Source organism: Nicotiana tabacum, chromosome 3 (genome assembly GCF_000715075.1).
Source record: "Nicotiana tabacum cultivar K326 chromosome 3, ASM71507v2, whole genome shotgun sequence".
NCBI lineage: Eukaryota > Viridiplantae > Streptophyta > Magnoliopsida > Solanales > Solanaceae > Nicotiana > Nicotiana tabacum.
The window spans coordinates 195,323,706-195,467,884 of NC_134082.1; the positions used below are offsets into that span (position 1 = coordinate 195,323,706).

Below are 144,179 nucleotides of genomic sequence, written 5' to 3' on the forward strand. Positions count from 1 at the left end.
ATGTCTTTCCAAATCTTTTTTCAAGTCTGGTACCAGAAGTCGCCCAGTAACAACAATTCCTAATTCTATGATTTATCCTGACAAGGAGTTAATTAAAAAATTTGAAAAGTTGTTTGACGGTGTGAACATGGTGGTAAATGGTGAAGGTCCTAGCAACGCAGAAATTCAATTCGTTGGTCCAGAAACAAAGCTTAATAATTGGAAAGTCGCTCCTCTCCCCATTCGAAAGGAGTCTTGGTAGTTTATTTTGATTTTCCTTCAGTTTGTTTGGGTTATTCCAGGGTTGTAATCCAGATTTTTATCTTTCAGTTTGTTTGAAGTGTGCAAACCTTGTTATCTTTCATCATTCAATGAAATGCAGTTTTCCTTTCTTTATCATTCCTGATAGTTTTTCTTTTGTTTTTCTTTTCTTTTCTATACAGCTCTTTTTACGCTGGCTCTAGTGATATGACATGCATAAGGAATCCTCAGCCCAGTCTTAAAAATCAATCTAATTTCGAAATAATAGTTCAAGAAGTAGATTGTGATTACGAATAAGAATACGATGAGGATGAGGCATTCGAAGAGATTAGTAAGAAGTTAATTCACTTTGAAGAAAAACCCAAACCCAACCTGAATGATACAGAAGCCGTCAATTTAGGAGACACAGATAATATCCGAGAGACTAAAATAAGGGTCCACCTCGAGCCAAAGATCCAGGAAGAGTTGATCAAAGCACTCATCGAATTCAAAAATGTTTTTGCATGGTCATATAACGACATGCCGGGCTTGAGCACTGATTTAGTGGTTCACAAATTGCCCACTAATCCAATGGTTCCTCCCATCAAGCAAAAGTTGAGGAAGTTCAAAACTGATATGAGTGTGAAAATTAAAGAAGAAATCACCAAACAGTTGGATGCAAAGGTCATTCGGGTCACTCGATATCCTGTTTGGTTGGCTAATGTCGTTCCTGTGCCAAAGAAAGACGGCAAGATCAGAGTATGCGTTGATTACCGCAATCTCAACAAAGCAAGTCCGAAGGATAACTTCCCATTATCCAATATCCATATTTTGTTCGATAATTATGCCAATCATGAGATAGGATCTTTTGTGGATTGCTATGCCGGGTATCATCAGATTCTAATGGATGAAGAAGATGCAGAAAAGACGAAATTCGTCACGCCGTGGGGAACTTATTGCTACCGGGTAATGCCATTTGGTTTGAAGAACGCCAGGGCAACTTACATGAGAGCAATGACTACGGTGTTTCATGATATGATACATAAGGAGATTGAGGTATACGTGAATGATGTGATCATAAAATTAAAGCATCAGGCCGACCACGTTGGGGATTTGAGGAAATTCTTCCTAAGACTTCGCAGGTACAACTTCAAGCTTAACCCTGCCAAGTGCGTATTTGATGTTCCATCTGGAAAGCTGTTGGGATTCATAGTCAGCCGGCGAGGCATCGAGTTGGACCCATCAAAGATCAAAGCCATCCAATAATTGCCACCTCCGAGGAATAAGACTGAAGTAATGAGTCTGTTAGGGAGGTTGAACTACATCAGCAGGTTTATTGCTCAGCTCACGACAACTTGTGAGCCTATTTTCAAATTGCTGAAGAAGGATGTTGCGGTCAAGTGGACTGATGAGTGTCAAGAAGCGTTTGATAATATAAAATGATACTTGTCATACCCACCCGTGCTGGTTCCGCCAGAACCAGGAAGACCTTTGATTCTTTACTTGTCAGTCTTGGAAAATTCATTTGGTTGTGTACTGGGGCAACATGACATCACCGGCAGAAAGGAACATGCCATCTATTATATTAGCAAGAAGTTCACAGCTTATGAGGTTAAGTACACTCATCTGGAAAGGACATATTGCGCCCTTACTTGGGTAGCTCAGAAATTGAAACATTATTTGTCATCCTACACTACTTACCTCATTTCGCGTTTGGATCCGTTGAAGTATATTTTTCAAAAGCCTATGCCGACAGGGAGACTTGCAAAGTGGAAGATATCGCTCACAGAATTTGACATCATCTATGTGACTCCGACTGCGATAAAAGCCCAAGCATTGGCCGATCATTTAGCCGAAAACCCGATCAACGAAGATTACGAGCCATTGAGAACTTATTTTCCCGATGAAGAAGTGATGCATATCAGTGAACTAGAGCAAATTGAAAAACCAGGCTGGAAACTTTTCTTTGATGGGGCTGCCAACATGAAAGGAGTCGGGATAGGAGCTGTGATTATTTCTGAAACCGGGCATCACTATCCTGTTATGGCTCAGCTTCGGTTTTATTGCACCAACAATATGGCTGAGTATGAAGCTTGTATTTTGGGTCTAAGGCTAGCTGCAAACATGGATATCCAGGAAATCTTGGTCTTGGGAGACTCGGATCTTCTGGTACATCAAATTCAAGGAGAATGGGAAACGCGAGACTTGAAGCTCATACCGTACCGACAATGTTTACATGATCTTTGTCAACGGTTTCGATCAGTGGAGTTCAGGCATATTCCAAGGGTCCATAATGAGGTCGTCGATGCATTGGCTACCCTGGCATCAATGTTGTACTATCCGGGCAAAGCTTATGTGGATCTACTATATATTCAAGTCCGAGATCAGCACGCTTACTGCAACATGATTGAAGAAGAACTTGATGGTGAACCATGGTTCCATGACATTAAGGAATACATCAGAATGGGGATATATCCAGTACAAGCCACAGGGGATTAAAAGAGAACCATTAGACGATTGCCAAATAGATTCTTCTTAAGTGGAGGAGTTTTGTATAAGATAACACCAGACCTTGGATTATTAAGATGCATAGATGCTAGACAAGCTACGGTTGTCATGTACGAAGTACATTCAGGAGTCTGCGGACCACATATGAACGAATATGTGTTGGCAAAGAAAATTCTCCAAGCAGGCTATTATTGGCTTACCATGGAGCGAGATTGTATCAATTTTGTGCGCAAATGTCATCAATGCCAGATACACAGAGATTTGATTCATTCTCCACTATCGGAATTGCACACAATGTTGGCACCATGGCCCTTCGTCGCTTGGGGCATGGATGTCATTGGACCAATTGAGCCAGCAGCATCCAACATGCACAGGTTCATTCTAGTTGCCATTGATTATTTCACCAAGTGGGTTGAGGCCAAAACATTCAAATCGGTGACCAAGAAAGCAGTGGTCGATTTTGTTCACTCAAATATCATATGTCGATTCGAAATCCCAAAGGTGATCATCACAGATAACGGTGCTAATCTTAACAGTAACTTAATGGAAGAGGTATGTCAACAGTTTAAGATTACACATCGCAATTCTACCCCATATCGGCCCAAGGCGAATGGAGCAGTCGAGGCAGCCAACAAAAACATAAAGAAGATACTTCGGAAAATGGTAGAAGGTTCAAGACAATGGCACGAAATATTACCATTTGTGTTGTTGGGATATCGCACTACTGTTCACACTTCGGTAGGTACAACTCCTTATTTGTTGGTATATAGCACTGAAGCGGTAATACCTGCAGAAGTTGAAATCTCTTCCCTTCGGATTGTCGCTAAGGCTAAAATTGATGATGATGAGTGGGTCAAAACCCTTTTGGAGCAGTTAAACTTGATTGATGAAAAACGATTAGCAGCAGTATGTCATGGCCAGTTATATCAAAGAAGAATAGCAAGAGCTTACAACAAAAAGGTGCGTCCCCGAAAGTTTGAAGTGGATCAACAGGTGCTGAAATGTATTCTTCCACATCAGGTTGAAGCAAAAGGCAAGTTCTTCCCGAATTGGCAAGGGCCGTTCATTGTGACCAGAGTATTGTCCAATGGTGCTTTATGTTTAACAGATATTGAAGGAAAATGCATAGACATGGCTATCAATTCTGATGCAGTAAAGAGATATTATGCATGATTTTCTTTGGTATAATTATTGATTGTTTGTATTTGGCATTGTTTCGAAGATTGGAATGACGAAGACAATTTATTCTGCTATCTAAACATTGTACCCTTTGTTCCCCATTTTGAGCCACATTTGTTTCTTTCATACCCCTCTTTTGGAATCAATAACAAAAAGAAAAGGAAAAGAAAGAAAAAGAGAAAAGAAAAAAAAAAGAAAAAAGTATAACAACAAGGAAATTCAGGCGTGAACTACGTTTGACCTGATTCCTGTTAAGGATACATAGGCAGCCTCACGGCTCGGTCATAGTAAAATAAAATATCAAAAGATCCCCAAGCAAGAAACTGGGGCAGAAGTTGTACTTGTAATAAGAAATATGATTCCAAAAGTTGTAAACCATGACAAATTGTTTTGAGTCTGTGATACCTTTTCTTTCTAACCCATCCAAAAACCCACATTACGGTCCAAAGAAAGACCTTCCGATCTCTTCGAAAGATGCCAAATCAAGCAATGTAAAGAGAATTCATATCAGGGGCAACACTCCTATTTAAGCAAGAAAAATCAAGAAATGAGAGAGTCTTATTGGTGAAAACCCTCATGGGCACCATGAGACGACGAAAGCTGAGAAAATAAATGAGAGAGGTTTGTCGGTGAAAACCCGTAAGGGCACTGCAAATCGAACAAGGTCCGTAAATTGGCAGAGAGTAAATTTGGGTTGTGGGAATCTTGGAGAACAAAGTAAAACAATTGGAAAGGAGATTGGTTAAATAGACTGGGCTGATCACTCCAAAATGCATACCATGATCATTGGTGCCAGTGACTCCGCTCAGATAAGTTCCTTTTTCCTATCTCCAACAGTCATCCAAATTTGGATTTTCTTCTTTGTTCCTAATTCTCAAAATCATCGCATTTCATTGCTGTTAATTTTTACTCCCCTAAAGCTCTTCTGAGGTTAGCCTTATTCCAACAAATAAGAAGGAATGTCAAGGTATACTATCAAGATTCAAAATTGCACAAAGCAAAATGCGGCTAGGATATGCTGGAGGTAATATGATGAAAATGAGACATAGGGTATAAGCAAAAGTTAAATCGGTAAGATGAGAGATGTATGGTTACGAATAGAAGGGTCAGAAGTGAAAACAACAGTTGGGGATCCTACAGTTAAGGATCAATCATGAGGTCAAAACAATCCTTTCAACCGGTTCAAGGCAGTCTGATGAAGCAAAGCAGGGCAAAGAGAAAACCCTCCCCAGCAAGAATGCCACAACTAACTACCACGTTTTAAACTGACAAGATTTTCTTTGATTTGAAAACAAGGGCAAAGACTGCATTTGTTTTAGGAAGCATCTTGTGAGGAAAGCAAGCACCATGCAGGTTTGATCGTATAAGTTATCAGGACCCTCCTGGAAAATGGGACTTAGCTTTAATTCAAAACATTAATGAATACAAGATCTGGCATAAGCTCTACTTCGTGAAAATATAAATTGGTTTGAATTTTTTTTATTTTTCTTAAAAGATAAGACTCAATTAGAAACATCAGGACCCTCCTGGAAAATGGGACCTATGTTAAACCTTAAAACATTCATAAGCAATAAATGTAGGACAAATGTGCACCAAAGGGAATGTAAGTTGGCGTCAAAGTTCGCGTAAAAGTTATCAGGACCCTCCTGGATAATGGGACATAGTTTAAAATTAGTTTAGATAACAAGATTTAGTAGAAATCATGCCTTTAAAAGATATAGCTTAGATTTAAAATTGTCGTTTAGTTAAGAGTTGGCAGGACCCCCTGGATAATGGGACATAACTTTCAAATTTTAATAATATTTGGTAATATGATTTAGTTTTGCAATCACAGCTGTCCCCAACTACCAAACTGGGGCAGAAATTTTTCTTTGCTTTTGTCTATTTTGTTGAAATCAGGCGTCCACCTGGAAAATAAGGAACAACAGTTGAAGTATCAACAATCAGGCGTCCACCTGGAGAACAAGGAACAACAGTTGAAGTATCAGCAATCAGGCGTCCGCCTGGAGAACAAGGAACAACAGTTGAAGTATCAGCAATCAGGCGTCCACCTGGAGAACAAGGAAGAACAGTTGAAGTATCAGTAATCAGGCGTCCACCTGGAGAACAAGGAAGAATAGTCGAAGTATCAGCAATCAGGCGTCCACCTGGAGAACAAGGAAGAATAGTCGAAGTATCAACAGTCAGGAGCCCGCCTGGAGAATGGAGGTGTTAAAATTTAAGAAAGTTGTTGAAATCTCGCCCCCCTGAAGAACAGAATGGCGATTTATTTTTCGAAGTTGTTGAAATCTCGCCCGCCTGAAGAAAGGAATGACGATTTATTTTTGAAGTTGTTGTTGAGGTCAGGAGCCCCCATGAAGAACAGAATGACTATTTATTTTTCGAAGTTGTTATTGAGGTCAGGAGCCCCCCCTGAAGAACAGAATGACAATTTGTTTTCGAAGTTTGTTGTTGAGGTCAGGAGACCCCCTGAAGAACGGATTGACACTTTATTTTCAAAGTTGTTGGTTGAAGTTGGGAGCCCTCCCATATAACAGAGGAATACATTTCAGTCTTTAAATTTCAAGTCCGGAAGTTGGGAGCCTGCCCATATAATAGAGGAATACATTTCAGTCTTTAAATTTCAAGTCCGGAAGTTGGGAGCCCGCCCATATAACAGAGGAATACATTTCAGTCTTTACATTTCAAGTTTTGAAGTTGGGAGCCCGCCCATATAACAGAGGAATACATTTCAAGTCAGTAAAGCAGAGGAATACAACCGAAATCCCCAGCAGGAAACAACAAGAATCCCCAGCAGAGGAAGGAAGTCCAAGACTCGATGGAAAAATAATGCGAAGTTCCCGAGAAGGAAATAAGCAGTTCGAGATCGACAGTCAAGGGAGAATACAAGACAAATCAGAAGTAAAGAAATACCCGAGGAGTCACCGAGACATCAAAGCAACAAGAGACACAAGAGCATGACTGAAGATCTAGATAAGATTTTGTAATTCATAGACTATAGTTTAGTCTAGCTTTCTTGTTTTCTTTCAGCATGGTGTAATAAGGAGGTCGGAAAGCAGTAATAACAGCATGCAACAGCAGTAACATTGCAGTCCCATGGTAGGCCCAGCTACCAAAACTTCTCGAACTACATTAACCTGATTCCCTTTTAGCCAGGGATATGTAGGAAACCTTTGAAGCAAAGGTTCGGTTAAATCTTTTTTAAAAAATGCTTCACACGGAGTACTCGGATGGGCAAAAATCGCTCACTTTATCTTTGCACGAAAACTCTTCGTGTTTTCGGACAAAGAGGGGCAGCTGTAAGCACGTGATTTTTGCCCTATGTGAGAAATATTCCCAAAAATTCAAAATATAAAACAATTTTCCTTTGTGTGCAATTTTGAGAATTTTCGTGGCATTTTTGATAAATTATTTGTATTTGTCCATGCATGTTTATTTGTTAAATTAATAAAAAATAGTAAAATATGTCGCATTTGCATTTAGAATTTAATTCTACAATTAGGAGCAATTAAGTTTGTTCTTACAAGAACAAAAAATCATAAAAATAATGTACGTTGCATTTTTAGCATTTAATGTCCAAATTGTGTGATTTTATCGTAATTGCTATTTAATTGTGTGTTAATTGTTATTGAGAGTTAATTTGCACTTTTATAAATTAATTTAGTTCTATAGGATAATTTAGGATTTTTAGAATTTAGTTTTAGTTTAAGAAAAAATAAAAGAAAAAAAAAACCAATGGAAATAAAGAAAATTGGAATTGGGCCTCTTCTTTAATTTTAAACCTAGGCCGAAACACCTCTACCCAACCCAAAACCCCTTGACCCAAGCCCAACCGCCCCCCATCTGACCACACGACCCCCCCTCACTCTTTCTCTCATTTTTGTTTCATTTGTTACTCAAAAAACCCTAAAGCCCCCTTCTCTTTCTCCTAGCCGCCGGACCCATGCACCCCCCTCTCTTCATCTTCTCCGTTCACCCCCCACGAAACCCCATAGCCCCCCCTCCGTTCACCACTGTCCATGCACCCCCTCTCGTCGCCATTGACGCAGTAGCTCTGTTCATCTTCTTCCTCGTTCCACCTGAAACAGCCCGCCATGGCTGCTGCTGCTCAATACACACACACACAGCCTCCTCCTCACGATCAGCTGCTCCACCAAGCAACCAAATAGTTCGTCGCCTCCATCATCGTCCACCAGTAGCTGCCTCGTTGACCAACCACGAACAACCATCGACGACCAACTCCCCATGGCTGCTGCTCCTTCTTCTTCTTCGTCCCCAGATCAACCATGAACGACCACCATCAGCTCCATGTCCAGCAGCCACTGTTGTTGCTTCACCTCAACACACACACACACACACAGCCTCACATCCAAACAACCATAACACCAAACGCTGCTACTCCTTCTTCGTCTTTGTCATCCAACTTCATCGCCTGAAATCAACCGGAAAACATACAAAAAATTCCCGGGCAGATTCGAGTTATTTTGGTTTCAAAGTTTCCGGGCAGATTTGTTTCCGTTTGAGTTCGTCGTTGTTCATTTCCGGTTAGTTGGTTTAAGTTTCATTTCTGTCCGTATTTTGTTTGATATTCTCGGATTTGAAATCAGTATATGTTTGATTCTTTTCTTGTTCGTTGTTTATCATTTCTTGATTATTTCTTCAGTTTGTTTTTATTCATTTGTTCTTGTTTAGTTTAATATAGAAGTGTGTTGGTTGTAATGTTGTTAGATTTAATTTGAAGTTCAATTGATTTTTGAGTTTAGTGATTTGAATCTACTTGTTTGTTATGTTCAATTTGTTAATGTTATTGAATCTGAAAGTATGTTTGTTGTTAAAAAATCTTGTTCAGTCAAAATGATTTCAGTTGTTTCTTTATTGTTCATCATATGGTTTGGTTCCCTGAATCCTTAGTATTTGTTTTGATGATATTTGACATAATCTGAGTTTCTAGCTTAAATTTGTTGATGAAATTTGATTAGGAATTGGTTATATCTGCTATAGTTTGGTTAATTGATTTAGGAGGATTGGATATAGCTGATGGGGTAGAATGGTAATTTCAGTAGTTTTAGGGGCATTTTCGGGATTTTAAGTTTTAGCAATTGATTAATTTGAGTGTTCTATCCACTAAGCGCTAAATTATTAAAATAATACATAAAATAATACGTAGTAGGGGACAAGACATAATGGTGGGAATTAATACATTTTTTAATATAGTGGGGGACAAAACATGCGGTAGTGGGGCAATAAGGGAATTAAATAAGGAAAAGATATGTGTTAGTGAGAACTAATATATTTGTTTAATATAGTGGAGGACAAAACATTAAGTAGTGAGATTCAAAAGGGGATGGGTAGAAGATGGTGGGATTGAATTTAAATGCTTCAAGTTTGGCTATAAATGAGAGGGGGCTGAACACAAGTAAAAGGAGGGTTTTCTGAATATTAGGAGAGAATTTTCTGAATATTAAGAGGTTAAAAGATGGATTTTGAGAGAGAGAGGAGAGGACTGAAAATTAAAAGAGAAAAGCTGAGAAATTGAAAAATAACTACTGTTTTCATTGCCTGGTTTAGGATCTGAAATATCTAGAATTTTCTTCCTTTTACTTCTGCTATATACTTGGAGAAGTATAAAACTGCTGGTTATTTTTTGCTGCACTGTTGTTGTAACTTCTGAATGCTACTGCTGCTGTTGGTTACTGCTGATACCTCATTTTTCTGCTTCCTTCTTTTATTTCCAAGTACATTTTTATTCCACCCACTGTAAAACCTTCTGTGATATGGGAATCTGAAGCATGTTGACCATTTAATCTCATTAGAAGAGTTTAATTCTGTCTTTATTTCAAGTTTTAGTTTGAACAGTTTGTGTTTGAATGTTGGTCAGTGATAATGCTTCTAGAGGCTGAGTTTGGTTTCAAATAGATATGGGATTCGATTTTGGTCGAATATTCTATAATCTAAAACCAGCATCGTGTGAATGGACATGGTCATAATGTTAAAATCTGTTTAAAAAGTTAGGACACCATGTTTGCTTAGTTAGGTCAGTAATGGAGTTCTGTATATAATTTTGGGTAGTCATTTGCTCAATTAGATATTGAATGATCAAATATCACTAGATATGGTAGTTTCTGCGTAGGAGCAGCGTGATTAGTTGCGTTGTTGCGAAATTGAAATTGCTAAATTCCATTCCCTTTTCTTAATCATTGAAATTGGAGTATAATCCTTCTTTCATAATCAAACCATTATTAGGTTTGATTCGTTTGGCTTTTAAGTTTGAATGGAAATCTGAAGTATGTTGAATTACGATCCTTCGGTTCTACTGCAATGGGTTTGTCGTAATTTCGAAATTTGGTTGATATATGTTTGTTTAAGTTATTTTGATGGCTATTCTCTTTTAAGGGTTTTAGATATAAACTAGTAATCATTTTAAGCCAGCAATAATCGACGGATTTGGATTGTTCTCTTGGTACGTAAGAATTGAATAAATACAATTTGCCTCCTCTGTATTTATTTAATCATGTGCTAATATTCATAATTTTGCTACAATATCATGTAGCATCTATCTTTAGTTGGAAAATAAGCTGTTTGAAAAAATGTGAATTTCGCTCAATTGAATTCCCTTTGCTTTACTAATCGATAGGCTGCTTGGTTAGCATTTACTTTGGTTAGGATATTTGTTAATCTTAGGAAGATACAAAATTGGATTGAGATTAAAACAACTAAGATCTATTGGTTCGAGCCATTTCATATAGGCATTAGTAAGGCAATTAAGTCATAAAGCTAGGATATTTTCCCCATTTAGCAAAAATAGTCACTCATACGCATCCTTAGTTCGTTTTGGTTGAGTAAAACAACTCGAGGTGTGTCATGTTGAATAATATCCCAAAACTCATGGCCCCCCATTTAATTAGTTTTAACTCTTTAGAAATTGAGATTCACCATTTTATTGAATAATCTATGGCCCTCAGATAATTAATACTAACTCTTTTATAATCGTGATGCGCCGCGCCAAATAAAAATGACAAATGCGTGGCCCTCATATAATTATTTCTTTCAAAAATACTTAAAATTTGAAGCGTGCCATTTAGCTAATTTTCAGGGCCCTCGCAAAGTTAATAATGTGTTAGTTGCTTTAGGCACGTTTAATATACTGTCATGGTTGTGGATACGTTCGCGTGACATGATTACAATTCTAAAGACAATTCAGAGTATACGTTCGCGCAACTTCGGGCAAATCTTCTCAATAAAAATGGGTTTTCGGAGGTTGTTAAATTAATTTAGCCCATATAGTCCGAGGCATGCCACCTACCATTTAATCATACAAAAAATGACAAATGTTCGTAGTTTTTTTAAGCACGCACAACTTCGGCCAAATTCATTTTTATAATAAAAATATTATTATGTACACGTACACGTGGCATGATTCCTTACAGAAAAAAAGTAAAAATAAAACGAATATACGTACGCGTAATTCGTTTCAAGACAATTCTATAATTACAAATAATCAAGTTAAAGTGGGTGATAAAAGTTAAAAATACGCAATAAGTTTAAAATGTATTAAAAGTCAGATTAATAAGCCGAATATGACAGTTGAGCGACCGTGCTAGAACCACGGAACTCGGGAATGCCTAACACCTTCTCCCAGGTTAATAGAATTCCTTATTCGGATTTCTGGTGCGCAGATTGTTAAACAGAGTCATTCTTTTCCTCGATTCGGGATTCAACCGGTGACTTGGGACACCACAAATCTCCAAAGTGGCGACTCTGAACCTTCAAATAAAATCCCGTTTCGATTGTCCTTTAATTGGAAAAACTCCTTTTACGTCCCTTAGCGGGGGTGCAGCGGAAAAAGGAGGTGTGACACCAGGTACATGTCCTGAAACTCGATGTATGTAAATATCCAGTTGAAAATGAATGAAGTGGAGGCCTATTGTTGTTGAAGTGAAGGCCTATTGTTGATTTACTGCTTTCATTATACTGTAATAACCATACTAATGGACTGTTAATTATAAGTTTGTGCATTTGAACAGTTAAGTGTGTGTTAGATATTTCAAAATGCATATGAGTTTAGTTGAGTATTCGTTGTAATAATTCCATGCTGGACTAACAGAATAGTTTCTATTAGTTTAGTTAATTTCCAGTTTTCCTAGATCTGTATAAATGGTATTTTCAAGCTGTGATTAATTAGGTTGTAGACTGTTAAAGTAGTGTGATACTTCTTATAATTATGGGAGCTTTATATTTAGTAGTGATGATGTGAGTTAATCTATAATTCTGAGTTTGAGTGGTTATGTGTGGGATCGAAATCAGAAAGTTAAAAGTAGATATGAGATATGTAATTCGTAAGGTTAATTTAGGCAATCCATTTTCGTCCAACATCCTTAATTCTCGAGTTTCAATTCTCATACGTGGTCACGTTAGTGTTTAATCAAAGTTCATGAGTTAATATTTTAATAAAAATGAGTCATAGTAGGGAATTTGAAATTTAAACTAGTATGCACCATGTTTGAAATTGTGATCATAGGCAGTTTACGTGGCTCATGAAATCTGAAATCAGTTGCTTTCCAACTCATGTTTAATGTTGCATTGAATTTATTTTACTGGCTAGTTAATTTTAGTAGTAGATTCATCAGATTTGTGTTCTTAATTAAATTGAGATTCCATTTAGTGTAAAAGACATGGCTTAACAGGCTAGTCCCTAAACGTTTGGGCCTCAGGATAATTGATGCACGGCCCAGGCCAGTTTTGGCCCCTTTCTCATTTAGGCCTGGGCCAAGGTCTGTTTTGGCCGATTTTATGGTGTATATCTGGTTTTAAATTGCCTCTGTTGGGCTCACATTGGAGCCCAATAGTCGGATGTTGGTGCAAAAATATTACTCAGTTTGCATCAGTCCAATAACAAATTAATTAGGGCCTTTCTTTTATTTTAGAGACAAATTAAGTAGAAAACTATAGATTGCTCTAGGCTTGAACTTTAAAATAATAAAACGGGATGCGCCTCGCTAAACAAAACACATAAATTGCAGGGTCCTCGATAATTGTATATATTAAAATACTTAGATTTCGGGACAGGCCGTTTAGCGAATTTCACGGCTTTCCCCAAAATAATAACGCGTTAGTCTCTTTAGGCGCGTAATTTAATAACATTACCTCCCTAAACTCGGGTGCGCATTTATGTGACCCAAATCCAAATCCCAACGACGTTAAAGTATGTCGAAAAACCACGAGTGCATTTATGTGACGTGGTTCAAGACTTGTTTTAATGACGTTGCAGTTTTCTTTAAAAATGAATAAAAGCGGTTAAGGTTAAAATTTGCACATAGGTTCATAATTATTAAAATCAGATAAGTTAAGCCAAATATAACAGTTGAGCGACCGTGCTAGAACCACGGAACTCGGGAATGCCTAACACCTTCTCCCGGGTTAACAGAATTCCTTACTCAGATTTCTGATTCGCGGACTGTAATACAGAGTCAATCTTTTTCTCGATTCGGGATTCAACCGGTGACTTGGGGCACCATAAAATCTCCCAAGTGGCGACTCTAAATCTTTAATAATAAATCCTGTTTTCGATTGTCCTTTAATTGGAAAAACTCCCTTATACCCTTATGGGTGTAGTTAAAAAGGAGGTGTGACATCCGCTTACTAAACGGTGCTCCAACCAACTAAGCTATGAGATCATATTGCTCTCTTATTTCAGTTCAAAACAATTAATCATTTATTTCATGGATTTATTACAAATTTCAAATATAGCTATGGATGATAAATTTGCTGAAAGTATAGCTACAAATAATAAATACAGCGTATATATATTTGTTGTGTAGTGTAATTTTTCTAATTTTTATTTTTATTTTTTTATCCCAAATATTATCTGAGAAATAAATTTTAAAAGACAACTTATATGTTCTGACAATATAAGTTTTAATAATATATCAAACATCAGTTTTTATATATTATTTCACAAAATATGACAATTCAAAAAAAAAATAGATTGTGTGCTACAACCCAAGAATTATTATGAAATTGTCCCCTTTATTTACCACTTTATTTTGCGTTCTTTATAAATTGGTTGAGAATTCTTCTTTTCAAACGTTTGATCATCAAAATCTTTTAGTTATCTTTTACTTTTGTGACTACTTGTTGGAAGTTAATTTTTAAAGTATAAACTTTATGTTGATCTTCAAAGAATCGGTTGGAAAAGTAATATTTTTATTGGTAGAGAAATTCAGTATCATCAATTGGCCTTTGTTACCACTTTTCTTCATATTTCTGGAAATATATTTACATTAGATTACTATTTGCAAAGTATATTTTTCCTTTATACCTATATATGTGCATCCAGATGTTCAACCAAAGACAATTTAAAAGATTCCAAACTACCTAACAATGGAAACAGGATTAACAAATTAAAATCAAGAACCTTAATGTTTAAATCTCTTCATAAGTCATGGTAAGCAAAATTAACATGCTATACACCTTTCTATTTGTCATTATCAAAAACTTTTTGAAAATATTTGGAATATATTTGCATACATGGTTGATTTGAAAATTGTTTAATTTTTGAGCTGTTTGTTAGGGATATACTAGATATGCCCTAGATCCAATCTCATATTTGATGATTTGAACATATTTTTGTGAACGTTATTTGATATAAAAATATATGGCATTCTTTTATCATAGTTATTATTAATTGTTTGATTAATTTGATAAGGTCCTTGATTAAATTTTGAGATTTGTCATCGTGATAGAGATCATGATAATGAGAGCAAAGTCTCTTACAATTTAATCTAAATTTGTTCTTGATCGTAGGATTATTAATTTGGACATTAGTAATCCGGTTAGATCAATATTTATGTGATCGTCTTTATGGGATAAAGATTAGTTGATCTCATTAACTAAATTACATAGATAGATGATGCATATAGAGATATGATCATTGAACCGACTCATTGGATAATTCATAATGGTTAGAATTACCATAAACTGTCAATAGGATATTCTCTTGAAGAATGTGATGTAAAAGTTTCCTTTGACCTGAGATCGTCATAGTAATTAACAAGTTATTTATTGTGCTTTGATACCAGACACCTATGGCCCTAGGGCGATAGTTGAAAGGATATTGGGTATGATTAAATGCTTGTAGAATTAGTGATTGATCAAGATGAAATTTGTCAACTCTTGGTAATGAGTTTAAGCTCTATGTTGTCATGAATTATAAACGACCAAATTAAGACCTTGGTCAGGGCAATTGAATGAAAGAAGAAAAGAGTTTATTAGGTCACTCAATGGTCGATTATGTTTGACATGAACACATAGTTGGTTGCCTATTAGGATTTGACAGTTGAACCATATCATAGGGTGATCCAGAGCTATAAGGACAGAAGGAATTACTACATTATTCTTCTACTGGTTCTTGAGAGTAAATTGTATACTTTATTCTATCCGGTCGTTAAGGAGTGTTGCTAGACGCCACCCTTGATTAGTATATTGATGTGATCAATTTACTACCGGCTTAGTATTGAACCTATGGGGTCGCACACTAACGAGTGTTCTGATCTTTGTTAAAGGATTAATTATTTTATTATTTGATAATTAAATTAAAGAATTTAATTAGTCAAATATATTAAATTATTAGTCCAAATGAAATATTATTATATTCTTTGCTAGCACAGAGGATATAATTAATATTGTGAACAAATTCAAGTTTGCTATTTGGAATAGAAAAATTAAATTATTTCTCTTAGTTGAAATATATATGAAATATATATGTAATATATATAATATAAGTTATTATTGATTTATATAAAGGTTATATATAATATTAATTTATTCTCCAATTTGGAATTGGAATTGTAAAGACGTGAAAGTCCAATTGGACTAAGTAGCGTTCGGCACTTCAATCCCTTTGAGAATGGGATTCGAATTTTTATAGAAAATTCCATCAAGTTTATTTTTGGAATAAATTTTTACCCTAAGTAAATCATTACCTCAACCAAATAGGAAAAAGAGTTTGTAGGTGACCCTATATAAAGGGTGATGAAGAAAAACTGCCGCATAATTTTAATTCTTGAGAAGAAAAACACTTTGTGAAAGTGAGAGTACAATACAAAGCCAAGAGAGAAAATACAATTACAAGAAAAGTGTTTCTTGTTCTTCTAATTTGAGTTGAGATTTTTGAGAAAAATTTCAGCACAAGTTTTTCGTTCAATTTGTTCGCGGGTTTCGTTGATCAAAGAGTTGATTGCAAGGATCAGTTTCGGTGTGGATACGCATAGAGTCTTCGCACTATCGAAGAATTTGAAACGAGACTTTCTTCACCAGGTACGTCTTAGATCCGATCTATTGACATGTAAATAAATTTTTAAACACGAAAAGATCTGCCTGGGATTGTTATTGTCTTCCACTGCGTGTTACGAACACCAATACACAATCCTACACTGTTATATTTGTATATAAAGTGATCATCTCTTTAAAACTATTCTCTTAGATTACAATCGTTAAAATATCACAGTTCAAATTGAACAAAAATGATTATCACAGTTAGAGCAAAATAAATGCCACTATGCATGATAATTTTTTCTCATTGAAGATGGATTCTTCTTTGAATTATATGCTCCGTCATTGATTTTTCAGACTAAATTTCAAGCAAATTTGGATATTACAGAAGAATGACATTTTCTACAAATAACCTTTTTTTTTCTGTTTAAACTTTTGGTCCTCCTAAATCTCAATTAACTATATCATAGACCTTTAAACAAAATGAGGTATTAGAGAATAAATATAATTTCTAAAAAGAGACTTTTGTTTTACCCTTAAATATAATTTCTAAAAAGAGCCTTTTGTTTTACCCTTCTTTTTTAAAGTTTTGATTATCTTAAATTTCAATTAACCCTAAATTCTAAACGTTAAAAGAGGAGATATTAGGGGGGGGGGATCTAATTTATATGTTACTTTGTAGTTTCTCTAATTTTCCTTAAAATCTTTAGATTAATGGAGTCGACAGATTTACTCTAACATCAAATAGAATAATTCTTACATTTTCTATGTGAAGTTAGTTGATTAAGTTTTTGCTTATTTAAGCCTTACTATTTTCTGGTCCCGATTCTAGTTTTGTATTTTTACGATTAAACTAACTCTTCCTAGTTATATGTATCAAGAGGACAATAAGTTGTGTGTAAAATAGAGAATTCAAATGGGGGCCAGTGTTGTAGTGTCTTGAGAGTTATTACGTGTGACCAAATGGATGTTCCGGGGCCTACGTTTAAGAGAAGATGTACTTCACTTTATCTCTCCAGCCCATGTTTATCTGGTTTTTTCTGTCCAAGCAAGGGAATGTACATATACAACGCAATAATGTACAACAGTACTAAATCAGAAAAATTATGAAATACCAAGAATGCCTCATGACAGGCAGGCATGTTGACGGGGTCCTGCCTGCTATTCCCTCATCTAAGAAGTAGGAATTTAATAGGATAAATTAAATTAAATGAAAAAAAACAAATGGTGCTTAAGCATATACTGTATAGATCTTCCTTTTGGGTGTTACTTTAGTACTAAAATTATTACATTACGCCCAAAAAGAGTATAATATTCTTCTTTTGTATTGGAAGATATAATTCTTCAAATTTTAATTTATTGTATGGTAGATATTTGTATTATTTCATCTTATAACAATTTAAACTTTGACAATTATTCTGTTAATTTAAATACTACTCCTCTTAGCTAACAAATTATTTGTGGTTTTACCTTTCTTCTCCCATAGCATTTTCAGAGGTCTTGTAAAAATGAAAGAACAAAAAAAAAAGAATGAAAAAATTATACTTTATAGCCGCTGTAAAAATAATAGCCAAAAAAAATATAAAAAATTTGTATATATACATATTCTGTATGATATATACAAAAACTATATAAATTTTATACATTTTTTTGGCTAACAAATATAAATAGTTTTTGGCGCGGGCTAAAAGTTATAATTTTCCAAATGAATCTTGTGATTTAATGGGCCTTACGTGGCTCGAAGCCGAACGAGCAAATTTCATTTGTAGCCATCTGGGAAAAACTAATGACAATAGCTAGTCACAAAATAAATCATACAATTAACAGCCCAAAACTAATTAAAAGGCTAGCTCAAGACCAATGCCACTCAAAACCCTAACTTCCTTCTTCCTCAGAGATCATACGCATTTTCCTTAGTCGAAGAAGTCGTTGTCAATTGCGGTCCTCTTGACTCCAACAGCGAACTAAATTGCCCATTAGTCATACCAATCGCTCTACAACAGTTCTGATCAAAAGCTGGAATTGCAGGTATACCAAATGGCTCTGGCTTTGGATTTATTATCTGATCAGGTTTAGAAGATGAAACTGAAGACAACGTCGTTGAGGAGGGAAATTTTCTTATTAGATGAAGTTGTGTTCTTACGAGAACCACCACCAACTGAAATATTCCTAAGAGTACCACCTTTGGTCCAATACCTACGACAACTTTTACAAAAGTGAAGTGGTTGTGAAAGATTATAATTGTTGTAATAACATAATTTTGTGGTTGGTGAATCACATCTTTGTAACACCCCCGACTTTAGACAGAGTCCCACATCGGCAAAACACAAGAGGAATGCTGGGTATATAAGTTAACAAGCCTTAGACCCTAATGACGCATTTTAAACCCGGGAAGGCCTCGGCCCAAAAAGGACAATATCACTAGGGGACTGGGCTATTAAAGATGGTATCAGAGCCACTCTTGTGTCAGCCTTGCCGATTGTGGGTTAGAGTTCAACTGAGTTTTGGCAAATCCCGGTTAGGCGGGGCAAACCTCAGTGCTGAGTCTGGGCGAAGCCCATGCAGTGGGGCAAACCTCAGCGAAGAAGCTGAGTCCATAAGAAGGGGTGTATGTAACACCCCAGATTTTAGACGGAGTCCCACATCGACAAAACACAAGAGAGATGTTGGGTATATAAGTTAACAAGCGTTAGACCTCTAGTGACGTATTTTTAACCCGTAAAGGCCTACGCCCGAAGCGGACAATACCACTAGCGGGCTGGGTTGTTAAAATCTTGGACATTTCAAGTGTTCTTGCTCTGGAAATTGTGGTTTTATTTGTGTATAAATTGATGAATCTTGCACATTTAATTTTCTCTTTAGCCTATAAAAATTCAGTCTTTTTGAAATAAACCAAGTGAATTAGTAGCATTAAAACCAAAAAATTTGGTTCTTAGTAGTATTGAAACAAAAATTTGTATAGTGAATATATACAAAAATAGACTGTTATTATACAAAAAATATACTAAATAGACCGTCACTATTTAAGCTTAGTTTAGTAGTGAATTAGTAGTATTAAAATAAAAATTATACAAAAATAGACTGTCACTATATAATTTATATACAATCGACTGTCACTATACAAAATATATACTAAATAGACTGTCACTATACAAAAACTATACAAAATATACTATCACTATACAAAATATATATAAAATAGACTGTCACTACACAAAATATATATAAAATAGACTGTCACTATACAAAAATATACTAAATAGACTGTCACAATACAATTAATATACAAAATAGACGGTCATCATAGAAAATATATACTAAATAGACTATCATTATACAAAAAAATATACAAAATATACTATCACTATACAAAATAGACTATCACTGTACAACAAATATACAAAATAGACTGTCACTGTACAACAAATATACAAAATAGACCGTCAATATATAAAATAGCCATTTCGGACGAGGGTAGTTTTCTCAAACCGAACAATCGTGACTCTAATGTGATCTGTTTTAATGCGATTATTGAATATGAGAAACAAAAAAAGAATCACATACGAATGTAAAAATTGCACGGGGCGCCCTATTTGGTCGCCCCCACTTAATCTATACTCATTTTTAATTTTTTTTTTAACTTGTACCCACTTTTTAAATAATTTTATCCCCCTTTCTCCTCCTCCTTCTCCTGCTCAAAGTTTTATCTTTTCTTTTTCCAGAAGTAAGGTTCATGCAAATGCCTACTCTTAGGCATTTACATTTCCATTACACCACGATCTTTATTTATAGATACTATTTAGATCTGCATCAGCTTAACCACCTCATTTCTAAGTGGAGATACCTTTTAAGTCCGCTATGATCTTATGCTTATTTTCTATTAATATTATCTGCTGTGATAGCTGACTGTTTCTTTGTTTTGAGATACTGAATCTTTACATATTAAGTCTTGCAACATCCGAGTTTATTTTTAAAAAAAAAATATTCTTATTGTTGTGGAAGTGATATTGCTTTACATTTTAAAAATCTAACTCTTTCTCTGTTTGTTTTATTTAAAGGCCGAAGTTTATCAATTACAAACAAAAACTTTATCTCTAGAGCTAAAGTTCGACAGTTACAAAACAAAAATTTCAGCTCTGAAGTTCGCTAGTTACAAAAAAAACTTCAGCAAATAAAGAACAAAATTTCAGCTACTATGCTTAAGTTCAACAATTATAAATAAAAACTTCGGCACACTTGGTTCAGCACACTTACTATCTACTAGAATGCTGAAGTTTTGCGTAATTGTTTTTGCTACTTCAACCCCGTATGCTGAAGTTACGCGAAAAAATAGGTACGTTTGCAATTTTTTTTGCAAAGCGGGCACAAGTTAAAACGTGACCCAAAAAACAGGTATAGATGCAAATGCCCCATAAGATTGGAGCTTAGAAAAATTTCGGCTTGTAATTGTTTGGCCCAACTTGGAACCGTTATGCTTCGCTAAACTCGCAACAATGTAATAGTTTGATCTAGTATTAATGAATATAAGGAAGAATTACATTCTTTGTCACTTGCCCAACAGTTTAACCGGAAATGACTCAGGTTTGAAGCTCTTACCTTTTTTGTATAAGGTTGTACATGACCTCAAAGAATCTTTTCGTCATTTAGCCCAATATTAAAGACTCAGTTCCTCCACAATCCATAGCCCACCTAAGCTTCTTGATAGAGATTTTTTTCCTTCCTATACAATATTTGAAACTTATTTACCAAAATTGTTCAAGTTTTATATATTATCCGCGCTAAATAAGTTTTTCTTATAATTTATATACAGTCAATTATCAATGTCTTAACTTGAGGGATCCAGTTACACGTACTTTTTTCTTTTTCTCCTATTTCCTATCCTCCAGCCAACCAGTGATGTTGTAACTTTGGTACTAATTTCCATACCAAAATTCAACCAAATTGCTCTAATCAAACCCCACATTCTGATACCTAAACAACAATTAATCTAAATACCCAATAAAAAAAATATATTCCCAGCTACGTGATGCACATATTTCTAAATTTTTGAACAAGAAAGTGTTGACCCTCAACATAGTAGAAAACCAAGAAGTTGCCCAGATTCAGACCATGTTCACATGAAAATTTAGGCCATCTCAGGTGTGAAACAATCGACCAAACATTTGGGGGGGGGGGGGTACCGAAAAGAATTTGCAAAAGCTAAAACTAAGAAATAACACAAAATCGACACATAACTCAAATGCTAGGATAAAGAAAAAGGTTAAGGACCATATCCTTAGAAGTCTTTTGAGTACTGTATGGTACATTTGCTTATTGTAATCAGAGAAAATAACTTGTTATATTTCTATTCATGAATACAAGAGATTTATACACTTACGCTAGACTCTATCAAAGAAACTAAATCAAACAAAATGAAGGCAAATATTCCAAGGATCAGCTCCTATAATTGAGTCATCTCTTTATGGAAAGTAATTTATTTACGTCTCATTAATTATTTTGTAACACTTATAAAACAAATGCCAAGGCGTCTTTATGATACATGTACAACAAATACTACTAAAAACAAAGTATATACATGTAATTATACAATATACAATTTATTTATAAATTATCTACCACTTTCATACATCATTCTTACCCAAGTAAATACAACTACAACCTCATACAACTTAAAATAATCTTGATACATATCAACAACTTTATGTAAAAATATAGTATTTATAACTTAAATACAAATTACAACGATTCATAAATTATACAACTATTTTTCAACTTTCATATAACATTCAAATAAAAATATATATAACTACAACAGAATACAACTTAAATACAATTTACATACAACTTTAATACAATTTCGTAAGTATAATGTATGTCATGTGTTCTTCTTCCTCCTCCTCCTCCTCCTACTCCTTCTTCTTCTTCTTCTTCTTCTTCTTCTTCTTCTTCTTCTTCTTCTTCTTCTTCTTTTTGTTCTTCTTCTTCGAGTTTCAATCCGAAACTCAGCCAAAATCAAGTGTAATATTTACCAAACACCTTCAAAATTGAGATATAAACTCCAAAGAATTTTCAATTATTTGCAACAATACCCAAACCAAACAAACAACAGCTTTTGAAAACTCAAGTTTTCTCAAAGCTTTAAAGCTTTTTAATGGTTGTCAATGGTGGAGAATCAAACACCTTTAAATTTTATTGATTGACAATTTTAATTCGAACAACAATTGTACAATGTGAAGGAAATTGCTAAAAAAGAGAGGAAAAAAAGCAGAGAAAAAACGAATAAAGAAAATTGGGAAAAGAACAAAGAAAGAGAGATAGAGAGAGACGAAGACGAGGAGAGAGAAAGAGAGAGAGAAGGGGAGAGAGAAAGAGAGATGGAGAGATAGAGAGCAGAGATGAGAAATAATAAATCTCTATTGAATTCTTAATATAAAGGGATACTCACTAATACTAATTGTATATAACTGGTAAATTATATATGCCCATGTAATTAAGTTAAAATTGATTGAGGGGAGGGGGAGGAGGGTAATAAAGTTTTATATGTAGTATGGGAAGGTAAAAATCCCTTCTTGATATCACTCTTTTATGCGTATTCTGCCTTATCATATAAGTGCACTTCAACTCCAAGTGCGAAGCTGAATCTTTGAACAAGATTTGAAGTTGTTCAGTTACGAATTTGCCTCATCCTTGCTACTAGGTTTAGTATTCTCTTCCTTCTACTGTATATAATCATAAAGCATCCATTATTGGAGCTCAAGTTTTCAAATCTAAAACTTGATTAATTAAAAGAAAAAATTCCAGTAAAGGCTGAAGCTTTAAGTTTGAACCACATCTGATCTAAGATTTGAGATTAATTTTAAAATGAGTATTATTGGGATAAGATTTGAGATTAATTTTAAAATGAGTATTATTGGGTTTACTTGAAAATGTCATTGGGTATTGTTCAAATCAATTGAAAATATCAAGAGGATTTCAAAACTTAAATTTGAAGTGACTTGGAGCATATTTGAGCTAGATTTAAGTCAAATTTCAGAAGAGGCTAAAAAAGAAGAAGAAAAGAAGTACCCGTGAAGATCCATTGATAAGATTCATTTGTATAACAATGTATAAAGTTGTATAATAGTATATGTTCTCTTACACAGTATTATACCAAGTTGATACATTATTTACAGGTATTTGGTAGATTACTAACTTTCTTCTTCTTCTTTGATGATTTTAGCGTTAAAATTGAAGTGTAAAAGTGGTTAAAAGGTGTTTTCTCTGTAAACGTATGTAATTGTTGTTTATACACAATTATAAAACATAAATATATTATTTAAACATTATAAATACAAGTGTCTATATATTGTATAAATATATATAAGTGTGTATAATTTTGTATAATTTTATATATACAAGTGTATAAGAATGTACAAAGGCGAAATTAAATTTTTTTGTGTTTTCTTACCTTTTCTCAAGCTGGACAACCTCCTTTACTTGTTTATAAAGTTATTCTCCATTTTGGGTTAAACTCTATTAATGGCACCATTGAAGAAAAAAATGAATAAGTAATATCTAGAAATGATGTGTGTATCAGAAGGAATTATGATATGTTCTATCACTAACAAAGCAATAAAGCTGCCAAATTTATTTTTATTTGTTTGTTTATATTTGAATGTATATTTTACTAATTGTTTAATCGAGTTCTTCTATATTTATATTCATATACTAGATGTTTAGTAATTATTTAATTGAAACCCAACAAATTCTCTGCCACTAGCAAAGGAAAAATGCTACCAGTTTTTTTTTCTTTCATTATCTTTTTATATTTAAATATATTTTTATTAATTGTCTCATAAAGTTCATATAGTAAAATACGGATTTTGGTAGGAGATAAGTACATAAGCTCTCCTCAATAATAGGAATGTTGAATAGCATTGACCACAAGAAATGCTGATTGTATGAAAAATGCTGGGTTTTTTGGATTTGGGCCTATTGTTTTTGGGCTATATATTTACAAAGTTATAACTGAAATACTCAGTTGCAATGTGGGGGAAGTGCACGGTTAGCCACTAATAATACATGTATTTACTTATAAGCCACTGTTTAAAATATTTTAGTCTTTAGCTACTGCTTTAATAAACTTTACCTGTCCGGACGAAAACACCCTTCTCCTCATAAAGTTCAGGACCAAGTATCCTTAACTTTTGAACTTGCAACTCTAAGTTCAATACTGCATGTCCTTAACTTTTGAACTTGCAACTTTAAGTTTAGGACTTCAGAACTACATGTCCTTAACTTTTGAACTTGAAACTCGAAGTTCGTGACCACCTGTCCTTAATTTCTGTGCTTGTAACTCTAAGTTAATGACTACTTGTCCTTAACTTTTGAACTTGTAAGTCTAAGTTCAGGACCTATTGTCCTTAACTTTTGAGCTTGTTAGTCTAAGTTCAAGACCAAGTGTCCTTAACTTTTGAACTTGTAACTGTAAGTTCAGGACCAAGTGTCCTTAACTTTTGAGCTTGTTAGTCTAAGTTCAGGACCTATTGTCCTTAACTTTTAAGCTTGTTAGTCTAGGTTCAGGAACTATTGTCCTTAACTTTTGGGCTTTTTAGCCTATGTTCAGTACCCATTGTCCTTAACTTTTGAGTTTGTTAGTCTAAGTTCAAGACTTCAGGCCTTATTGTCCTTAACTTTTGAACTTGTAACTGTAAGTTTAGGACCTATTGTCCTTAATTTTCATTTTGAAATTTAGGAAACTTCTGGTTCTTAATTAAGATCTCTTGTTTACCTTATTTCTTTTTTTAATTGCTACTAATTAAGACTCTATTTTAGAGTACGTTCTAGACCAAAGAAAGCATAAACTACAAACCAAGTAGCAAACCAGATAGAAAAGCTTGAGATTTCTTAAGAGTGCAGTATCTCTCATTTGGTCGATGTTGAGTTGTATAGTTTGTCACCAAATTCCCAAGAAAGAAAGAGAGAGAGAGATGGAACTAGGTTGGCTAGTGAGATGAGCTCATCTGGTCGATCTCGAGGAGGAGAAAAGGAATAAAGAGCAAGGACTTTTGACACTGAAGCAAAGAAGATGTGCTGGGCCAATGCGGGGTCAAAAGAAAGGGTAATATTGTCTTTTCATATTAATTTTAATAGACCAGTGGCTAATTTTGCTCAACATTAAAAATGCTAGATAAAAAGTAAATACCACTTTAAAAAGTGGCTACACCACGCAATTTTTACTTGCAATGTATGTGTATAGGTTGTACTAAATAGCACGGTATAGCAGTTTTCGGACTGGTTATTCAAAAATAGCCAGCGTTTACCAAATCAATGAAAAATAGCCATTATTTTGTTGCAACAGAGACCGGTCCAACATAATATACTGGAGTTCGGTACACCTGTGTATCAACTCCAACATATTATGCTGGACCGGTATACTTTGCTGGCTCTAGTGCTCCAAACTCCAGTATATTATGCTGGACCGGTATACTTGCTGGAACTCCAGTATATTATGCTGGAGTTCTAGTGTACTTATGCTGGAACTCCATCATATTATGCTGGAGTTCCAGCATACTTATCCTGGAACTCCAGTATAATATGCTGGAGTTCAAGCATACTTATGCTGGAACTCCAGTATAATATACTAGAGTTCAAGTATACTTATGCTGGAACTCCAGTATAATATACTGACGTATTTTCCGGGTTTTGAACAGTGTTTTTTCTCAGATTTATCTTTAAATAAAAAAGTGGTTAAATTTCGATTACTTTTGAAATTGAGCTATTTTAGAACGATCAGTTGTAAATTTGACTATTTTTGAATTTTTGTAACTATCCTTTAATATAAGTATTCCCGTTTAGCCCAAAAAAAGAAGAGGTCTTGATATGTTATTTTGCTTTCTTTTTCTCCTCTTAGTAAGTAATGCACTTAGCTTCCTGAATTCATCTTCTGCATCGGCACCAATGAAATCGAAACCTAGATAAATTTCTCCTTTAATATTTGACTAATTATGTGGTTAAATTTGGCAATTCTCTTCCATAGCAGCATCCAGAAATTTCATGCTTCTAGGGCCTAGCCCCTAGCTATGAAGTTAACACAAATACATTCCTTTTCTCTCTTTTTTCCTAAATCTTTGTGATAATGAAGTCGGTCTCAAGAGAGGCACGTGGCCAGCATACGACATCTCTAATATCAGACACCACAGAAAAAAAGAAAAATAAAATAAAAACACTAATCTGCTTTTATAAGCAAATCGTATGTACGTATATTTCCAAAAGAAAAGGAGAGTAAAAAACCCAAACTTTTATATTTGCCTTCTCATCCTTGTTCTCTCTATCTTCCAACAACTCCTAAGCATCAGCTATGGCTTCTCTTCTCACGAACGGGATCTCAAGCTTCTGTCCTCAACACATCACTGAACAACCTAAACTCTCAAAAGGGTCTAACTTTCTGCTAAAATCACCTGCCCCCAGATGTCCAAATTCAGCTAATTTCAAGATTAGAGCTGCTGATGTAAGCTATGATGTCATGGCCCCAGGTAAAGAATCATCTTTTTCAACCTCAAATGAAGACGACCCACTTCAGAAATTCTTGAAAAGAGACTATAAGTGGGGTTTCAATGAAAAAATTGAATCTTTTTCACTGCCTAAAGGTCTTTCTGAGGAAACTATAAGGTTAATTTCTTCAAGAAAGAATGAGCCTGATTGGATGCTTGAGTACAGGTTGAAATCTTATGAGAAATTTGTTAAGATGAAAGAGCCTAAATGGTCTGATAATAAGTACCCTGAAATTAATTTTCAAGATATTGTTTATTATTCAGAACCTAAAAAGAAACCAACTTTGAATAGTCTTGATGAGGCTGACCCTGAGCTTGTTAGGTATTTTGATAAATTGGGTGTGCCTTTGAATGAAAGGAATCGTTTAGCAAATGTTGCTGTTGATGCTGTTCTTGATAGTGTTTCTATTGCCACTACTCATAGGAAGACTTTAGAGAAATCTGGTGTTATTTTTTGTTCTATTTCTGAGGCTATTAGGGAGCATCCAGATTTAGTCAGGAAGTATTTGTTTAGAGTTGTGCCCCCTGAAGATAATTTTTACGCGGCTCTTAATTCAGCTGTGTTTAGTGATGGGTCATTTGTGTATATACCCAAGAACACCAAGTGTCCTATGCAAATATCTACTTATTTTAGAATAAATGCAATGGAGACTGGGCAATTCGAGAGGACTTTGATTGTTGCGGATGAAGGGAGTTTTGTGGAGTATTTAGAAGGGTGTACAGCACCTTCATATGATACGAATCAGTTACATGCTGCTGTTGTGGAATTGTATTGCCATGAAGGTGCAGAGATTAAGTACTCCACCGTGCAGAATTGGTATGCGGGGGATGAGGAAGGTAGAGGAGGGATTTATAATTTTGTTACAAAGAGGGGACTTTGTGCTGGGGCTCGATCGAAGATATCATGGACACAAGTGGAGACGGGCTCAGCTATTACTTGGAAGTATCCAAGTGTTGTGTTAGAGGGTGATGAATCGGTTGGTGAATTCTATTCTGTGGCATTGACCAACAATTATCAGCAGGCAGATACAGGAACGAAGATGATACACAAAGGGAAGAATACTAGGAGTAGGATTATTTCAAAGGGTATTTCAGCAGGACATTCTAGAAATTGTTACAGAGGACTAGTTCAGGTCTTATCAAATGCAGAGAATGCTCGGAATTCCTCCCAGTGTGATTCAATGCTCATCGGTGATAATGCTGCAGCCAACACTTATCCATACATTCAGGTAAATTGCTCTCTGTGATTCTGTGACAACTATGTACTTTTCAAGGTAGAGAGCTACTTCTCATAGTGCAGGAGCAATGTATTTAAGCTACTACCCCTAGCCAAGATCTCTCCAATTCCAGTTATAGAAAAGGAAAAAAAAAAGGGGGGGTGGGGTGGGGTGGGGTTGTCCACCTTGAAATTAGTATCATTCCACAGGAGCAGAGAAGGATAGGCTCTATAAATGTACAGCACTGTAGTTAGTTTCTTTTCTAGAATAGCTGTTAAAACAAGTTAATAAGGTCTATGCTGGGAAGTCGGCTTGGAAATCTTTGAGCTGTCCGGCAGGTCACAGTCTCTCTTTCCTTGTTGAGTCGTACGCTACTTGTCGAGGTCAAAATGAAAAGAGGGATGGTTTTATGTGTGTGTGTGTGGGGGGGGGGGGGGGTTCCTGCTTGCATTCATTTGACGTTGATTGCCATGAGAAGATGTGTTGTTTTAACTTTTAATATGTCCATAAAATCTGTGTTGGATGAAAAGCAGCTACCATGGTATCCCTGTGCATGATTACTGTGGGTGTGTTCTGATTTTTCTGGAACTGAATTAAGCGTTGGCTGGAATTGTATTAAGCCTCAGTTGCCGAAGATTAATGTTTACTTCTGCACAGAGACGATACTAATAGAAATTGTAATGGATGTGATGTATGTTTTAACAAGCGTCAAACTGCATGCTCATCTGTTTGAATCACTAATCTTTGTATTTCGTCCATATGAAGTACATTAGTAATGAATGTAGTCTAACTCGGTGGCCTTCGATAACCATCTTAAATTTTGTTAACTCTAAGAATCTTCACCTGCATTAAATTCTGAATGTGATAGTTTTCTAGTAAAATGCCACAGGAAACGCGCTCCCATCCCCTGCGATTTGTTGGGGAAACTAATACAAACTAATATTCCAAAGCAGTCTATATGCTCTTATATTCTTGATTGGATTACCCTATCCGTCTTTCTACTCTTTTAGGATCTCTCAGAAAGCTTCTGTGGTTTCTATGTAGAAATAGATTAGTACATAGGGATCAAAAGAAACGAACATTTTGTTTCTGTTTGGTGTGGCTTTTAAGCTCCAAGTGTGATGCTACATGAATTTGATAGTAATCGCTGGTAACTGGAATTGGTAAGATTAAATTAAACACATTGTTATGAATTGTCATTTTGATCATGCCTTGTCGTGGATGCTCTTGCTACATGTCTATATGATACTCCGGCACTAGTTGGAACACAGATCAGTTTGATTGAGAACTCGGATCATTTTGGTCAATATCCCTGTTGTATTTTGAATTTTCCATCTCTGTATTTACATATGTCATTACTTTGACAGGCCAAAAACCCCTCTGCTCGGATAGAACATGAAGCTACCACTTCAAAGATTGGTGAAGATCAGTTGTTTTACTTCCAGCAGAGAGGAATCGACTATGAGAAAGCAATGGCTGCAATGATTTCTGGATTTTGCCGAGATGTTTTCAATGAACTTCCTGATGAATTTGGTGCTGAGGTGAACCAACTAATGAGCTTGAAGCTTGAAGGATCTGTAGGTTAAGCACACTTTTTATTTGGTCAATAAAGTTGATTGCTGGTGTGAAAATTTTGCACTTTGTAGCCAATTAATTTGTCATCTGTAAAAGTTGTAACAGTATCATACAAACTTATTGTTATATACGCTTATGTAAATAGTGTATTGGCTTCTCATCCCATTTTTATCCATCTTAAGAGTTCCATGGCTTCAAATTTATGGTGCTCGAGAAAGTTCCTTAATTCAATTAAAAATAGATAGAAGGGAGAATATGCTTTAGAATATTTATTCTTGACTATTGTTTTCGTAATTATATCAAGCAAGGGATAATGTCCTAGAAAGTGGAGCCTTGGTATAACTGGTAAAGTTACTGTCATGTGATCAAGAAATCATGGGTACAAGCCGTGACGGCCTCTTGCAGAAATGCAGGGTAAGATTGCATGTAGTGTTTAAAAAGGCGTTTTCGGGGCAAGCCCTGGGGCGAGGTGCACCAAAATTTCTTCGAGGCCATGATGTGGGGCGAAAGTTTCAAGAGGCGTACGCCTGACAATTTGGGGCGTACACCCGGGCGTTTGAGGCGCGTTTTTGTAGTGCGGCATAAGCCCAAGACACTTCTTCAAATTAAAACAAAATTTGTTGAACAAGTCCTTCATATAATACCCAAATTCTCAAAAGTCAGTTTGTAATTACTCAAAAGTTTTAAAAAGCAACTAAAATGTATTAAATTAAAAAGTCAAGACCTTTTTTATTGATTGAAGCCCTAATTTATGGTCTTTTTCAATTCTTTATCTTGTCTGGTAGTCTGCTAATATCTCCCAAAAGCAACAAATAATCAAAAAAAAAATTACAAATACAAAGAGAACTTCATTCTCCTTCGTAGTAGCAAGTTCAAAGTTTAAATTGCAGGTTAGTCATCCTTTTTGTTCCTCCATGTATAAAACTTTATTCTTTTCGACTCAAGTTATTTGTACTTGTAAGTAACGTATAATAGACTGATTTGACTAGTTTTTTGTGGGGATGGAGCACATCACGTATTTATAATTTTCTTCAATGTATTTTTACCTGTTTATAAATATTTACTGTAATTATATTATTTTATAAAATATTAAAAATTAAATGCCCATAGGGCTTACGCCCCGTGCCTCGGGGCTTACGCCTCGCTGAGGCATATGTAAAATGCCTCGCTTTACGCTCACGTTTTTTAAAATACTGGCTGCGTGCAATAGACCCTTGTGGTTTGATCCTTCCTCGAATCCGGCGCATAGCGAAAGCTTAGTGTACCGGATTGCCCTCGATGAAAAAATGTTCTAGACGTTGCTTGTTTCAGTGTTCCTATGAAATTTTGCAAGAATCTTCACAAGCCATTAGTCCTCTTATTCTAATTAGTTTGTGTAGTAATCAATTCTCTTGCTCTAAATTTAAAAAAGGTCAAATAGAATATTATTCTTTTATTTTATCTGCCCCATTCCTCTACAGTCTACTCAGTGCCTTCACCAGTGCTTGCCTAATGGAGAATAGTACTTTTATAAGTAATTATTTGCTTTAGTTTTTCCAATTTTAAACTATGATATCTTATCTGAAAATTATTGTACATAATGCAATACTAATGTGGTGAAATACTTTTATATGTAATTATTGCCATGTCACTTGATCACCAACTCTCAATCATTCTATTTTAAAATTATACTGTATAATATATCATTTGACCGACAAATTAGACAGTTATGCATTGCTAATGTTATCAAACTAGAAAACTTACCCGCGTCGCGCCGTCGATTAGTAAAACTATTAAACTACGACTTTATTACAAACAAATTTTCTTACATCAACAACAACGACCCAGTATAATCCCACAAGTGGGGTCTGGGGAGAATAATATGTACGCAGACCTTACCCCTACCCCAAAGGGTAGAGAGGCTGTTTCCAGGAGACCCTCGGTTCAAAAAAGCAACAGGAGCCGATATATTAGTACCATAAAAGTGCATAATAAAATAACAGCAATATAAGAGATATGAATATAGAATACGAAATACGACATAGATGGCTGATATAGTAAAACTAGCAAGTAAAGTCCTGAATCAATAGACGACCAATAACATTCTTAGTCTAACTCTTAACTGGCTAGTCTCACTCTATTGTGCTGTAGAAATATTCACAACTTTCCACTAACCTACAACCTTAATGCTCGACCTCCATAATTCCCTGTCAAGGGCCATGTCCTCAGTAATCCTAAGTCGCGTCATGTCCTGTCTGATCACCTCTCCCCAATACTTCTTAGGTCGCCCTCTACCTCTCCACTTGCCCACTACAGTCAGTCGCTCACACCTCCTCACCGGTGCATCCGTGCTCCTCCTCTAAATGTGCCCGAACCATCTGAGTCTTACTTCTCGCATCTTGTCCTCCATGGGGGCCACGCTTACCTTCTCTCGAATATCTTCATTCCTAATCTTATCCATCCTTGTATGCCCGCACATCCACCTCAACATCCTCATCTCTGCTACTTTCATCTTCTGGATGTGTGAGTTCTTTACCGGCCAACATTCAGTTCCATATAACATTGCAGGCCTAACCACTGCTCTATAAAACTTATCTTTTAGTAACGGTGACACTTTCTTGTCACACAAGACTCCCGACGCTAACCTCCACTTCATCCACCCCACCCCTATATGGTGTGTGACATCCTCGTCAATCTCCCCGATCCCCTGAATAACCGATCCAAGGTACTTGAAACTACCCCTCTTGGGAATGACTTGAGAGTCAAGCCTCACTTCAACTCCCGCTTCCGTCGGCTCAACTCCAAATTTGCACTCGAGGTATTCCGTCTTCGTCCTGCTCAACTTGAAACCTTTAGACTCAAGAGCATGTCTCCAAATCTCTAGCCTCTCGTTGACGCCGCCTCGTGTCTCGTCAATTAGAATAATGTCATCAGCGAATAACATGCACCATGACACCTCCCCTTGAATATGATAAGTCAGTGCATCCATCACCAGGACAAATAGGAATGGGCTGAGCGCAGACCCTTGGTGCAACCTCCCAATAAATGTAGACATATATTATATTTTTCTGGAAATATTTAAGCAAATTGTTTATTGAAGTATTTATTTTCGATACATAGCAAGTACAATGCCTTCAGAATCATAAAATACACATGTAAGTAGCATGTCTTTGTATCAACAAATGTTATTTCAAGTTAACAAAAATATAATATTATAACTTCTTTTGCAACAATTTATATTAGTACACCTTATCGATGAGTTTGAAGGCTTGAATTGCAGAATGAAGCCTTTTTTGATCTATCTAATGAAAATTGGGTGATTATGTAAGAAAATATGATGGTGTTTCAGTTATGAAAATATAAAGCCTAAAATTGATGATGGTACTGTTTTCCAATACATAAAGTTGAATGATATACTTGATGATGGCACTGTTTGCCATTTATCTAAAATTGAATGATATGCTAATGTTGCTCGTTCAGAAATTAAAACTTTTTAGTACACACACGCGACAGAGCATCAGATTGTTGAACTTCTTTTCTTTCACTATTTTATCTTTTTACCGTATCATTAATGTTAGAGATTCAAAAGCATCTTCATCCTAAGGAATTTTAAGATTCATACCAATTGGGTTGTTGCAATAAAAGAGAAGAGGAAATGCCTATGAAAGGGAAACAGCAACTGATTTGCATTTTAAGCTAGAATTGGAAGGAAAAGGGCCATGCATTAATAGTCATAACTATTGTATATTTAATTCATTCCAAAAAGAAAAAACGGATACAAGAAAAATAGAGAGATTCCAGGGAAGTAATAACAAATAGTATTAATAAGGAAAGAGATAATCGGGTAGCTTTAAATTTTCACTGTTTTTAAAGGTGAAAAATGAGGATAAAAAGTAAAAAATTAAGAAAAAAGATAAATAGGTTTCCTTGCATATAAAAGTTGTCACATCACTTTTATTCCCTCCTTTATATATATATATATATATATATATATATATATAGCTGACTGACATATTCAAACATGTTCTCATTAAACTGAAAATGAAAATAATTAACTTGATAAAATAAGAATAATAGTTTAGTCACTTTGTGTCACTTACCAGGGGTAGTAACCACAATATAACTATACAAGTCAAAACAATTTTGAGTTCGTTCATTTTGAATTGCCTTTTTCTTTAAATGCCTTTTTGACTTAACAGTATGTCAGGGGCGATATCATAGTAAGAAAACCGTTCACTTACTCATTTTAAATAAGATTTGTAAAACCTTTAATTAATTATCATTGGAAGTATACATGGTTCATCATAAAGAAAGAGTATAACTAAAATACACGGATAGTATAAGAGAATATTTAATTATCATATCAGATAAAGATAACTAGTCCATATGTTTGATAACGAGACATAAAGAGAAGTTTATATTTCTGACTTTATGTACATTTTCCTAATCTCATAAGTTACAGCATTCTCCCTTATCGGGACTTCATATTCAGTTTAGTTCTGTCTTCTGTCAGCCATGAGAGTAGAGAGTCTATATATATACAGTATTACAGTATTTTCACCACCATCGAGCTATAATCGATGGGTAGGCCCCTATTGGGCAACCTCTGATCAGATGGTGAGTTATATATACCGAGCCTACTATAGCCGAGCGCCTATGAGCGAGCCCAGAATGGAACATACAATCAATTTGTTACAACAATTAATGAGATTACATTAATTAATAATATTAATACAAATTCTAAACTATTAATATATAAATATTAAATCCATAAAAAAACGAGACACCATTGTGATAATACCTCTACAAAATTAACAATTTGGAATAATAAATATTTTTACCATACCATAAAGCTCTCGGACACAATTGGTTGACTTGCCTTTTTAAAAAAATGAAAGGGGCTAACTCTTGAATAACTTCAAGAAACACAGACATTGGAGAAAATTGGAAGAAAAAGCCAGCAGACATAGTTGTTGACTCGTGGGAAAATTTAAAAGTTGGCCTTGGACTTGCCCCCTCTACATTTGCTGATGCTAACTGTATAGTATATACTTTTCTGATCCAATTATTGAACCTCGCCGGTGGAATATTATTTCCTGTGACACTTTCCCACTACTCTATAGTTCATAAGCAGACATCTATGTTTTTTTTTTTTTTTTTAAATCACAGAAAGACGAGTGTTCCATGTTTCACCCTTTGACGTCGAGCTCATTGACAAGCCCTGATTTACAATGTTCAGGATATTATATATCTAGACTGAAGGTGTTGATTTTATGTACCAAAAATTGAAGGGGATTCAAAATTTTAATTTATTTATGGTTTATATCAAAACAATAGATGCATGAGATGTGTTTGCACATAAATTTCTTTTATTTAATTATAATTTTATATATATATATATATATATATATATATATATATATATATATATATTCACCTCAATTTTATTACTTAATTAATCATGATAAATTTATTATAAACACTTACTGTTATGAGTTACTATTATGACTTACTATTTAATACCTTTCCCGACACACACTCACCATGCATATATACATTCTTTCTGTCTCATTTTATATGATACATTTTTTTAGTCTATGCCAAATAAAATTATAAAATTTTTATATTTAGAAATAATTGGCATGTCTTAGACCACAAATTTTCATAAATCTTTTTTTCTTTCCTAAATTCGACTTCTAAGTTAAACACGTCACATAAATTAGATGACCCAAAGCATATCGTATAAGTAAAAAATGTGTCTGTTTCAGCTGAACCCGTTTTAAAATTATATATGTAGGTCTGCCCCTTGCAAGCATTAGTGGCATTTCTCAGTTTGGTTTAAAAGAATTATTGAAAAAAACAATTACTATATATTTTCTTATTTAATTAACTAGGTAAACAATGGGACTTATATATATATAATGAATTCTTTATTTTCCTAAATAAGTCTATCAGACTACCACTATAATTATAAGTAATGACTTCTTTCTACCACTTTAATTTTCTAAACCATGCTGCACTTTTTGTAATTTACAATTATTTTTGTTAACCATTTAATTAACTTATTGTGTTTCTCGTGGTTCATGGTGTCCTAAAAACAATATTCATGCTCAAGAACCCAATTCTTAAAGGGTGCTAGGTAGCTAGGTGTTGCTTTCAGATAATAACCTTAAACTTAAATAGTACTAAGTTATATATTAGTACTATTTCATTTGAGCAAAATGGAAACTTTTTGTGTTTATTCTACTATATATATGTTGCCCTTCCGTAGAAGCGTTTATGCAGGAATCATGATTATCATGAATTTCCTATAATCGGAGGGTAATATTCTGGAACAAGAAATAGTGTTATAGAGAAGTATATGCTTTGGCATAATCTAAAAAAGCGACAAAACTTTGGAACAAAAAAATAATACAGCCAAGTTTATATTTCTATAAACTTTGATTTCGTTTAGAATATGATTTTGCCATTAGACAGCAAATACCACAAAAGCATGGAACACTACTTATGTCAAGGAACTTTTATTTTTGAACCATTTTCCAAGTGCAGAAATTTCATGCCAGAAGAGGAAGGTAATGGAAAGAAGCCAAATACTCCTAGTAAATAGAGTATAACTTAACTGCTAATTTTCGCAAAATTAGTATCTTGTTGAGAAACAATTTTTACTACTTGTATGCTAAATTTTTACAAAATTACACACGCAACTTTGTAAAAATAATCTTTAAAAATTACAGTTTCTAATATACCAAATCAGTACTTTAAAAAAACTTCACAATTCTTGAACGTTTCTGACAAAAAAAAAACGTCTAATTCAACCACGTTCCAGAAAGCATTGTAACACAAGCTTTCATCCAAGGCCAGTAGTATACATCTCCATCATCTATTAAGTAATTTATTTTCATTTGTTTAATTTTTGATGGACAATTTTACCTGATGAATATATTGACGGGAGGTAATAAAAATAAAGATAATGGGGGTATTACCACCCTTTTCATAGTTCCGGACCTTATTTACTAGTTATTGTTATTGTTTTTATCTATTTTCCAGTCCTTATGATGTTGTTATAATTTTTATGGTTTCTGTTGCGGGTACTGATATGTTGTCTTTTTTTTGAGCCGATGGTCTATCAAAAACAACATTTCTACTCCCTCGGGAAGTGACGGATCTAGAATTTTCATCAAGGGGTGTCAAAATATAAATTATAATTAGATACATCGAAAAATCAAGGGAAGTCAACGTAAGTAAATATACATAAAAATAAAAAAAATTATCTAGCAAAATAGCATAATTTACCGCGAAGGGGTGTCGCTTGACACCCATGCTTCAATAGTTCAATGTGGCTCCGCCACTGCCCTCCGATAGGGGTAAAGTCTACGTACATATTATCCTCTTCAAATCTCACTCGTGGGATTTTACCGGGTTATTGTTGTTGTTTCGAGGGTATTACTGTTGAAGTTTGGCAAAATGCCAAAGTCCCACATTGGTTGGGAGTTAAGTTTGGGGGGGATTTTTCCCCTATAAAAGAAGGCCTAATGTTTAGGATTGAAACACATCTCTCATTTGCCTTCTCATCTGTTTAAGGCATTTGTATCTTCTCTCTTTAGTATTATTTCACTTGTATTTTTGGAGTGAAATAAAATATTGGTCGTGTCCGAGGAGTAGGCAAAATTAGCCGAACCTTGTAAATTGTGGTGTTCCCTTTATTGTTGCTTTATTGTCTTATTTATTATTTGGTGGCTGTCATAATTTTGGTATAGTAGTTGTGACTTATTCACACTATATACATTTGGCTTCCGCAACAATTGGTATCAGAGCCAAGGTACTGTCTAAGTATGCTCTGTGGTTGCAGCATAGTCTGATCTTCCACATCAGAAAAGATTTATCTTGGTAACTGAGTCAAGGTTCTGTCTGAGTATGCTCTGTAGTTGCAGCTTAGTCTGATCTTCTACATCAGAAAGGAAATAATCTTGATTTGTGTCGTCAGCTATTAAATAATATTTGTGCCAAATATGGGGGACAATAAACAAAAAGAATCTACATCAAGTGTCAACAATACGCCATCATTGGCATCTTCGCTTATGACAAGAATTGTGTCAAATGCGAAATTTGCGGTAGAAATTTTTGACGGGTCCGGACATTTTGGGATGTGGCAAGGCGAGGTTCTAGATGTCCTTTTTCAACAAGGGCTAGATCTGGCCATTGAAGAAAAGAAACCAGATGTTATTGGAGAAGAAGATTGGAGAATTATCAACCGTGTTGCTTGCGGTACCATTCGATCCTAGCTTGCTAGAGAGCAGAAATATCCATACACAAAGGAAACTTCTGCAAGTAAATTATGGAAAGCACTGGAGGATAAATTTTTGAAGAAAAACAGTCAAAATAAATTGTACATGAAGAAGAGACTGTTTCACTTCACCTATGTTCCTGGTACCACGATGAATGAACATATCACCAGTTTCAATAAGTTGGTCACAGATTTGCAAAATATGGATACAACTTATGATGATGGTGACTTGGCCTTAATGTTGTTGGCGTCACTTCCTGATGAGTACGAGCACCTTGAAACTACTCTACTCCATGGAAATGACGAAATTTCTCTCAGAGAAGTTTGTTCAGCTTTGTACAACTATGAACAAAGAAAGCGAGAAAAACAGAAGGGCGGAGAAGGAGAAGCACTGTTTGTGAGGGGTCGTCCTCAAAATCAAACGAGGACAAAGAAGGGAAGATCCAAGTCAAGATCCAGACCCAGCAAAGATGAATGTGCCTTTTGTCGAGAAAAAGGGCACTGGAAGAAAGACTGTCCGAAGTTGAAGAATAAGGCCAAACATAACAATGGAAAGGCTATTATAGATTCAAATGTAGCTGATTGTGATGATTCAGACTTCTCATTAGTTACAACAGAGTCATCAACATCATCAGACATATGGTTGATGGACTCGGCTTGTAGCTATCATATGTGTCCCAACAGGGACTGGTTCGTGGAATTTCAAGAAGGAGAATATGGAGTCATCCACACAGCGGATAACAGCCCTCTTACCTCATATGGCATTGGTTCAATACGATTAAGGAACCATGATGGAATGATCAGAACATTGATAGATGTTCGATATGTACCGGATTTGAAGAAGAATCTCATCTCTGTGGGAGCCCTAGAATCAAAAGGGTTCAAAATCATTGCAGAAAATGGAGTGATGAGAGTATGCTCCGGTGCACTAGTGGTAATGAAGGCTAATCGGAAGAATAATAATATGTACCGCTATCGTGGCAGTACAGTTATTGGGACAGCGACAGTAACATCCAGTGACGACAAAAAGGCAGAAGCAACCAAGCTATGGCACATGCGCTTGGGACATGCTGGAGGAAAATCCTTGAAAACTCTATCAGATCAAGGATTGTTAAAAGGAGTAAAGGCTTGCAACTTGGAGTTTTGTGAGCATTGTGTTAAAGGGAAACAGACAAGGGTTAAATTTGGTACATCGATCCATAATACTAAAGGCATTTTGGATTATGTACACTCTGATGTTTGGGGTCCTTCCAAAACACCTTCATTGGGTGGGAAGCACTATTTTGTAACCTTTGTTGATGATTTTTCCCGAAGAGTATGGGTGTATACAATGAAGAGCAAAGATGAAGTGTTGAGAATTTTTCTCAAATGGAAGACGATGGTGGAGAATCAGACAGGCAGGAGAATCAAGTGTATTCGCACAGACAATGGAGGTGAATACAAAAATGATCATTTCAATAAGGTCTGTGAAAATGATGGCATCGTCCGACACTTCACTGTTAGACATACACCACAACAGAATGGAGTGGCAGAACGTATGAACCGGACCTTGCTGGAGAAGGTACGGTGTATGTTGTCCAATGCTGGCTTGGGCAAAGAATTTTGGGCTGAGGCAATTACATATGCATGCCACCTCATTAATCGTCTACCATCTGCTGCTATTGATGGCAAAACACCATTTGAAAAATGGTACGGAAAACCTGCTGTAGATTATAACTCTTTACACGTGTTTGGCTCAACTGCATATTATCATGTGACGGAGTCAAAATTGAATCCAAGGGCAAAGAAGGCTATTTTTATGGGAATTACTTCTGGAGTCAAAGGATATCGCTTATGGTGTCCTATGACAAAGAAAGTAATATTCAGCAAAGATGTTACCTTTGATGAATTTGCTATGGTAAATAAGGTAACAGAAGATACCAAACAAAATGAAGGTGCTTCTAAGCAGGTGGAGTTTGAGGGAAAATTTATTTTTCCTACACAAGAAGCAGAGGAGGAAACAAATGAAGATTACCCTCTGGAAGGAGAGCCAGTAGAGGAGATTCCAACTCAGGAATCTCAACAACAACTTGAATCAATAGCAACCAGCAGACCAAAAAGAACAATAACGAAACCTGTTCGTCTCATAGAGACGGTTGCTTGTGCAACCTCAATTGTAGCTGATGATGTTCCTACTACTTATAAAGACGTTGTCCAAAGTTCAGAAGAAGATAAGTGGAGGATTGCCATGAATGATGAAATACATTCCCTTCATCAGAATCATACATGGAGATTGACCAATCTCCCGAAGGGAAAGAAAGCAATTGGGTGCAAATGGGTATTTGCAAAGAAAGAAGGATTTCCTAACCAATTAGATGTTCGCTACAAAGCAAGATTGGTGGCCAAAGGATATGCTCAAAAGGAGGGAATTGATTACAATGAAGTGTTTTCTCCAGTTGTAAAACATTCCTCCATTAGAATTATGTTGGCTTTGGTAGCACAATTGGATTTGGAACTAGTTCAGATGGATGTAAAAACTGCGTTTTTACATGGAAACTTGGAGGAGGAAATCTACATGACTCAGCCAGAAGGATTCAAAGTTGCTGGAAAAGAAAATATGGTGTGCAAACTTGAAAAATCGTTGTACGGATTGAAACAATCTTCTAGACAATGGTACAAGCGATTTGACGAGTTTATGTTGCAGCAAGGGTACAAGAGAAGCAAATACGATCATTGTGTGTATTTGCACAAGCTTAAAGATGGTTCCTTTGTATATCTTCTCCTATATGTTGATGATATGTTGATAGCTTCCAAGAATTTGGAAGAAATTGATAAGTTGAAGATTCAACTGAAGAAGGAGTTCGAGATGAAGGATTTGGGTGAGGCAAAGAAAATTCTTGGCATGGAGATAATTAGAGATAGACGTTCAAAGAAACTCTGTTTATCTCAAAAGGAATATTTGAAGAGAGTACTTCAACGTTTTGGCATAGATGACAAGACTAAGCCAGTTAGTACTCCACTTGCTTCCCATTTTAAGCTAAGTACTACTATGTCGCCAATGGATGAAGCTGAACGAGAGTATATGTCAAAGGTACCATACGCAAATGTTGTTAGTAGCTTGATGTATGCAATGGTTTGCACAAGGCCTGACATTTCACAAGCTGTTGGAGTTATTAGCAGATATATGCACAATCCAGGGAAGGAGCATTGGCAAGCTGTGAAGTGGATTCTACGGTATATTCATAATACTGTAGATGTCGGGTTAGTTTTTGAGCAGGAAGACAATCAGTCTGTAGTTGGATATTGTGACTCAGATTTTGCGGGTGATATGGACAAACGAAGATCTACTACTGGTTATGTGTTTACTTTTGCAAAGGCACCAGTTAGTTGGAAGTCTACTTTGCAGTCAACAGTTGCTTTGTCTACAACAGAGGCAGAGTACATGGCTATTACAGATGCTGTGAAAGAGGCAATTTGGCTTCAAGGATTGCTAAAGGAGCTTGGTGTTGAACAAAAAGGTATCACAATTTTTTGTGATAGTCAAAGTGCTATTCAATTAGCGAAGAACCAAGTTTATCATGCAAGGACGAAGCACATTGATGTTCGGTATCATTTCGTACGAGAAGTCATAGAAAAAGGTGGAGTCACGGTGAAGAAAATTCATACTACAGAGAATCCTGCTGATATGCTGACAAAGGTGGTGACTGCGGTCAAGTTTCAACATTGTTTGGATTTGATCAACATTGTTGAATACTGAAGATTGAAGATGAAGACACAACCAAAATTTGTTATTGAGAGAGAATTGAAAATGTGGAATTTTGCCAAGGTGGAGATTTGTTGAAGTTTGGCAAAATGCCAAAGTCCCACATTGGTTGGGAGTTAAGTTTGGGGGGATTTTTCCCCTATAAAAGAAGGCCTAATGTTTAGGATTGAAACACACCTCTCATTTGCCTTCTCATCTGTTTAAGGCATTTGTATCTTCTCTCTTTAGTATTATTTCACTTGTATTTTTGGAGTGAAATAAAATATTGGTTGTGTCCGAGGAGTAGGCAAAATTAGCCGAACCTCGTAAATTGTGGTGTTCCCTTTATTGTTGCTTTATTGTCTTATTTATTATTTGGTGGCTGTCATAATTTTGGTATAGTAGTTGTGACTTATTCACACTATATACATTTGGCTTCCGCAACAATTGGTATCAGAGCCAAGGTACTGTCTAATTTATTTTTACTGAGTCTTATTGGGTTGACAAAAGGGGCAAATACTAATTTCCTGCACCTCCACGATGCTATTCCTAGGCCAGCTCAGTCCATGTTTTCTAAATCCTCATTAGTTAAATTTCAAAGAAACCTTCCATGGCACATGCAACTGTTTCATCACCTCACATTATTTCTTTCTTGACCCTACCAGAAAAACCAATATTTCCACTATATAAATATTTCCTCATTTCAGTTTCACTTCACCTCTCCAATAATTTCTCATTTTCTTCCCACCTTTTCCCCACATCCTTATAGATAAACCATGAACAGTCTTTTGAGTAAACAACATGCTTACTCAAAGATGGAAATGGAGGACCCTGAGGAGATTCAACATAGAAGAGCACAGTTCTTGATTTACAAGGCATTACAGAAAGCAGATTCTGCTGTGTCACAGAGAAAGCAGCAGCCATGGCTAAAAGTGAAAGTGTGTAAGTTGAAGATCAAGATTGGACGGAGATTAAAGAGGTTTAGGAAGAGCATATTGTTGACATTCTCTGTTGCTAGAGGTGGTGTTTACAAGCAATTTATGTCCCAATTGAAATCTTGGAAACGTTTGCTTAAGGGTAGAGATGCTATGGTTAGTACTCTTCCACCAATATTCAGTACTTGAAGTTCCATTCTGATTTCACGAGGACAACAACAAATACAACTCAATCTGAAACAAATTGAGGTCGGCTATATGAATTCAAATGTCGACGTTATTACAAAAAAAGAAAAAAGAAAAAAGAAACGGAAAAAGAGTTTTTTTTCTTTCATTTTTTTATTTATTTTTTATTTCTTAGCTATATAATTTTGGTTTATGTTTGTTCACTAGTGAATGGTGAGACATGATTATACATATATACAAATACAGGTTTTCACCCTTTCTGAAGCTATAGATTTTCAATATAATCAATTTCCTGATGTTCTTTAATTTCGGAAATCTAATTCCATTAATCTGTTCTATTGATTGAAGTTCAAATTGAAGTTTAATATGTCAAACTTGTTCTTTCTTCTCGCCCCCACCCTCCTCTTTTTGATGGGGAAAACAGATGAATGGCCATAATTCAGAGTATTTCATAGTTTTTCATACCAAGAAAAGAAACAGCAGCAAATGAAACAGCAGTGGTCTATTTCTTTTTTTTACCCCAAAAATGAGTTGCCGAGTCAATTTTTGGTGCTTTCGAATTTGATATCTTTAATTAGATAAATAAATTCTGGGCAAGTTGAGTTTCTGACTATGTTGGTAAGAAAAAGAATATATGTTAGTGGGAATATATTACTTCTTGTTGGTGCTTTTTGTTTATTAAATTGTACCATAAGCTTTTGCCTCGGTTTTTCTTTTCCTGTTTGTTGTACATGGTAGGAAAATGGACCATTGGTTTGTTCCTTTTTCTTTTATTTATTTCAGGTTGGAGACTCTGTTACTTCGGTGCAGGTGAAGGAGAAGGTAAAGAACAACAAGGGTTGCGGTGGATTGTTAAGTATTCCTTCATCATTAATCAGAGGTCTCGGGTTTCGGTCTCTGGGTATGAAGTTGCCTTAGTTAGGGAACCATTTACCCCTAATATGAGACTTCCCAATGCGATTCGGATTTAGTCGGCCCTAATATCAATATCGGATACCGGTGGGAAACAAGAAAAAAAAAAAAAAAAAAAAGAAGAAGGAGGAGAAGGTAAAGAAAAGAGTGTGGTGAGAATCAGATTTTATATCTGTAAGATATAAGTGTACCAGTGAACTACCACTCAATTTTTAGTTGTTTAGCTCTTGCTTTTTAGCTAGACTAGTATGGAATTTTTTGGTTTAATTAATTTTTGTTTAGTATCGTTGGATTTTCCATCTATTGATCATAAACCCTCAAGTTAATCTGCACCCGGTATATTATCAGCTTATGAAAAGAATATGGTGAAAATTTCCAGCTATTTCGTGCCGTGACAGTATAACTAAAAGAAAAACAAGAACATGGCTTGCATGATTAATTCCAACTTGTGAATACACATGTACCTAAAATGTACATTATTTTCCTCATTATTTTGTTTTCTCAAAACAAAAATTTGGACCTAAAATGCAAGAAAAGAAAAGGAAAAAGCTTTCCCAAATTAGCGCGGTCAACTAATTAACTATTTCTGTTAAATATGTTCATTTTCCCTAGTTTTGAGAGTGTACGAGTATTTGAGTTCTCATAAGATCTTGTTAAAGACGATGTAAGAAAAATTAGAGCGAAATTGCTTGACAATCGTTAACATAATCCTAGTGTCATCTAATTATGACGTAACACGTTTGTACCCAAAAAAAAAAGGAAAAAGAAAATGCAACATGCTAAACATGTATAGCAAGACTTTATTGCAAGAGAAACAGAAGCAAAAGCATTAGCAAATGCTTAGCATGTTTGTCCACAAAACGTACATATGTCTGGAGTTGGTGAAGACGTGTAGCAACCTATTCTGCTCATATTTCCAAAATACTACTATTGTTTACCCTTAAAATGAGTAACAATTAAATTTATACGCGATTGATTGAATATAACACGAATGAACCATGAATAATAAATAATTGGATAAAAAGAAATTAGAGCGATCGATCAAATGTAACAGATGAACAAGTTTAGCTTTGCAATGGACGTTTGGAAATTGATTCCGATTTAACCCTCAAAACGAGCTCGGTTACAACTCAATGAGTAGGCAACTGAAAAACACTTTGAACAGTAGCTAAAAAATAAAAATAAAAACTTTATTGCTTTGATATGCGTGCCAACAATGACTTTTAAAGGAAAAGGTTCCCCTTTATATAATAGGGTAATTTCAATCCTAGTACAAGTCTAAATAAGGTAAAAAATCTTCTCATTCCAGTAACATTGTTATGCAGTTGATGTATGGCGAGATTTACGTCATAACATCCGGCTGAGAGCGGATATTACGGCGTGCCTAATCGTCTTTTCTCCTAGTCTCGAACTTTCGCTCTGCTCGGACCCGATGTTCGGCCATGTTCGGTCCCGGGTGCACCCTTTGTCCTTCTCGGCTTCTGAGACATGGAACCCCTCGGCTTTACTCGAGGTCATGTCATATTGGGCTTCCCTCTCGTTTCTTTACCGGGAAATCGAGGGTAATTTTATCACCGATTTTGTCTGTACACAATTATAATCCTCATCTTTTTGTCAGTATGAGTATTAAACAATGTATGCAACTATTTTACCGAATGCTTAAACTTTTCCATCCACACAAGTATCGAGTAATTTTACGTATCAAGCGTTAAATTATGAAATAAAATCACTTAATATGTTTTTATCGTGAGGCACTTATAGTTCAAGTGATCATGGCGTCAGAAATCATCCATTGGGTGAACACCTTAATTAGCTTAACAATGACGGTGGGGGTGCCCTGTCGGAGGTGGCTTTCAAGACCTCTTTCCTTTGCATAATTAGATCAACAACGTGGCCTTGCAAGAAGAGTTGATGGATCAAGTTCACACAACCAGTAGCAGCAAAAGCTGCAACTTCAACAATTCCAGCTAGGTTTTGGCCATTCATATCAGTCTTCCTCTTCCAACACAATTGGGGCTGGGGCTGTCCCCTTACATTAATTTTGCCCTACTGGGTACAGATTTATAACATCACCTACCCTTACCCATTTATTATCCAACCTATTAATACTTTCTTTTCTTTTTAATAGAAAAAGTTCTTTAGACCCTTTGCCAATACTATCCATAATCCATGTTCTAAAATCCTCACTCATGTGCAATAAATACAACTTGTTTTCTTCTTAATTAAAATCATGTGCCACATGGGTTCGGTGTGGTTTCAATGTGAACGTTAAAACTGACACTAAACCGGGATTCTCCCAACCATCTATGATTAATATCCTTAATTTTCATTGTCTAATAAATTCTGTATTTTTTCTTTAATATGTTGAATTATTGCAGTCTTACTCGGAGAAAATCTATCTTTAAATTATTTACTCGTTTCTCTCTTTTTGAACAGAAACAGCTTCCCAGGGGTACGTGCTTGTAGGATTTTTTCAATTGAATTGGGCAGCCTTGTTTGTGAGTTGTGACCGTGTAAAGCTACTTCATCAATTTACTCATTTAGTTCAATTATTGATGAAATGCAAACGTGGGCACGGCAATTAGCTTTATATGTAATTTTCTGAAGATTACCAAGATCATGTGTTGCGTTAAACCAAATTTTTATGGTAAAAGATAACAAGTGAAAGTATGTGGAGAAATTTTGGTGAGGTTAATAAGAAGTGAGAAGACGATGAGGATTTTTTTTTTTTTGTTGGTAAATAAACACTTTTATTACCAAAATTGAGTAAATACAGCTCCAGAAAACAGAAAAAAGAGGCACTTCACACTAACAATATTTTTTAAAATAAAAAATTCTAATGACTAGGAGTATTAAATGGACTTCTTGGCCAAGTTTGAGACTAGTGCTGAGTTAATATATTGGTCATGACCAACTTCCCAAAATTTACCAGGATCAAAACAGATTGAGTTATAAGTAGCGGTCATAACCCAATTAATTAAACTTGAAACGACCTTTTCAATGTTTTCTTTTTCATTGATTTGTGGCTACACAATGTAGCTGCTAAAAATACGATTACAATAAATTATATTTTACAAATTCGTTTGAAGTCTCATGTAATAACAAACTGGATATTCTTGCTCGTGATTTAAAAAATTGGCTATACTTTAAATAACAAGGTTACAGAAGTGGCCAGCCCATGCCATTTCTACTCGGAAAACTACCAGTTATGTCCATTTATAAGTAGTTTATTATAAAATTGACCAATTCATAAATACTACTAATATTATCCAATTAACTATCCGAAACAACAACAAAAAAATCATTTTTTTTTATTAAATTGAATGAGTATTATTAAAATACATTAGGTACCTCCAAGGGTGGATTTATGCTTACCGAAGTGGTATCACGCGACACCGCTTCGTCGGAAATTTTTACTAAATATATGTATTAATACTGTACGAAAACAGATAAGTAGAAAAAAATGATATCACTTGACATAAATTGTATCTTGGTGTGTTGGTAATGTGCTTGATTTTTCTCTAAGAGGTCAAAGATTCAAACCCCAATTAGCAAATTTTTCTTTTGCAAATACTCAGGACCTTTTATAACTTAAGACTCAACAAAATGAATAAACTAAGATTATTTCTTGTCTAAAGGTATGATAATCAAAGTTATATTTTATTTTTTTTATAAATTTCGACACCTTTTTCAAAAATTTCTGCATACGCCCCTGGGTACATCATGTAGCTGGCTGCTTTCAGCCCAGACAACTTTCATTGGGCCTCAAGGATTCGTAATACAATCTACAAATGGGCTTTAGTTTAGAAATAGAAATTTTACCTCCAACAAAGGTTGATACCTTATTTATTATAAATAAATATTTTTAAAAAAAATTATCTCTTATAGCTACCTTTTAATTTTTATAGCAAAATATCTATTTATGATCACTTCCTACCTTTAAGCCATTAAATACGCTGTGTATTATTATTATTATTATTCTCTCTCCCTTTCTCTTTCCTTTTCTTCTCTTTTTCTCACGTTTTTTCCCTTCCCTACTTTTAGAAACCCTAGCAGGGGTAATGTCCGCCAACGACAGATTCGGTCGGCGATCACTTCCCCCCTTCCTTATTGTGTCACCCCTAACCCCCTCCTTCGGCCAGCGATTTTTTTCACATAGTTGTGTTATACATTTTAATTTTTTCTTAGATTTTACATTGATATTTCATGTTTGCCTTGTGAGACGTGAAGAAGTTTTGTCTCTAGTTTCTGTTTGATCCTCTAAATTGGTGCTTCTTCAACAACTGTATTCATTTAACTGGCGACGACGCCCCACATGGTGGTGGCCTGGATATCGGTGGATTGGGGACGGAGTTTGGGGCCGAGGAACTTGAAGAGTTTTTTACCTTTTTTTTCATTGTATTTCAATATGTCTCGTTGCATTTCATGTATTTCATTGTATTCCTTGTATTTTTTCATTGTATTCACTGTCTCGCTATATTCCATGAATGTATTCATATAATTTTTTTAATTAATATAATTTATGTATTCAGATGTATATGTGTATTCAAATGTATCTGTAGTATGTATTCATAGGCTTTTGCACTATAGATGACCTTCTATACTTCATGTATTCAATGTATTTTTATGTATTTAACTATATTCAATGTAATTATATAAATCTATTTGTAAAGATACCACTAAAAAATATTTTAGTAAAGATACCACTAAAAAAAGAAATGATGGATTGAATCTCTGAAGATTGCTCTATTTTTGGGGTATTTTTCGATTGAGAATCTTTTCTATAACTGGAAATACAAATTTTGTGTGTTACAATTGAGTTTGTTGAGTTATATTAGAATTCTATCGCGTTAATTGATTCACTTACCATTTTTAAACAGCTGGAGACCTTTTTTCCACAAATTTCATTATTGTATTCTCGAATACAACCCGCGAATACAATCAAATACATTCTCTGCTTAGCTGAATTCTCCTGTTTTTCGCCGAGTTTTGCTACTGTATTCATGAATACAGTAGCAAAAATACATCGAATACAGTGTATAACAACTGAAAATATATCTATAAGAAGAATTTAGTAAATGATAGTTATAACAAGTTAATAATCACTAAAACATAGTGATTTCTGAAAATTTCTCCTTAGAAATAGTTGGCCAGATTCAATATTTATTTATTTTAGTTGGTATACATATATTATACATGAATTAAGAATAGTTATACATATATTATAGATAAATTTTGTTGGCTATTTTTAATTTAAAAGATTATATGGACTGCAATTTGCGTTAAAATTTCAATGACGTTTCCTTCTTAAGTTTCCTTTTCCAATGTTTTTTTCCGTTCTTTTTGTCACGATAATGGATAACTAGTGTAAAGAACGATGAAAATAAGAAGCTTAGAGTATGTAAGATACGTGTGAGAGTAAGAGGGTCATGATGTACAAATAGCACTAAGATTGACGGATACCTCAAATAATAAGATTTGATAGTTTGAACTAATTAATTCTCACAATAATAATATCCATATTTAGTTATTTTGAAGTCAAATTTTTAAAGAATGGTAACTTGTCATTCTAAATAATGTTTATAATAACAGTTACTATAGACCAATAAGATATTTATATTCTTACTAAATTAAAAAAGTAGACCAGAAGTAAATTTAATCAAAAGAATCACACCACTTCAGATGGGACAATTTACACAATTCAATTATATTTTCTTGCCTTCTTAAATCTTTTTTTTTTCACCTTCAGCTTCCCACTTAAGAAAAGGGGAAAAGAATGGAAAACAAAAGAAGAAGAGAGAAATTAAAGTAAAGGGTAAAAAGAAAAAGGAAAACGAGAATAATAATACTTCGAACTCAAATGCAAAATAAAATACAAGTTGTACAATTTTCAAAGTTTTTCTTCTTTTCTTTTCCCCCCAAATTAAAGTAAAGGGTCAGAAAAAGGAAAATGAGAATAATTAATACTTGTAACTCAAACGCAAAAAAAAATATATACCTTTTACAATTTTCGGAGTTTTTCTTCTTTTCTTTTTTCTCCCAAGGTTATTTTCGGAGTTATTGTAGAGGAAAATAATAATGTAATGGTGTAGGCACCGAATCAAAAAAGTTCTGCTTTCTTTCATCTGACAAACAATTCGGAGACTTTCGCTTTTTTGCATCCATAGACGACCACCAGCTTCTTCCTTGTTAGGGTTTCCTCTGTTTCTCTCTCAAATCAGGTACCTTCAATTCATATACTTCCTCATTCTTAGCTTCCGTATCAATGTATTTCGTATAAATTCGAATGTACGTATTCTAACAAGTAATACGTATTATGTTTATTGATTTTCTTGGCATCAACGTAATTTTGATGAATTTCACGTTGAATTTTGGTGTTTATGTTTTTTTGTCAATTTTTTTTCCAGGTTTGATTGGTTCAATTTGAAATTTTTTGTGTTCTGCTATGTGATGTGATGATTTGACATTAGGTATTAGGTCTGGTTCGATTTGTGTATAGAGCTTTGTTTTTTGGAAGGATATATAGCTAAGTTTGGCTGAAAATGAGTGTAGTTGGGTTTGATGTTGGAAATGAAAACTGTGTTATAGCATTTGCAAAGCAGCGTGGCATTGATGTAATATTAAACGATGAATCGAAACGAGAGACGCCGGCAGTGGTGTCATTTGGTGAGAAGCAAAGGTTCATTGGCTCGGCTGGAGCTGCATCGGCCACTATGAACCCGAAATCAACTATTTCGCAGGTTAAGAGGTTGATTGGTAGGAAATATAGGGAGCCTGCTGTTCAGAAGGACCTGAAATTGCTTCCATTCACGACCTCTGAGGGACCAGATGGTGGCATTTTGATTCATTTGCAGTACATGAATGAGAAGCAGAGTTTCACTCCTGTTCAGATTATGGCAATGCTATTTGCACATTTGAAGCAGATTGCTGAGAAGAATCTTGAAATGGATGTTTCGGATTGCGTTATTGGCATACCTTCGTACTTCACGGATTTACAGAGACGTGCTTATCTGTATGCAGCGGAAATCGCAGGGTTGAAGCCGTTGAGATTGATGCATGACGGCACTGCCACTGCACTGGGTTACGGAATATACAAGACTGATTTTTCAGCTGGGGGTCCAACAAATGTTGTGTTTGTTGACGTTGGTCATTGTGATACACAAGTTGTTGTAGCATCTTTTGAACCTGGTCATATGAAGATATTGTCTCATGCTTTTGATAGTGACTTGGGAGGGAGAGACTTTGATGAGGTTTTATTTAGACATTTTGCTGCAAATTTCAAGGAACATTATAATATTGATGTTTATTCAAATGCTCGAGCTTCTATAAGATTGAGGGCTGCATGTGAGAAACTGAAGAAAGTTTTAAGTGCAAATGCAGAGGCTCCGCTTAATATTGAGTGCTTGATGGATGAGAAAGATGTAAAAGGTTTCATCAAAAGAGAAGACTTTGAGAAGCTTTCATCAGATTTGTTGGAGAAGATAAGCATTCCTTGTTGTAAAGCTTTACTTGATTCTGGTTTGACTGCTGACAGGATTCATACTCTTGAGCTTGTAGGATCAGGCTCTAGAATTCCAGCTGTAGGAAGAATTTTAAATTCGCTATTCAGAAAAGAACCTGGGCGGACAATAAATGCTAGTGAGTGTGTTGCACGTGGATGTGCTCTTCAATGTGCAATGCTCAGCCCTATATTTCGTGTTAGAGAATACGAGGTTTGTGATGTAATCTAATATTTATGATCAGTATGGCTGTGAATTGCTTTCTGTTTCCTGTTAGCATTTGATTTGCCCAAATTAGATTAGAAGCTCTATATGAATAAGATTGTTCCTTCGTCAAAAGGGGGTGTTTGGTTTTAATGGCCCAAGAAACAAAAATTTCTATACTCTCATGAGCTGGTTTTACTTAAGTTTCTCAATTAATGTGATGAATATGGTAATGAAGTTAGATGTCTCAAGTTTTTTTTCTTTCTTTCTCTCTTTGTTTTTTAATTCAATTCTCTTTTTCTGCGGGTGTTTGAAGTTCTATGGTGTAAAAACCTCTATTTGTATAAACAACCTCTTTCGTGGCTATAGACCATTCTAGAAGATTCATCACTGAAATAGTATTCCAGCAGTTAATAGAACAAATATCAGAAAAACATACTTGAGTAATGAATGAAGACATGAAGAAAATGAAAAATTCATTAGACGATGAAGACCATGGATAAATTAAGCGAATTTAGTATCGCAATGGCCACTCCAGCAGATCATGTTGCTAATTCATTACTCCAGAAGACACGAAGGAATGAAAAATTCATTAGACTACAAAGACCATGGAGAAATTAAACGACTTTCGAAATACCTGCTCTAATACAGAAAGCCAAAATATTACGCCGGGGAGCAATATAGTTAGCTGTTAAAAGACACATAAAACCAAAAGAAATAATTTATTGAGTTATGAGAACCATACCTGTTAAGAATTGATAAGTCAGAGTTTGTAATACTCATCGTGGCAGAGAGCATTTTAGGGAGATTAAAATTTTAAGAGATCGTGACCTAGCACATTTTTTGACTTAGTCTTCTTTGGAAGTTGGAACGGCAGAGTGACCACCTTAGGCTTTGAGTAGGGAAAGATGAATAGCTAGATCAAGCATATGAATGAAACTTGTTGATATTGAATTTTTAGAATACACTCCTTATTATGTGAAAAAAAACTCTTTTACTTTACTACAAGCATTTTGTTGCTAATTCTAGTATTTTTTTTTTTGGTAATAAATCAGAAGTACATTTGAAATAACTAAAAGGAGGATTTTTTTTGATAAGTACTAAAAAGAGAAAAAAGTTATTATGCATTAGGGATAGCTTATTACATCTGCATCATAATGATACCTTTTAATGCTTATGGCCCATCATGAATAGGTTCCTAAAACCTGAAATTCATCTCACAACCACTACTTTTGCAAAGCAACAATAAAAGAAGATGTCCAGAGAATTATAGTAACAGAACATAAGTGTACCGAGGCCTTGATTTAGCACAAACAATTGTGAAGTGCATGAAATTTTATCGTCTGATTATTGGTTTCATCACATTGTAAGTTCAAAAATCTTTCATTTGCAGGTTCAGGATTCATTTCCTTTCTCCATTGGATTTGCATCTGATGAGGGTCCAGTTTGCACCCTATCAAATGGCATATTGTTTCCAAAGGGCCATAGTTTTCCAAGCATGAAAGTGCTCACATTGCAAAGGAGCAGCAGTTTCTACTTGGAAGCTTTCTACACTAACCAGAATGAGTTGCCACCAGGTGTATCTGATAAAATAAGCAAATCTACGGTACAGTTTACTTTGTCCATACTAATAGAAACACTTTTATTTCCCAATCTTTATTTGGGAGTTCAAGATGTATTATATCACATTTGATTTCGTCATTAAGAAAAATCACATTTGTTCTAATTTTCTTGATTATGTTAGGAATGATTTTGGATAGTTGGATTATTCTAAACTAGTTAGTTCTAGTTGCTGAGGTTATAACTTAAAGATCTCTCAGAATCCGAGTTTGGTACAGCCCATCAAACCACCTTTGAGAACTTATATACAGCAGAGCATTGTTTGTTACGGGTTCTTCTAACCCAAATTAGTTGTTCACTTTCCTTCTTGGTTTTCACCCAATAATGGATCCCTTGAAAGAGGAGTCTTCTCCTGATGGATTTTTCTATATATATGTAATATCATATTTCTGTACTTTGTCCATACTAATAGAAACACTTTTATTTCCCAATCTTTATTTGGGAGTTCAAGATGTATTATATCACATTTGATTTCGTCATTAAGAAAAATCACATTTGTTCTAATTTTCTTGATTATGTTAGGAATGATTTTGGATAGTTGGATTATTCTAAACTAGTTAGTTCTAGTTGCTGAGGTTATAACTTAAAGATCTCTCAGAATCCGAGTTTGGTACAGCCCATCAAACCACCTTTGAGAACTTATATACAGCAGAGCATTGTTTGTTACGGGTTCTTCTAACCCAAATTAGTTGTTCACTTTCCTTCTTGGTTTTCACCCAATAATGGATCCCTTGAAAGAGGAGTCTTCTCCTGATGGATTTTTCTATATATATGTAATATCATATTTCTGAAAAGGTAAGTAGATTGCAAAAGAAAAGGTAGAATTCAATAAGTCAACTTTATGTCCACACGGATTATTAGATTATATACGTTTCATTGTGAGTTTAAAATCTACATGCACTACCCAGTATCTTAGCATCTTTATATGGCAAAATCTTGGTGATCTTCTCTATCTAATGAATGAGGAGCCCGCTTTAAAAACGTCCTCTCTGTACCAGTCCCAGAAGCAGTTTTGCTCGGCAATGTGCTCCCAGAAAAGTAAGACATAAAATCGAACTTAATCTGTCTGCTAAATTTGAACAGTCTAGGGTAGAGGGCGGGCCCATTATCCACTGAGTTTCGAACCGTGTGCCATTGGCTATCTGGACTTTCTCGGCTATACACAAATAATAATAAAGGACTGCCCGTGTTCATAGCTAATGTACATCTGCCAACTTTTGAGATTCAAGATTTAAAAGCTAGTCATTGCTGGTGAGCCACTACATAAACCCCTGGTCCATTTCGCAATTTGTACTGCAAATTCAGTTATGGCATTGAAGCTGAGCTAGGAGTCAACTACAATTTGTAGGATTTCAGTTTCTCCAATGACCTATTCCTTTAGGAGTTTAGTTGCCCTCATTTACCCTTTTTTTTGATAAGGTAAATTGCCCTCATTTACCTTTTCAAATATCAGTTAAATTCTCGCTGGCTAACTTGGATAGAGCTTCAAGGTATAAAATAAGAGAAGGGAAGTGTCTTTCAGGACCTACATCTTTTTGTTTTTTCTAAGGTCATTTGGGGCTTAAGTCTCTAGGAAAAGTTTCTGGACATCTGAGACTAATTTGGAGGTTACAACGATTTTTTGTTGTCACTATTGAAAAGTTATGGTCGATGTTTGTGCTAGTTTTTTAAGCATGTTAAGAAATGGACCTTGGGTCTAACTCAATCCCCGAAAGGTAGCTCATGAAGTGAAGATTGCCCAAAACCATATAATGAGAAGACAGCCTTTTCTCTCAACCAACGCGGGACACTTTCACACCCTTCCACAGCCAGGCCTAGACATATCAAGCATGGATAACATAACATAGGGTTCTAATATTCGGTAAACCAAGAATAAAGATTCATCTGGCTCTGCTACTAGGCTGAATTCTGTGACCACCTATCTGAAAGCTTAATTTGTTAGAGAGCATACTTTTACTTAATTACATTATTTCTGAACACAGAGACGATAATTTGATAAAGATTTCAAAATTCCAGTTAGAGGATAGGAAGAGGACTTTCTGCTAGCCTATTTCCCTAAGAGCTCACCAACATGTTGCGTGTTTAATGTTAATTCTCATGTTGAATATGAACAAAGGACACCTTTTAATTATGTCTTTTATGCGGTCATGCATCTATCGGGATCTAATCATATGCTGTAAAAGGAATTATCAAACACCCGTGTCTTTTCAAATCTCTGTGGTTGGTGAATCTAGAAGCTGAGGAAATTTGTAGCATTAAGTCTTTTCTTTCATTGCTTAAGAAGGCAGGTTATCCATCTTCTGCTTCCTTGCTGAATCTTGATATGCATCATTTTGACTTTTGAGGAGAATACTTACCTATAAAATTAATCTTGTTTGGGCAGTTCAAGTGATTAAAATTGATGCCAGAGACATGCCTTTGCTAAGTGCCTAAGAATTTGATATTGATGCACTCATTCTTAATGTTAGGTTGACTCCCCAATTTGTCAGTTAAGCTTACACTGTATCTTTTTCTTATGTCAGATTGGCCCATTCCAGGTTCCTAATTCTGAAAAAGCAAAGATTAAAGTCAAAATTCAATTGAACCTCCATGGAATTGTTACAGTAGAATCGGCCTGGGTATGTATCAATTTCATAATATGGAAATTCATTACTGCATTTGTCATCCCTTCACCTGATCAAACTACTTGAAGATGTAACCCCGAGTTGTTACTGCATTTTGTCATCTCTTCAGCTGATCAAAGATCAAACAAGTCATTCTACTTCGGAAAATAATACTGATACTCATGCAGAAGATATGGAGGTAAGTAATTGTGAAACTTCTGGTGTTATACATGGTACTGATCATAGTTACTCTGCACATTCTGCTTTAAGATTAGTTAAATTATCATCTGGTACTTCTTGAAATCACTGCTTAAATTTGCTTCCTTTTCTGGTTCTGTTTGGACCACTGTGTTAAGAGAACTAGTGGTTCGGAGGGCATTCAAAGTTACTAGTCCCCTCTCTCCAAAAAGAATGACAGAATTACTATATCGTGGTTCAAGCATTTCTTTCTTTTATTACATTTTTGTCAAGCAATTTTTATATTTATGACTATAAAAATTGAAAATGATAATACCTTTTTATGTAGCTTTTTAAATATGTAATTTTATTGAAAAGAGAAAATTAAGAGAGATTTACCTTGTACCTTGTCCCATAGAGATGGTTGGTTGAGTTGTTGAGGCATAAGTAAGAACCTGAAGATTCTAGCTGTAACACTCGCATGAGCCCATCTATTCTAGCCCGAGTGACCACTGACCATGATTACTCAATACTTATAGGCTGTCGTAGGTTGTTCAGTGGATCAGTTGAGCTATGAAGCTGGTCTGGGCACCCCTCCCATTTAAGTTAGAATAGTGTATACAAGAGATATTCATCTCGTTCTTTGCTTTTCCTAGTCAAGCGAAGTAGTCCTCCTCTAGGACCTTAGCCTTGTGTGATTTCAAATGGTCGACAACAGTTGGGACCTGAGAGGGCACGATTCTTCATAAGATAAAAACATTAGGAGATTTGATCCCTAACATAAGTGCCCTATTATTTCTGAAAGCAGCCAGAGCTTTACATGGTGAAAAGAAAACAAGTGGCTCAATCAATTTTCTATCTAGTGCCTGACTTTACATTCTTTTAGTTATACTTACAAATTTGAGAACTACATACAAAGTGACTCGTTATATTTTGCCAAATATATTTGGGAAGTTAAAATCATATTCTATGGTCTTGATTGTTTGACTCCGTGAATAGAGATCAGGTCAAAACGAATAAGACAGTAGCAATCATGGTCAATATGATAAACAAACAGATGATTCTCTTGTAAATATGGTTTCAGTACAACCTATGTACTGTTATCTATTAATACACACAAATGTTACCTTCTCAAAAAAAAAAAAAACAGATGATATATGTGATATTCCATGAATAATTCGACACGGTCTCCAAATTGATATATCAAAGTTCATGTTGAAATCCTAGCTTTTGCTGCTATCAAGTGAAGTTTTAACTCTATAGTCATAACTCCTAGCGAGTAAATTTCAAAAGTAGTAGAATGAATTATGCAAAAGACTTGCTTAATGATGAATGTAAATGGCAGCGAAATAACCGAGTTACAGACTTACAGTAAATCAACACTTTGAGAAATGATTAGAGTTTTGATTTACTTTTCAATTGATAAATTTTAATTACTCAATGTTCAAGTTGCAAATATTCCATTTCTTTACAAATGAAACTCTTGTCTATCCCAAAGATTGATTATATTTTAATGCTTGAATTTGCTGAAGATTTGCTTAGATAGCCAGTTAAATGTAAAGAAACTATATATGCTGTGGACCTAAATAGATAAACAAATAATGCGTCGCCTCTCTAATAGTACAAGCTTTTAAATGGGGCGGTTCACATAATTCAACTTGCCATTAGTTATAGAGTGGTAGGTTATCTCGCCATACATCAAGAATTGGAAGGCCGGCACAATTTCACTAGTTCCCCGCACAACTTTGGCTTAAATCACAAGTTGGAGTCTCACCGGCATCCATCAAGGAAGATATTTCCATGTGCTTGACCACTTAGAAGAATTAGATCTGCACGTGAGTGTCACGCCCCGAACCATGGTCTGAGCGTAACACGACACTCGGTGCCTGACTGCATGTGACCGAGCGAACCAACTGTATGGCTGAATCAATATGTGGTATAACTATGAGCTAGAGGTAAGTGTAAAACATGATAATCTACTAAAGAGTTTGACTGTAATATCATAGATGCGGAAAATACTAAAAGGTCTGCAAGTATAAACAAGTAGCCGACAAGGCTTACACATGAAAGCCTGCTAATATCTGACTGACTGGGTTATAGTCTACGAAGCCTCTAAAGAATACTGAAAATGCTAACTGTTTACCAGGACAAGGTCCCTGATATACCTTATTAACTGAAATACTATTATGACTAAAACAAAAGAGATAAGGCCCCAAAAGACTGGGGCTCACTAATAGCTGATATGAGATGTCCTAGCAAGCAGAATCGTCAACCTAAAAATCGTCACCTGCATCGCGAGATGCAGACCCCGGGCAAAAAGGGACGTCAGTACATTTGAATTGCACTGGTATGTAAAACAGCTGAAGAAAGAACTGTAAATACTGAAAATGAAACTGAACTGCTAGCTGATAAACTGATAACTGAACAAGGAAGTAAGGATATGAATACTGAATGATGAACAACCTGTTTAACTGAATATTAATTGTGGCCTCAGGCCCAATATATATATATATATATATATATATATATATATATATATGTGCACAACTGCGGCCTCGGGCATAAAGATACATAAAACATAAACTGCAGCCTCAGGCCCAAATACATGTGTTCAACTTTCAAGAATATAAAAATTAGGAACTGATGATCATACTGCAGTACATGATACTGAAATAATGAGCCATACTGGGTTACATGATACTGGAATAGTGAATAGGATTAGACTGAGATGGGTACTCATAATAAGTTGATTTGTCATAATTGAAACTCATAGAATATCGAATAATTATGAAACTATGCCATCTGGAGAATAGAAGTTCTACTAATATTCAGGGAACTAAGGCATAGTTACTTTCTGAGGGAACTGGTAATGGTCATAATGATTGGGGCGTAGGGAGAATCATAGACATTCTCAAACGTAAAGAGTTAGCCTTACATACCTTAACTTCCTGCCCTTGAGCGTAATGCAACGTTTGTCAACCTTTTCAACTTTAATCTATAGCAATACAAGTCAAAGGGATTCCATATTAGCTATGGTGCTTATATTTTGGTCACTTAAGCATTTTATCAAACACTTGGTGAAAATAAAGCTTCATAGTCCTTATTAATGGTGTCTCTACACCCAACAACCCATTCTCTTGTTCCTAGATAAATTCTAAAGTCTCAAACGATTATAATCAACATTATTCTTCATTACCCATAAGGTAAACAACACTCGTAACCAAAAATCAACAATCAACACCCCAACCCTATAATTGTTCATGCTTTTCTATCAAACCCAACAGCTCATATCTCATGAACAAGGGTTTATAATCATTAAACCAATGCTAGAATCAATTAAAGGGTGAAGACATTACCTTTTTGAAGTTCAAACCCTTTGAATTCGAGTTCTAGGCTTCCTTCTATCAACAATGATGTCCCAATCGAATATCTAATGATATGGAGGGTTTACCCATGTTAGTAAGATGTTGGGAAATTGCAATTAACTTAGAATCACCATTAAAACTTACCTTGGGTGGTGGAGGGACCCTTGAGGAGTTAGGTTTTTGAGAGCCTTACTTTCTAGAGCAAGTTTTTATGTTTTGGGGCTGTGGGGGACGAAATAGGGCTAAAAAAACGACTTCCCAAGTCGTCCACCGCGTCCCTGTTGGCGCGACCGTGGTCCCGACCGCGGTAAATCGCTCGGACACTGCCTCACCACCGCGGTCGCGGTAAAAACGTGGCAGGTCCGCGGTGGTTACACACCATTCTGTAAAACGGGCATAACTTTTTGCACAGAGATCCGTTTGGGCTCCATAATATATCGTTGGAAAGCTATTTCAAAGGCCTACAACTTTCATGTTTTGAGTTAGTGAAGACAGACCTTCTGAAAACTTAGTTGATTTTGTCAAATCTTATGCACCTCGCTTTCCATCTTGATTTTGAAACAACTATTTTCACCCATAATCATCCCGATGGGACTTCACATGTTCAAAATATATCCTTACTACTCCTTTAACTCATTCATACCTAAGCCGAATTTTATGGGGTGTTACATTGAGGAAGTGTGTTATAGACCTAAATAAATAAATAGTTAAACAAATAAATTTTTTCTTTATCCATTTAAACTTTTAGATGACTTTGTCGCATAATTCAAAGAATCCCACTTAAAACTCAAAATAATATGAACTATTATAATGGTGTTAGTTACCTCTTTATAGCTCGTAGATTTTTTGTTAAAAGAATGAGTCCTCAAAATAATGGGCTAAATTTAGATTTGGAACGAAATAGAGGTAGGAAGGGCGTATTCAACAACGTGGCATAACTTCATTTATTGTTTTTTTCTCAAAAAAAATATTTAATGAATACCAGAATTCAATTTGTTTTAAGCATATTTTGTCAGAATACAACCAGGCCTAAAATTGAAACATTCCTAACTCCGAGATTGATATGCACATGGTTCCATTTACAATCATTTTGACCGAGGACAGAGATCCCCAATGGTCGCATGTTTATCAATTTACAGTCGTTAGTGCAAATATGTTTTTATGCTTCCTACAACTAGTTAAAAATGCTGATCCATTTAAATGGTATATTTGACATTTTTATCTTCTTTGGGGCAATACAATATGATTTTTTTTTTGGATAAAGAATACAACAACAACAGCAAAAAACCCAGTGGGATCCCATAAATGGGGTCTGCGGAGGGTAATGTGTACGTAAACCTTATCTCTACCCTGGGAGGTAGAGAGGCTGTTTCCGAAAGTCCCTCGGCTCGAGATGATGAATAGAAAACAATCAAATACCAATAACAATAGCCAGAAAAATGATAAAACAATGTAAGAGCTAGAAAAAAAATAGATGGAAGAAAGCAATAACACTAGCAATAGCAACAAACAGTAACCACGACAAATACTAGAAAACCAAAGCAGAAGATAGGAAGAAATAGCCATAATACTAGCAATCTAGGAACAACGACAAGGTACTAGCAGACTAGCCCTAATAAACTCGGAACGGTCCAGAGAAACACACTACGACCTATTACCCCTCTATTTTAATCCTCGACCTCCATACCCTCCTATCAAGGGCCATGTTCTTGGTAAGCTGAAGTCGTGCCATGTCTTCCCTGATCAGCTCTCCCGAATATTTCTTAGGCCGCCCTCTACCTCTTCTCATGCCCGCCAGAGCCAACCGTTCACACCTCCTTACTGGGGCATCTAAGCTTCTCCTTCTTACATGCCCAAACCATCTAAGCTTCGCTTCTCACATATTATCCTCCATGGGACCACGCCCACCTTCTTCCGAATATCCTCATTCGTAATCCTATCCAACCTAGTGTGCCCGCACATCCATCGGAACATCCTCATTTCAGCTGCGTTCATCTTCTGGATATGGGAGTACAATATCCAGGTTGGATATTGTATAAAGAATACAATATGATTTTTATGAAGATACTGATTTTAAAATATGAAAACAAAAGGATTCAAGATATTGCATTTCTTGACACACACACACACACACACACATATATATATATTTATATAAAACACTTTGTGTTTAATTTTAGTCATATTGCATGCCACATTCTTTTTTCAAATTATTTAGAACTAAGGGATCATTGTGATTCATTTTGCTTCTTCTAATCTATAGTAATTAATTCTCTTGGAGTTTGAACAACTAGGCCAGACTGAATGAAGTGAAAAAAGTTTCCATGAGCTTTTGTGGTGGTCTTGTTTGTTAACCTCTGAGATGTTATTCCATTTGTGTGCCATTTATTATTCTTTGGTTGGAAACATTTTGGCTGTGTAAATGTGTAGTTGGCTACTTGTAAATGGAACCATGTGATTCTTTATGCAGGGAGATGATACAAGAAAAAGTATGGCCGTTAAGAGGCAGGATATACCTGTCAGTGAAAGTGTCAATGGGGGAATGACACTGGCGGAGCTATCCCAAGCTCAGGAAAAGGAATGCCATTTAGCTGAGCAAGACATAAAGGTGGAGCGAACTAAAGATAAGAAAAACACCCTGGAGGCATACGTCTATGAAACTCGTAATAAGGTATAACATCAAATTTTAAGTGTCGTAACGATCTTTTCTTCAAAGACTGCCAGGGAAGTAGGTTAAGTTGTGCTAACGTTTCAACTGATTTGTTTCACACTTTTAAGTTAAGAATGCACCTTGAAAGTATGTAACATTTTCATATTTAAATTAAAGTTTCACACTGAAGTGGAAGGTTGAGGAGTGATAATGCGTCAAATCATAAATGTAAAATTTTACTTTCTCATTATCCTTACCTTGACAAGTCGCCGTTTTTCAATTTTTGATGGACTGTTGAATTTGCAGTACTACTAGCATTTTTTATTCTTCCTTCTAAGGTTGTTTTGCCAATACCAGTATGTGACACTAATCAACTTTCAAAACGTATGTTGGACTTGATGCATAGTAGTTTTTTGTCGCTATTTAATATTTATTACCTTGTCATTTTGTTATGGACGTTTGTGTCCAAATGTCAATTTTGATATACGCCATTTGCTAATTTGGTTTTTGTTTAGTTAATTGTTATCAGTATCTTGGTCCACTTCCTTTACTTTATGCATCTACTTGAATTTCTTTTTAATAGCTTTTGAATACATACCGGAGCTTTGCTACGGATTCAGAGAGGGAGGGTATCTCTTGTAATCTACAACAGACTGAAGAATGGCTCTATGAAGATGGAGATGATGAGTCTGAACATGTCTATGCGGAGAAGCTAGATGATCTTAAAAAGGTTCTTGTCATTTGGTATTAGTTGTAGAGTTTAGTTTTGCTTTTCCGATGCTTATTAACTGTTTGGAAGTGACGCAATCAACCATTTCTTATTAGATGGTGGATCCCGTGGAGAATCGATATAAGGAAGAAGAGACGCGGGCACAAGCAACACGAAATCTATTAAATAGCATTGTGGAATACCGGATGGCTGCAGGATCACTTCCAGCCAGTGAGAAAGACGCCGTATGACCTTGTTTATATAACATGTACAGGTCACCGGAACCTCCTTGTGACACCGTGATTTAACTGAACTTTTTCTTTGCAGGTCATTAACGAATGCCATAAAGCAGAGCAATGGCTCCGAGAGAAATCCCATCAGCAGGAGGCATTGCCGAGAAATGCTGATCCAGTACTGTGGTCTAGTGAAATCAAAAGAAAGACAGAGGCTTTTGAAGCGTATGTTCTTTGTATTACCAAACATGGCTAATGAACATATGATACATCAACAATCTTGTTTTTCACATCACGGTTGTTAGACATCTTATGGTTGCATGTGGTCGGTACCCGCAAGATTGTTCTGAAAACTTGATTTACTCTTTTTTCCGCCCTTCAGTGAGTGATTTGCTCTTTTTTCTGCCTTCAGCTAGTCCATGCTTAACTGACACATTCACATGGTTATGATGTTTCAAATTGCATTCTTGGCTGTGCATTGTGTGTGATGTTTTAGTTTGCTGGTCATCACAGTGGTGGAAAGTTTTGATTGACCAGTCTTCATAGATTTAGGGGTTTAAATAACTAGGTTGTATTCTTGACGTGGTCAGTTTTCAAATTTTAAGTATCGGCCAAAGTCACCTACTTTGTTCAATCTTGAAAATTCTTCTTTATATTGTTATTCATCTTAAAAAGTATATTGTTATTTAATACATTCTGTATGCTTACAAGAAGATGAGGAAAAAATTCTGAGTAAATTTACATTTATTTCATTTCCTGAAATGGAGCAGAGTTGAAAGTTATCCTTTTTCTTATATCTGCAATTAATTATTTTAAAGAAACGTCTGTTTCTTCATAGTTTAGGGGTATAAATTACTAGGTTGCATTCTTGACATGATCAGTAACCATCTCATTAAAGTTAATTTGCCTAAAGTTATTCCATCTATCTGTTTTTTTCTTTTGTCCAATTTTCAAGTTTTAAGAATGACTCGGCCAAAGTTACCTATTTTATTCAATCTTGAAAATTCTTCTTTTTATGATTACTCATCTTAAATATTGTAGTGAATCAACTCAGGAAACAGCAAATTGTTATTTAGTACATTCTGTATACTTGCAGAAGATAAGGAAATATTGTATGAGTAATTTTACATTATTTCCGTTCCTGAAATGGAGCAGATTTGAAAGTTATCCTTTTTCTTAAAACTGCAATTAGTTATTTAAAATAAATCTGTTTCTTTTGATAAGAAAAAACCACAGCTGTTTCTTGGTGCAATTCTTTCCTGCCAAGCTGTTGTCCCTGTGTACTCATATTTGTGTGATATTCTTTTACTGGGTAAGCAAAATATTAATTTTGAAATTTGGGTGGACAGGCAGTTAGATTGTTTTATAAAGATGATGATATTTGAAGAGAAGATATAATTTTGCATTAGCACCTGTTTCATGCTCTTTGGTTGGAGTTGTACCCTAGTTGTGTTCGTTTTGAAAATCCAGGGAAAATTCTTTTATGCTATTTAATTGGCAGTGAAGGAACAATTAGATACATACTAATTATCTAGTATGTATCTAGGTATACCACACACCCACAGGCACACATGTACGCCATCACTCTTTTTCAGACTTTGAGAAGGCGTCATCATTCTGCCTACACTTACCACATACATAAAAGAGTCGTTTCCCTGAAAGCAAAGCCACTCTACTCTTACTCCTTAACTAATTGTTAGAATTTATGATTGATTGGTTAGGAGTTATGGTTAAGACCCAATTAGGAAGAGCCTAGCAAGTACTCTTGAGAGATCTGCAGCTTATTGATTTCTGCTGCATCTTTTGTGTTTTCCAGCATCTTTCTTTTTTTCCTTGCCTATTGTGCAATAATATTGTGAAACACATTTCAGGATGTGCAAGCATGTAATGAGGCACAAGTCATCGCCCCAAAAAACTGAAGATGGTTCAGGCTCGGATCCCAGAAGTAAAAGGGAGGATGTCATGGATGTTGATTAAGCTGCACGAGTAACAAATGTGGGAGCAGGCATGGCAAATGATTAATTGTGATTGAGGCTGAGTACGTCTCACCCACCAGAGGCTTATTGAGAGTTATCTCTGGTACTTAAAATTAAGTCATTCTCTATTTTGGGGAGCATTATTTTGTTGTCTATGCAAATTTTGTGTTCTTCATAATACGGATCCCCAAATCACCGTGTTACCTTAGTCGCCTCAAAATATAAATTGATTATATGCAGAGTTTCTGCTGCTTTTGTTGTTTTTAACCGCTCATATGAGGGAACACACGCTGGATATGAGAAATATTTTGTACTTGGACATTAAGAAACAAACTAAAGATTTTTTTGTAAATGGTTGTGATTGTTCTCTGTCGTGAGTACTGCAAAGATTTTTTTGTAAATGGTTGTGATTGTTCTCTGTCGTGAGTAGTGCAATACTCTTCATATGCAATGTAGTTGCCTTTCTTATTCTATCTAGGTTTCTTACACGAGTGTTAGAGCAAAACTGTAAGCATAGCCCGTTACTGCTTTCAGTGTTTTCATTTTTTTCCTGGTTAGACGCTCATGGAATCAATTTGATTGCACGTTGTTGGCCTAATTGCAGAATTGGAGTTCATTTTTGTAACACAATCAAACAAGAAATTGGCAGATACAGACAATGGTTTTGACATATTTGATATGATTAATTGATGGAAATTGACCGAAGGTAATGATGAATGAAACTTTCTTTTGGCAGATGTGCCAGAATCATTGGTAATCTGAACTGTAGACCACTTCTTTGGCCTGGCAGGTTACTGCAAGAATTACTTGGCACCTCATCTCCTCGTTTTATTCTTAGTCCTAATGTTCTTCACCACCTTCATTCCTTGTTTAGAGGTTCTTTTACGTTTCCCCATTTGTCTAGACGTGTTCTAGCTTTCTCAACCTGGAAAAGAAAAAAAGAACCCCAAATTCAGTTACAAACTTACCACTTTCTTGTGCAATTTTGTAACTATTGACTGTAAGTTACCTCTTTATTCCAATCTGTACGGTATGTGAACCAAAGCAAAATGATGGTTTGCATCACAGTCCCTCCAATCATCCCAGTCCATATTCCCTGCCATTAATCCAGTTAATATGTCACGCAAGCCAGGCTATGGACATACATATATTCATGTGTGTTTGTTTTAAAATTTGTATAATAATGGAAGGCTTCTACAATTATGAATTGTGTGTATTGGAAAACCTTAGCACCAAGGTCAAACCTGAATCCGAGAAGACATCCCACTGGAATTCCTACAGCATAATTACACCCTACATTCACGTAGGCAACAAACGCCTGCCATCCACAGCCAACAGCAACACCTGAAAATATAGAAAATTCAACCTTTTAATGAAGTTGGACGATACGGTTTTTATTACTAGTTTAATATAGTAACTTTTGTACGCTACTAAAATATGCTCAAGTCCACGGACTTGTCAAAGGAAAACATTAGTTGGTAGGGGATCAAGGACAGGTGCAAAATATTGAGGTACACGGTACACCTAACAATTCGATCTGCCTATGAAACAGTGAGGACGTAGATGAAATATTTTCTATACGCAAGATGGTGACTACGTTCGTTATGCAAGCCAAACAAACTGCAAATTTCCAAATGAAAACAAACTAGGATTAAAAAGGTTTGTATTAGAGGGGCATGATAAATTGATAATCTTTCACCCCACTGCATTATTATGACAAGGAGATGGGTGGATAGAGGGCGAGAAGAAAATTTGAAAGTCATTTAGTAGTGCACGTCTACTAGACTATCTCATCGCACTAAGTCCATATTATGGACCTCAACTTAAGAATATATTAAGACAACTTAGATGGCACCTTTCACATTCTTATCTCAAAGGGAGTACATGAGTCACTGTACTGAAACATGGATTCAACAAGGTCTGTGATATCACTTTTTTGTCAAGTCAAGTTGTCTACCTTATTTGTTGTGCTTATAGTGTCTTTTTCTCCTATTTGTCACTCTCCCAGAAAGTGATGACAAGCTTATTGAGCACTTAAGAACAAAAAACAAAAAAGTTCATTGGACCATTTAAGACCAAATTGGGTAAAAGATAACACTTATGAGAACTAAAACTTTTACCAACTTGAATACTAAATTCTTAATTAGGTCACGCAACTTAGTAAACGTTTAAAATAAGATTTAAAACTTATCACTTTAATTTTATGTGTTCTTACATTTTGCACCTAATTACTTACTGTTTTCTACCAAACTTTAGTTACTCTATTCAAAAAGATGTATTCATTACCATAGCACCAATTGAGATCCAAGCATTGCTCTACCATCCCCATGCAACATGTAATTAATATTGACATGGCATATCTGGTATAAAACAAGAAGAACCAGTGACTTAGAGAGTTTAAATTATTGTGTAACAGAATATTTAACGATAGATAACTACTCATGAATATTGAGATTAGTAACCTAAAGAGCAAGACATGTAATATGCTATAATGGGTTAAATTATACTGATAACGAGAATTTTTTTTACAATGTCAGTGTATATAAATAAATCTTATAATTAATGAGATTAAGGACAAGACAAGTATTTTACCAGATAACACTGTGCTGAACACCACTGAGAATGAGGGTGACAGCTAAAAATGGACATAAATCAGATACTGCATTGGCCACAGTTTCACCCTCAGTGAATGCATAGCTGATAACATTGCGCAAACACAGCACAATTATGGCTTCCACCACAGCTATGAGAAATGATATGAATGTCACCACAAACACTGAGAATGCTGCTGACTTTGGATGTGCTGCTCCTAATTCATTGCTCACCCTTACACTGATCAGTTTGCCAATTTTAACAACAATAAAGATGGAAGTCATTTGCTAAAATACCACCTATTTTTAACCTAGAAAAGCAATATTACACAAAAAGATTGGTTCAAATATTAATCAAGAAAAAGAAAAATAGCCAAAAACTTACCTAGCAGCAGCATTGAACACCATTGAAACCATGAACATCAGCCCATTCACTGACATGCTACAAAAATAAAACAAATATAGTCTTTAGCTCATTAGCAACACGCAGGTCACTTAAACAATGCAAGATAACAGAAGCGGATCCAAAATTTTAACAACAATACACATTTAGAGTACCACTACTAAATGTTGGCAAAGAAAAGTCACAATTGATTAACAACTAATTAACCTTTTACTGGAGTGGAAGTTCTTGATCTTGCCACTATGATAACTAACTAGTCTTATGGGATCATGAACAGACATGCAGTTTTTGGTAGCATACAAATAAATAGAAGGTACAATTGAATCTCACCAAACAGAGATAGAATCTAAGGCAAGCTCAGGATTCTTGAGTAAACCAGCAAGCAACACTAGAATCTGAAAATACCAATTCTCCAAACACAACATAACAGCTGAAGCAGCCGATAACTTCACAAATTGCCATAATCCACTAAAGGCCTCCCGTCGAAAACCTGTCCAAGTAGCTTTACACCTTTCACTTCTCAATATGTATATAAATTGAGCCACCACAACAATCCACCAAGAAAAACTCAGCACAAGTGATGCTTGTCCACAAAGTGTTTCCACTGCACTCCCCATTCCTAGCTGCAATCAATAAGGTAAAAGAAATAGTTTAGAAAATTTATACATGTGATCAATTAAGAAAGAAATTCAGAGATAATAAAAGTACACCGCCATAAGGCCATAAGCAAATAATTGGATGTTTTGATCGCGGTTCCCAAGTTGTCCTGAAAATATCCGAGTGGATATGGACATAGCATTGTTGATCATGTATACAGCTACTGCAGGGGCTGCAAGTCGAAAAAGCAGCTGGAATTTGATCCAAGAGGCGGACCTAAGGCGTTGAAAGTAAGGTAATTGGGAGTCGGAGAGCACCTCCTCAAGCTCGGAGCTTGCTCCATGAGCAGCCAACAGGGGCTGCTCAGCTTCAGACTCCATGATTTTGATGATGTCCATCTCATTGAAGAAGTATTAGGCATGTGCCTAATAAGAGTTTTCTTTGGTTTGGTAGCCAACCTTGTTGACTTGGTTTGGTTGGTAGCCAACCTTGTTGAATTAGTTTGGTTTGGTAGCCAACCTTGTTGAATTTCTTTGGTTTGGTAGCCAACTTTGTTGAATTGTGAAAAGTGTGTGCAAATTGTCAAATATTGTAGGCTTTAGAGGGTGAAGCTTTGGCTATAAAAGGAGAGCTTCAACTCTCATTTCTTCACACCAACAAAGAGAGAAAGAAAGAGTAAGGTTTCACAGACAAGGTATAAGAAAATAGTCTGTGAGGAAAATAGAGAGAGAGCGATATTGTAGTGAGGTGGGAATATCAAAAGAGGGTTATTTCTTTTGAGTGTTGTAGTGGTCTTTGGAGTATTTACCTCCGACCTACAAAATTGTAAAATTCCTTACTATAGTGATATCAGTTGCTCCTCTCGGGGTCGTGGTTTTTTCCCTTATTCAGAAGGGTTTTCCACGTAAAAATTTTGGTGTCATTGTTACTCTTTTATTCTTGTTAATTACCGTATCTCGGTGCTACATTATTATTCCGCTTTATTACCGTGAATATTATTTTGGTAAGGGGTTTATTCCCAACAACTGGTATCAGAGCACGGGTTCTGCTCGTTCACTGAAATACTATTCACTGTCGGTAGTACTATACTTGGTGAAAAAATAAAAATGTCCGGAGTAAAGTACGAGGTAGCAAAATTCAACGGAGATAACGGTTTCTCAACATGGCAAAGAAGGATGAGAGATCTGCTCATCCAACAAGGATTACACAAGGTTCTAGATGTTGATTCCAAAAAGCCTGATACCATGAAAGCTGAGGATTGGGCTGACTTGGATGAAAGAGCTGCTAGTGCAATTAGGTTGCACTTATCAGATGATGTGGTAAATAACATCATTGATGAAGACACTGCACGAGGAATTTGGACAAGGTTGGAAAGCCTATACATGTCCAAAACGCTGACAAATAAATTGTACCTGAAGAAGCAGTTATACGCCCTACACATGAGTGAAGGTACGAATTTTTTGTCACATTTAAATGTGTTTAACGGACTAATCACACAGCTTGCCAACCTCGGAGTGAAAATCGAGGAAGAAGATAAAGCCATCTTGCTATTGAACTCGTTGCCATCTTCGTACGATAACTTGGCAACAACCATCCTGCACGGTAAGACTACTATTGAGTTGAAAGATGTCACATCGGCTCTTCTACTCAATGAGAAGATGAGAAAGAAGCCTGAAAATCAAGGACAGGCTCTCATCACAGAAGGTAGAGGCAGGAGTTATCAAAGGAGTTCGAACAACTATGGTAGATCCGGAGCTCGTGGGAAGTCAAAGAACCGATCCAAATCAAGAGTCAGAAATTGCTACAACTGTAATCAACCAGGTCACTTCAAAAGAGATTGCCCAAATCCAAGGAAGGGCAAAGGTGAAACCAGTGGCCAGAAGAATGACGACAACACAGCCGCCATGGTGCAAAATAATGATAATGTTGTCCTCTTTATAAATGAGGAAGAGGAATGCATGCACCTGTCAGGTTCAGAGTCGGAATGGGTGGTTGACACAGCGGCATCTCACCATGCCACACCGGTAAGAGACCTTTTTTTGCAGATATGTAGCAGGTGATTTCGGCACAGTGAAAATGGGTAACACAAGTTACTCAAAGATTGCGGGGATTGGTGACATTTGTATCAAGACAAATGTCGGATGCACATTGGTTCTAAAGGATGTGCGGCATGTACCTGATTTACGGATGAACTTGATCTCGGGAATTGCTTTAGACCGAGATGGATATGAGAGCTATTTTGCAAATCAAAAGTGGAGACTCACTAAGGGATCATTGGTGATTGCAAAGGGAGTTGCTCGTGGCACGTTGTACAGGACAAATGCAGAAATATGCCAAGGTGAATTGAACGCGGCACAAGATGAGATTTCTGTAGATTTGTGGCACAAAAGAATGGGTCATATGAGCGAGAAGGGATTGCAGATTCTTGCCAAGAAATCACTCATTTCTTATGCCAAAGGTACAACGGTAAAACCTTGTGACTACTGTTTATTTGGTAAGCAGCATAGAGTCTCATTTCAGACATCGTCTGAAAGAAAATTGAATATACTTGATTTAGTATATTCTGATGTTTGCGGCCCAATGGAAATTGAATCAATGGGCGGTAACAAATATTTTGTTACTTTTATTGATGATGCTTCACGAAAATTATGGGTTTATATTTTGAAAACCAAAGATCAGGTGTTTCAAGTTTTCCAGAAGTTTCATGCTCTAGTAGAAAGGGAGACGGGTCGAAAGCTAAAGCGTCTCCGAAGTGACAATGGAGGTGAGTACACTTCAAGGGAATTTGAAGAGTATTGTTCAAGTCATGGGATCAGACATGAAAAGACAGTTCCTGGAACCCCACAGCACAATGGCGTAGCCGAGAGGATGAACCGCACCATTGTGGAGAAGGTGAGAAGCATGCTCAGAATGGCTAAACTGCCTAAGTCATTCTGGGGTGAAGCAGTTCAGACAGCCTGTTACCTGATCAATAGGAGTCCATCAGTTCCGTTGGCGTTTGAAATCCCAGAGAGAGTCTGGACCAACAAGGAGGTGTCCTACTCGCATCTGAAGGTGTTCGGTTGCAGAGCTTTTGCACATGTACCAAAAGAGCAGAGAACAAAGCTGGATGATAAATCTATTCCCTGCATATTTATCGGATATGGAGATGAAGAGTTCGGGTACAGACTGTGGGATCCTGTAAAGATGAAGGTCATCAGAAGCAGAGATGTAGTCTTCCGAGAAAGTGAAGTTGGAACTGCTGCTGATATATTAGAAAAGGCGAAGAATGGTATAATTCCTAACTTTGTTACTATTCCTTCTACTTCTAACAATCCCACAAGTGCAGAAAGTACAACCGACGAGGTTGTCGAGCAGGTGGAGCAACCTGGTGAGGTTATTGAGCAGGGGGAGCAACTTGATGAAGGTGTCGAGGAAGTGGAGCACCCCACTCAGGGAGAAGGACAACCTCAACCTCTGAGGAGATCAGAGAGGCCAAGGGTAGAGTCACGCAGGTACCCTTCCACAGAGTATGTCCTCATCAGTGATGAGGGGGAGCCAGAAAGTCTTAAGGAGGTGTTGTCCCATCCAGAAAAGAACCAGTGGATGAAAGCTATGCAAGAAGAGATGGAATCTCTCCAGAAAAATGGCACATACAAGCTGGTTGAACTTCCAAAGGGTAAAAGACCACTCAAATGCAAATGGGTCTTTAAACTCAAGAAAGATGGAGATGGCAAGCTGGTCAGATACAAAGCTCGATTGGTGGTTAAAGGCTTCGAACAGAAGAAAGGTATTGATTTTGACGAAATTTTCTCCCCCGTTGTTAAAATGACTTCTATTCGAACAATTTTGAGCTTAGCAGCTAGCCTAGATCTTGAAGTGGAGCAGTTGGATGTGAAAACTGCATTTCTTCATGGAGATTTGGAAGAGGAGATTTATATGGAGCAACCAGAAGGATTTGAAGTAGCTGGAAAGAAACACATGGTGTGCAAATTGAATAAGAGTCTTTATGGATTGAAGCAGGCACCAAGGCAGTGGTACATGAAGTTTGATTCATTCATGAAAAGTCAAACATACCTAAAGACCTATTCTGATCCATGTGTATACTTCAAAAGATTTTCTGAGAATAACTTTATTATATTGTTGTTGTATGTGGATGACATGTTAATTGTAGGAAAAAACAAGGGGTTGATAGCAAAGTTGAAAGGAGATCTGTCCAAGTCATTTGATATGAAGGACTTGGGCCCAGCACAACAAATTCTAGGGATGAAGATAGTTCGAGAGAGAACAAGTAGAAAGTTGTGGCTATCTCAGGAGAAGTACATTGAACGTGTACTAGAACGCTTCAACATGAAGAATGCTAAGCCAGTCAGCACACCTCTTGCTGGTCATCTAAAGTTGAGTAAGAAGATGTGTCCTACAACAGTGGAGGAGAAAGGGAACATGGCTAAAGTTCCTTATGCTTCAGCAGTCGGAAGCTTGATGTATGCAATGGTATGTACTAGACCTGATATTGCTCACGCAGTTGGTGTTGTCAGCAGGTTTCTTGAAAATCCTGGAAAGGAACATTGGGAAGCAGTCAAGTGGATACTCAGGTACCTGAGAGGTACCACGGGAGATTGTTTGTGCTTTGGAGGATCTGATCCAATCTTGAAGGGCTATACAGATGCTGATATGGCAGGTGACATTGACAACAGAAAATCTACTACTGGATATTTATTTACATTTTCAGGGGGAGCTATATCATGGCAGTCTAAGTTGCAGAAGTGCGTTGCACTTTCAACAACTGAAGCAGAGTACATTGCCGCTACAGAAACTGGCAAGGAGATGATATGGCTCAAGCGATTCCTTCAAGAGCTTGGATTGCATCAGAAGGAGTATGTCGTCTATTGTGACAGTCAAAGTGCAATAGACCTTAGCAAGAACTCTATGTACCATGCAAGGACCAAACACATTGATGTGAGATATCATTGGATTCGAGAAATGGTAGATGATGAATCTCTAAAAGTCTTGAAGATTTCTACAAGTGAGAATCCCGCAGATATGCTGACCAAGGTGGTACCAAGGAACAAGTTCGAGCTATGCAAAGAACTTGTCGGCATGCACTCAAACTAGAAGACAGTGCTACCTCCTCTAGATGAATGAGACTGGAGGGGAGATTGATGATGTCCATCTCATTGAAGAAGTATTAGGCATGTGCCTAATAAGAGTTTTCTTTGGTTTGGTAGCCAACCTTGTTGACTTGGTTTGGTTGGTAGCCAACCTTGTTGAATTAGTTTGGTTTGGTAGCCAACCTTGTTGAATTTCTTTGGTTTGGTAGCCAACTTTGTTGAATTGTGAAAAGTGTGTGTAAATTGTCAAATATTGTAGGCTTTAGAGGGTGAAGCTTTGGCTATAAAAGGAGAGCTTCAACTCTCATTTCTTCACACCAACAAAGAGAGAAAGAAAGAGTAAGGTTTCACAGACAAGGTATAAGAAAATAGTCTGTGAGGAAAATAGAGAGAGAGCGATATTGTAGTGAGGTGGGAATATCAAAAGAGGGTTATTTCTTTTGAGTGTTGTAGTGGTCTTTGGAGTATTTACCTCCGACCTACAAAGTTGTAAAATTCCTTACTATAGTGATATCAGTTGCTCCTCTCGGGGTCGTGGTTTTTTCCCTTATTCAGAAGGGTTTTCCACGTAAAAATTTTGGTGTCATTGTTACTCTTTTATTCTTGTTAATTACCGTATCTCGGTGCTACATTATTATTCCGCTTTATTACCGTGAATATTATTTTGGTAAGGGGTTTATTCCCAACAGATTTTGCCCATGCTAATGAGCATGTAGAATGAGAGTAAAGCAACTTAATAAATAATAGATGAGGTTGTCATCTTGAGGTTTTTATGTGAGATAGTGAATTGCGCAATTAATCCAATCTGAATTCAATCACATGGTTTACAATAACATCTCATACGGTCATTTGCGAAATCAAATATATATCATTAGGCTTAAGTTGATATAATCTTACGTAAAAATAAAGGTGTGAATCTACGTGTTAATTCAACTACACTCACTACGTCTGGAATACAACGTACGTAACTACACTCACTACGTCATTGTGATATATTTTTTTTAAAAACAGTTTTCAACTATATGAACTCTTTATTCCCACATCTCTCATCAAACTTCGCCATATGAATTCCACAATGAAAAAAATAAATATCATAATGCCCGTGCGGTAGAAAATTCACCCCTCCCATTAATGAAGCTTCGATTGTTTGGTGTGTAATATTTTGTTTGGCCGTGCTTCTAAAATTAGCATTTTTAAAAAGTATTTTTCACAAAAGTACTTTTCAAAAAGTAATTTTAGTGGGAAACATCTTATGTTTGGCTAACTAATTTAAAAAATACTTTTGAGCAGCAATTAATATTTGGTCAAGTTTTTAAAAAATACTTCTAAGTATATTTTTCTCAAAAGTGCATTTAAAAAAATACTTTTAAAAGAAACTATTTTTTTCTGTTTCTCAAAAATTATTTCTGCTTCTACTCAGAAATACTTTTTATCTTCTAAAAGCTTAGCCAAATACCTTAAATTTAGAAAAAAAATGTTCTTTTGGTCAAACATGCAATAAGTAATTGGAGTCTTGATGAACGAGATGGTTATATGCTGTATAAAAATATTTTTTGAATTTTTACCTTCCTATACTACATATGAAACTTTATTACTATCCCTAATTAAGGTTTAACTTAATTACATGGGCATATACAATTTACCAATTATATACAAATTAGTATTAATGAGTATCCCTTTATATTAGGAATTGAATAGGGAATAAGTTATTTCCCATCTCTGCTCTCTCTCTCTCTCCTCCTCCTCCTCCTCCTCCTCCTCGTCTGTTCTTTTCCCAATTTTTCTTTCTTCATTTTTCTACGCCTTTTATCCTCTCTCTTTTTTTTTCCACGGAATTCATCAATGAATTTCAATTATGTTAATATAGAGTCTTAACTTAGCAATTTTATATCATGTTGCACAATTGGTGTTCGAATTGAAATTATCAATCAATAAATTTTGAAGGTGTTTGACTCTCTCCCATTGACAACCATTAAAAAGTTTCGAAACTTTGAATTCGAATTTGGGTTTTCAAAAATTATTATTTGTTTGGATTGGGTGTTGCAAACAATTAGGAATGTTCTTTGGAACTTATATCTCACATTTGAGGGCGTTTGGTGAAGATTAGACTTGGTTTTGGCTGAATTTAAGATTGAAAGAAGGAGGAGGAAGGAGGAGGAGGAGGAGGAGAAGGAGAAGGAGAAGAAGGAGGAAGAAAGAGGAAGGAGGAGGAGAAGAAGAAGAAGAACACATGACATACAATAGTTACGAATTGTATTAAAGTTGTATGCAAATTGTATTTAAATTGTATTATGTTGTAGTTATATATTTTTTTATTTGAATGTTGTATGAAAGTTGAAAAATAGTTGTATAATGCATGAGCAGTTGTATAAAATTTGTATTTGTTATAAATAAAATTTTATTTATGGTGAATGTCTATATTTAGAGAGATTCTAAGGTTTATTACTTGGTGGCTAAGTCACCCTCTCCCTATAAATAGAGGGTTCTATTCCATTGTAAATCATCCCATATCAATAAGAATTCTCTTCTCTCTACTTTGCTCTGCAATACTCTTCCTCTTCTTTTATTGTTTCATAACACGTTATCAGCACGAGACTCTAACCAATTGAGTAGAAGATTTGGGATTGAGCATAATGATTGTCAATTATTCTATGAACTTCCTTCATGATTAAATTCTGGATTTAAGGTAAGTATTTTATTTTTCTCTTTCAAATTCTTGACATTCTATAATTTGATTTTAAATACAAGCAAAGACGATAAATTTTGATTGCAACTCTAATGGAGTTTGAAAGATATTATAACCACCCATAGTGGTAAAATTTTTATGCCTCGCCATGATCAAATTCATGTATGATTGTGGGCAAAGAATTGAAACCCCGTCCCATTGAATTTGCTCCATTCTCATTCCCTTTAGAGAATGTGATAGCCGTATGTGATAAGTCTGAAAGAAGATAAAATTATTACTATGAATGTATCAATGTATGTGGACGTGACAATAAACGAAATTATAATCGTCATCATTGTGGTAATGAGAACAATAAGGATTCTCAAAATAATCATTCACTTTGTGAAAGTAATATTTGTCATCGATTTGACATGAGATTTTATAAAGCACGTATAGATGATTATGGTCCATTCATGATGTGAATATGACAACATCTAATTTATGAATGCATATTCATTCTTGGAAGAATATGAACGTGCTAGTGGTAGTGAATATACCACACTCACCTCTAGAAGGAGGTTTGAGATGATATAAGAAAATAATGTCATTATTATGGCATGAATGGTCATTGGTCACGTACCTATTGCACACCAAAATATTTTGGTAATGCGATTATTAAAGAATAACATTAATGCAAGAAACATATCTTGCATATAATTTTGACCATAACCATAATGGTATAACTTTCTCCTTGAAAGAGATATATGACCATATGAATCTTGATGAATATGTGGTAGTATAAAATTAATTGAGAGCTCTGGAAGAGCCAATTATACTATTTTAGAGAAACACAATTGATTACCAATAAGGTATTGTGTTGTAGTAAGTCTCAAAGAAACTTATTCAGTTTCTAAAGTATTCGCGGAAGCGGTTGGTTATATTGAGACTATAAATAAAGGAAAGATTTAATATCTTCTATTACTATAACTTGTAGCGGAGTAATATATATGTGAAGAGCTATCCGCTTTATTCTCCAATTTGTACTACATAAATAAAAGAATGCAACAATAAAGTAGAAGTTTATTGATATAAAAACTCATATCATAATAAACTTGAAGTTTATTGATAATTGCATGCGTCATGGTGTAAACCTGAAGTTTATCAATATTGATAATTTATTCAGTTGGCATAATTGGTTTAGCCATATCAATTTAAGTATGATGTGCAAAAATAATAGAGAATTCACATGGGTAAATATTAAAGAACTAGAAAGTTCTTTACGAATTCTCTTATATTGCTTATTCTCATTAATTAATTGACCAACTAAAGTTGGAATTGAATCCCATGAATTCTGGAAATATCAAAGGTGAATATGGACCCATTCACCTGCCATGTATACCACATAAGATGCATTTATGAGATGGTTACATGTACAATTATTATTAACTCGCAACATGTTGTTTTGCGAGGTAACTTGCTCAATAGTTTAATTTCGAGCATAATTTCCAGATTTTCTATTCAAGAAGTTCATCTTGATAAGTTGGTTTACATCACAGCTGGTTTAGCAAAATAATTTATTGAGTGCCTCCACTTAATAGCTAAATTGTTGCTGATGAGAACAAAGTTATCTATATCAGTTTGATATAGGTCATATACGAAAGTATATTACATTCTCCCCTCACAAGTGGTTCGGGGTCAGGAACCAAATAATTTCAGACCATAACGTATATATTGATTAAGACCATAACGTACAAAGATGGGTTCCCAAAATTGAGGAAGCAAGTTAGTATTTATAACATGAGGCGAAGACATGATAAACAATTGAGAAAAAGTTACTTGGAATTGATTATCATTTGTATATCTAGATCCTCAAATACGATAATATGAACCTGAAGTTCATAAAAAGATAATTCATCTGCAATATATTGCAAAGCATGCCAGACGCATTTGCTTACCCAAAGAAAGTAACTATATTCTCATTGCAAATGCTCATATTAAATCCTATAAGGACAAAGTCTATGGTACGCTTAAAGCGTATAGACAAATCGGTTTCAAATAAACTTCTTGATAAGGAAGATGAGCAAATGATCAAATGATCATAATAAAGGAGGCAAGTGATCTAGAAGATCACATGACATAACACTTCATAAAATCTCATGAGAGATTAAGGTACCTGAATATATGAATGAAGAGATCCCTATGTTATGTCTTTATGAAAAAATATTGGAACCGATATAAAATGTTTGTCGACGACATCTATCATAGCGCTAAGTATAGATGAGGATCTTAAGTCTATTGAATATAGACACAAAAGTATTGGCCAAATGGAAGAGACACAATTCAAGTAGAATTGATTCCATATGAAAGACACATAATTTTGTCTATGTTGTTCAAATACTTGAAAGTATAAAGTCAATGGTATGTGCAATCAGTTTTCGATATCTTATATGTCTAGCATGACATAAAAACTTGATATGCATCTAAAGTCTATTATATGGCTTATATGACTTAACCTATATGACAATCCTTGAAGGATTTAAATCGCTTGAAGCATATACAATTCTTGGTCCCGAAGTACCGTATGATAAGTGTAATTTGTGCACATATGTATTTTGCTATAACTATAAGCATGATAATGTGATAGCGAGAATACCTCTATGGAGATATTGAAAAGGCCATTCTACGACAGTTTATGAAGACATTACATCTCTATCAAGAATGATGATTTCAAGATACAATATATTCATTCAAGTTAATATGGCTGATTTGTTTATCAAGTCTCTACCAAAGATCGTTTTGAAGATGATGCACAGGATTGAAATGCAAATGCTTAAAGATGTGAATTAATGCTCTAATCAGGGGGAGTTAATACGTGTTGTACTCTTTTTCCCTTACAAACTTTTGTCCCACTGGGTTTTCCTTGCAAGGTTTTTAACGAGGCAACCAAAAGGCGTATTGTTAGATATGTGTACTTTTTTCCTTCTCTAGAATTTTTTTCCCACTGAGTTTTATTTTAGTTAAGGTTTTAACGAGGCATATTATCTGTTGAATAGACATTCAAGGGGGAGTGTTATAAATAGAATTTTATTTATGGTGAATGTCTATATTTAGAGAGATTCTAGGGTTTATTACTTGGTGGCTAAGTCACTCTCTCTCTATAAATAGAGAGTTCTATTCCATTGTAAATCATCCCATATCAATAAGAATTCTCTTCTCTCTACTTTGCTCTGTGATACTCTTCTTCTTCTTTTATTGTTTCATAACAATATTTAAGTTATCAATACTATCTTTTTACATAAAGTTATTGATATGTATCAAAATTGTATTAAGAGAGAAAGTTTTGATTGAAATTTCAGAGAGGAAGAAGAACACACCACATACAAAATATATACAAATCATATACAAAATATATACAAAAGACATTTTGTATTATGAAAATTGTATTAAAGTTTATGATATTGTAGATCTATTTAATATAAATGATAAATTTTATATAGAAAACACATATTACTTGTGACTTGATACGTTGAGTAAAGTTTTCTTCTTGGTGTTGTTGGAACTTCGGTGTTTCTCCATTTGTGTTTTCTTGCTCCATGAGCTTTTCTTTTCATCTGAAACTTTCCGATCAATTATGTTCTAGTGTAAATAAAAAAAATTAAGACATCAATTCCTCCATCTTCCTTTAGTAAAATGTATATATTTATAAAAAATTTAAAGTGAACTTTTAAAGAAAATATTTTAAATATTTAAAGCTAGAGAAATAATTGTTTGTGTTCTCAGATAATAAAAGCGTACAAATATTGTAAATTGTATCTATTTGATCAGAGCAAATTGCTGGATAATAATAATAATATAATATAATATTCGTAATTAATAACAAAAAGAAGAGTGCAAACTTGATGAATGGTGCAAAATTTTGCTTTCACATTTTGTATCTTTAGCAGAGAGAAATGATGTGTAGTTTGGGATTGGTACAAAAATACTGAGAATCAGCTGGAAATTTGATTGTTTTACAAGCAATTAAGGCAACAGGAAAACAAGGAAACAGGAAGGAGGAAAAAAGAAAAATGGTGTGACTGAATCCCCTAATTTAAGGCATTAATCATGGATTGTATATAATTGGTAACAAAAACTTGTTTAGGGCGGGTAATATATAATATTTGGATATTTTTGGTAAATAAGTTTCATATACGGTATATGAAGAAAAAAAGATCCCAAAAAACTTTGTACGACTTGGATTGGGCTGGACTCTTCGGTTTCGTTCGCTTGGCCCATTTTAAGTGGAGGTCCAATTCACTTTCGACACTGGGGGAAGTGCACAATTAGCCACTAATTAAAGATGTCTTTACTCTTTAGCCACTGTTTAAAATGTATTTACTCTTTAGCCAATGCTTAATAAATTGTTATCCGCCTGGACGAAAATACCTCTGTGCTAGACATGGGGGCTGTGTAAATATTAAGGACATGGTGTCCTTAGCTTCATGAATGCTGTGTAAATATTAAGGATAAAGTGTCCTGTCTTGTCCTTAACTTCATATGTGCATTGTAAATATTAAGGACATGACGTCCTTAACTTCATGTGTGCAGTATAAATGTTAAGGACACGTCCTTAATATTTATATGCACCTTTTGTTGTTAAACTTTAGGACCTCATGTCCTTAACATCATATATGCATACATAGTTTCCTTAACTTTATGAGTGTTGTGTAAATATTAAGGACATAATGTCCTTAGCTTCATGAATGCTGTGTAAATATTAAGGACAAAGTGTCCTATCAAGTCCTTAACTTCATATGTGCAGTGTAAATATTAAGGACATGACGTCCTTAACTTCATGTGTGCAGTGTAAATGTTAAGAACACCACGTCCTTAATATTTACACAGGACTCATGAAGAAAGGGTAAAAACATCTTTTCGTATTAATTTTAATAGAGTATTAGCTATTTTTGCTCAACATTAAAAATGCTGGATAAAAACTAAATACCATGTTAAAAAGTGGCTATCCCACGCTATTTCTACTTCGACACTCACCTTGACAATTGGAAATCAAGTCAGGATTACTTTTAAGTAAAACGGGCTCACAACCGCAAGGGGTGGAAATGGCCGCATGTAGCCACTTTTAAGTATACTATTTGAATTATACTCCATCTAGAGTTTACAATATATTGAACGATTAACTAATTCACTCAAACTTCAGGACACGACGTTCTGAAGTTTAAACATCAAAGTTCAAACTTCAGGACATCATGTCCTAAACTTCGAAATTGTATCCAAGAACTCAAATTTTATGTGCTGAATTTTAAATTAACAGTTCAGAAGTGTTTTGTATTTCAAATTAGCAGCTCAAAAACTTAGGACACTAAGTTCTGAATTTTCAATTAGCAACTCAAAAATTCAGGATATTTAGTCCTTAAGTTCGGATGAATTGACTAATTTTTAAATACATTATAGATTATGAATATATTTTAAATACTGGGCTTAAAAGTGACTACCGGTGCACTTCACCCCTCACAGGGGTCACTCCATTGCTTTCTTTCTTTTTCTCATAAGATTAAGTGAAAGAAGAAAGAAACGAGAAAGTAGCTGTTATGAATGATAATAGTGACATAGAGGACAGCAGGGATGACACGTTGGATAAGAATAATCCTACTCAGCCTAGAAAGAGTAGTCGTGTGAAAATGGCATGTAGAAGATTAATTGATTTTGTGGTGGGGCCAGGCTAACAGAATGGGCTGAGGGAGTGCGTGCTATGCGACGTCTGGAGCATAAGGAATCTGTTATAAATCACTGTTGAATGCTAATAGAATACTTTGGTCATGGAAAAGTAGGCGTGCATCAATCCTTAATTCTACTTAACCTACAGATACACTTGTAAAATAAAATCAATAGTTTAAGTACTGCGAGAGCTAAGTGTTCTACATCTATTAGGAGTATATAGCTTCTCGTCAAAGTGCAAACCTGCAAATAGATCATAAAGTATACGGTATCCTAGATCATATGAATCACATTTGATATAATCTTAAAATCTCATATATCATTGTTTCTTGTATTCACAATCATAACTCATAAGTGCACCAGTGAACACAAATAAATGAGATTACATCAATGATCTTCCTCTTCTCACGATCCCCTTAATATTAGTTTGACTGCTTTTCTAGATATGCTCCGCTAGACCGAATCTGTGTACATGGTCTTTTGGAAACACTAAGATAGCTAACACCACACTAAGTCTCAAGTATCTGATCGGAGTTTGTGAGGGTATGAAATCTTAAGCCATCATAAAAGCTCTGGGTCTCACACAACAATAGGTTAGAGAATGGACTGATGTTAACCAATCGGACATGCTTGCATTCTAATGCAAAAATGGTCGTTCTCATGATTCGTTCAACAATGGGGTTTTACTGCTATCTCGCCACTTATTTAATCGATTTTTCGTTTTCTCCACCTGAAAAAAGAAAGCGAGCTAGAGTGGTTAGAACCGATTTTTAATCGGTCTATCTCAGTTCAATAAAGGAGTAGTATATTTCAAGTATGAGGATCGACTCATTTAATTCTTTAAATTTAAAAATCAACCTTTTTCATATATTTCAGAAATCAAAATGATGTAGGAGTATATAATAGACACAAAGTATTCTACATTTAGTGGCGGAGAAAACGTACCTCGTCGTCCCAATTGGTTCGAAAAGTGGCCCATAGTAAGATTAGAGTTTGTATGGCTGTTCCTCCAAACATGCCCAGCCATAATCCCTACACATTTACCCAAAATTAAGTAAATAAACTTGGTTTAATCACAAAAGAAATTGCTAAAACTCAATTAGTCTTTCTCCATTCTAGTATTTCAAATGATTCTATTAGACGAGCTTTTTGCTGGCGATTATACCAAAATTGAAGAAACAAAACCTGCTTATTAAGGAAAATAAAAGGATAGAAAGGACTAATAACTGCCATAATAACCTGCTTACCTTAGCTCCGAGTTTGAATTTGAAACCAAGAAGAACACCCAATGGAATGCCAACAACGTAGTAACATCCGACGTTAACGTAAGCTACAAAACCTTGCCATCCACACCCAACGGCCACCCCTTCAATCAAACATAATATATGTTCATATCATTAATTAAGGAGAACTCATGCATTTATGCCGATTTCTAGTTGCATTATCCCTGATAGTGAAATTCATAGTTGACCACATCATGAGGAAGTGCACAAACAACTATTCTTAGGGCTGCTATTTACGGATTAGCTAGTACTTATTTTGTCATAAAATATTGAACTAAAAATCTAATTTTAGGACAATGCAAGGCATTTATGTCCCAAACAATTGAACTGGAATTCTGAAATTCAAGACACGAGGGCTAATTCCTAATGTCAAAGATATTCCAATTAATAGTCTATTCAATTAACCTCAACATATGAAGTGAATCTAGATATGTACATTCTACCATATAATTATATTAATTATCTTGATTTTCAGCAGAATCTTAAGATACAAAGTTGACAGAAGACTCACCAGATAAAACAGGTTGAATACCATTGAGAACTACTGAGGCAGCCAAGAGTGGTGCAAGTTCTGAGGATGCTTTAGCAATGGTTTCCCCGCCTGTGAATGCATAACTCATCACATCGCGAAGCAACATCACTACTATGGCAATGACTACAGCAATCACGAACGAGCTTAATGTTACCACCACAACTGAAAATGCAGCTGATTTTGGATGTCCAGCTCCCAATTCATTGCTCACCCTTACACTGACATTTTCAAAAATCAGAGCTGTGTAATCTTGTCTGACTTTCAAAAATCTAGTTTAGCCTATCATTTTTGTATTCATTCTGAACAGAGGAGGCCTTTACTAACTATATTTTACAAATTGAAAGTGTTTCTAGAGAGTTTAGTATTCCAGTAATCCATCGCTAACCTTGCAGCAGCGTTGAAACCAACAGATAACATGAACACACATCCAAGAATTGTGTTACTGCAAGCAAATTCTATGATCATCAACTACACATTAACCCAAATGGAACACAATGCAGAGGTAACTAATTTACAACAAGATATCCCACTCACCAAACAGCTAGAGAATCCAATGCCACTTCAGGATTTGGTAGCAAACCAGCAACTAAAACCAAAATCTGAAAGTACCACGCCTCCAAACACAACATCACAGATGAAGCAGCTGACAACTTAAAGAAATCCCACAGCCCAGAAAACGCTTGCAGACTAAATCCACTCCATGTTTTCTTGCATGTATCACTCCACAATATGTACATAAATTGTGCAATGACTACTATCCACCACGAAATACTTAGAACCAAGGCTCCTCCAAACAATCCCCACTCAAATACATAAAGCACAATCCATGTTAGGAAAAGATGGAGGACTAATGTCGCTGCTGCTATATATGCGCTGGGATTTACAATACTTTGGGCTTGCAAGAACTTTTGGATAGGAAAATTGGCAGCATAAGCAAATATTTGAGGAATTAAACCATAAACAAATAGTGCAGCTGCTGATGCAACTTTCTCTGATTCTCCTAAAAAAATTAAAATTGGCTTTGAGAATAAGTAAGCCACCATTATCGGTATTCCGGATAACATCAAGAGGATAGTTGATCTTTGAAGATATATTCCAAGACTTCCATACTTGTGAGCTCCATATGCCTGCCCACATAGTGTCTCCACTGCACTCCCCATCCCTAACTGCTCCAATAAAATTGTTTCTTCAATAAAACAAAAAAGGGTAGCCCGAGCACTAAGCTTCCGCTATGCGCAGGGTCTAGGGAAGGGCCGGACCACAAGGGTCTGTTGTATGCAGCCGTTTCTGCAAGAGTCTGTTTCCACAACTCGAACCCGTTACCTCCTGGTCACGTGGCAACAAAGAAAGTGCCATTGCCGGGGAAAAAGAAGATCTGCTTATATGGTAGGACGATTAACAAGAAGGAATGGCAAGTCTACAACACTTGTATATAACCTTAATTAGTCAATCAAGTTATTAAATAATACTGCTCCAAAAAGAATATTAATAGTAATTGATTCAGTTTGTAGCAAATTAGTTATACTAGTGCCATGATACAAATATGTTAACTAATAGGGTAGGTGATAGAAAATTACCATGACGCCATAGGCCAAGAGTTGAATACCTTCATTGCCAAGGGAAGCAGCAGCGAGTTCAAGATTACCGAGATGACCACAGAATAGTTGGGTAGACATTGAAGTGATATTGTTGAGCAAATAAACAATGAACTGATGGGGCTGCTAGCCGGAATAGATTTTTCAATTCTATAACAGAGGCTCGCTCAAGCATCTGGAAATTGGACAAGCTTGTGTCAGACAATATGTCTTCAAGCTCAGAGTTTATATGCTCTACAGCCACCACTGGTTCTTTGGGTTCTAATAAAGGTTCCTTTGACCCTTTTTCTTGAAAATATTCATCCATGGTTTCTCTTCAGTAGACTCTTAGCCCCAACCTCAGATTTGTTTTTGCAGAAATTAGAGCTTTTGCCTGGACATCACTTTTAATCTTGAAAGAACAGAAGCTACTGAATAATAACCATACCGACAGTAATATAATTTTGCATTATATTAAAGTCAAAAGAAAAATCATTGACGTAACCAATCACAATTACAAATACTTTGTTTTATATCGAACAGATCGTGGGCAGGTTTTTCTACACCGTGAACAGATGGCTGCTAAGGGAATGTGAAAAGAGGGAAATGTACCAAAAGAATAACGACAATCATGCTTTATCAAAAGTTACCCCACTTTGAAGCCACCTTTTTTATTTTAATATATATATATATATATATTAATCGAAAAAAGTCCAAAAATATTCCTAAACTATGGTATATAGTTCATTTTTATCCTCCGTTAGTAAACTGGGCCAAAAATATTCTCACAGTTAGCATAATGTGTCACTAATGTCCTTTAACCCACGAAGCTATGACATGACAGCCTCATAAGCGGACAGCACCTGCTCCGAAACCCATTTTTGGACCTTTTCCGTATATTAATTATCCCCCATACACTTTTAATTTCAAAATCATTGTCTCCTCCTTCGTTTCCTCCCTTGTAAGTTGTACCCCACCACCGACTCGTGTCGATTTTTGTCATCATTTATATATCATTTGCGACCATAGTGAATCAAATTGACAAATCAATCAGCAACCCCAAAGATGCGTAATATAGTCTGAGATATATGATATTAATAAAATATCCAATTAAAATAGAGGGTGCACATGAGTAGGGTATACAAAGGGACCGTCAAACCGCACAAAATTAATAAATCGAGTCAAATCGAAAAAAAAATCCAGACTATAGTTTGGTTTGATTTGGTTTGATATTGAAAAAAAAAACCTCGATCATAACTGATTTGATTTGGTTTTAACTAAAAAAAGTCAAATCGAAACCAAAACAGCCCGACATTATATGCATACAAGTTTTAAAAAAAATTATACGTAAAAATATTTATTATAATATAATTTATAAATTTTTTTTAAATTTTTTGTAGTTCTTTCTTTTTAATATATTATTCAAGTTTGGACTTAGAATGTTTGAATGGTCAAATATATTTTATAGCCCATAAAGTTAGTAACTCGAATAAAACTCAAGCCAAAATAAGATCAATACTAATACTAACAAAAGAAATTCAATTCAATACTATGAATTATAATAGTGTTGAAAATCAATTTTTTTAATTTTGCATTGGTTTAGAAAGTAAAAATAATTTTGTATTGATTTATACCATTAAGGAATAGCCATGGGTTGGAGAGAGAACCTCCTCCTTCTCGCTAGGATAGTTAGTATACCTTAGGAAATCCTAATCGACCCCATCTTACTGTTTTTTCTGCCTTCTACGCCCTTGCCGTACTGACCTCAATGGATCTGGATATGGAACTAGAGGAACAACAAGCTGTAGCAAAGAATAACCCAAAGGCAAACCAAAACCAGGATTCGAACATTCCCCCCACCTCTCTAATAAGTGAAACTCTAACTCAAACCAAAGAAGTAGGGGTATCCTTCTAGGAAAAACTAAAATCCAGTATTAATGAATCGCAAGATAAGAACCAAATTCGGGTTCAAGGTAACATCGAAATCCTCGTACCAGAAGAAGAATCTGAAAAATACTCTTATTACGGATGTCTTCATTTCCTTATCCTCGTCAGATAAGGAAAGAATTTATAAAACTGGTCCAATGCTTTAATCATAAAAATATTTGGAAGAAGAGTAGGTTTCCAGTTTTTACAGCAAAAGCTTCACCCTATATGGAAATCTTTGGAACCCCTCTCCTTAATCGACCTTGGGTATGACTATTACATGGTCAAGTTCATTAAGGAGGAAAACTATAACAAGGTACTTCATGAAGGGACATAGTTCGTAGGAAACCAATTCTTGACGGTAAGAAGATGGGAACCAAAGTTTTTTGCACCCATAGCCTCACTAACATACTCAGTTATATGGGTAAGACTACCTAAACTACCCACGAAATTTTACTATTATGATATACTTCAACGGATAGGAAACAAACTAAGGAGCCTAATTCGAATTGATGCTAGCACATTTTCAGTGTTAAAGGGTAAATACGCTAGACTTTGTGTGTTAGTACCCATAGAGATCCCCTTGAAAACCCATGTAATAATTGGTAGACATATCCAAATGGTAACATATGAAGGTTTCAACATCTTGTGTACAAGATGTGGACGCTTAGGACATAACCAAAATTCAAGCCCAATTCAAAAAATCCAGGCAATGTATTCGAGCAACGAAGAGCCAGCTAATAAGCTAACGATATGAAAGACCTAATGAATAAACTAGATCAGCGGACAATAGTTTCGCACAAAAGAAAGCCAAAACCAAACTTGGGGAGCACAACCTTCAACAACAACAACACTAACCATGGGGGGTAAGAGGATCCAAAACACAACAATGGAGGGAACGACCTACCAAACAAAAAAGGGCTCGATAAGCTCATCCAATACAACGCAAGGATACAAGCCAAAGCTTCACACTACCCAAGCGCAACACAAATATCCAGGGGATACTAAGAAACCTCAAACATTAGGCTCTAACCATTCTAGTCAAAACATAATTACCAACCTAGAAAATTTTGTCATGGCCCCAACAAGAAGTGACCCTAACAATCCTAAGATCCAAAGAACCGACCATTGCCCAGACGACAAACAAATCCTGCTCATCAATATGCCAAAAAATACCTTTAAACAATTGGATATAGTAAATACCTTATAACCTAGAAATCAAGCTAGCCTTAAAGAGTCAATCATAAGACAAATTAATGACCTCTCTTGCATTAACTCTCTAATGATCAAACCCCGCCTTGAAAGCAATCAAAAAGAAGACCTCATAGCCTCTATGGCATTGAAACAACCTCAAGCTTTGAGGTAGGGATGTTCATGGTTCGGTTTGGGTCGGTTTTTTTTCCACAAAGAAATCAAATCAAGTAAGTCGGTTTTTCAAATATTGGAACCAAACAAAACCAATTAAGTCGATTTTTTATCTCGATTCAATTTTTTTCGGTTTTTGTCCGTTTTTCAAAATTTTCGGTTATTTATCGGTTTTTTTTCTTAAATATGAGATATACACTACAAAACAAATATTCCGGCTACTATATTTTCAACATAACACTATCAAATCAATTGTTCTTTGATAAATCTATCATTTACCAAGATATATTGCGATGATAATTGAATCAAATAGTGATGAATAATTTAAGTACTCAATTAAAAATCGATTATTTTAAACATGAAATAAATTCTTTTTGTACATAGCAAAATAAAACTACCAATCAAACTAGAATGTAAAGGCAAAGAATTATATTATTAAATAGCAAAGAACTAGACTAAATATATAAATGACTAATATGTACCATAAAATATTAGAAAATTTATATAAAAATACACACACACACACACACACACACACACACACACACACATATATATATATATATATATAGGTTTAATAATAAATTTAAATAGCTACTTTTATAGTCGGTTTGGTTCGGTTTTTTTGGTTATTTGTTGACCAAAATAAACCAAATTTGATTGGTTTTTAAAATTTAAAACTAATAACAAACCAAACCTAAAAATTATCGGGTTTTTTTATCAGTTTGGTTCGATTTTTCAGATTTTATGAACACCCTTACTTTGAGGAATCCATCATTGCATTTATGGGAGATAAGGCCTCCCCCACGAATTGAACAATCCTTCCCTAAACAACCATTTTAGTACACTGGCCAGTCACCTTATTATAAAACATGGAGACAAGGATTCAAATAATAGTCATCATCAAATAAATTCTCAAGAAATTCAGCCACCAAAACAAAGACCACTAGATCAATGGACACACTATAAACATAGCACCTTCAACGAAAATGGCCTAAACACCTGCTCACTTGGGCTAGACCATGCAAAGGAACTAACTAATCAAGACCAACACATTACACTAGTAGGACAAAATGCCAAGACTTCCACCATATAGCAGAACAGGAGAATGCACAAAGCAAGACGAAACATGTGGATAAGGGAGAATCAGCATGCACAAAACAACACAGGGGAGGTTCCTCCCCTGAATGCAACCCAACCTCCTCTAATCTACTCAACGATGCTCATCCAACGAAATCATGTTCCATAATCATGGCTGGAGCACGTGTTAATGAGGCATGCTATGAGCATAAGTCTACAATTCAATGTGCAAAACGTTATGGTTCAGATAGAGGACCCAAGCTACCTAGAACAAATAGTTTCAGAGAGTTTCTAGCTAGGCATGAACAACATCATGAACCTGCCATGTTTCTAGATGCTTCCCCATCACCCACAGTCCTTCCCTATATACCCAACCCTAGGGATTCACCCTTCTCCATGGAGTCAACAAACATGGAGATACCCAAGCTTACATGCCCAAGCTCCCTCCAACCTATTCAACCGGCAGATGCCACTCTTCCCCAATCCTCAGAACCACCAGCCCCAGCCCTAATGTATCAAAGCAGCCCACAACACCTAACGAACAAACACACAATCCATACAACAAACCATGCACACCCATTGAACCATGCACAATCCATACACATGCCTCTACCACACGATGCCAACAACAATGTACAACCAACAACAGAGATACAGACTATTCCAATGCTCATACCAGCTCCCCAGCAAGATCAAAATCAAGCAAGGATGGAAGAGGAGGAAGACGAGGAAGAAGTGCCAGCAGAAAGAGTAGTGGAGCATGGAGTGCTGAGCTACTCAAAAACAATGGTGTTCAAGGAAAGAAGAGAAAAAAGATTCATCTTAAGCTGCCCAGTGAATTTGAGGAAATGTTCAATCATTATAAGGAAGCTAAACCCACCGGGAATCTACTAATATGTAGTAGTGACGGTTTCAACAATGTTCACGCATTATTGGATGAACCAAGAAGGCAACATGAGTCAACACAGTCCTCCAACGAGCCAAAGGAGGATGTCCTCAACCCAGAATACTAGTATGAATATCATCATCTAGAATTGTAGGGTGCAAGTAATATTGATTTTAGAAGAGCTTTCCGTTCGATGGTGGATTACCATCGACCTAATTTCGTAGCTTTATTGGAAACCAAGATCGAAGATCATCACAACCTAGTACACGATTTTGATTTCTCCAGCTTAATCCAGATTCCATTACATGGAAACTCAAGTGGCATGGCACTCGTGTGGAATAGCGAAGACATACTAGTAGACCAAATTGGAGGCACGGACCAGGAGATTCATGCCATGGTAAAAGTAAATAACTCGAACAACTCTTGGCTTATTTCAGTAATTTATGCTGGCAATCTATTAGAGGAAAGACTTATTTTGTGGGAAAAACCTTAAAATAGTAGCAAACAATTCCAAAGGCCCGTGGTTAGTAGTAGGATATTTTAACGAGGTAACACGTGCTTCAGAAAAGTTTGGGGGGCTTCCTGTTAATAATAACAGACTTACGCACTTTAATAATTGCCTAAACTATGGTAATATTAGAGATTTAGGGTACAAAGGACCTAAATATACTTGGATCAATAAAAGAAAGCATTGCAAAACACTAATCATGGAGAGATTGGATAGTTGTTTAGCAAATGCGGATTGGATTAAATTATTCCAAGAAGCAAGTGCCAAACACTTTATTAGGACCCATTCCGACCACTGCCCAATTAAGTTAGACATTTGCGGATTGGATTAAATTATTCCAAGAAGCAAGTGCCAAACACTTTATTAAGACCCATTCCGACCACTGCCCAATTAAGTTAGACATTCACAAATCAATTAATACCGATAATAATATTTTTATAATTGAGCCTATGTGGATGTCGTACCCTAGCTTCAAAAGTTTAGTCAAAGAAGCATGGGATAACCAATTGGACATCCTTAACATAATCGAGAATTTTACATCTATGGTTAAGGAATGTAATAATAATACTTTTGGGAATATATTTAGAAAAAAGAATGCCATTATTGCTAGACTACAAGGTATCCAGAACTCACCATAAAGACTAGCAATTTCCTTATTAGCTTAGAAAATGACCTTATTGAGGAATATAATAGCTTAATGAAATTAGAGGAAGAATTTTGGAAGCTCAAGTCCAGAATTCAATGGATCCAAGAGGGGGATTGTCACGACCCGATTTTCTACCCTCGGGAGTCGTGATGGTGCATACTAGTGAAAGCTAAGCAAGCCAATCATTTGAAATATTTGCCTTTTCCCCATTTTTAGTCCTTTTACAATTAATAGACAATAATTGATAACAACGAAAAATCTAATAAGCGGAAGAAGGAAATGTAATAAGTTAAGAAAGATGCAAATACCAATCCAAACAAACAAACTACCCAAGACTGGTGTCACAATTCCACAGACTGTCTAGGAATACTACAAATAGAAATCTAAAAGACTTATTACAATACTGTCTCTGAAATATGTAAAGAAACAGACTAAAGGATAGGAGGAGATGCCAAGGCCTGTGGACGCCTGTAGGACTACCTCGGAATCTCCGACTGGACTGAAGGCAGCCACCCAAGCTAAGGTCCGAATACTACCGCTCCAGGATCTGCACACAGTGTAGTATCAGCACAACCGACCCCATGTGTTGGTAAGTGCCTAGCCTAACTTGGCGAAGTAGTGACGAGGCTAGGACCAGACTACCAAATAAACCTGCGCAGTTATATCATATACATGGAAAAATAAAATAGAAATATATAATTAAGGATGGGATGGGGGCATGCTGCGGGAGAATATCACTTACCAACAGTAACTCAGGAGAAAAACATAAAGAACAATCTAAAATTTGCGGCAGAAAGAATAAGGAAACTATAACCAATCAATAACCACTTTTATCATTTATTGTTGCGACGCGTAACCCGATCCAATTATAATGTTGTTTCGGCGTGCAACCCGATCCAAGTATAATATTATTGCAACGTGCGACACGATCCAAATATAATATTGTTGCGGCATGAAACCCGATCCAAATATAATATTGTTGCGACGTGCAACCTGATCCAAATATAATATTATTGTGGCGTGTAACCCGATCCCAATATACAAATCAACACCAATCACAAAAAGAATCCCGGCAAGGGAACAATAAGGAAACAACACTATCCCGGCAAGGGAATCGACAATATAAGTAAATACGTCCCGGCAAGGGAGTCAACTATAACCAATCTTGTTCCAACATTTAATTTCACAACAAATAAGAACCTCAACTAGCACCAATACTCAACCATAAGCAACTTCCACGAGAACAATAATGATTTTTGCCCAACACAGAAAATCAACAACTTAGGCATTCATAGTATTTACTAAGAACACAACGATTTCAATTTAAGACTCACGAGCATGCTTGACACCAACATATAAATACTCGTCACCATGCCTATACGTCGTACTCAACAAATAACACACATCAAATAGGACACAACTCCTAATCCCCAAGCTAAAGTTAGACCAAACACTTACCTCGATGCCACGAACACAACTCAAGTCTCAACTATCGCTTTACCTCTTGATTCCACCACCAATTCGCTCGTATCTAGCCACAAGTTACTTAATTACATCAATAAATGCTAAATGAATCAATTCTAATGCATGAAAGTAAGTTTTCTAAAGTTTTTTCCAAAAAGTAAAAAATCGCCCCCGGGCTCACATGGTCAAAAACTAAGGTTCGAACCAAAACCCGTTTACCCATTCCCCCGCGAACCCAAATATATAATTTATTTTGAAATCGGACCTCAAATCGAGGTCCAAATCCCCAAAATTTGAAAAAACCTAGGTTCTACCCAACACCCAATTTCCCCTATGAAAACCTTTGATTTTGAGTTGAAATCATGTGAAAAGATGTTAAAAATTGAAGAAAACAAGTTAGAAATGACTTACAATCGATAAGGAAGAGAAGTTGTCTTTGAAAATCGCCCAAGAGTGTTTTGGTTTTGAAAGAGTGAAAAAGGTTGAAATGCATCTAAGTTACGAATTTACATCTTGCAGGTATCGCAATTGCGACCAGGGTTCGTAATTGCGAACCCAGAAGTCTGCTATTCTCGCATTTGCGACAAAAGTTTGCATTTGCGAACTCGCTTTTACGACAAACTCATCGCATTTGCGACCACTGGGGAGTTCAGGGCATATTCGCATTTGCGATAATGTCGTCAATTTGCGACCCAAGGCAGCATAGGTCATCCTCGCATTTGCGGGCTCGCATTTACGAGCCCGGCTTCGCATTTGCGAAGCTTGCAGACCTAATCATACCAGCTGAAAAACCTGCAATTTCCTAAGAGCAAATTTTGCTCCGTGGCCTATCCAAAACTCACCCGAGTCCTCGGGGCTCCAAACCAAACATGCACACCAACCGAAAAATATCATACGGACTTGATCGTGCATTTAAATCACCGTAATAACATCAAGAACTATGAATTTAGCATCAAAATCATGAAATCACCTAAGAATATCAAATTTTCCAATTTTTTCAAATAAGGTCTGATTCACATCATTTCAAGTCCGTTTCTTACCAAACTTCACAAAATCAACTTAAATTACATATAGGACATGTGCCGGGCTCTGAAACCAAAATATGGGCCTGATACCATCAAATTTCAAACACATTTCATCTCCAAAAACTTATAAATATTCCAGAAAATAATTTTCTTTAAAAATTTATTCCGGGCATACGCCCAAGTCCCATATTTTCCTACGGACCTCCGGGACCGTCAAATCATGGGTCCGAGTCCGTTTACCCTAAATGTTGACCAAAGTCAACTTAAACTCATTTTAAAGGCAAATTTTATCATTTTTCATAGATTTTACATAATGGTTTTCCGGCTACGCGTCCGGACTACGCACGCAAATCAAGGTGAGACAAAAAGAGGTTTTAAGGCCTCGAAACACAGGATTTAATTCTAAAACAAGTGATGAGCTTTTGGGTCATCACATTCTCCACCTCTAAAACAACCGTTCGTTCTCGAACAGACATAAGAAGGAAGTACCTGAGTCAGGAAAAAGATGGGGATAACGGCTCCGCATATCGGACTCGGACTCCCAGGTCGATGCCTCAGCATGTTGACCTCTCCACTGAACCCAAATAGAAGAAAAATTCTTCGATCTCAGTTGATGAACCTGCCGGTCTAGAATAGCTACCCGCTCCTCCTCATAGGACAAGTCCTTGTCCCACTGGACAGTGCTGAAATCTAACACGTAGGATGGATTGCCGTGATACTTCCGAAGCACGGACACATGAAACACTGGATGCACGATTTTTAAGCTCGGTGGCAACGCAAGTCTGTAAGACACCTCTCCCACTCGATCAAGAATCTCAAACGGGCCAATGAACCTATGTCTAAGCTTTCCCTTCTTCCCAAATCTCATCACGCCCTTCATAGGCGACACCCGAAGCAATACCCGCACACCGACCATGAAAGCCAAATTACAAACCTTACGGTCGACATAACTCTTTTGCCTGGACTGAACTGTACGAAGCCTATCCTGAATAATCCTGACCTTGTCTAAGGCATCTTGTACTAGATCCGTACCTAACAACCGAGCCTCCCCAAGCTCAAATCGTCCAATCGGCGACCGCCACCGCCTACCATACAAAGCCTCATAAGGAGCCATCTGGATACTCGACTGGTAGCTGTTGTTGTAGGCAAACTCTGCTAAAGGCAAAAACTGATCCCACGAGCCTCCAAAGTCAATGACACAAGCTCAGAGTATATCCTCCAAAATCTGAATGGTCCGCTCGAATTGCCCATCCGTCTGAGGATGAAACGCTGTGCTCAAATCAACCCGTGTGCCCAATTGTCGCTGAACTGCTCTCCAGGAATGTGAGGTAAACTACGTACCTCGATCCGAAATGAGACACGGGAACACCATGAAGACGAACAGTCTCCTAGATATAGATCTCAACTAACCTCTCGGAAGAATAGGAGACTATCACTGGAATGAAATGTGCTGACTTGGTCAGCCTATCAACAATAACCCACACTGCATCGAACTTCCTCTAAGTCCATGGGAGTCCAACAACGAAGTCCATAGTGATCCGCTCCCACTTCCACTCGGGAAGCTCAATCCTCTGAAACAAACCATCAGGCCTCTAATGCTCGTACTTAACCTGCTAACAATTCAAACACCGAGCCACATAAGCAACAATGTCCTTCTTCATTCTCCTCTACCAATAATGCTGCCACAGATCCTGATACATCTTAGCGACGCCCGGATGAATAGAGTACCGAGAGCTATGGGCCTCCTCTAAAATCAACTCTCGGAGTCCATCCACATTAGGCACACAAACTCGACCCTGCAATCTCAAAACTCCATCATCTCCTAAGGTAACCTGCTTGGCACCTCCGTGCTGCACTATATCTCTAAGGACACACAAATGAGGATCATTATACTGCCAATCTCGGATACGCTCAAATAATGAAGAACGAGCGACTGTGCAAGCTAACACATGGCTGGGCTCAGAAACATCCAACCTCACGAATTGATTGGCCAAAGAATGAACATCCAAAGAAAGCGTCCTCTCACCGATCGGAATATATGCAAGACTGCCCATACTGGCTGACTTCCTACTCAAAGCATCGACCACCACATTGGCCTTTCCTGGATGATATAAGATGGTGATATCATAGTCCTTTAATAGCTCCAACCACCTTCTCTGCCTCAAATTTAGCTCCTTTTGCTTGAACAAATACTGAAGACTCTTGTGATCCGTGAACACCTCACATGCCACGCCATACAGATAATGCCTCCAAATTTTCAACGCATAAACAATGGCAGCTAACTCCAAATCATGAACCGGATAGTTCTTCTCATGAATCTTAAACTACCGCGAAGCATAGGCAATGACCTTGCCATCCTGCATCAACACCGCACCAAGTCCAATACGAGATGCATCATAATAAACCGTATAAGGCCCTGAACCTGTGGGCAAAACCAACATCGGTGCTGTAGTCAGAGCTGTCTTGAGCCTCTGAAATCTCACCTCACACTCGTCCGACCACCTGAACTGGGCACCCTTCTGGGTCAACTTGGTCATCGGGGCTGCAATAGACGAAAACCCCTCCACGAACCGACGATAGTAGCCTGCCAGACCCAAGAAACTCCAGATTTCTATAGCTGATGCTGGTCTAGGACATTTCTTGACTGCCTCTATATTCTTCGAATCAACCTGAATATCCTCTGCTGATACAACATGACCCAGGAATGCAACTGAACTCAACCGGAACTCACACTTCGAAAACTTAGCATACAACTGACTATCCCTCAAAGTCTGAGGAACCACTCTTAGATGCTGCTCATGCTCCTCCCGGCTGCGAGAATAGATCAAAATATCATCAATGAAAACTGCCACGAATGAATATAAGTAGGGCCTAAACACTCGGTTCATCAAATCCAAAATGCTACTGGGGCATTTGTCAACCCGAATGACATCACCAGGAACTCATATTGCCCGTACCGAGTGCGAAAAGCTATCTTAGGGACATCGAATGCCCTAATCCTCAACTGATGGTAGCCAGATCTCAAGTCAATCTTCGAAAATAACTTGGCACCCTGAAGCTGATCAAACAAATCATCAATCCTCGGCAATGGATACTTATTCTTAATAGTAACCTTATTCAACTGCTAGTAATCTATACACATTCTCATCGATCCGTCTTTCTTCTTAACAAACAACATCGGCGCACCCCAAGGCGAAACACTAGGTCTAATGAAACCTTTTTCAAGCAAGTTTTGCAACTACTGCTTCAACTCTTTCAACTCAGGCAGGGCCATACGATATAGCGGAATAGAAATGGGCTGAGTGCTCGGAGCCAAATCAATGCAGAAGTCAATATCCCTGTCGGGTGGCATACTTGGTAGGTCTGAAGGAAATACCTCAGGAAACTCACGAACAACGGGCACAGAATCAATAGAAGGAACCTCGACATTAGAATCACGAACATATGCCAAATAGGCCAAACACCCCTTCTCGACCATACGTCGAGCCTTCATATAAGAGATAACACTACGAGTAGAATGACTAGGAGTCCTTGTCTACTCTAAACAAGGTAAACCCGGCAAGGGTAAGGTCACAGTCTTGGCATGACATCCAAGATAGCATGGTAAGGTGATAACCAGTCCATCCCCAATATGACATCAAAATCAACCATGTCCAGAAGTAACAAAATCTACCATCGGTGTAGACACAAATACATGAGCACTCAAAGAATCACTAGGCATGATCAGATACGGTGCAAAATAAGATGACACATAGGAGTATGTAGATCCTGGATCAAATAAAACTGAAGCATTTCTGCAACAAACCAGAACAATACCTATGATGACTACATCGGAAGCCCCAGCCTCAGGCCTGTCTGGTAGAGCATAATATCAGGGCTGGGCCCCACTACCCTGAACTACATCTCTGGAACGGCCTGCTACTGGCTGGCCTCCACCTCTAGTGACCTGACCTCCACCTCTAATACCTCTACCTCCACCTCCAGCACCTCTACCTTCACCTCTAGCACCTCTACCTCTACCTCTAGCCGGCTGAGCGGGTTGTGGAACACTCGATGCCTGAACCATAGCATGGGAACCCTGCTACTGCGACTGAATACCCACTAATCTCGGACAAGCCCTCCGAATATGACCATACTCACCACACTTAAAACATCCACCTGAATGCTGTAGCTGAGGAAACTGAGACTGACCCTGGCGACCTAAATGATCACCCTGAAAACTCTGAAGCGGCGGTACACTGATAGGAGCTAGTGGTGCACTGTAGGGTTACTGATCAGAATACTGCATATAAGAACCACGGCCACCTGAAGCTCCATGAGAAACCTAAAGTGCTGACTGAAAAGTCCTAGGAGGATGGCCTCTACCATACGAATCCCTGCCTCCAGACGAGGTACCACTAAATCTGCCTGAATGACGAGGCCTCTTATCGGACCCTTAACTACCCCCCTGCGATAGAACCATCTCAACTCTCCTGACCACATTGGCCGCCTCTTGAAAAGAAATCTCACTCCCACTCTCCTTATCCATCTGAAGTCAAATAGGCTGGATAATCCCTCAATGAACCTCCTCACCCTCTCTCTCTCTCTCGGTGGGGAGTGTCATGATCCAAATTCTATTAAGGGTCGTGATGGCGCCGGACACCACTATCAGGCAAGCCAACCAACATACTTAATTAAATTCTCATTTTAATAATTTTGAAAACTATAAGTTTCCTTCAATTTTACCAGTAAAATATAATCGTTTCAAATCAAATATGAATATTAAGTAGTTTCTAAAAGATATCTCATAATTATCCCAGAACCCAGTGTCACAAGTGCATGAGCATTTACTAGGGAATGAAATAAAATACGGTAACTGTCCCGAATACAAAGTGGACAGAAATGAAAAAAAATATAGTACAATACTCTGAAGGGGACTCTTCTCGCTGCGGGTCGTCTTGATAAATGCAGCTCACCTAAATCTCCATATCAATCATGCCGCTATGCCACTAGCCACATATGAACCTGTGCAACAAAAATGCACAGCAAGTGTATTATGAATACGAAAACAACGTGTACCCAATGAGTATCCCGTCTAATCTCGAAGAAGTAGAGACAAGAGGTCGACTTTGACACTTTCTACTGGTCCAATAGTAATATTATTAATGCGATGAATCACAGCTTTATTAAGAACAATAGTAAATTCAAATAAGTCACGAAACAGGAAAAAGTTCCTTTTTATTTAAAAGTCTCTGAATTCATAACCCATTCATTAACAATTATCTAAAGTCGGGGAGAGCAAATATCAATATCAATAAATCTCCAGGCAAGCAATATAAGTATGCGCAAATCATGCCTTCTACGCCCTTGCCCTACTGACCTCAATGGATCTGGACATGGAACTAGAGGAACAACAAGCTGTAGCAAAGAACAACCCAAAGGCGAACCAAAATCATGATTCGAACATTCCCCCCACCTCTCTAATAAGTGAAACTCTAACTCAAACCAAAGAAGTAGGGGTATCCTTCTAGGAAAAACTAAAATCTAGTGTTAATTAATCGCAAGATAAGAACCAAATTCGGGTTCAAGGTAACATCGAAACCCTCGTACCAGAAGAAGAATCTAAAAAATACTCTTATTACGGATGTCTTCATTCCCTTATCCTCGTCAGATAAGGAAAGAATTTATAAAACTGGTCCAATGCTTTAATCATAAAAATATTTGGAAGAAGAGTAGGTTTCCAGTTTTTACAGCAAAAGCTTCACCCTATATGGAAATAAGGAGCCTAATTCGTATTGATGCTAGCACATCTTCAGTGTTAAAGGGTAAATACGCTAGACTTTGTGTGTTAGTACCCATAGAGATCCCCTTGAAAAACCATGTAATAATTGGTAGACATATCCAAATGGTTACTGTGGGGTCATTATTAAAATAAAAAATAACTAAATAAGACTATTGGCATATTGGAAATAGCGGGCGCCTACAATTTGCAAATCGATGGACTTGCAAGTAGATTTGCAAGTTGCAAAACCAACTATTGTGATTGGTTTGAATTGCTTCAAGAACTCCTATAAATAACACCCTTCAGCTTCTCATTTAGTACACCAAATCAGAGAGAGAGCGCAATAGAGCGTAGAGAGAGTAATTCACAGATTGTAGTCTGTGAGATAAACAGTGAGTGTGAGTAATATTGTAGTGAGGTGTTTAAAATAAAGAGTGTTATTTCTTTCGAAGTTGTAGTAGTCTCTTGACACTACTAAGTTGTAATATTATAGTGTAATATTGCTTCGCTAGTGTATTGTATTTTATCCCGTTAAAATATTTGGTATCGTTGTTACTCTGTTGTGTTATTATTATTTAACGTGGATATTATTCCCGGGCGGGATATTATTTTTATCCAAATAACGTGGTATTAGAGCCATGGAAAATAATGGTCCGCTGTCTTTTCAGTATCCCCGTCTCACAAAAGATAATTATAAAAAATGGTGTCTACGTATGAAAGTCATTCTTGGCTCCCAGGATGTGTGGGAAATCGTAGACAGAGGATATGCAAAACTCGATAATGAGGAAGCTCTGCCTCAAAATGAAAAAGATGTCTTGGCAAAGACAAGGAAGAAAGATCAACAAGCCCTCACGCTCATCCACCAATGTTTGGATGATGCCATGTTTGAGAAGGTGGCCGATGCTACCACCTCAAAGGAAGCTTGGGAGATTTTACAAAATTCTCTCCAAGGAGTTGACAAGGTGAGGAAGGTAAAACTTCAAATTCTAAGGGTTGATTTTGAAGTTTTAAAAATGAAAGAATCCGAATGCATTTCGGATTATTGTTCAAAAGTGAAGGTTGTTGTAAATCAACTAAGAAGATACGGGGAGGACATAGAAGATGTCCGTGTGGTAGAAAAAAATACTTCTCACTTTAACACCTAAATTTGATTTTGTGGTGTGTGCTATTGAGGAGTCTAAAGATTTAGACTCTATGACGGTGGAGCAATCGGAGGGTTCTTTACATGCCCATGAAGAAAAGATCAAAACAAGACAAGAAGTTCCATTGGAGAAACCTCTTAAAACTCAGGCATCCTTCAAGGATTATGGAGGTGAAAAGATCTATTGAGGAAACACACAAGGCCGAGGCCGTGGTGGTCATGTAAAAGGAAGAAATAATGGTAATAACTTCAACAATGAAGTTAAAATGCACCAAACATTCAGAGGTCATGGTCATGGACAAAGAGGAGGAAGAGGACGTGGCTACTATCAAGAAAATAATGGAAAAAAGTATGACAAATCAAAAATTGAGTGTTATAATTGACATAAATTTGACCATTACTCTTGGAAATATCGTAGCAATGTTGAATAAAAAGCTAACCTTGTTGACGATAAGAAAGAAGAAGTTGAGTCAACGTTATTGATGACACTCAAGGAAAAAGACAAGAATGATTGCAGCTCGTGGTATTTGGACAATGGAGCAAGCAATCACATGTGTGGATGCAAAGAAAAGTTTGTGGAGATCAATAAAACGGTGAGAGGTAATGTGTCCTTTGGAGATACCTCAAAGATTCAAATCGAAGGGATAGGTACGTTTCTGATCTCCTGTAAAGATGGTAGTCACAAGATAAATCAAGATGCTTATTATGTGCCAAAATTAAAAAGTAATATTTTGAGTTTGGTCCAACTTCTTGAAAAGGAATATGACATCCACATGAATAATATGCATCTTTGGCTTAGAGATTTAAGTGGAATTCTAATTGCTAAAGTGCATATGTCAAAGAATAGATTATCTTCTTTGAATCTTAAATGCAAAGTGTTTGAAGGCTAATGTGCAAGATGAATCATGGTATTGGAACATATGATTTGGGCACTTGAATTTTGAAGTGCTCAAAACAATGGGAGAAAAGAACATGGTGCATTGAATGCCATCAATCAGTCATCCCAATCAATTCTGTGAAACTTGTCTTCTTGGAAAACATGCAAAGAGGAGTTTTCCAAAGGAGACCATGTCAAGATCAACCAAACCGCTTCAGCTTGTCCATACTGATGTGTGTGGACCAATCAATCCACCTTCCTTTGGTAAAAGTAAATACTTTATGCTCTTCATTGATGAATTTAGTAGAAAGACTTGGGTTTATTTCTTGAACCAAAAATCTGAAGTTTTTGTTGCTTTTAAAAATTTCAAAGTACTTATGGAAAAAGAAAGTGACTATAAAATAAAAGCTTTAAGGTCCGATAGAGGAGGCGAATTCACTTCAAAAGAATTTAACAACTTTTGTCAGTCTCATGGAATCCGTCGCCCTCTAACGGTACCTTATTCACCCCAACAAAATGGAGTTGCAGAGAGAAAGAATCGAACGATTCTTAATATGTATAGATGTTTGTTGAAAGCTAAAAGTATGCCCAAGGAATTTTGGCTGAAGCTGTTTCTTGTGCAGTTTATTTGAACAACAGGTCTTCAACAAGAAATGTTAGAGATCAAACCCCTCAAGAAGCATGAAGTGGAAGAAAACCAAGTGTCAAGCACTTGAGAATCTTTGGTAGCATAGCATATGCTCATGTTCCACATCAAGGGAAAGCAAAGCTTGACAATCGAAGTGTCAAGCATGTGTTTGTTGGCTATGATACGATTTCAAAAGGCTACAAGTTATACAACCCAAGTAGCGACAAGATGGTAGTAAGTCGCGATGTTGAATTTGATGAAGAATTGGCATGGAACTGGGAAGCTTAGGAAGAAACTTCATATGATTTTCTTCCATACTTTGGTGATGAAGAAGAACCAGAGATCGTTGAACCTGTGCATGATACAACTCCACCTCCTTCTCCAACCAATGTTGCGTCTCCCTCTTCTTAAGAAATTTCAAATGAATAGTCGGAAAGGACAAGGAGTATTCAAGATCTCTATGAGCACATAGAAGAAGTTACTAATTTCGATTTTTTATGTTGTCTCTTTGCCGACAGTGAACCAATGAACTTTGATGAAGCTGTTACAAACAAAAGGTGGAGACAAGCCATGGAGGAGGAGATTGAGTCAATAGAGAAGAACAACACTTGGGAGTTAACAACTCTTCCCAAGGGTCATCGAGCAGTTGGAGTGAAATGGGTATACAAAATAAAGAAGAATGTTGATGGAGATGTGGAGAAATACAAGGCAAGACTTGTGGCTAAAGGCTACAAGCAAAGGCAAGGCATTGACTATGAAGAAGTCAATACACCTGTTGCCCACATGGAGACGATTCGTTTGTTGATCTCTTTGGCGGCGTAAATGAAGTGGAAGATCCATCAACTAGATGTCAAGTCAGCCTTCTTGAATGACTATCTTGAAGAAGAAGTCTATGTTGAACAACCATTGGGATTCATGGTAAAAAACCATGAAGATTAAGTGTTGCGGTTGAAGAAAGCTTTATATGGATTAAAGCAAGCCCCACGAGCATGGAATAGTTGCATCGACAAATATTTTCAAGACAACGGGTTTACTCGTTGTCTTCATGAATATGCTCTTTACCTTAAAGTTCATACTAATGGAGATATCTTACTTGTTTGTCTTTATGTTGATGATCTTATTTTCACCGGTAATAACTCAAGTGTGTTTGAAGCTTTTAAGAAAGATATGTCCCGTGAGTTTGCGATGACAGGCGTAGGGCTCATGTCATACTACCTGGGCCTAGAAGTGAAGCAAATGGAGGATGGAATTTTTATCTCTCAAGAAAGCTATACAAAAGAGATATTGAAGAAGTTCAACATGCTCGGTTGCAACCCTGTAAACACACCGATGGAGAGTGGGACAAAATTGTCCAAGTTTGATGAAGGAGAAAAGATGGATCCCACATTTTTCAAAAATCTTGTGGGAAGTTTGAGGTACTTGACTTGTACCAGGCCAGATATACTCTTTGCAGTTGGAGTAGTAAGCCGCTTCATGGAAGCTCATACACTCATTTGAAAGTCACTAGAAGAATTCTTCATTACCTAAAAGGCACTATTGACTTTGGATTATTTTATTCTTCTTCTAATGATTTCAACCTTATGGGATTTTGTGATAGTGATTATGCGGGAGATATTGATGATAGAAAAAGTATAACTGGTTTTGTTTTTTTCCTGGGTGATTCTGTTATTTTTTGGAGTTCAAAGAAATAACCAATTGTTACTCTCTCAACTTGTGAAGCTGAATATATAGCAGAAACATCTTGTACCTGTCATGCTATTTGGCTGAGAAGACTATTGAAGGAGCTCAATTTGCCACAAATTGAAGCTACGAAGATTTGTATTGACAACAAATCCGCACAGGCACTCGCAAAGAATCCAGTGTATCATGATCGAAGCAAGCATATAGATACAAGGTATCACTTCATCAAAGAAAGCATTGCCAAGAAGGAAGTCGAGCTCAAATATGTGAAGTCTCATGATCAAGTTACAAATATCTTCACAAAGCCTCTCAAGTTTGAAGATTTTCAGAGATTGAGATTAAGACTTGGAATGAAGAAGACAAATCAAAATTAAGGGAGAGATTTGTGGGGTCCTTATTAAAATAAAAAATAACTAAATAAGACTATTGGCAAATTGGAAATGGTGGGCGCCTTCAATTTGCAAATCGATGGACTTGCAGGCAGATTTGAAAGTTGCAATTTGCTAGTTGCAAAACCAACCATTGTGATTGGTTTGAATTGCTGCAAGAACTCCTATAAATAGCACCCTTCGGCTTCTCATTTAGTATACCAAATGAGAGAGAGAGCAATAGAGCGTAGAGAGAGTAATCCACAGATTGTAGTCTGTAAGATAAATAGTGAGTGTGAGTAATTTTGTAGTGAGGTATTTAAAATAAAATAAAAAGTGTTATTTCTTTCGAAGTTGTAGTAGTCTCTTGACACTACTAAGTTATACTATTATAGTGGTAATATTGCTCCGATGGGGTATTGTATTTTATCCTGTTAAAATATTTGGTGTCGTTGTTACTCCCTTGTGTTATTATTATTTACCGTGGATATTATTCCTGGACGGGATATTATTTTTATCCCAGCAGTTACATATGAAGGTTTCTACATCTTGTGTACAAGTTGTGGACGCTTAGGACATAACTAAAATTCAAGCCCAATTCAAAAAATCCAGGCATTGTATTCGAGCAACGAAGAGCCAGCTAATAACGCTAACGATATGAAAGACCTAACGAATAAACTAGATCAGTGGATAATAGTTTTGCACAAAAGAAAGCTAAAACCAAACTTGGGGAGCACAACCTTCAGCAACAACAACACTAACCATGAGGGGTAAGAGGATCCAAAATACAACAATGGCGGGCACGACCTACCAAATGGAAAAGGGCTCGATAAGCTCGTCCAACACAAGGCAAGGATACAAGCCAAAGCCTCACACTATCCAAGCGCAACACAAATATCCAGGGGATACTAAGAAACCTCAGACATTAGGCTCTAACCATTCTAGTCAAAACATAATTACCAACCTAGAAAATCTTTTCATATTCCCAACAAGAAGTGACCCAAACAATCCTAAGATCTAAAGAACTGACCATTGCCCAGACGACAAGCAATTCCTGCTCATCAATAAGCCAAAAAACACCTTTATACAATTGGATATAGTAAATTCCTTATAACCTAGAAAACAAGCTAGCCTTAAAGAGTCATCATAAGACCAATTAATGGCCTCTCTTGCATAAACTCTCTTATGATCAAACCTAGCCTCAAAAGCAATAAAAAATAAGACCTCATAGCCTCTATGGACATTGAAACAACCTCAAGCTTTGAGGTAGGGATGTTCATGGTTCGGTTTGGGTCGGTTTTTCTCCAAAAAGAAACCAAATCAAGTAAGTCATTTTTTCAAATATTGGAATCAAACAAAACTAATTAAGTCGATTTTTTATCTCGATTCAATTTTTTTGGTTTTTGTCCGTTTTTCAATTTTTTTGGTTATTTATCAGTTTTTTTCTTAAATATGAGACATACACTACAAAACAGATATTCTAGCTACTACATTTTCAACATAACACTATCAAATCATTTGCTCTTTGAGAAATCTATCATTTACCAAGATATATTGATGATAATTGAATCAAATAGTGATGAATAATTTAAGTGCTCAATTAAAAATCGATTATTTTAAACATGAAATAAATTCTTTTTGTACATAGCAAAATAAAACTACCAATCAAATTAGAATGTAAAGGCAAAGAATTATATTATTAAATTGCAAAGAACTAGACTACAAATATAAATGACTAATATGTACCATAAAATTTTAGAAAATTTATATAAAATATACATATATATAGGTGTAATAATAAATTTAAATAGCTACTTTTATAGTCAGTTTTTTCGGTTATTTTTTGACCAAAACCAAACCAAATTTGATCGGTTTTTAAAATTCAAAAACAAAAGCAAACCAAACCTAAAAAGAGTCGGGTTTTTTTGTCAGTTTGGTTCGATTTTTCGGGTTTTATGAACACCCCTACTTTGAGGAATCCATCATTGCATTTATGGGAGATAAGACCTCGCCCCACAAATTGAACAATCCTTCCCTAAATAATCATTTTAGTACACTGGCCAGTCACCTTATTATAAAACATGGAGACAAGGATTCAAATAATAGTCATCATCAAAAAAAATCTCAAGAAATTCAGCCACCAAAACAAAGACCACTAGATCAACGGACACACTATAAACATAGCACCTTCAACAAAAATGACCTAAACACCTGCTCACTTGGGCTAGACCATGCAAAGGAACTAACTAATCAAGACCAACACATTACACTAGCAGGACAAAATGCCAAGACTTCCACCATATAGCAGAACAGGAGAATGCACAGAGCAAGAAGAAACGTGTGGATAAGGGAGAATCGACATGTACAAAACAACACGGGGGAGGTTCCTCCATTGAATGCAACCCAACCTCCTCTAATCTACTCAACGATGCCCATCCAACGAAATCATGTTCCATTATCATGGCTGGAGCACGTGTTAATGAGGCATGCTATGGGTATAAGTCTACAACTCAATGTGCAAAACGTTGTGGATCAGATAGAAGACCCAAGCTACCTAGCACAAATAGTTTCAGAGGGGTTCTAGCTAGGCATGAACAACTTCATGAACCTGCCATATTTCTAGATCCTTCACCATCACCCACAGTACTTCCCCATATACCCAACCCTAGGGATTCACTCGTCTCCATGGAGTCAACAGACATGGAGATACCCAAGCTTACATGCCCAAGCTCTCTCCAACCTATTCAACCGGCAGATGCCACTCTTCCCCAATCCTCAGAACCGACCAGCCCCAGCCCTAATATATCAAAGCAGCCCATAACACCTAACGAACACACACACAATCCATACAACAAACCATGCACACCCATTGAACCATGCACAATCCATACACACGCCTCTACCACACGATGCCAACAACAATGTTCAACCAACAACAAAGATACAGACTATTCCAATGCTTATACCAGCTCCCCAGCAGGATCAGAATCAAGAAAGGATGGAAATGGAGGAAGACGAGGAAGAAGTGCCAACAGAAAGAGTAGTGGAGCATGGAGCGTTGAGCTACTAAAAAACAATGGTGTTCAAGGCAAGAAGAGAAAAAAGATTCATATTAAGCTGCCCAGTGAATTTGAGGAAATGTTCAATCACTATAAGGAAGCTAAACCCACTAGGAATCTACCAATATGTAGTAGTGATGGTTCCAACAATGTTCACGCATTATTGGATGAACCAAGAAGGCAACATGAGTCAACACAGTCCTCCAATGGGACAAAGGAGGATGTCCTCAGCCCAGAATACTAGTAGGAATATCATCATCTAGAATTGTAGGGTGCAAGTAATATTGATTTTAGAAGAGCTTTCCATTCGATGGTGGATTACCATTGACCTAATTTCGTAGCTTTATTGGAAACCAAGATCGAAGATCATCACAAACTAGTACACGATTTTGATTTCTCCAACTTAATCCAGATTCCATTACATGGAAACTCAAGTGGCATGGCACTCATGTGGAACAACAAAGACACACTAGTAGACCAAATTGGAGGCACGGACCAGGAGATTCATGCCATGGTAAAGGTAAATAACTTGAACAACTCTTGGCTTATTTCAGTAATTTATGCTAGCAATCTATTAAAGGAAAGACTTATTCTGTAGGAAAACCTTAAAACAGTAGCAAACAATTCTAAAGGCTCGTGGTTAATAGTAGGAGATTTTAACGAGGTAACACGTGCTTCAGAAAATTTTGGGAGGCTTTCTGTTAATAATAATAGACTTACACACTTTAATAATTGCCTAAACTATTGTAATCTTATAGATTTAGGGTACAAAGGACCTAAATATACTTGGATCAATAAAAGAAAGCATTGCAAAACACTAATCATGGAGAGATTGGATAGATGTTTAGCAAATGCGGATTGGATTAATTTATTTCAAGAAGCGAGTGCCAAACACTTTATTAGGACCCATTCCGACCACTGCCCAATTAAGTCAGACATTCACAAACCAATTAACACCAGTAATAATATTTTTATAATTGAGCCTATGTGGATGTCGTACCCTTGCTTCAAACGTTTAGTCAAAGAAGCATGGAATAACCAATTGGGCATCCTTAACACAATCGATAATTTTACATCTAGGGTTAAGGAATTGGAATAATAATACTTTTGGGAATATATTTAGAAAAAAGAACGCCATTATTGCTAGACTACAAGGTATCCAGAAATCATCAAAATATACCACTAGCAATTTCCTTATTAGCTTAGAAAATGACCTTATTGAGGAATATAATAGCTTAATGAAATTAGAGGAAGAATTTTGGAAGCTCAAGTCCAGAGTTCAATGGATCCAAGAGGAGGATGCGAATACCAAGTTCTTCTAGATAACTACGTTACAAAGAGGAAGAAAGAGTAGAATCCTCAGACTAAAAGATAAGGGTGGGAATTGGATTCATGACCAAAGAGATATAAAGGTTATCATTAATAATTTCTACCTCAATTTATACTCTACAGAGCATGTTTTATCCTACATGAAGAATATCTACATGTCTTATAATTCCATCATCAACGATATTGAGCACCAATTACTAACTGACATCCCATTTGGAAAAGAAATTAAGAATGCTCTCTTCTCCTTCAAACCATTTAAAGCCCCGTGTCCTGATGGTCTACATCCTTTTTTTATTATCAAAGATACTGGAAGGAGACTAGTAATCATTTGGTTAATTTTTGTCGAAATTGTTTTATCTCTAAATATATGCCTGAAAATATGAACAACACCTACATCTGTTTAATACCAAAATGCCAAAATGTGGAGACCATAAGTCAATACAGACCCATTAGCCTTTGTAACATTGCATACAAAGTTGTCACAAAAATTATAGTCAATAGGATAAAACCCTATCTTGCTAACATTATCCACCCCACCCAAACTAGCTTCATCAAAGGTAGAAAGGCAGCTGACGATGCTATTATAGTACACGAAGCCATCTTCACCTTACAAACCTTAAAGGGAAAAAGTCAAAAATGATGATCAAAATAGATTTAGAGAAAGCCTTTGATAAAATTGAATGGTCCTTTATTAGGTTTTCCTTAATATCCCTAAATTTCCCTAAGGACCTCATCGACCTCATCATGGCTTGCATTTACACCACGAATCACTCTATTCTTGTCAATGGAACCATAACAGAATTTTTTAAACCAATAAGAGGAATTACACAAGGTGACTTTCTATCCCTACCTCTTTATTATCTGCATGAAAATATTATCCGGACTCATTGACCATAAAATTGACTGCTGCAGATGAGACCCTATTAGAATCAGTGCTAAAGGACCACCTATATCACATCTTTTCTTTGCACACGACCTTATCCTTTTGATGGAAGTCAATAAAAAAGTTGTAATTCTCTCATTAATATGCTTGATAAATTTTGCACAATATCATGGCAATCTATAAATTTCAATAAATCTAGAATCTTATTTTCTAATAATATTACCCTTGACCTGAGGAACCTCTATAGTAATAAGCTATCAATGAAGGCAACTAACAATCTTGACAAGTACTTAGGATTCTCAATGGTCAGCACTAGACCTTCCAAAAAGGATTTCCAATTCATAATAGACAGAATCAATAGCAGGCTTAAAGGATGGAAAACTAAATTTCTTAGTAGTACTAGCCTAGAAACCCTTATAAAATTAACCCTAAATGACATCCCAAATCACGTCATGCAAATATATAACCTCCCCAAGACTACACTAAATAATATTGATACTATCCAAATGAATTTCTTATGGGGAACTACTAAGAAAAAACGAAAATGTCACTTAGTTAGGTGAGACATTGTCATGAAACCAAAGAACCAGGGGGGTCTTAGACTTCATAAGTGTAACGATCCGGTCAGTTGTTTTGAATATTACAGTCTATTTTTCCCCACTTACTGCTAAATTCATACTTTACAACTGTTATATAACTTGCCAGGGTAATTGGTTCGGGTCCGGTGAGATTTTGAAATGAATTGAGACATTTAGTCTTCAAGAAGAAAGCTTAAGTTGAATAAATTGACCAGAAGGTGAAATATGTATAAATGACCCCGAAATGGATTTTTAATGATTTTAATAGCTTCGTATGGTGATTTCGGGCTTAGGAGTGTATCCAGATATTTATTACGAGGTCCGTAGCTAAAATAGGATTGAAATGGCGAAAATAAGAAATTTAAGTTTGGAAGTTTGACCGGGGGGGGGTTGACTTTTGATATCAGGGTCAGAATCCAGTTCTGAAATTTTTTATAGTTTTGTTATTTCATTTATGACTTGTGTGCAAAATTTAAAGTCATTCTGGATTGATTTGATCTGTTTCGGCGCAAAATGTAGAAGTTGGAAGATTCGAAAACTCATAATTCAATTCGATGCGCGATTCGTAATTTCGGTGTTGTTTGACGTGGTTTGAAGCCTTGATTAAGTTCGTATTGTATTTTGGAACATGTTGGTATAATTGGTTAAGGTCCCGAGGGCCTCGGGTGGATTTCGAAAGGTTAACGGAATAGAAATCGGACAAAAAGGGTTGTTGGAATTTTCTGCTGCAGAAGCTGTATTGGACAACAACTGTGCAATCGTGGAGCCTATTTAGGAAGCTTATATCTCAAAGGAATCTGTAAATTTGCAAAATATGAAAGTTGTATCTCTTACATCCTAGTTTCCAAAAAATTAAACCATTAATTATTTTAATATTTGTACAGAATGTTATGATCGACGGAATAAGGGTTGGTAAAGCTGTTTTGAAATTTTCCAGAAATATTTGATGCAAGGAGGCTACTGTGGAAGCTTATATCTCGAAATACATAAGGAATCTGAAAATTTTCAAAACATGAAAGTTGTAGACCTTGTATCCATGTTTCCAGAAAGCTAAACCATTAACCATTTGAATATTTGTACAGAAAGTTATTATCTATTGAATAAGGGTTGGTAAAGATGTTTTGAAATTTCCAAAAATGTCTGATGCAAGGAGGCTACTTTGGAAGCTTATATCTCGAAATCCATACTGAATCTAAATATTTACAAAATATGAAAGTTGTAGCTCTTGTATTCTAGTTTCCAGAAAGTTAAACCATTTATCATTCTTACATTTGTACAGAAAGTTATGGCAGATTTAGTGAAGCCCGGGACTGCCTTTTGTTTTGGCTGGAAATAAGTGCAAGTCGTATCTAGTTTCCTGGAAAACAGCTTATATTTGGGAATTAGCCATTTGTATTCATTTTTGACGATTGTAGAGCTCGGGAAAAGTAATTTTCAACAGATTTTTCAAGGGAAACATTTGGGGTAAGTGTTCTATATTCGAAAGTGATTATATTTCATAAATACATGGTTATATTCATCGTTTAATTCAGATTTAAATGGAAGAAATTGGAATTTTTGCAAAACTTTTCAAAAATAAAAAATTAAGATTTGGAGGTCGAGTTGTTGTCGGAATTTGATAATTTTGGTATGGTTGAACTCGTATCGGAATGGGTTGTCGGATTTTATGAGTTTCGACGGATTCCGAGACGTGGGCCTCATGGGCGAATTTTGAGTGCAATTTTGGATTTTAATGGAAAATGTAGAATTTCCTAGGGAATTAATTCCTATAAATGGTATTGATTGAATTGAATTGTTTGTGGCTAGATTCGAGCATTCAGAGGCCGATTTGAGAGGAAAAGGCATTGCGGAGTAGGATTTTGCTCGGATTGAGGTAAGTAACGGTTATAAATCTAGCCCTGAGGATATGAAACACGAGACATTATGTCGTATGACTATTTTTTTAAGGTGACGCACATGCTAGGTGACAAGCGTATGGGCGTACACCGTAGAGATTGTGACTTCCGTCCCGCGAGACTGTGGAATCAATTGGCCTACTGTTTAATATATGTTCCCTCTGTTTTCATGGAAATTGATTGTACTTCATGTTAGAAATCATGTTTAGGCCTTATGTGATCACTGTTGAGACATGCGAGGTCGTGTACTTACTGAATTAGCTGCTAATTGTTGTTTTGTACTCAGTCATAGCTTTTCTTGCTTATTATGCCTCCGTCTCTTGCTGTTCGTTGTTGATACATGACATTACCTATGTTTGGGCTGTTTATATGATTTTTGAGAACCCGAGAGACTGGAGAGATTTATGATTGAGTGAGGCCGAGGGCCTGATCTGTGAGGATATTTATGGGATCGGGCTACACGCTGCAGCATGTTGTTACTGATTTATGATTGAGTGAGGCTGAGGGTCTGAGTGATTTATGCCATGAGGTGGCTTGTTATAGCGCTTGGGCTGAAGGAGTCACTCCGGAGTCTGTACACACCCCTAGTGAGCGCAGGTACCTACTGAGTACGAGTGCTGAGTGCGAGTGCCGAGTGCTGAGCGATTGGGAGGAATGAGTGAGTGTGAGGAATAAGTGATTATGAGGTTGGAGTGAATGGGAGGACAAAGTGGCTGTTACTCTGAGAGAAAGCATTGGCTGCATTATTGTTGCATCGTAGATGTCATATCACTGTTTTGAAAATTATTGGAAGATAATATTTACTGCTCAGTCAAATTTGATATCTGGCTTAGTGAGTACGTACTGATGTGACTTAAACTGTTAAATTGAAAGTATGACTACTATTATTTGAAAGTTATTGAGATAATTGTATTTGCATAGCTCGTCACTACTTCTCAATTCCTTATTTATTTCTTTTACTTACTGAATTGGTGTACTCACGTTACCCCCTATACCTCGTGTACAGATCTAGACACTTTTGGTCACGGCGGTTGCTGATTGAGGAGTCAGACTCAGGAGACTATTGAGGTAGCTTCATGGCGTTCGCTGACCTTGACTCTCCTTTCCTTTCATGTTGTACTATTCTATATTTCCTGACAGTGTTTGATCAGTCGAATGTTGTTATCATTTAGATGTTCATGCACTCAGTGACACCGTGTTTTGGGAATGGATTGATTAGTACTTGTCACGACCTGAATTTCTCACCCTCGAGAGTTGTGATGACGCCTACTAATGTGAGCTAGGCAAGCCAATCCTTAACAACTTACTTTATTAACAAATCACTTCTTTTAACGATTATCAATGATAGCATGAAAACATCGAAATTTAATAAATGTACGGAAGACTTAAATTAAAGAAACTGAACAATAATACGGAAATCAACATATGCCTCTACCCAAGAACTGGTGTCACATTACTCACGAACTTCTAAGAGTACTAAATACAACAGTTTGAAAGAAAAATATAAACTGTTTGTCTCGAATACATGAGATAACAGACTGAAATAAAGATAGAGAAGACGCTGGGCCTGCTGATGCTTGCAAGGCTACCTCAGTGTCTCACTGGACTGAAAGTTGGCTCCCGTGTTACTGCTGCTGTCCAAGACCTAGATCTTTGCAAAAGAGCACAGAGTGTAGTATCAGCACAACCGACCCCATGTGCTGGTAAGTGTCTGGCCTAACCCCGGCGAGGTAGTGACGAGGCTAGGACCAGACTCAAAATAAACCTATGCAGTTATATACTATATGGCGGAAAAGTAAACAGGTAATAAGCAATCAAAGCTGGGAAAGGGGAAACATGCTCTAGGGGTAGTAGATAAAATATAATACCTAATAATAGTAAGGAAACTACAATTTAACTTCTAACACGGATAAAGAAAAATAATGCAACTTTCACTTTCAATTTCATCTTGTTGCAGGCGTGCAACCCGATCCCATTTTATTATATCTTGTAGTAGGCTTACCACCAGCTCCCATTTTATTATATCTTGTGGTAGGCGTACCACCCGCTCCCATTTCATTATATATCGGGGTAGGCGTACCACCCGCTCCCATTTCATTATATCTCGTGGTAGGCGTACCACCCGCTCCAATTTCATTATATCTTGTGGTAGGTGTACCACTCGCTCCCTTTTACATTTCATCAGACAAACACAAGAAATCCCGGCAAGGGAACATAAATAATATAATAACTTCCCGGCAAGGGAACATAACAATGTTATAATTTTCCCGGCAAAGGAACAACAATATTGAATTAATCATCCCGGCAAGGGAGAATCGACTATAACCAACCTCAACTCAACTTGTACTCAGTTTAATTATTGAAAATGCTCAATCATAGAAGATCATTACGTAACGCACCCAAGTGTCATTTAAGAACACAACAACTTTCAATTTCACGTTCATGCTTGACACCAACGTATAGATACTCGTCAGCATGCCTATACGTCGTACTCAACAAGAAGCAAGTAGCAAGTATGACTCAACTCCTAATCCCTCAAGCTAGGGTTAGACCAAACACTTACCTCGATGCCTTGATCAACACTCAAGTCTCAACTATAGCTTTACCCCATGATTTCACCACCAATCTGCTCGAATCTAGTCACAAGTTACTTAATTACATCAATATGTGCTAAATGAACCAACCCCAACGCATGAAAATGAGTTTTCTAGTTTTACCGAAAAGTCAGAAATCACCCCCCGGACCCACGTGGTCAAAACCCAAGGTTCGGACCAAAACCCGATTACCCATTCCCCCACGAATCCAAATATATAATTTGTTTTGAAATCGGACCTCAAATTGAGGTCCAAATCCCCCATTTTAGAAAACCTAGGTTCTACCCAAAATACCTAATTTTCCCCATGAAAATCTTTGATTTGAAGTTGAAATCATGTTAAAAGATGTTAAGGAGTGAAGAAAATGAGTTAGAAATCACTTACCAACATTTTGGAAAAGAAAAGTTGTTTGAAAAATCGGAATGAGTTGTCGGATTTTATGCGTTTCGACGGATTCCGAGACGTGGGCCTCATGGGCGAATTTTGAGTGCAATTTCAGATTTTAATGGAAAATGTAGAATTTCCTAGGGAATTAATTCCTATAAATGGTATTGATTGAATTGAATTGTTTGTGGCTAGATTCGAGCATTCGGAGGCCGATTTGAGAGGCAAAGGCATTACGGAGTAGGATTTTGCTCGGATTGAGGTAAGTAATGGTTATAAATCTAGCCCTGAGGGTATGAAACACGAGACATTATGTCGTATGACTATTTTTTTAAGGTGACGCACATGCTAGGTGACAGGCGTATGGGCGTACACCGTAGGGATTGTGACTTCTGTCCCGCGAGACTGTGGAATCAATTGGCCTACTGTTTAATATATGTTCCCTCTGTTTTCATGGAAATTGATTGTACTTCATGTTAGAAATCATGTTTAGGCCTTATGTGATCACTGTTGAGACATGCGAGGTCGTGTACTTACTGAATTAGCTGCTAATTGTTGTTTTGTACTCAGTCATAGCTTTTCTTGCTTATTATGCCTCCGTCTCTTGCTGTTCGTTGTTGATACATGACATTACCTATGTTTGGGCTGTTTATATGATTTTTGAGAACCCGATAGACTGGAGAGATTTATGACTGAGTGAGGCCGAGGTCTTGATCTGTGAGGATATTTATGGGATCGGGCTACACGCCGCAGCATGTTGTTACGGATTTATGATTGAGTGAGGCTGAGGGCCTGAGTGATTTATGCCATGAGGTGGCTTGTTATAGCGCTTGGGATGAAGGAGTCACTCCGGAGTCTGTACACACCCCCAGTGAGCGCAGGTACCTACTAAGTACGAGTGCTGAGTGCGAGTGCCGAGTGCTGAGCGATTGGGAGGAATGAGTGAGTGTGAGGAATAAGTGATTGTGAGGTTGGAGTGAATGGGAGGACAAAGTGACTGTTACTCTGAGAGAAAGCATTGGCTGCATTATTGTTGCATCGTAGATGTCATATCACTGTTTTGAAAATTATTGGAAGATAATATTTACTGCTCAGTCAAATTTGATATCAGGCTTAGTGAGTACGTACTGATGTGACTTAAACTGTTAAATTGAAAGTATGACTACTATTATTTGAAAGTTATTGAGATAATTGTATTTGTATAGCTCGTCACTACTTCTCAGTTCCTTATTTATTTCTGTTACTTACTGAATTGGTGTACTCACGTTACCCCCTATACCTCGTGTACAGATCTAGACACTTTTGATCATGGCGGTTGCTTATTGAGGAGTCAGACTCAGGAGACTATTGAGGTAGCTGCATGGCGTTCGCTGACCTGGACTCTCCTTTCCTTTCATGTTGTACTATTCTATATTTCCTGACAGTGTTTGATCAGTCGAATATTGTTATCATTTAGATGTTCATGCACTCAGTGACACCGTGTTTTGGGAATGGATTGATTAGTACTTGTCACGACCTGAATTTCTCACCCTCGAGAGTCGTGATGGCGCCTACTAATGTGAGCTAGGCAAGCCAATCCTTAACAACTTACTTCATTAACAAATCACTTCTTTTAACGATTATCAATGATAGCATGAAAACATCGAAATTTAATAAATGTACGGAAGACTTAAATTAAAGAAACTGAACAATAATACGGAAATCAACATATGCCTCTACCCAAGAACTGGTGTCACATTACTCACGAACTTCTAAGAGTACTAAATACAACAGTTTGAAAGAAAAATATAAACTGTTTGTCTCGAATACATGAGATAACAGACTGAAATAAAGATAGAGGAGACGCTGGGCCTGCAGATGCTTGCAAGGCTACCTCGGTGTCTCACTGGACTGAAAGTTGGCTCCCGTGTTACTGCTGCTGTCCAAGACCTAGATCTTTGCAAAAGAGCACAGAGTGTAGTATCAGCACAACCGACCCCATGTGCTGGTAAGTGTCTGGCCTAACCCCGGCGAGGTAGTGACGAGGCTAGGACCAGACTCAAAATAAACCTATGCAGTTATATACTATATGGCGGAAAAGTAAACAGGTAATAAGCAATCAAAGCTGGGAAAGGGGAAACATGCTCTAGGGGTAGTAGATAAAATATAATACCTAATAATAGTAAGGAAACTACAATTTAACTTCTAACACGAATAAAGAGAAATAATGCAACTTTCACTTTCAATTTCATCTTGTTGCAGGCGCGCAACCCGCTCCCATTTTATTATATCTTGTAGTAGGCGTACCACCCGCTCCCATTTTATTATATCTTGTGGTAGGCGTACCACCCGCTCCCATTTCATTATATATCGTGGTAGGCGTACCACCCGCTCCCATTTCATTATATCTCGCGGTAGGCGTACCATCCGCTCCCATTTTATTATATCTTGTGGTAGGCGTACCACCCGCTCCCATTTCATTATATATAGTGGTAGGCGTACCACCCGCTCCCATTTCATTATATCTCGTGGTAGGCGTACCACCCGCTCCTATTTCAATATATCTTGTGGTAGGCGTACCACCCGCTTCCTTTTACATTTCATCACACAATCACAAGAAATCCCGGCAAGGGAACATAAATAATATAATAACTTCCCGGCAAGGGAACACAACAATGTTATAATTTTCTCGGCAAGGGAACAACAATATTGAATTAATCATCCCGGCAAGGGAGAATCAGCTATAACCAACCTCAACTCAACTTGTACTCAGTTCAATTATTGAAAATGCTCAATCATAGAAGATCATTAAGTAAAGCACCTAAGTGTCATTTAAGAACACAACAACTTTCAATTTAAGACTCACGATCATGCTTGACACCAACGTATATATACTCGTCACCATGCCTATACGTCGTACTCAACAAGAAGCAAGTAGCAAGTATGACTCAACTCCTAATCCCTCAAGCTAGGGTTAGACCAAACACTTACCTCGATGCCTTGATCACCACTCAAGTCTCAACTATAGCTTTACCCCTTGATTCCACCACCAATCCACTCGAATCTAGTCACAAATTACTTAATTACATCAATAAGTGCTAAATGAATCAACCCCAATGCATGAAAATGAGTTTTCTAAAGTTTTACCGAAAATTCAGAAATCACCCCCGGGCCTACGTGGTCGAAACCTGAGGTTCGGACCAAAACCCTATTACCCATTCCCCCACGAATCCAAATATATAATTTGTTTTGAAATCGGACCTCAAATTGAGGTCCAAATCCCCAATTTTAGAAAACCTAGGTTCTACCCAAAATACCTAATTTTTCCCATGAAAATCTTTGATTTGAAGTTGAAATCATGTTAAAAGATGTTAAGGAGTGAAGAAAATGAGTTAGAAATCACTTACCAACATTTTGGAAAAGAAAAGTTGTTTGAAAAATCGCCTCTTATGTTTTGGGGTTTTAAAAGAGTGAAAGATAACTAAAATTCCCATTTGTTTATACCCCTCTCAGACCCCCAGTGCGGACCGCATCAAATGGACCGTGGCCGCACAGCCTCCACCGCGGACCGCACAAAGCTGATCGCGGACGCGCTGGCCCTCCCTGAAGACTTGCAGTTCAACACCCTGGGCGGATCGCACAAAGGCGACTGCGGTCGCACAGCCTCCACTGCAGACCTCACAAAGGCGGCCGCGCTGGCCCCTCCGCGGTCGCACACGATTTCTCGTGGACTGCACTAGAGGGTTCAGAGACTGCAACTTCCTGAACCTGCAACATCTAACTTTCTAAGCCTAAGGCATTTCGGAGCCCACTCGAAACTCACCCGAGCCCTCGAAACTCCAACCCAAGTATACACACAACCTCAAAAACATCCTACGAACATATTCGTGTACTCAAATGACCAAAATAACATCACGAGCGTCGAATTAAACCTAGAGATCAATAAAATTTCTCAAAACTCTTTTAAACATCAAATTTCTCAATTAAGGTCCGGATCACGTCAAACGACATCCGTTTTTAACCAAATTTCACAGGAATGACTCAAGTCAGATATAAGACCTGTACCGGGCACTGGAACCAAAATACGGGCCCTATACCATTGCTTTCTAATCAGTTTTCACTTCAAATTTCCTTAAACAATTTCACTTAAAAATTCATTTCTCGGGCTAGGGACCTCAGATTCCGATTCCGGGCATACGCCCAAGTCCCATATTTTTCTACGGGCCCTCCAGGACCGTCAAATCAAGGGTTTGGGTCTGTTTACCCAAAATGTTGACTGAAGTCAAATTTATTCATTTTAAAGTCAAGACTTAACATTTTTCACAGAATTTCATATTTAAGCTTTCTGGCTACGCGCCCAGACTACGCACGCAAAGCGAAGCGACTTTAAATGAGGTTTTCAAGGCATCAGAAGCATATAATGGGTAAGAAAATAGGTGATGACCTAAAGGGCCATCACATTCTCCACCTCTAAAACAACCGTTCGTCCTCGAACGAACAGAAGAAGGAAGTACCAGAGTCGGGGAATAAATGAGGATAACGGCTCTGCCTATCGAACTCAGACTCCCAAGTCGATGCCTTAGGAGGCTGACCTCTCCACTGAACACGAACCGAAGGAAAACTCTTTGCAACTAACGGACCTGCCAGTCTAGAATAGCCACCGACTCCTCCTCATAAGACAAGTCCTTGTCCAACTGGACAGTACTGAAATCTAACACGTGGGATGGATCACCGTGATACTTCCGAAGCATGGACACATGAAATACTGGATGCACGGCTGATAAGCTAGGCGGCAATTCAAGTCTATAAGCCACCTCTCCCACTCGATCAAGAATCTCAAATGGACCAATGAACCTAGGGCTAAGCTTGCCCTTCTTCCCGAATCTCATCACGCCCTTCATAGGCGACACTCAGAGCAATACCCGCTCACCAACCATAAAAGCCACATCTCAAACTTTGCGGTCTGCATAACTCTTTTGCCTAGACTGAGCCATACGAAGCCTCTCCTGAATGATCCTGACCTTGTCCAAGGCCTCCTGAACCAGATCCGTACCCAACAACTGAGCCTCCCCTAGCTCAAACCATCCAACCAGAGATCGACATCGCCTATCATACAAAGCCTCATAAGGAGCCATTTGGATACTCGACTGGTAGCTGTTGTTGTAGGCAAACTTTGCTAAAGGTAAAAACTAATCCCACGAACCTCCAAAATCAATGACACAAGCTCGGAGCATATCCTCCAGAATCTGAATAGTCTGCTCGGACTGGCCGTCCGTCTGGGGATGAAAGGCTGTACTCAACTCCACCTGAGTACCCAACTCTCGCTGAACTGCTCTCCAGAAACACGAGGTAAACTGCGTACCTCGGTCCAAAATGATAGACACAGGCACACCATGAAGGCGAACAATCTCTCGGATATAGATCTCAGCTAACCTCTCGGATGAATAGGAGACTGCCATAGAAATGAAATGCGCTGACTTGGTCAGCCTATCAACAATGACCCAAACTGCGTCAAACTTCTTCCGAGTCAGCAGAAGTCCAGTAACGAAGTCTATAGTGATCTGCTCCCACTTACACTCGGGAAGCTCAATCCTCTGAAATAATCCACCAGGCCTCTGATACTCATACTTATTCTGCTGACAATTCAAACATCTAGCCACATATGCAACAATATCATTCTTCATTCTACGCCACCAATAATGCTACCGCAAATCCTAATACATCTTCGCGGCACCTGGATGAATAGAGTACCGAGAACTATGGGCCTCCTCTAAAATCAACTTTCAAAGACCATCCACATTAGGCACAAAAACTTGCCCCTGCAATCTCAAAACTCCATCATCACCTAAGGTAACCTGCTTGGCACCTCCATGCCGCACCGTGTCTCTAAGGACACACAAATGGGGATCATCAAACTGTTGATCACGGATATGCTCCAATAATGAAGATCGAGTGACCGTGAAAGCTAATACTCGGCTAGGCTCAGAGATATCCAATCTCACAAATCGATTGGCCAAATCCTGAACATCTAACGCAAGCGGCCTCTCACCGACCAGAATATAAGCAAGACTGCCCATGCTGGCTGACTTTTTACTCAGAGCATCGGCCACCACGTTGGCCTTTCCCGGGTGATATAAGATAGTGATATCATAATCCTTCAACAACTCCAACCATCTCCTATGCCTCAAATTCAACTCTTTTGCTTGAACAAATACTGAAGACTCTTGTGATCAGTGAACACCTCACATGCCACGCCATACAAATATGCCTTCAAATCTTCAATGTGTGAACAATGGCTGCCAACTCTAAATCATGGACCAGATAGTTCTTCTCATGAATCTTAGACTGCCTCGAAGCATAGGCAATGACCTTCCATACTGCATCAACACTACACCAAGCCCAATACGGAAGCATCGCAATAAACTGTGTAAGGCCCTGAACCTGTGGGCAAAACCAACACAGGTGCGGTAGTCAGAGTTATCTTGAGCTTCTGAAAGCTTGCCTCACACTCGTCTGACCATCTGAACTGGGCACCCTTCTGGGTCAACCTGGTCATCGGGGGTACAATAAATGAGAACCCCTTCACAAACCGACAATAGTAGCCTGCCAATCCCAAGAAACTCCGAATCTCTGTAGCTGATGTTGGTTTAGGCCAGTTCTTGACTGCCTCAATCTTCTTCGGATCAACATGAATACCCTCTGCTGATACAACATGACCCAGAAATGCAACTGAACTCAGTGAGAACTCACACTTCGAGAACTTAGCATATAACTGACTATCCTTCAGATTCTGAAGAACCACTTTGAGATGCTGCTCGTGCTCCTCCTAGCTGAGGGAATATACCAAAATATCATCAATGAAGACTATCACGAACGAGTCCAAATAAGGCCTGAACACTCGGTTCATCAAATCCATAAAAGCCGCTGGGGCATTTGTCAACCCAAATGACATGACCAAGAACTCATAATGCCCGTACCGAGTGCGGAAAGCTGCCTTTGGGACATCAGATGCCCTAATCCTCAACTTATGGTAGCCAGATCTCAAGTCAATCTTTGAAAATACCTTGGCACCCTGAAGGTGATCGAATAAATCATCGATCCTTGGCAGTGGATACTTATTCTTGATAGTGACCTTGTTCAACTGCTGGTAATCAATGCACATTCTCATCGAACCATCCTTTTTCTTAACAAACAACACTGGCGTACCCCAAGGTGAAACACTGGGTCTAATGAAACCCTTCTCCAGCAAGTCCTGCAACTGCTCCTTCAACTCTTTCAACTGAGGCAGGGCCATGCGATATGGCGGAATAGAAATGGGCTGAGTGCCCGGAACCAAATCAATGCAAAAGTCAATATCCCTGTCGGGCAGCATACCCGGTAGGTCTGAAGGGAATACCTCAGGAAATTCACGAACCACGGGCACAGAATCAATAGAGGAAACCTCCGCACTAGAATCACGAACATAAGCTAAATAGGCCAAGCACCCCTTCTTGACCATACATTGAGCCTCCACATAAGAAATGACACTATGGATAGAATGACCAGGAGTCCCTCTCCACTCTAAACGAGGCATACCCAGTAAAGCTAAGGTCACAGTCTTGGCGTGACAGTCCAAGATAGCGTGGTAAGGTGATAGCCAGTCCATCCCCAATATGACATCGAAATCGACCATGTCTAGAAGCAACAAATCCACATGAGTCTCAAGACCCCCAATCACAACTACAAAGGAGCGATAGACTCGATCTACCACAATAGAATCACCCACCGGCGTAGACACATAAACGAGAATACTCAACGAATCACTAGGCATGACCAGATATGGTGCAAAATAAGATGACACATACGAGTATGTAGACCCTGGATCAAATAACACTAAAGCATCTCTATCACAAACCAGAACAGTACCTATAATAACTGTATCTGAAGCGTCAGCCTCGGGCCTGGCTGGGAGAGCATAACATCGGGGCTGGGCCCTACCACCTTGAACTACCTCTCTAGGACGGCCTGCTGCTGGCTAGTCTCCACCTCTGGCGACCAGAGCTCCACCTCTAGGACCTCTACCTCCACCTCTAGCACCTCTACCCCCACCTCTAGCTGGCTGGGCGGGAGTGGAACATCTGGTGCCTGAACCATAGCACGTGAACCCTGATGCGGAGAACTGCTCAAAGCCCGAGGGCAATACCTAGCAATGTGCCTCATGTCGCCACAAGTAAAACAAGCCCTCGGTTGGTGGGGCTGACGACCCTGAAAACTCTGAAGTGGCGGTGCACTAATAGGTGCTGGTGGTGCACTAGAGGACTGCTGATCAGAATACTGAATCGGAGGACCACGACCACCTGAAGCACCGTGAAAAGCCTGAAGAGCTGACTGAAAGGGCCTAGGAGGATGGCCTCTACCATATGAATCTTTACCTCCAGACGAGGTACCACTGAATCTGCCTAAATGATGGGGTCTCTTATCCGACCCCTGACCACCTCCCTGCGATAAAACCATCTTAACTCTGCGAGCCACATTGGCCGCCTCCTGAAAAGTGATCTCATACTGGGTGGCCGCCCTCTCTCTCTCGGTAGGAAGTATGACAAAAGCATGGCAAGTTAAGTCGATGAACCTGGTCTCATACTTGGTGGCCGTTATGGAACCCTACTGGAGGCGCTCGAACTGCCTCCGATAGGCCTTTCTCTGAGTAACGGGGAGAAACTTCTCCAGAAACAATACTGTAAACTGCTCCCAAGTCAAAGATGGCGACCTGACTGGCCTAGCTAAGCACTAATCCCTCCACCAAGTCTTGGCGGATCCAGACAAGCGGAATGTAGCAAAATCGACCCCATTGGTCTCAACAATACCCATGTTCTTGAGACCCTCGTGACAACTATATAGAAAATCCTAGGGATCCTCAGAAGAAGCACCACAGAAAGTAGTAGTGAAGAACTTGGTGAACCTATCCAGCCTCCACAAAGCATCGACAGACATAGCCGCTCCATCACCGATCTAAGCTACTACACTCGGCTGAACTGCTCCAACTTGCTGAACCGCTGGAGTCTGAATCTAAGGAGCTACCTGCTCCGGAGTGCGTGTAGCAGGAGTCTGAGCCCCTCCTCCAGACTGAGAAGTGGCTGGGGATACAGGAAGCAAACCTATTTGGGTGACACTCTCCATGCGGCCCACCAATCGCACTAGAGCGTCTTGAAGAACTGGGTTGCAATAAACCTCTCTGGGACCTGAGCTGGGCCCACCGAAACTGCTGGGGTCGGAACCTCCTCCTCAAAATCAAGTTGAGACTCCGCCACTGGTGCTGCTACTCTGGGTTGAACTTTTCCCCGACCTCGGCCTCTAGCATGGCCTCGGCCTCTACCCCTAGTGGGAGCTGCTGCTGGGGGTTCGGGCTACCGAGCGGTAGATGAGGAAGCGCGTGTTCTAGCAATCTGTGAAAGAACAGAGTAGAAATCCAATTAGCATTTGAGGAACAAATCCGCATGACAAGAAAGAACAAATGTGAGATTTTCCTAACCCTGTAGCCTCTGGGGGATAAATACAAATATCTCCGTACCGATCCCTCAGACTCTACTAAGCTTGTCCGTGAGTTGTGAGACCTATGTAACCTAGAGCTCTGATACCAACTAGTCACGACCCGAATTTCCCACCCTTGGGAGTCGTGATGGCGCCTACTAATGTGAGATAGGTAAGCCAATCCTTAACAGCTTACTTCATTAACAAATCACTTCTTTTAACAATTATCAGTGATAGCACGAAAACAACGAAATTTAATAAATGTATGAAAGACTTAAATTAAAGAAACTGAACAATAATACGGAAATCAACATATGCCTCTACCCAAGAACTGGTGTCACATTACTCACGAACTTCTAAGAGTACTAAATACAACCATTTGAAAGAAAAATATAAAATGTTTGTCTCGAATATATGAGATAACAGACTGAAATAAAGATAGAGGAGACACCGGGCCTGCGGACGCTTGCAAGGCTAACAATGTTATAATTTTCCCGGCAAAGGAACAACAATATTGAATTAATCATCCCGGCAAGGGAGAATCGACTATAACCAACCTCAACTCAACTTGTACTCAGTTTAATTATTGAAAATGCTCAATCATAGAAGATCATTACGTAACGCACCCAAGTGTCATTTAAGAACACAACAACTTTCAATTTCACGTTCATGCTTGACACCAACGTATAGATACTCGTCAGCATGCCTATACGTCGTACTCAACAAGAAGCAAGTAGCAAGTATGACTCAACTCCTAATCCCTCAAGCTAGGGTTAGACCAAACACTTACCTCGATGCCTTGATCAACACTCAAGTCTCAACTATAGCTTTACCCCATGATTTCACCACCAATCTGCTCGAATCTAGTCACAAGTTACTTAATTACATCAATATGTGCTAAATGAACCAACCCCAACGCATGAAAATGAGTTTTCTAGTTTTACCGAAAAGTCAGAAATCACCCCCCGGACCCACGTGGTCAAAACCCAAGGTTCGGACCAAAACCCGATTACCCATTCCCCCACGAATCCAAATATATAATTTGTTTTGAAATCGGACCTCAAATTGAGGTCCAAATCCCCCATTTTAGAAAACCTAGGTTCTACCCAAAATACCTAATTTTCCCCATGAAAATCTTTGATTTGAAGTTGAAATCATGTTAAAAGATGTTAAGGAGTGAAGAAAATGAGTTAGAAATCACTTACCAACATTTTGGAAAAGAAAAGTTGTTTGAAAAATCGGAATGAGTTGTCGGATTTTATGCGTTTCGACGGATTCCGAGACGTGGGCCTCATGGGCGAATTTTGAGTGCAATTTCGGATTTTAATGGAAAATGTAGAATTTCCTAGGGAATTAATTCCTATAAATGGTATTGATTGAATTGAATTGTTTGTGGCTAGATTCGAGCATTCGGAGGCCGATTTGAGAGGCAAAGGCATTACGGAGTAGGATTTTGCTCGGATTGAGGTAAGTAATGGTTATAAATCTAGCCCTGAGGGTATGAAACACGAGACATTATGTCGTATGACTATTTTTTTAAGGTGACGCACATGCTAGGTGACAGGCGTATGGGCGTACACCGTAGGGATTGTGACTTCTGTCCCGCGAGACTGTGGAATCAATTGGCCTACTGTTTAATATATGTTCCCTCTGTTTTCATGGAAATTGATTGTACTTCATGTTAGAAATCATGTTTAGGCCTTATGTGATCACTGTTGAGACATGCGAGGTCGTGTACTTACTGAATTAGCTGCTAATTGTTGTTTTGTACTCAGTCATAGCTTTTCTTGCTTATTATGCCTCCGTCTCTTGCTGTTCGTTGTTGATACATGACATTACCTATGTTTGGGCTGTTTATATGATTTTTGAGAACCCGATAGACTGGAGAGATTTATGACTGAGTGAGGCCGAGGTCCTGATCTGTGAGGATATTTATGGGATCGGGCTACACGCCGCAGCATGTTGTTACGGATTTATGATTGAGTGAGGCTGAGGGCCTGAGTGATTTATGCCATGAGGTGGCTTGTTATAGCGCATGGGATGAAGGAGTCACTCCGGAGTCTGTACACACCCCCAGTGAGCGCAGGTACCTACTAAGTACGAGTGCTGAGTGCGAGTGCCGAGTGCTGAGCGATTGGGAGGAATGAGTGAGTGTGAGGAATAAGTGATTGTGAGGTTGGAGTGAATGGGAGGACAAAGTGACTGTTACTCTGAGAGAAAGCATTGGCTGCATTATTGTTGCATCGTAGATGTCATATCACTGTTTTGAAAATTATTGGAAGATAATATTTACTGCTCAGTCAAATTTGATATCAGGCTTAGTGAGTACGTACTGATGTGACTTAAACTGTTAAATTGAAAGTATGACTACTATTATTTGAAAGTTATTGAGATAACTGTATTTGTATAGCTCGTCACTACTTCTCAGTTCCTTATTTATTTCTGTTACTTACTGAATTGGTGTACTCACGTTACCCCCTATACCTCGTGTACAGATCTAGACACTTTTGATCATGGCGGTTGCTTATTGAGGAGTCAGACTCAGGAGACTATTGAGGTAGCTGCATGGCGTTCGCTGACCTGGACTCTCCTTTCCTTTCATGTTGTACTATTCTATATTTCCTGACAGTGTTTGATCAGTCGAATATTGTTATCATTTAGATGTTCATGCACTCAGTGACACCGTGTTTTGGGAATGGATTGATTAGTACTTGTCACGACCTGAATTTCTCACCCTCGAGAGTCGTGATGGCGCCTACTAATGTGAGCTAGGCAAGCCAATCCTTAACAACTTACTTCATTAACAAATCACTTCTTTTAACGATTATCAATGATATCATGAAAACATCGAAATTTAATAAATGTACGGAAGACTTAAATTAAAGAAACTGAACAATAATACGGAAATCAACATATGCCTCTACCCAAGAACTGGTGTCACATTACTCACGAACTTCTAAGAGTACTAAATACAACAGTTTGAAAGAAAAATATAAACTGTTTGTCTCGAATACATGAGATAACAGACTGAAATAAAGATAGAGGAGACGCTGGGCCTGCAGATGCTTGCAAGGCTACCTCGGTGTCTCACTGGACTGAAAGTTGGCTCCCGTGTTACTGCTGCTGTCCAAGACCTAGATCTTTGCAAAAGAGCACAGAGTGTAGTATCAGCACAACCGACCCCATGTGCTGGTAAGTGTCTGGCCTAACCCCGGCGAGGTAGTGACGAGGCTAGGACCAGACTCAAAATAAACCTATGCAGTTATATACTATATGGCGGAAAAGTAAACAGGTAATAAGCAATCAAAGCTGGGAAAGGGGAAACATGCTCTAGGGGTAGTAGATAAAATATAATACCTAATAATAGTAAGGAAACTACAATTTAACTTCTAACACGAATAAAGAGAAATAATGCAACTTTCACTTTCAATTTCATCTTGTTGCAGGCGCGCAACCCGCTCCCATTTTATTATATCTTGTAGTAGGCGTACCACCCGCTCCCATTTTATTATATCTTGTGGTAGGCGTACCACCCGCTCCCATTTCATTATATATCGTGGTAGGCGTACCACCCGCTCCCATTTCATTATATCTCGCGGTAGGCGTACCATCCGCTCCCATTTTATTATATCTTGTGGTAGGCGTACCACCCGCTCCCATTTCATTATATATAGTGGTAGGCGTACCACCCGCTCCCATTTCATTATATCTCGTGGTAGGCGTACCACCCGCTCCTATTTCATTATATCTTGTGGTAGGCGTACCACCCGCTTCCTTTTACATTTCATCACACAATCACAAGAAATCCCGGCAAGGGAACATAAATAATATAATAACTTCCCGGCAAGGGAACACAACAATGTTATAATTTTCTCGGCAAGGGAACAACAATATTGAATTAATCATCCCGGCAAGGGAGAATCAGCTATAACCAACCTCAACTCAACTTGTACTCAGTTCAATTATTGAAAATGCTCAATCATAGAAGATCATTAAGTAAAGCACCTAAGTGTCATTTAAGAACACAACAACTTTCAATTTAAGACTCACGATCATGCTTGACACCAACGTATATATACTCGTCACCATGCCTATATGTCGTACTCAACAAGAAGCAAGTAGCAAGTATGACTCAACTCCTAATCCCTCAAGCTAGGGTTAGACCAAACACTTACCTCGATGCCTTGATCACCACTCAAGTCTCAACTATAGCTTTACCCCTTGATTCCACCACCAATCCACTCGAATCTAGTCACAAATTACTTAATTACATCAATAAGTGCTAAATGAATCAACCCCAATGCATGAAAATGAGTTTTCTAAAGTTTTACCGAAAATTCAGAAATCACCCCCGGGCCTACGTGGTCGAAACCTGAGGTTCGGACCAAAACCCTATTACCCATTCCCCCACGAATCCAAATATATAATTTGTTTTGAAATCGGACCTCAAATTGAGGTCCAAATCCCCAATTTTAGAAAACCTAGGTTCTACCCAAAATACCTAATTTTTCCCATGAAAATCTTTGATTTGAAGTTGAAATCATGTTAAAAGATGTTAAGGAGTGAAGAAAATGAGTTAGAAATCACTTACCAACATTTTGGAAAAGAAAAGTTGTTTGAAAAATCGCCTCTTATGTTTTGGGGTTTTAAAAGAGTGAAAAATAACTAAAATTCCCATTTGTTTATACCCCTCTCAGACCCCCAGTGCGGACCGCATCAAATGGACCGTGGCCGCACAGCCTCCACCGCGGACCGCACAAAGCTGATCGCGGACGCGCTGGCCCTCCCTGAAGACTTGCAGTTCAACACCCTGGGCGGATCGCACAAAGGCGACTGCGGTCGCACAGCTTCCACTGCAGACCTCACAAAGGCGGCCGCGCTGGCCCCTCCGCGGTCGCACACGATTTCTCGTGGACCGCACTAGAGGGTTCAGAGACTGCAACTTCCTGAACCTGCAACATCTAACTTTCTAAGCCTAAGGCATTCCGGAGCCCACTCGAAACTCACCCGAGCCCTCGAAACTCCAACCCAAGTATACACACAACCTCAAAAACATCCTACGAACATATTCGTGTACTCAAATGACCAAAATAACATCACGAGCGTCGAATTAAACCTAGAGATCAATAAAATTTCTCAAAACTCTTTTAAACATCAAATTTCTCAATTAAGGTCCGGATCACGTCAAACGACATCCGTTTTTAACCAAATTTCACAGGAATGACTCAAGTCATATATAAGACCTGTACCGGGCACTGGAACCAAAATACGGGCCCTATACCATTGCTTTCTAATCAGTTTTCACTTCAAATTTCCTTAAACAATTTCACTTAAAAATTCATTTCTCGGGCTAGGGACCTCAGATTCCGATTCCGGGCATACGCCCAAGTCCCATATTTTTCTACGGGCCCTCCGGGACCGTCAAATCAAGGGTTTGGGTCTGTTTACCCAAAATGTTGACTGAAGTCAAATTTATTCATTTTAAAGTCAAGACTTAACATTTTTCACAGAATTTCATATTTAAGCTTTCTGGCTACGCGCCCAGACTACGCACGCAAAGCGAAGCGACTTTAAATGAGGTTTTCAAGGCATCAGAAGCATATAATGGGTAAGAAAATAGGTGATGACCTAAAGGGCCATCACATTCTCCACCTCTAAAACAACCGTTCGTCCTCGAACGAACAGAAGAAGGAAGTACTAGAGTCGGGGAATAAATGAGGATAACGGCTCTGCCTATCGAACTCAGACTCCCAGGTCGATGCCTTAGGAGGCTGACCTCTCCACTGAACACGAACCGAAGGAAAACTCTTTGCAACTAACGGACCTGCCGGTCTAGAATAGCCACCGACTCCTCCTCATAAGACAAGTCCTTGTCCAACTGGACAGTACTGAAATCTAACACGTGGGATGGATCACCGTGATACTTCCGAAGCATGGACACATGAAATACTGGATGCACGGCTGATAAGCTAGGCGGCAATTCAAGTCTATAAGCCACCTCTCCCACTCGATCAAGAATCTCAAATGGACCAATGAACCTAGGGCTAAGCTTGCCCTTCTTCCCGAATCTCATCACGCCCTTCATAGGCGACACTCAGAGCAATACCCGCTCACCAACCATAAAAGCCACATCTCAAACTTTGCGGTCTGCATAACTCTTTTGCCTAGACTGAGCCATACGAAGCCTCTCCTGAATGATCCTGACCTTGTCCAAGGCCTCCTGAACCAGATCCGTACCCAACAACTGAGCCTCCCCTAGCTCAAACCATCCAACCAGAGATCGACATCGCCTATCATACAAAGCCTCATAAGGAGCCATTTGGATACTCGACTGGTAGCTGTTGTTGTAGGCAAACTTTGCTAAAGGTAAAAACTAATCCCACGAACCTCCAAAATCAATGACACAAGCTCGGAGCATATCCTCCAGAATCTGAATAGTCTGCTCGGACTGGCCGTCCGTCTGGGGATGAAAGGCTGTACTCAACTCCACCTGAGTACCCAACTCTCGCTGAACTGCTCTCCAGAAACACGAGGTAAACTGCGTACCTCGGTCCAAAATGATAGACACAGGCACACCATGAAGGCGAACAATCTCTCGGATATAGATCTCAGCTAACCTCTCGGATGAATAGGAGACTGCCATAGAAATGAAATGCGCTGACTTGGTCAGCCTATCAACAATGACCCAAACTGCGTCAAACTTCTTCCGAGTCAGCAGAAGTCCAGTAACGAAGTCTATAGTGATCTGCTCCCACTTACACTCGGGAAGCTCAATCCTCTGAAATAATCCACCAGGCCTCTGATACTCATACTTATTCTGCTGACAATTCAAACATCTAGCCACATATGCAACAATATCATTCTTCATTCTACGCCACCAATAATGCTACCGCAAATCCTAATACATCTTCGCGGCACCTGGATGAATAGAGTACCGAGAACTATGGGCCTCCTCTAAAATCAACTTTCAAAGACCATCCACATTAGGCACAAAAACTTGCCCCTGCAATCTCAAAACTCCATCATCACCTAAGGTAACCTGCTTGGCACCTCCATGCCGCACCGTGTCTCTAAGGACACACAAATGGGGATCATCAAACTGTTGATCACGGATATGCTCCAATAATGAAGATCGAGTGACCGTGAAAGCTAATACTCGGCTAGGCTCAGAGATATCCAATCTCACAAATCGATTGGCCAAATCCTGAACATCTAACGCAAGCGGCCTCTCACCGACCAGAATATAAGCAAGACTGCCCATGCTGGCTGACTTTTTACTCAGAGCATCGGCCACCACGTTGGCCTTTCCCGGGTGATATAAGATAGTGATATCATAATCCTTCAACAACTCCAACCATCTCCTATGCCTCAAATTCAACTCTTTTGCTTGAACAAATACTGAAGACTCTTGTGATCAGTGAACACCTCACATGCCACACCATACAAATATGCCTTCAAATCTTCAATGTGTGAACAATGGCTGCCAACTCTAAATCATGGACCAGATAGTTCTTCTCATGAATCTTAGACTGCCTCGAAGCATAGGCAATGACCTTCCATACTGCATCAACACTACACCAAGCCCAATACGGAAGCATCGCAATAAACTGTGTAAGGCCCTGAACCTGTGGGCAAAACCAACACAGGTGCGGTAGTCAGAGTTATCTTGAGCTTCTGAAAGCTTGCCTCACACTCGTCTGACCATCTGAACTGGGCACCCTTCTGGGTCAACCTGGTCATCGGGGGTACAATAAATGAGAACCCCTTCACAAACCGACAATAGTAGCCTGCCAATCCCAAGAAACTCCGAATCTCTGTAGCTGATGTTGGTTTAGGCCAGTTCTTGACTGCCTCAATCTTCTTCGGATCAACATGAATACCCTCTGCTGATACAACATGACCCAGAAATGCAACTGAACTCAGTGAGAACTCACACTTCGAGAACTTAGCATATAACTGACTATCCTTCAGATTCTGAAGAACCACTTTGAGATGCTGCTCGTGCTCCTCCTAGCTGAGGGAATATACCAAAATATCATCAATGAAGACTATCACGAACGAGTCCAAATAAGGCCTGAACACTCGGTTCATCAAATCCATAAAAGCCGCTGGGGCATTTGTCAACCCAAATGACATGACCAAGAACTCATAATGCCCGTACCGAGTGCGGAAAGCTGCCTTTGGGACATCAGATGCCCTAATCCTCAACTTATGGTAGCCAGATCTCAAGTCAATCTTTGAAAATACCTTGGCACCCTGAAGGTGATCGAATAAATCATCGATCCTTGGCAGTGGATACTTATTCTTGATAGTGACCTTGTTCAACTGCTGGTAATCAATGCACATTCTCATCGAACCATCCTTTTTCTTAACAAACAACACTGGCGTACCCCAAGGTGAAACACTGGGTCTAATGAAACCCTTCTCCAGCAAGTCCTGCAACTGCTCCTTCAACTCTTTCAACTGAGGCAGGGCCATGCGATATGGCGGAATAGAAATGGGCTGAGTGCCCGAAACCAAATCAATGCAAAAGTCAATATCCCTGTCGGGCAGCATACCCGGTAGGTCTGAAGGGAATACCTCAGGAAATTCACGAACCACGGGCACAGAATCAATAGAGGAAACCTCCGCACTAGAATCACGAACATAAGCTAAATAGGCCAAGCACCCCTTCTTGACCATACATTGAGCCTCCACATAAGAAATGACACTATGGGTAGAATGACCAGGAGTCCCTCTCCACTCTAAACGAGGCATACCCAGTAAAGCTAAGGTCACAGTCTTGGCGTGACAGTCCAAGATAGCGTGGTAAGGTGATAGCCAGTCCATCCCCAATATGACATCGAAATCGACCATGTCTAGAAGCAACAAATCCACATGAGTCTCAAGACCCCCAATCACAACTACAAAGGAGCGATAGACTCGATCTACCACAATAGAATCACCCACCGGCGTAGACACATAAACGAGAATACTCAACGAATCACTAGGCATGACCAGATATGGTGCAAAATAAGATGACACATACGAGTATGTAGACCCTGGATCAAATAACACTAAAGCATCTCTATCACAAACCAGAACAGTACCTATAATAACTGTATCTGAAGCGTCAGCCTCGGGCCTGGCTGGGAGAGCATAACATCGGGGCTGGGCCCCACCACCTTGAACTACCTCTCTAGGACGGCCTGCTGCTGGCTAGTCTCCACCTCTGGCGGCCAGAGCTCCACCTCTAGGACCTCTACCTCCACCTCTAGCACCTCTACCCCCACCTCTAGCTGGCTGGGCGGGAGTGGAACATCTGGTGCCTGAACCATAGCACGTGAACCCTGATGCGGAGAACTGCTCAAAGCCCGAGGGCAATACCTAGCAATGTGCCTCATGTCGCCACAAGTAAAACAAGCCCTCGGTTGGTGGGGCTGACGACCCTGAAAACTCTGAAGTGGCGGTGCACTAATAGGTGCTGGTGGTGCACTAGAGGACTGCTGATCAGAATACTGAATCGGAGGACCACGACCACCTGAAGCACCGTGAAAAGCCTGAAGAGCTGACTGAAAGGGCCTAGGAGGATGGCCTCTACCATATGAATCTTTACCTCCAGACGAGGTACCACTGAATCTGCCTAAATGATGGGGTCTCTTATCCGACCCCTGACCACCTCCCTGCGATAAAACCATCTTAACTCTGCGAGCCACATTGGCCGCCTCCTGAAAAGTGATCTCATACTGGGTGGCCGCCCTCTCTCTCTCGGTAGGAAGTATGACAAAAGCATGGCAAGTTAAGTCGATGAACCTGGTCTCATACTTGGTGGCCGTTATGGAACCCTACTGGAGGCGCTCGAACTGCCTCCGATAGGCCTTTCTCTGAGTAACGGGGAGAAACTTCTCCAGAAACAATACTGTAAACTGCTCCCAAGTAAAAGATGGCGACCTGACTGGCCTAGCTAAGCACTAATCCCTCCACCAAGTCTTGGCGGATCCAGACAAGCGGAATGTAGCAAAATCGACCCCATTGGTCTCAACAATACCCATGTTCTTGAGACCCTCGTGACAACTATATAGAAAATCCTAGGGATCCTCAGAAGAAGCACCACAGAAAGTAGTAGTGAAGAACTTGGTGAACCTATCCAGCCTCCACAAAGCATCGACAGACATAGCCGCTCCATCACCGATCTAAGCTACTACACTCGGCTGAACTGCTCCAACTTGCTGAACCGCTGGAGTCTGAATCTAAGGAGCTACCTGCTCCGGAGTGCGTGTAGCAGGAGTCTGAGCCCCTCCTCCAGACTGAGAAGTGGCTGGGGATACAGGAAGCAAACCTATTTGGGTGACACTCTCCATGCGGCCCACCAATCGCACTAGAGCGTCTTGAAGAACTGGGTTGCAATAAACCTCTCTGGGACCTGAGCTGGGCCCACCGAAACTGCTGGGGTCGGAACCTCCTCCTCAAAATCAAGTTGAGACTCCGCCACTGGTGCTGCTACTCTGGGTTGAACTTTTCCCCGACCTCGGCCTCTAGCATGGCCTCGGCCTCTACCCCTAGTGGGAGCTGCTGCTGGGGGTTCGGGCTACCGAGCGGTAGATGAGGAAGCGCGTGTTCTAGCAATCTGTGAAAGAACAGAGTAGAAATCCAATTAGCATTTGAGGAACAAATCCGCATGACAAGAAAGAACAAATGTGAGATTTTCCTAACCCTGTAGCCTCTGGGGGATAAATACAAATATCTCCGTACCGATCCCTCAGACTCTACTAAGCTTGTCCGTGAGTTGTGAGACCTATGTAACCTAGAGCTCTGATACCAACTAGTCACGACCCGAATTTCCCACCCTTGGGAGTCGTGATGGCGCCTACTAATGTGAGATAGGTAAGCCAATCCTTAACAGCTTACTTCATTAACAAATCACTTCTTTTAACAATTATTAGTGATAGCACGAAAACAACGAAATTTAATAAATGTATGAAAGACTTAAATTAAAGAAACTGAACAATAATACGGAAATCAACATATGCCTCTACCCAAGAACTGGTGTCACATTACTCACGAACTTCTAAGAGTACTAAATACAACCATTTGAAAGAAAAATATAAAATGTTTGTCTCGAATATATGAGATAACAGACTGAAATAAAGATAGAGGAGACGCCGGGCCTGCGGACGCTTGCAAGGCTACCTCAGTGTCTCACTAGATTGAAAGTTGGCTCCCGCGCTACTGCTGCTGTCCAAGACCTAGATCTGTGCAAAAGAGCACAGAGTGTAGTATCAGCACAACCGACCCCATGTGCTGGTAAGTGTCTGGCCTAACCCGGCGAGGTAGTGACGAGGCTAGGACCAGACTCCAGATAAACATGTGCAGTTATATACTATATGGCAGAAAAGTAAACAGGTAATAAGCAATCAAAGCTGGGAAAGGGGAAACATGCTCCGGGGGTAGCATATAAAACAGAATACCAAAGAATAGTAAGGAAACTACAATTTAACTTCTAACACAGATAAAGAGAAATAAGGCAACTTTCACTTTCAGTTTCATCTTTTTGCAGGCGTGCAACCCGATCCATTTCTCATATCTTGTGGTAGGCATACCACCCGCTCCCATTTCAGTATATCTTGTGGTAAGCGTACCACCCGCTCCCATTTCATTATATCTCGTGGTAGGCGTACCACCCGCTCCCATCTTATTATATCTTGTGCTAGGCGTACCACCCGCTCCCATCTTATTATATCTCGTGGTAGGCGTACCACCCGCTCCCATTTCATTATATCTTGTGGTAGGCATACCACCCGCTCCCATTTTATTATATCTTGTGGTAGGCGTACCACCCGCTTCCTTTTACATTTCATCACACAATCACAAGAAATCCCGGCAAGGGAACATAAATAATATAATAACTTCCCGGCAAGGGAACACAACAATGTTATAATTTTCTCGGTAAGGGAACAACAATATTGAATTAATCATCCCGGCAATGGAGAATCAGCTATAACCAACCTCAAGTCAACTTGTACTCAGTTCAATTATTGAAACTTCTCAATCATAGAAGATCATTAAGTAAAGCACCTAAGTGTCATTTAAGAACACAACAACTTTCAATTTAAGACTCACGATCATGCTTGACACCAACGTATAGATACTCGTCACCATGCCTATACGTCGTACTCAACAAGAAGCAAGTAGCAAGTATGACTCAACTCCTAATCCCTCAAGCTAGGGTTAGACCAAACACTTACCTCGATGCCTTGATCACCACTCAAGTCTCAACTATAGCTTTACCCCTTGATTCCACCACCAATCCGCTCGAATCTAGTCACAAATTACTTAATTACATCAATAAGTGCTAAATGAATCAACCCCAATGCATGAAAATGAGTTTTCTAAAGTTTTACCGAAAATTCAGAAATCACCCCCGGGCCTACGTGGTCGAAACCCGAGGTTCGGACCATATTACCCATTCCCCCACGAATCCAAATATATAATTTGTTTTGAAATCGGACCTCAAATTGAGGTCCAAATCCCCAATTTTAGAAAACCTAGGTTCTACCCAAAATACCCAATTTTCCCCATGAAAATCTTTGATTTGAAGTTGAAATCATGTTAAAAGATGTTAAGGAGTGAAGAAAATGAGTTAGAAATCACTTACCAACGTTTTGGAGAAGAAAGGTTGTTTGAAAAATCGCCTTTTATGCTTTGGGGTTTTGAAAAAGTGAAAAATAACTAAAATTCCCGTTTATTTATAGCCCTCTCAGACCCCCAGTGCGGACCGCATCAAATGGACCGCGGCCGCACAGCCTCCACCGTGGACCACACAAAGGCGATCGCGGCCGCACTGGCCCCTCTCTGAAGACCTGCAAATCAGCACCCTGGGCGGACCGCACAAAGGCGACTGCAGCCGCATAGCCTCCTCCGCGGACCGCGGCCGCGCTAGCCCCTCCACGGTCGCACGCGATTTCTCGCGGACCGCACTAGAGAGTTCAGAGACTGCAACTTCCTGATCCTGCAACATCTGACTTTCTAAGCCTAAGGCATTCCGGAGCCCATTCGAGACTCACCCGAGCCCTCTAAACTCCAACCCAAGTGTACACACAACCTCAAAATATCCTACGGACATATTTGTGTACTCAAATGACCAAAATAACATCACGAGCGTCGAATTAAACCTCGAGATCAATAAAATTTCTCAAAACTCTTTTAAACATCAAATTTCTCAATTAAGGTCCGGATCACATCAAACGACGTCTGTTTTTAACCAAATTTCACAGGAATGACTCAAGTCATATGTAAGACCTGTACCGAGTGCCAAAACCAAAATACGGGCCCGATACCATTATTTTCTAATTAGTTTTCACTTCAAATTTTCTTAAGCAATTTCTAAAAACAATTTCACTTAAAAATTCATTTCTCGGGCTAGGGACCTCGGATTCCGATTCCGGGCATACGCCCAAGTCCCATATTTTCCTACGGACCCTCCGAGACCATCAAATTACGGGTTAGGATCCGTTTACCCAAAATATTGACTGAAGTCAAATTTATTCATTTTAAAGTCAAGACTTAACATTTTTCACAAAATTTCATATTTAAGCTTTTCGGATACGCGCCCGGACTGCGACGCAAATTGAAGCGACTCTAAATAAGGTTTTTAAGGCCTCAGAAGCACATAATGGGTAAGAAAACAGGTGATGACCCTTTGGGTCATCACAGTACTTTCGGAATTATATTCTGTTCTAAAAGGTTTTATTTAATATCAATTGCTTCCACCTTTATTTAAAATTTCTACTGTGTTGAGATATTGAGTTGAGGCTTGCCTAGTACCATGATAGGCGCCGTCATGACAGGTGAGATTTTGGGTCATGAAAATAAGGCAGCTTGGAAAGTTAGCCGTAAATTGAGCTCCTCGGTCTGATATAATAAATATGGGCACACCATGAAGCCTAACAATCTCCTTGATATACAACTTCGCATAATCTTCAGCCGTGTAAGTTGTCTTCATTGGCAGAAAATGGGCACATTTTGTAAGTCGATCAATTATCACCCAGATGGAGTCAAACTTATGATAAGAGCGAGGTAATCCAATAATGAAGTCCATATTAATCACCTCCCACTTCCAGGTCGGAATCTCTATATTTTGAAGCAATCCACCGGGTTTCTGATGTTCTATCTTTACTTGTTGACAATTGGGACACTGGGCAACAAATTCTGCAATAGACTTCTTCATATTATCCCACCAATACTGCTCCTTGACATCATGATACATCTTTGTCGAGCCGGGATGGATGGAATATCGGGATTGATGAATCTCATTCATAATCTTCTCTCGCAACCCTGCCACATTAGGCACACACAATCGGCTATGGTATCTCAGTGCCCCATCTTTTCCGATCCCAAAAGCCATACTTTTACACTGTTGAATGCTTTCTCTTAATCGTACTAAGATAGGATCTTCATATTGTCGTGCTTTTACCTCGGCTACCAAAGATGATTCTGATGTATTCTGTACAGTAACACCTCCGTCATTAGAGTCTAACAATCTGATTCTCATATTGGCTAGCTGATGAAGCTCTTTAATCAACCCCATCTACCTGCCTCAATATGTACTAAGCTTCCCATTGATTTACGGCTGAGAGCGTCTGCCACAACATTGGCTTTACCGGGATGATACAATATATCGATGTCGTAGTCTTTCAATAATTTAAGCCACCTACGCTGCCTCAAATTCAACTCTTTCTGCTTGAAGATGTATTGTAAACTCTTGTGATCTGTGTAGATGTCAACATGGACGCCGTATAAGTAGTGCCGCCATATCTTCAAAGCATATATTACTGCAGCCAATTCCAAATCATGGGTTGGATAATTCTTTTCATGCTTCTTCAATTGTCTTGATGCATAAGCAATCACATTCCCACGCTGCATCAATACGCACCCCAAACCTATACCTGAGGCATCACAATATACCACATAACCTTCTGTTCCTTCAGGAAGAGTGAGCACTGCTGCATATGTCAATCGATTCTTCAGCTCCTGAAAACTACGTTCACAAGTGTCAAACCACTGGAATTTGGTAGCTTTTTGTGTTAACTTAGTCAATGGTGATTATATAGAGGAAAATCCTTCTACAAACCGCCTATAATATCCTGCTAGCCCTAGGAAGCTGCGGACTTCTGATGGTGTTGTAGGTCTCGGCCAATTCTTTACTGCATCGATCTTCTGAGTGTCGACACTAATACCCTCATCAGATATCACATGGCCAAGGAATGCTACTAAGTTCAGCCAGAATTCACATTTGGAGAGCTTAGCATATAACTTACGATCCTGAAGCGTCTGTAATACTATCCGCAAGTGGCCCGCATGTTCCGCCTCCGAACGAGAATACACTAGAATGTCATCAATGAATACAATCACGAACACATCAAGATAGGGCCTGAATATAGTATTCATGAGATCCATAAAAGCTGCTGGGGCATTTGTTAGCCCGAACGACATCACCAAGAACTCAAAGTGCCCATATCTTGTCTGGAAGGCCGTCTTTGGAATATCCTTCTCCCTAACCCTCACCTGATGATACCCTGAACGTAAATCAATCTTAGAGAAATACTTGTCACCCTGGAGTTGGTCAACAGGTCATCAATTCTTGGAAGTGGATACTTGTTCTTTATAGTAGACTTATTCAACTGTCGATAGTCGATACACATCCGTAACGACCCGTCTTTCTTCCGCACGAATAGGACTGGTGCACCCCAAGGTGAAGTGCTAGGCCTAATAAAGCCCTTATCCAGCAAGTCCTTCAACTGCACCTTTAACTCTCACAACTCTGTCGGGGCCATTCTGTATGGAGGAATAGAGATCGGTTGAGTGTCAGGCAACACATCAATGCTAAACTCAATCTCCCTTTCAGGAGGAAGGCCTGGGAGTTCATCTGGGAAAACATCTGGGAATTCGTTGACCACAGGGATTGATTGTAAAATAGGCAGTTTCGCCTCCGCATCCCTAACGCGAACGAGATGATAAATGTAACCTTTTGAGATCATTTTCCTTGCCTTAAGATAGGAAATAAACCTACCTTTCGGTGTAGCAATGTTACCTTTCCATTCAACGACGGGTTCACCCGGAAATTGGAAACTAACCATCTTCGTACGATAGTCAACATTTGCATAGCATGAGGCCAACCAGTCCATTCCTATTATCACATCAAAATCAACCATTTCTAACTCAAATAAATTTGCTGAGGTTTGACGACTACAAATCATCACAGTGCAACCTCTATATACCCTTCTAGCAATCACAGAATCTCCTATTGGAGTAGATACCGCGAGGGGTTTACTTATCAATTCAGGTTCAATGCCAAACTTATTAGCCACAAAGGGTGTAACATATGATAATGTAGATCCCGGATCAATCAGCGCATATACATCATAAGAAAACACAGATATAATACCTGTAACAACATCTGGAGACGACTCGAGATCCTGTCGACCTACTAGAGCATAAGTTCGATTTTGAGCACCACTCGAACTCGGCACTGCACCTCTACCCCTACCACGACCTGTCGACTGCTGAAAACCCCGTGCTGGAGGTCGAACTGATGAGGAAGAACCAGACACAGATCCAGTCGGCTGAGCCATACTATCACCTCCTCAATTAGGACAATCCCGCATCATATGGCCAGGCTGTCCGCACGAATAGCATGCATCAGAACCTCGACGACACAGTCCAAAGTGGGCCTTGCCGCACTGATCACAATGTGGTGTTGGGGGTCTCATCTGACTAGTATCCCTGTGATGTTGTGAGCCAGATGCCCGCGAACTCTGACCTGGACCAGAATAGGATCGATCATATCGAGGCCTCTGAAACTGTGGAGGAGCACTAGCTACAGGTGGCGCCGAACTCCTCGAAAACTGTGGCCCGATACGGCCTCTGAAGTCATCAGAATACCCTGCAAATCTCGCCCTCTTATGCTGGCCCCTATCCTGCTCCCGAACTGGCCTCTGCGGGCGCTTACGATCCTCTAGGGTCTGGGCATAAGCTTGAATACGGGAAATATCCATGCCCTCCACCAAGGAGGCTGTCGTACCCTCATTTATCAGATGTGGTCCCAACCCATTCACGAAAATATGCACCTTATCACTCATCTCGGCCACCATATGGGGAGCATACCTTGCCAAAGAATCAAACTGCATACTGTACTCTCGCACACTTATATTACCTTGTCTAAGGTTCAAGAACTTATCAGCTCTAGCTCGTCGTATCTCAACTGGCAAGTAGTGACGAAGAAAGGCCTCAAAAATTCCTTCCACACAGCTGGAGGAGGGTTCGGACCCCTGGATCTCTCCCAACTATCATACCAGAGAACCGCTAAATCCTGTAGCCGATAAGAAGCCAACTCTACATCCTCTGTATCACTAACATGCATAACCCGAAGTGTACGATGAACCTGGTCAATAAAAGTCTGTGGGTCCTCCTTGGGGTCTGATCCGGTAAACACTGGAGGGTCTAAATTAATAAAATCACGAACTCTTGTACTAACTGGTTTCTCAGCAGCACCTGTATTCTGCCTCTGAGCCTGAGCAGCTACCAAGCTAGTCAATAACTGCAAAGCACTCCATATATCCTGGTCTGGAGTGCCAGACGGAGGAACTGGAGGCGCTGGGTGCCTTCTAATATCCTCTGGAGGAGATGGAGTAGATGAGGTATGAGAGGGCATCTCACTCTAAGCCTCACTTTGTCCTGCTCTGACTTGGGGCACCTGACTGGTACCCTCTCCCGCTGCTGTATCAAGCCGTCTACTAATCGTTTGCTTCCTAGTCGATGGCATTACTGAAAAAAAACAAGGTGAATATTAGAGACGAACACTTACGACTCAACTCTACGCACGATCTAGATTCAGGAAGAAGGTAACAACCCTAGATGTCATGTAGCCTCCTGATTATAAATGTGGCGCGCTACACATCCATAATCAAGACTCTACTAGACACGGCTCATAGACAACCCCTAGGACAGACTTACTCTGATACCAAGTTTGTCACGACCCAAACTGAAGGGCCATGACTAGCACCCGACCACACTTGCCGAGCACCAACGTACATTTCATCTAACCTTTATTATTATCTTTTAGGGCTGACGAGATCAATATAAATGGTAGACCTAGATCATGGACAACCTGCAATAAATTATGACGGCATGAACATACATAGCAAGGGATGACCAGGCAATCAAGAAACTACATATAAGGTATGAGCTACCACGCTACTATGAAAGACTATACAACAAAAACTAGCCGACAATGTATACCAAACTATACATGAGCCGACACCTGTCTATGAGCCTCTAAAAGAACATAAGTGCTGCAACATAGCCGGAACAGGGCCCCGACATACCCGTAATGTCTATAACAAAAATTGCATACCAAGACCAAGGCAAGTCCGGAGAAGGGATCTCGCCAATCACCGCTGAACTGGACAGTCTACTGTGGTGGGGGAGCTGCACCTGCCTGTCTATCAGGACTTGCAGCACGACATGCAGCGTCCACAAATAAAAGGACGTCAGTACGAATAAAGTACTGAGTATGTAAGGCAAGGAACCATAAATACGATCAGTAATGTAAGCAAGGATAGAGAATATACAACCTGTAACATCTTAGTACCTCTGAGGGCTACTTACATGAAATGCATGATACATATGTATAAATACATAAACCTTTAAAGCATTCGCCTCTGTGGGCATCGACAGACATAGCCGCTCCATCACCGATCTAAGCTACTACACTCGGCTGAACTGCTCCAACTTGCTGAACCGCTGGAGTCTGAATCTAAGGAGCTACCTGCTCCGGAGTACGTGTAGCAGGAGTCTGAGCCCCTCCCCCAGACTGAGAAGTGGCTGGGGATACAGGAAGCAAACCTGTTTGGGTGACACTCTCCATGCGGCCCACCAATCGCACTAGAGCGTCTTGAAGAACTGATTTATTTATTGACATGTGAAACACGCGCAAAATGCGTACTCTAAGACTAGTCTTAAAAAAACAAGCGAGGCCTTAGAGTCATATCATTTTGGTAATCTTAATACGAGGATCAATAGCTAATTTTGGTGTGTAACACCAATTCCTCAATCTTTTTTAAAACCAAATTTCCAACGTCCTATATGTCCTTCCCAAACATTTGGGGTCATTATAAATGGCACTGCAAATGACAATTATTTATAGTAAAAAAAAGTTAAATTTATTTCAAAAAGCTTAGGTCAAATAGAATTTGTTTGACATAAAATTTTATTAGGATAGTAGGAATACAATAAGAGAAAATTTTATTAGTACTAGTTTTAGAGTACGCGCGTTGCACATGTACCCTATCATGAATACAAATTTGTTTTTAAAAGAAATTTACATAAATATTATTAAATAATATATTTGAATTACCCTTTGGGGTTGCCCAGTTGGTTTGGAGGGTGGTCATTCATACGGATGGTGGTTATCCGTACGGATGACTTGGGATCGAATCCCTCCTCAATGTCTTCTGGGTTGAGCTGGTCCCACAGGGCTTGCCTAGTGCGGTTTAATTCCCCTGTGTGGTTTGCAGGCTATTACACAAGGGTAAGTTTTCCCAGTGCATACAAAGTGCTCACCCGAAGGACAGAGA

The 144,179-nt window shown here is 37.9% G+C and overlaps 5 protein-coding genes across 6 annotated transcripts; 3 read left to right on the forward strand and 2 right to left on the reverse strand.

The window, feature by feature from the left end:
• Nucleotides 1–26,401: 26,401 nt before the first annotated feature.
• LOC107799048 (iron-sulfur cluster assembly SufBD family protein ABCI8, chloroplastic-like) lies at nt 26,402–29,699 on the forward strand. Its single transcript, XM_016622114.2, has 2 exons — nt 26,402–27,937; nt 29,293–29,699. The coding sequence occupies exons 1-2, from the start codon at nt 26,516–26,518 to the stop codon at nt 29,509–29,511; spliced, it is 1,641 nt and encodes a 546-aa protein (XP_016477600.1). The 5' UTR covers nt 26,402–26,515; the 3' UTR covers nt 29,512–29,699.
• Nucleotides 29,700–42,010: 12,311 nt separating this feature from the next.
• On the forward strand, nt 42,011–43,715 carry LOC107777892 (uncharacterized). Of its 2 annotated transcripts, none has more exons than XM_016598058.2 (2): nt 42,011–42,575; nt 43,389–43,715. In XM_016598058.2, exons 1-2 carry the CDS (start codon nt 42,261–42,263, stop codon nt 43,521–43,523), a joined length of 450 nt encoding a protein of 149 aa, XP_016453544.1. In that variant the 5' UTR covers nt 42,011–42,260; the 3' UTR covers nt 43,524–43,715. The 2 variants fall into 2 exon arrangements, with proteins under 2 accessions (XP_016453544.1, XP_016453545.1); XM_016598059.2 differs by having other exon boundaries at nt 42,012–42,575; nt 43,416–43,715.
• A 5,808-nt stretch (nt 43,716–49,523) lies between these two features.
• Nucleotides 49,524–64,905, forward strand: LOC107777893 (heat shock 70 kDa protein 16-like). The gene is made up of 10 exons (XM_016598060.2): nt 49,524–49,738; nt 49,925–51,229; nt 52,614–52,826; nt 55,363–55,458; nt 55,574–55,642; nt 61,456–61,656; nt 62,219–62,365; nt 62,461–62,589; nt 62,672–62,802; nt 64,449–64,905. The coding sequence occupies exons 2-10, from the start codon at nt 50,060–50,062 to the stop codon at nt 64,552–64,554; spliced, it is 2,262 nt and encodes a 753-aa protein (XP_016453546.2). The 5' UTR covers nt 49,524–49,738; nt 49,925–50,059; the 3' UTR covers nt 64,555–64,905.
• A 120-nt stretch (nt 64,906–65,025) lies between these two features.
• LOC107777894 (protein DETOXIFICATION 40-like) lies at nt 65,026–68,165 on the reverse strand. Its single transcript, XM_075250364.1, has 6 exons — nt 67,878–68,165; nt 67,530–67,586; nt 67,159–67,385; nt 65,779–65,909; nt 65,563–65,649; nt 65,026–65,478 (listed from the first exon to the last, which is right to left on the reverse strand). Exons 1-6 carry the CDS (start codon nt 68,162–68,164, stop codon nt 65,413–65,415), a joined length of 855 nt encoding a protein of 284 aa, XP_075106465.1. The 5' UTR covers nt 68,165; the 3' UTR covers nt 65,026–65,412.
• A 13,727-nt stretch (nt 68,166–81,892) lies between these two features.
• On the reverse strand, nt 81,893–85,564 carry LOC107777896 (protein DETOXIFICATION 40). Its single transcript, XM_016598063.2, is given in 8 exon segments — nt 81,893–82,344; nt 82,560–82,646; nt 82,862–82,980; nt 83,409–83,647; nt 83,815–83,871; nt 83,964–84,595; nt 85,007–85,135; nt 85,137–85,564. Coding segments are annotated over 8 exon segments (1,530 nt in total). The 5' UTR covers nt 85,332–85,564; the 3' UTR covers nt 81,893–82,272.
• Nucleotides 85,565–144,179: the final 58,615 nt, after the last annotated feature.

Coding starts and splice junctions, on each gene's coding strand:
- LOC107777893 (XM_016598060.2), top strand. CDS start 50,060: ATGAGTGTAGTTGGGTTTGATGTTGGAAATGAAAACTGTGTTATAGCA. Junction 55,643..61,455: donor CTCATGCAGAAGATATGGAG/GTAAGTAATTGT, acceptor TTCTTTATGCAG/GGAGATGATACAAGAAAAAG. Junction 61,657..62,218: donor TCTATGAAACTCGTAATAAG/GTATAACATCAA, acceptor TCTTTTTAATAG/CTTTTGAATACATACCGGAG.
- LOC107777892 (XM_016598058.2), top strand. CDS start 42,261: ATGAACAGTCTTTTGAGTAAACAACATGCTTACTCAAAGATGGAAATG. Junction 42,576..43,388: donor TTAAGGGTAGAGATGCTATG/GTTAGTACTCTT, acceptor TATTTATTTCAG/GTTGGAGACTCTGTTACTTC.
- LOC107799048 (XM_016622114.2), top strand. CDS start 26,516: ATGGCTTCTCTTCTCACGAACGGGATCTCAAGCTTCTGTCCTCAACAC. Junction 27,938..29,292: donor ACACTTATCCATACATTCAG/GTAAATTGCTCT, acceptor TTACTTTGACAG/GCCAAAAACCCCTCTGCTCG.
- LOC107777894 (XM_075250364.1), bottom strand. CDS start 68,164: ATGGGGAGTGCAGTGGAAACACTTTGTGGACAAGCATCACTTGTGCTG. Junction 65,650..65,778: donor GGTTTGACCTTGGTGCTAAG/GTTTTCCAATAC, acceptor GATTAATGGCAG/GGAATATGGACTGGGATGAT. Junction 65,479..65,562: donor GTACAGATTGGAATAAAGAG/GTAACTTACAGT, acceptor TTTCTTTTCCAG/GTTGAGAAAGCTAGAACACG.